Source organism: Eulemur rufifrons, chromosome 6 (genome assembly GCF_041146395.1).
Source record: "Eulemur rufifrons isolate Redbay chromosome 6, OSU_ERuf_1, whole genome shotgun sequence".
Classification (NCBI taxonomy): Eukaryota; Metazoa; Chordata; class Mammalia; order Primates; family Lemuridae; genus Eulemur; species Eulemur rufifrons.
In genome coordinates this window covers 61,172,297-61,316,475 of record NC_090988.1, presented here as the reverse complement: position 1 = coordinate 61,316,475, position 144,179 = coordinate 61,172,297, and the positions used below count along the sequence as shown (strand labels likewise).

Below are 144,179 nucleotides of genomic sequence, written 5' to 3'. Positions count from 1 at the left end.
AAGATGAAGTAGCTTGCCTGAGGTCACACTATGCGGCAGGGCTGGGATATGAACCTGGGCAGCCAGGCTGCAGGGCCCATGCACACAACCGCTCTGCTCTCTCACCTCCAGACGTCCTTGAATCTGAGAAGGTTTAGAGCATCTCAGACTAGAGTTTTAAGGGGACACTTTTAGATACTCTTTGAAAAAATATTTCATGGTCAAATAAGTTTGGGAAACATTATACTTTTTCACTCCTTCTTGCAGACTTATACCGCGCACTTGCTTCTTAAAGGCTCTGAGCTGTCCTGTAAAACAGAACCTAGCTCACACTGATATCCCAAATATAGTGAAACTCGAAACCTTTCTTTTCAGAGCTCCTCACATCACCCAGAACTAGAGCGGTACAGACTCTATACAGCTTAGGGGAAGGTGGCTGGAGACATTCTTGCTTGAGCGGACACAAGATAGGTCACATGCCCTCTAGAGAGTCCTCACGCTTGCAGAACCACCAAGGTTCACCAAGCTAGCTCAGAAAGCTTCTCCCTGGGAGGAAGACAGTGGCCAGAGTGGGGAAAGCACGGGCTCTGATGGTTTCCAATCCCCACTTGGCTACTTTAGAGAAGTCACAGCACCACCCTGAGCTTCCGTTTCCTGCAAAGTAGCACCACTCATAGGGTAGTCGGGGTATCGAGTGCGTAAATATGCCTAAAGCACCAGGCACGTGGCATGCTTTGATGAATAGTGAATATTGTTGTTATTACCTGTTGTCTATTTTGCTTTTCTTGTTCTTTGCAGTCTCCTGGTCCCATGTAGAACGGGGAGACTAGGATTGGAAGCGTCCCATAGGCAGGCTGGAACAGCACCATGTCAGCTGGAGGTGCTTGTGCCTCTGTTCTACTCCAAAGAGGTCAGAGGACCCCTCAGAACAAGGGATAGTTTCCTCCTGGGAAGAGGAAGGGGGAACTCTTGGGTTGACTTTGGGTTGAACAGAAGAACAGGGAGGAAATGTCGAGAGCTGAGATTGGACTTGTGGGACACACTCAGATTTAGCCTCATATCAAGATCAAAAGGAAACATTAACCCAGGATTCTAGAAGGTGACAGACAACCCAGAAAAGTAAAAGCTGGTCTCCTTGGTACAGGCAGAATCTTCCCTGGGAAAAAGGTTTTGATTATGAATGAGGCACCAGCTGGCAGGGCGTGTGCGGAAGTCTGTGCCAGCACTGAGCTGTCACCTGGCAAGGGGCGTTTCTAAACAATGATGGGTCTGAGAATAACTTCAGAAGGCGGTAATTTAAAAAAGACCTTGTGCAGAGAGGCAAATAGAGAGGGGGCCACTGTGGTGGCATAGAAAGGACCCTGGACTGGTATCAGTCTCAGCTGGGCTCCTGATGGCTGTGTGACATTGCCAAGTCACTCCACCCCACAGAATCTCGGCCTCCTCATCTGAGAAGCAGGCATAATAGTCTCCTCCTTGCAGTATTGCTGGGAGGAACAAAACACATAGGGTCTGAAATACCTTGGACAAAGGAGCTCTCTAAACAGCAAGAAGTTAGTATTAAAAACTGGGAAGACCCTTTAAGGATTGCCACCACATGACAATCAAGACAAAACAGCCCCCTCTACAAAGGCTTGGACTCTCCCAAGATGAAGTCAGCTGAGCAGACCCAGCACGTTGGTGAGGACTGAAGGTAGCAGGTACAAGAGGCTTCCCAGTAAACACAGAGTTTCCATATGAGCCAGCAATTCGAGTCCTAGGTGTACACCCCAAAAAAGTGAAAACAGATGTCCAAACAAAAACTTGTGTCATAACGTTTGTAATAGCACTATTCACAGTAGGCAAAAAGCAGAAACCACCCAAATGTCTACCAACTGATGAATGGATAAAGAAAATGTGCTATATCTATACCATGGAATATGATTCAGCCATAAAAAGGAATGAAGCACTGGTGTGGATCAGCGGTCCCCAACCTTTTTGACACCAGGGACCGGTTTTGTGGAAGACAGTTTTTCCATGGACAGGGCGGGGGGCGAGGGGGTGTCACCACCTTGGCTCCACCTCACATCGTCAAGCATTGGATTCTCATGGGGAGTGCGCAGCGTGGATCCCTCCCATGTGCAGTTTGGTGCTCCTATGAGGGTCTGATGCCGCTGCTGACCTGACGGGGGCGGGGCTCGGGCTGTGATGCGAGCGATGGGGAGCGGCTGTGGGTACAGGTGGGGCTTCGGCTCCTGCCGGCCTCCTGCTGTGCGGCCAGCCTCCTGGTCGTGGCAGACCACAGATGTGGATGAACCTCGAAAACCTTTTCTTTTCAGGGTTCTTTTGAAAGCAGCCAGACATAGAAAGTCATATATTGTAGGATTCCATTTCTATGAATATCCAGAATAGGTAAATCCATAGAGACAGAAAGCAGATTAGTGGTGACCAGGGCCTGGGGAAGGGAGGTAGGGAGTAACTGCTTGACGGGTACATGGTTTCCGTTTGGGATGATAAAAAGTGCTCTGGAACTAGATAGTGGTGACAGGGGCACAACATTGTGAATATGCTTAATGCCATTGAATTGTAGCTTTTAAAATGGTTAAAATTATAAATTTTGTATCCCATATATTTTATCATAATTTAAAAAAATGAAGTTTCCTGGTGAAGAGGAAACACGACCCAAAGTTTAGGCTCCCCTCTCCTAGAATGTGGTTGAGGGGAGGGGACGGGATGGAGTATTCAGAGCGTGTCATCTGGAAGCCAACAAATTCACCAAGGGGCTATGGTGAGCAAGCCTTGTGCAAGGGCCACAGGGCGTCCTGAAAGGAGCAAGACATGCTCCCCGCTCTCAAAATGTATAGAAATTACTCTCACGTAAGGAATACTGAGAGGCTCTACGCCGTGTGTAATGGAGTAAGTTCAGGAGAGGGAGACAGTGATTCGGTCCGCAGCCATCCGTGAAGCCTTCTTGGAAGAGAAGGCAGTTGAGTAGATGGGCTTTGGGCAGGTAGGTAAGAAAGAAGTAGAGGATCTTCCAGGGAAAGGTACAGGGGTGGGAGAGAGGAGGGAGCGTTTCAGAGGGGGCAAGAGGTTGGTATGAAAGGGGCCAGAATGCAGAGTCATGAGAGACAAGCGCAGGGGGAATTAGGGTCGGATTGTGCAGGGCTTTGACAAGGGAGCTGAGGAGGCTGGAACTTGATCTCCAGGCGGTGAGGAATCAAGGAGTCTTCCAAGCTGTGTTTGAAAACAATCAGTGTGATGTGAGACGGACTGAAGGGCAAGAGAGAGAGACGGGACAGGGACATGAGCGGGGGCATTGTCTCTGCAGGGATCAAGGAGCCCAAAGCAATGGCCACGGGAAGGGGAAGAGTGAACCTTCAAACCTGTTGAGTTGTGCATTAGTCAGGATCTGGCTTGCATGGAATACCAACTGATTCAAATTGGATTATCAGAATGTTCTGAATGACATAACTGAGAGGCCTAGGGCAATTTCAGATTATGGCTGGATCAATGGTCATTCTCTCTATCTCTTAACTGTCCTTAGTAGTGAATATATTCTCAGGTGGCCTCTCCCTTGTGGTGGCACCATGGTACTTGCAGTCCCCAGCTTGTATCCTGTCCTTTCACCAACCACAGCAGCAAGAACTCCTCCAACAGTTCCAACCAAGGTCACCAAATTGAATTTATTGGCCGGATCTGAGTCGGTGCCCATCCCTCAACCAGTCCTGTGTGACAGGCCCACTCCCACAGTGGGTGGCAGGGTCAGCCACCCGTACCCCAAGCACAAAGATGATGAAGATGCTGCTGTTCCAAAAGAAAGGGGACTGGGACCCAGATGGGCAAACCCCGAGCCGTCTTCCCAAAGCACCAGCTCTGTGCATAGTAGTTTACATGTTTCATCCCTCAACCATCCTGAGGTGGAAACTATTGTCTCCATCTGACACAGGAGGGAACCAAGGTGTAGACTAGCATGTCCCCCCTGCCCACCCCCCGAGCCTTTTCTCTGTTCCGTGCTACTCCCAGGGAGGCAAAGTTAGCCACTAAGAGGCAGTGAAAGGGTCACAGCCAAGAATACGAGAACTAAAGCACATGATCATCAAGGTCAAATCACTTTTTTTTTTTAAAGCTGAGAGCCCCCCAAACTGCATTTAAATCAGAAAGCCTGTGCAGTGGTTATAGGTCCTGACCTTTTAACTGTTGGGAGGTTGGAGGCCAGTTTCCATGCATGAGCAGGGTAACTGGGCTTCAGGGTCAACCCGGCTGGGAGAGTGGGGGGTGTGAGTGTTACCTGTACAAAGGTGGCCGTTCAGAAGCATTCACTGCAGGCAAACTTAATGACACTGCCACTCCCCGGCTGTGGTGTGGAGGGGTGTTTGTGTGTGGAGGGGCATTTGTCAGTCAAGGAAGGGGGAGTAAAGGGTATTCCATGCACCAAACACAGGAGGCACAGAGGCACTGAGGTATGCTTGGAGTGACAAGTCTTCGAGATGATATAATTCCCTGGGATCCCAGAATAATTGGAGCGAAGAAAGACAAGCCGCTGGGGCAGTGGCTCCGTTTAGCATCAGCAGCAGGTCAGAACCCAGTCTTCATTTTTAGGAATTAAGTCGTAACCCAATGACAGAGAACCCCCTAGGCCACTTCTCCAAGGGGCTATTTCTGCCCTGCTAAGCTATGCACCAGGTTAAAGGCCTCCGATTTGGTAACGGCAAGTGTCAGGCATAAATCTCAGGCACAAATCTCAGGCACTTGCAGTTTGGGACGCAGCGCATGTGAAGCAGAGAACAGAGGAACTGGGCAGGAGCCAGCAGGACCAGGGGAGCTTAATGGTTGCCCAGGTCCCAGTTGGGGTCTGACACAAGGCGCTCCGGGTGAACAGGGACATTTTAGAAATGCTGACATTCCCAGAGGACTGGCTCCGCCCTGGGTGGAAGGCAATTTTAGATGCTCTGACTACTATTTTTGGAGCCTGCAGCACATTAATTCACTACTGCTCCAAATGGTAGGCAGCCAGGGGGCCCTTCAGGGAGCCCAGGGGCTGTTTCCCAGCCCGGCTACAGTGCAGCCTGCCCAGAATCTGCAGGCCAGCGCCCACTCCATTCCCGCTCGGGGTCGCCGTGCATTTCCTGTCTGTGTGCTGGTGCGCAGCGTCCAAAGTACCCAACAACTTCTCCAAAGAGAATCCTTCACAAACTAAGAGGAAAGGATGAACTGCCATCTTAGGATGTGACTCAAGGCTATTTCAAGAATGTGGTGCAGCTTGGACTCTGGTTAAATCTGGAGTTAGGAGAAGAGGGACCAGATCAAGAGACATCCAGAAACTCCCCTAGCCTGCCCTCCTCAGTTGGCTGGATCTAAATCAGGGAGGGAGCGAACTCTGTGCAGGGAACAGTCACTTTGCCTGTTGAGCTGAAATTCCCTTTCACGTGCCTGTCAGCCACAGAGGAGCCACAAGACAGGGCAAAGGGCACCATTTGATGCCTGCACTGGGCCAGGTCTGGATGGGACGAAAGGAGAGTGGAACAGAAGTTGTTCTGGGAAGTCTCCAGCCGAAAGCCCAGAGGAGCAGTGCTGGGTGCTTGCAACAGGGCACGGTCCTCTCTGTTTCCAAAGCTAGTCCTTACCGCTGAGGGAGTATTTGCACTGCAGGATGAATCCTGTCCTTGAGTCTCATTTCATAGAGACCTCAGGGTGAGAACAGAAATATGTCCTCCCCGTTGGTGCCCATACTTGTAAAAGCACAACATCTGTTTGGATGTCTTTGCTAGCAGAATTCTAAATGCCTCAGATGAGAAATGGTGCTCCCTACAGAAAGGATTCTTTTGGAAATGTTGCACGTGTTGAGCGTGGTGCGGTGCCAGTGTGTACACACGCATCTGTATACTTCCGGACCATCTGGCGCCGCTGCATCCCAGCTCTCACTTTCCACGCTTGCAAATTGCCTGTTTTCTGCTCGGTCTCATATCTCTGAGCTCAGTGGCTCGGTCCACCTGGTTTAAGACTGCACACAGAGCTTGGCACTTGGCAGGTGCTCAGTAAATATTTGCTACGTGGAAGGACAGAGGAGTGATCTGCATCTCAGTGAATTTGTCTTTCTTTTTGGGTGTAGTCTTGCCGCTATGTCTCTGTGTCTGTCTCTCTGAGCCCCTGTCCCTGTCCCTTCATCTCTCTTCCTCTTATTCTTTTCATTGTTGTCTCCTCCTTCCCTTCTTCCCACGGGGCACCATCCTAGACACAAACTCTATCTCTTTTCTGCAACCTGTTTTCTTACACTACACACACTCAGGGATTTTAGAGATGGAAGGGACCTTAGAAATCATCTAGCTTAATTTCTACATGTGTGAAGAAACTGTGCCCAGAGAGGTCACAATGTAGTAAGGACCAAAGCTAGCTTCCTTTTCTCTTTTTGATGGAAGTTTTTTTAAAAAATTTTAAAACAGCTTTATTAAGGTATAATTCACATATCATATAGTTCACCCACTTAAAGTGTACAATTCAATGGTTTTGAGTATATCCAGAGAGAAATGCCGCCACCATGACTGTTTCATTCCAGAATATTTTTATCACCCAAACCCTAAACCTCCTCATTTACTCTGTCCCCTCCAGCCCTAAGCAACCACTAATCTACTTTCTGTCTCTATAGATTTCTCTGTTCTGGACATTTCAAGTAAACAAAATCATACAATATGGGTTTTGTTGCGACTGGCTTCTTTCACTTCTGTAATGTTTTCAAGGTTCATCCTTTCATTCATGTCGAGGTTCATGTTGTAGCATGTATCAGTGCTTCATTGCTTTTTAGGACTGAATAATATTCCATGGTATGGATGTACCACATCTTATTCACCCATTAATTACTTGATAAACATTTAGTTTGTCTCTACTTTTTGACTATTACAAATAATGCTGCCGTGAACACTTTGTACATGTTTTTGTGTGGACATGCATTTTCATTTCTCTTGGGTATATACCTAGGATTGGAATTGGTGGATCATATGGTAACTCTATGTTTAACTTTTTGAGGAACTGCCAAACTGTCTTCCAAAGTGGCTGCACCATTTTACATTTCTGCCAGCAATCTATAAGGGTTCCAATTTCTCCACATTTCTGTCAACATTTGCTGTTACCTGTCTTTTTTATTTTAGCCACACTCATGAGTGTGAAGTGCTATCTCATTGTTGTTCTGATTTGTTTTTTCCTGATGGCTAATGATATTGAGTATCTTTTCATGTACTTATTAGCCATTCATATATATTCTTTAGAGATATATTTATTCAAATATTTATATTGTGTTATTTATCTTTTTATTATTGAGTTGTAAGAATTAATCTATTCTGGATACAAGTCCCTTATTAGATGCACTATTTGCAATTTTTCCCCCTATTCTGTGGGTTGTATTTTCACTTTATTGATAGTATCATTTGCAGGGCAAAAGTTTTTCTTGTGATGAAGTCCAATTTATTTATTTTTTCTTTTGTTGCCTGTGCTTATGGTACTGTATCTAAGAAGACATTGCCTAACCCAAGGACACAAAGATTTACTCATATTTTTTCAACTAAGAATTTTATAGTTTTAGCTCTTCCACTTAGATGTTTGGTCCATTTAGAGTTAATTTTGTGTAGGGATAGGAAGGGGTCCAGCTTTACTCTTTTACATGTAGTTATTTAATTGCTCTAAAACCATTTATTAAAAAGACTATTCTTTACCCCATTGAATTATCTTGGCACCCTTGTTGGAATCAATTGACTATAAATGTAATGGTTTATTTATGGACTCTCAAGTCTATTTCATTGATGTATATGTCTCTCCTTGTATAGTATATAGTATCATACTATATTACAGCAGTTCTATAGTAAGTTTTCAGATTGGGAGGTGTCACAAATCATTTAATTTTCAAGATTATTTTAGTTATTCTTGGTCCCTTGTATTTCCATATGAAATTGGAAATTTATGCTTGTCAATTTTTGCCAAAAATTCAAAAATGTCAATTTTTGCAAAAGAAAGGAAGGTAGGATTTTAATAGGGATTGTGTTGAATCTGCAGATCAATTTATAGAATATTTCCATCTCAACAGTATTTAGTCTTCTGACACATGAACATGAGATGGCATTCCATCTATTTAGGTCTTCTTTAATTTCTTTCAACAATGTTTTATATCTCTAAAAGTATAAGTTTTGCATTTATTTTGTGTATTCCTAAGTATTTATGCTTTTTGATGTTATTGTGAATAGAATTGTTTTCTTCGCTTCATTTTCAGACTGTTCATTGCTAGAGTATAGAAATATATTTCTGTATGTCAATCTTGTATCCTGAAACCTTGCTGAACTCAATTAATTAGATTAGAATTAGTTCTAATAGATACTTAGTGGAGTCTTCAGAATTTTCTATATATAAGATCATATCATCGGCAAATAGAGATAGATTATTTCTTTAAGGTAGAATTCTGGAGCCTAGTCCAGAGCACTTTCATTTCATTAGAAAGATCGTGAAAGAAGTTTTGTGATTGACCTGGAAAAATACTAAAGCAATTATTTTTCATAATTATTTATTGATCCCAATTTCAAAGATTAGATGTTTGAAACGGACTTGAATTTAAATCTGATATGTCTGAGAAATTCTATCAATAGCTGTATTGGTTTGTTAGAGCTGCCGTAACAAAATACCATAGGATGGGTGGCTTAAACAACAGAAATTTATTGTCTAACAGTTCTGGAGAAGTCCGAGATCAAAATATCAGTAGGTTTGGTTTCTTCCGAGGCCTCCCTCCTTGGCTTGTAGATGGCCACCTTCTTGCTGTGTCCCCACATGGTCTTTCCTCTGTGGCGCACATCTTTGGTGTCACTCTGTGCACCCAAATTCCCCTTCTTATGAGGACGCCAGTCAGATTGGATTAGGGCCCACTCTAATGGCCTCATTTAAACTTAATCACCTCTTTAAAGGTTCTATCTCCAAATACAGTCACATTCTGAGGTACTGCTGGTTAGGACTTTGACATAAGTATTTGGGGCAGGGGGAACACAATTTAGCCCACAACAATAGCCTTTTTGGTTTTCCTCTGAGAGATCTGAGCTCTGGTTAGTTGCAACTAGCGAAGCCAGAATTTGTTAAATAACCCATTTGCCATGACCACTGAATGACAGTGACCTGCAGCCAGAATTAAAAGGCACTGTCCATTGTCCCTGAGCTAAAGGATCCTTATATGTGGTTTTGCATGTTCACCAAGCTCATTTTAGTCAGGGTCTGTTCTAACGCCGCGTCGGGAAGGGTCAATGACCAGCCAGCAGACTCAGGCACGCACATTCACCTAGAAGTTAGATTTACACTGCCCACTTGGAAAACCAAAGTTAAAGTAATTCCAGATCCTGCTGTGTAAACAGGATGGTGACACACTTGCATGAGGAGTCCTTCCATGAAGTAAGTTTTAAAGTTCCGCAATATAAAATCTCTCTCTAATTTTGCTCTCCTTTGGGCTAAGGGCCAGTTTTGTCAACTCAAGATGCAGCTACTCCTTGCTCTGTAGTTCTTGCAATAGCCAAAAGCAAGATGCTGTTGGTCTGCATTGGTTATGTTAGTGGGAACGGAGAAGCGAGATTCCCGTCCCTGTCATCCGAGCTGAGGAGTCCTCCTACCTCAGCTGGTAGAGTTTTCTCCCTCTTTCCTCTGCTGCCTTTTTCAGCCTTTATTTTTAACTCTCTTGGCCTCTGGGTGTTTTTATTGACATCTGGCCACAAGCCCTTTTAGGAAGCAGGCAGTTATAAATCACCCCCAGGGAAATCAACAAAAGCCAGTTCAATCCACAATTAGACCGATTTGCCCTCAGATAACCAGGACCCTGCAGGCTCAGTATTTTGGCCCACGGGGGTGTCTGCAAGGAGGGGGAAGGGCAGTGGAGGCACTGCCTCCTGAAAGGGCAGTAGGCTGCAGGCTCCCAGAGGCCTAAGGAAGAGATGCGCTTTGGCCTCCACTCACGGACTTGTCTCCTGGCCCCAGAGGAGAGCCCAGTGTTTCCATTCCATGCAGCTCAGAGTTTTCCTCATCAGTGGCATTTTCTTATCTTCTGAGGATCTACTTCAAGGCTAAAGCATCTTCTTTAAGCCTCAAGAAAGGGCAGCAGGAATGAATTGCTGTATCCGCTGGGGAGGGCACAGAGTATATTACTGGAGCGCAGGGGCGTGGAAGAGGGAAGAATCTCTATCTAGCCGTCTGTTGTCAGGCACTGCTTTTGGTCACTGTGAGTTGTATCCAAAAGTCTGAAAGTTGTTGTACTGAAGCTGAACTAGGCCCAGAGTGGGGCGTGACTGGCCCAAGATCACAGAGTGGTTTCATAACCAGGTCACAAAGAAGTGGTCTCATTGCTTTGAAATCTTAGTTCTCTTCCCCAGAGGAGCTTTGCTCAGGAAATGTGAATTCATGGATAATGGAAACTAAACAAAATGTAAATCTGCAGAGAAAAATATATCAATCAGCTAATTCATTTATTAACAATGGGTACACCAGATTGCCCACTGTAAGGACCATGGGGATCACTGGACCATTCGGACCACCCGCTTATACCCTCTCGGATAGGGGGAGTATACTGACCTTTGAACGGACTATTTCCTAGAAGAGGTTTTTCCTCCCTTACCCAGCAGGGAGAATATCCCACCTGCAAGGCCCAGTGTGCTGGGTTGGGGCAGGAGGCAGTGAGACTGGAGTGGAGGCCAGTGCGTCCCCTGCCCCAGGAAGGAGAGTCAGGCGCAGAACCAGGACTGTTGGGGACACCTTGGATCCCATGAATGCCTCATTTTAATCCCCAGGTGTCCCTGGTTTTCCCAATTTGTGCATCTCCATTACCTCAGCCCCACCCTCCAGGAAGACTTGCCCATCTCCCCTTAGGGACGTTCAAGAGATGTGCACATTTAAACTGGGTTAAAGAATTATTCTCTTCAGTTTAACATATGCCAAGCCCTAACTATATGTCAAATGCTGGAGTTACAGAAATGATAAAGACTGGATGGATGACTAGGAGTCTGCCATGCAGATCCTTGAGTTATTGTCAGCCAAATGGGGGAAATCAACCTGAAAATAAATAATTGCAATTATGTTAGAGCAGGGTTGGCAAACTTTCCTTAAAAAAAAAAACACAGATAGTAAATATTTTGACTTTATGGGTCAGACAGTATCTGCCTCAGCTACTCAATTTTCCTTGTAGCGTGAAAACAGCCATAAGCAATAAATAAATGAGTGGTTGTGGCTGTATTTCAATAAGAATTTATTTATAAAAACAGTCAGTGGGTCAGATTTGGCCCATAGGCCATAATGTATTGAACTCTATGTTAGAGGAATGTCGTCATAATACAGGAATAATAATAAGAAGCATAAAAGCTACCATTCTGCTAGTTACTTTGTGCTAGACTCTATACGAGGCACTGTGTATATAATTAACATTGATATACATTTCATAACAATTTGTGGACAATAACAATTTGAGGACATTGAAATTCAAGACCCAGAGTCACAGGCCTATGAAGTGGTTAATGTCTATGTTCCCAAGTAAACAATTTGAATTGGTAAAAAAAGGAAGTGGGGCAGAAGGGGTTAATCTGCCTATGATCATGGGGTGGCTCCTGGAGGAGGAGTAGGGTCTCCCATGGAGATGATGGGGGAGATGGCCTTCTAGGCAGACGGCATCCCACTGAGGTTTGATAGCACATGGAATGTTCTGGAACCTGGGGCATTAGATGAGGCTGGGGTGTGGGATACTTGGTGCCAGTGGCCTGGACTTCATCTGTGGGCCAGGGACTCCCCAGCTCTGGTCTTTGGGATATACTGCATCAGACTCCCCAGGGGGCTGTTAGCCATACAGATTCCAGGGCCCTGTGCCCAGATATTCTAATTCAGTGGATCTGGAAAGGGCCCAGGAATCAGCATTTCATCAAGCAGCTCAGGCGATTCTAGCAAGCAGCCAGATGTGGAAGTCAGCGCACAGAGAGCCACTGAAATGTTTTAGTGAAGGGCGAAACGTGACCACAATTACGTTGTATAAAGGCCACTGAGCTGTGTGGAAGATGGATCACTTCCCCAGAACCAACCCTCCCAGGGCCCCTCTTCTAGTTAGTTATCAGCTTCTCTCATCTGAAAATGCAGAGTGCATAGGGGATGGGTTACAGGATGGCGATTTGGATGAGGAGGGAACTGGGGGTAACCAAAAGGGTATCAGGAAGACACTGGGTAGAGGCCAAATACCACCCGTGCTGCCCCTCCCCCCACGCTCCCTCCTGCCCTGGGGCACCTGTGCCACCTGGGCCTCCCACTCCTGCGAGGCTGGGCACAGGACAGGGCTGACCACAGGCTGGGCAGGACAGAGCTGCTCCCAAGCCTGCCCCAGCTGCAAAACCTGCCAGCCCGGGGCCCTAAAAGGCCTTTGCTTTTCCCAAACTCTGCCAACCCTAGAGGAAGCGCCCTGCATCAGAGGAAAGAGCTTCAGAGGAAAGGCCGAGAGAATAATGCACCAGGGCTTTTGGGCTCTGGCTTCCAGGGTGACCCCAAATTAGGTGCTTTTTAAAAAAAACTTCTGTCCTATAACCTTACCTTGTCATATTACAAATCTATACAATCTCTTCTAATTCTATTATATCACTAATGAAAAAATCATTCTATAATTAGGAAATGTCAACCCTCGGTATAGGAAAGAGGGGAGCCTGGGCTGGTGCAAGGAGCCTGCGGGCCCCCCTGGGAAAATGTGCCCCGAGGTGCGTCATCTCCCAGCTCTGTCCGCTCAGACATCGGTGATGTTGCTGGGGTGATCCAAGAAAGCCTTGCCCGAATCCAGTGATTTCCCAGTGCCTGTGTTCCTTGTGGCTGAAATCCAGGCCTGTAAGGGGTCGGTTCACCTGCCTGCTGGCTCGAGGCCCAGAACAGCCCCTGCAGAACCTGCTGGAGCATCTCCTGGCAGGCCCTGGCCTTAACCTGCCCCCAGAGTTCTCTTAACTCAGACTTTCTTTTCTTTTCCTTTTTTTTTTTTTTTTTTTTTTTGAGACAAGATCTCTTTCTGTCACCCAGGCTAGAGTGCAGTGGAGTCATCATAGCTCACTGCAACCTCAAACTCCTGGGCTCCAGTGATCCTCCTGCCTCAGCCTCCCCAGTAGTTGAGATTACAGGTGTGCACCACCACACCAGCTAATTTTTCTACTTTTTTTTGTAGAGACAGGGTCTTTTAGGCCAGGTGTGGTGGCTCATACTTGTAATCCCAGCACTTTGGGAGAGCAAGGTGGAAGGATTGCCTGAGAGACCAGGAGCTCGAGACCAGCTTGAGGAAGAGCAAGATCCCATCTCAAAATAAATAATAAATAAACAATGACAAGAAAGAGCTTCATGAGAATGACTCAGCTTAATGCCTGGGATGAACTCTGTGCTGTTTACGAAACAATTAAATAGAGATATTACACATACAACACACTGCAGTTTAACAGACAGAGCATAGTAAATCTGACCGTCAAGCACAGTATCTTCTCTGTGATGAATCCGTGAAGCCCTGGCCTGCAAAACCTCTTCCAGTCCTGCGCCAACATTTCTTTTCTAGTAGTGGTTATTGTTGTTGCTGCGGCTGCTGCTACTGGGTTCGCTGATGCCCTGGAAGCCTCATCATGGGGTACTGAGCAGAACCCTGGGCTTGGGTCAGACTCCCCTGAGCTCAAACCCTGCTTACGTTACTTAGTAATTGTGGGACAAATTACTTCCCCTTTCTGAGCTTTAGCTTTCCTGCCTGTAAAATGGGACTAATATTAATAGTACCATACAGGGCTGTCATGAGGATTGGATAAGATAAAGGATATAAACAGTCAGGTATAGCGCCTGGTGCAGTAAGTATCAGGTCTCTAGTGCTGACGCCTTGGAATCACTCCCAGACCAGCCCACCTCTCCACTGTGGAAAAATAACTCCTCCAGGGAGAAATTCTCTGTGGTGACTTCCTGCCTCCTATTATTAGCAGCCACAGTTGCAAATGCCCGCTTGAGTAGCAGTACCCTGAAATACATGAGCCTCCGGCCCCCAAAGCTTGCTCTTGGGGGAGCCTTTCCTAAGCTCCCCCCTCGTCCTCCCTGCCCCCACCCAGCGTGGCCATTCCCATCACTGTTCACCATAGTCTGTTCTCAACTTGTGTCTAAAGACTCAACTCCCGCAGATGTTGGCATGGATGCGGACAACCAAGGGGCTGCTCACTTTACTTTAACACATGGCTTCTTGTGCACACAGCCACCGTCCTGCAGTTCAGCTAATTCCATTGGTGAAAAAAAGACCCTGGCCGAGATCCACAGCTGCGCCCACCCCGCCACTGGCTTCATCCTGCTCACGGGAGCTCTCACCCCAGACTCTGTGGCTGGGGTCCCACGCAGAAGGCTGTGAGCCTGTTCACACAGCCAGCCACTGCCCAGGTCTTGGGGTCTGCTTTTCTGGGAAGGGTGGGGAGTCAGAGCCCACCTGGCTCTGAGCTGAGGGGTAGGTGGAGTGGTCACCCCCAAAAGCAACGATGTCTGAAAATTACTTGAAGGTTGAAATTTGACTCCACAACATGTCTTGATGTCCCCTGGGCTGTCTTTTAGGCAGAAACATGGAGGTTGGTCAAGCCTAGTCCCTCCTCTGAAGCCGAAGAGTTTAGATGCGTGTGTGCATGTGAGTGTGTGTGTGTGTGTGTATGTTTGGGGGGAGGGAGGAGCAGGCATCCTGAAGAGGCTTCTGGCTGGGGTTTCTGGCCAGAGACTGAGCCCATCAATGGTGGCAGGGAATGCAGAGGGAGGAGCAGGCTCTGAGGAAAGGGGCCCAGTGACACGCTTAGTTAGGGAATAACTTAGGGCAAGTGCATCGGCTCTAGATGGGCGTTTCACAGCTCAGTCTCCCGGGTACCTAGCAGAGCAGAGAGGCGAGAGAAACCTTTGGTGCTGAGAAAGACCCTGTTCAGCCAGCTTACAAAGGCCAGGCTGTGTTTACCAGTTGGAACTCTTTACTGCAATTGCCAAAAAAAGCCTACACAAGTCAGCTTAAGAGAAAAGGGGTATTCATTGGTTCTCAAAACAGAAAAGGCCAGGGATACCAGGCATGGCTTGATCAGGGCCTTGGAGGATAACCTCAGGACCTAGTTTCTTCCTGGCTCTTAGCTATGCTGTTTCACATTGATTCTATCCTTAGACAAGTTCTTCTTCACCATCGCAAGAGAATTCTGTTTTCATCCCCTGAAATTCAAGGTCAGTAGTTAAGAGTAAGGCTCTCTTTCCCAGGATGGCCAGCAAAGTCCTGTTGTGTCTCATTGGCTCTGGTCAGGTCGCATGCTCACCCTCCAGCCCGTCACTGTGACCAGGGGGATGTGAGGCAAAGGTGTCCAAAGGCTGCCTCCAGCGCTGGCAATGCCAGCCAGGCCCCTGGCTTCTGATTGTGTATGCCTGCTCTCAACAGGCAACAGGGACCTCGAACTCATGGGGCAGAAAGCGGGACACAGGCTGGCAGCTTATCCCAGCCCTGTCCTGTAGAGGTGGGGAGCTGAGGCCCGGGTGGCGAGGGAACTCACTGCCACCCAGGCAGCCGGCCTCACAGTCTGAGCTCCACTCCCCAGAAGGGCCCCGTCCTGGAGGCCCCTATCCCCACCCCTCCTCTGGCCTCTGAGGCACAGGTGAGACCAGACTCTGCCCTGCAGCCCAGCCCAGGTCATTGGACCTATTTCCCCACAGCTGCTGAGAACTGGGGCACCCAGGGCGGGGATGAATGGGGGGAGACCTGCGCCGGGGGCTGGGGTGCTCCATCCCAGCAGGGAAGCGCTCTCTTCTGTTTGTCTTAGATGATCACAATCGCAGCTGCTTCCTATCTACCCCAGGGGACGTGTGAGAAGCTCTTCCCGTTCCTGGGAGAGGGGCCGCGCCTTGGCTGGGGTTGTCCTCCTTGGCAGCTGTGTGGGCCTGAGGAATGGCTGGGATCTGGGACAATCAAGGCTCCTGGCAGGGAACACCTCCCAATACCTTTGTTCTGCCTCTGCTAAGGTTAGAGAGGAACAGGAACAAGCCCTCTCCAGGGAAGGGCCGAAGACCCCGTTTTGAACATAGGAGACCCAGTTTTTAGTCCTGACTGTGTGACCTAGAGCAAGTCACTCTGCCTCTCTGAGGCTCAGTTTCCTTATCTGTAAAATGGAGGTATAATACCTTTCTTGCAGAGCTGAGAGGGTTCAAGAGCTAACATATCTATACCATGCCAGGTGTGTAGCAGGCCACGTGAAAGTTGAGGTTTGACTCCTAGAGTCCTTGCTCTCCAAAGGAGGGATCCACCAGGTCTTGAGAGACTGCTCTGGACCTGTGTTATGTTCCCACAGCTGGAGCACAAAGATAGTTCTCCGCCCTCAGGCTTGGCGGATGAGATTAATGTACAGGAAACAGAAACCACTACATGGCAGACTGGGGCAGCCTCACAGTGCTATCACAGACCAGAGAGAACACAACGTCCAGGTCAGGGAAGGCTTCCTGGAGGAGGCAGCCTTGGATGATCCCAGCTGCTGGATTGCCAGGGCCCCCAATATCAGAGTCTGTCCCCTTGACAGAGCAGGAGTTGGGCCATGTGTCCCACGTGTCTGGGTTTGGGTTTAGAGGCTCTGACTACTTTGCAAACCCTCACAGCTCCCTCTGTGAGGAAGAAGATTGTTCCAGGGGTCCCGTGACCACAGATACTAGGGTGCTGCCCCATTTGAACACACACCACCAGCTGCTGGGAGACGCTCTGGCCAGCTTTCCAAGTGGAGCTGGAAGGGACAATGGGGCTACTCTGTGGCCTCCAGTTGGGTTCAGGTTAAAGCTAGAAGTTCCATTGATAAGTTAATCCTGAAAGTCACTTTGTAAAGTACTCCAGGATGGTAGAACAGAGGCATGAAGGTGTCAGAGGAGGAGGCCCTGCTCCTTGTTAGGTTTTAGTTGGTAGAATCCTACGGGGAAATTTGCACATCTGTGTCGCAGGGAAGACAAGAAACCCAGTTACATCATCGAGAGAAAACTCAGCCGTTTACCTGGGGAAGCTCCAAGGGAATGCGTGTGGGCAAGGCCATCTACCTGCGTACATGGCAGCCCAGGTGATGCGTGTTCATGTCACTCCAGGAAGAAGAACAGAGGGGAGCCTCGTCAGAGTTAGTTGGAGAACTTCACACCACCCTGGAGATTTATGCTTCTGTTAGTTGATAGAAGTTTGTCATATAGCTTAGAGGGACTGTAGCAAAAAGGCTGAGAACCTCTGGTCCAGTAAACAAATGATCACAAGACAAAGTGACAGAGCCACAGGAAAGGAGAACAAAAGACTGTGGGAGCCCAGAAGAGGGGCGCCAGAGAGGGAAATCAGGGCAGGCTTCCTGGCAGAAGTGATTTTGAACTAAGTATTAAAGGATGAACAAGAGTTGGCCAGGGAATTCTAGGCAAGAAATTCCACAGAAAGGCTCACAGCCTCAACTAGCACGTGCTGAAATGAAGACCACTGATGCCTAAGTAATGCGTGATCATCAGAGATAAACTGTTCACATTAAGTAATCTTTCGGGCCACTAAAGAGACTATCTCTTTCTTTCCCTTTAACAATTCCATTATTTAGTATGGAAGTAAGTCATGCTTATTGTAGACAAATGGAAAAGCATAGATATAAACACTTCAAATGTGTATTCATAACTACACTTGAAAATAACCACTTTTAACATTTGAGTTTTAACCTTCTGCTCTTCACCCACCCCTCCTCCCTACCCCCACGGATAGATAAAGCTATATATCTATCTACATACATTTCACATACAATGTACACACATAAAAATATACGTGATTTTTAAATGAAAGTGGAATCAGGCCCACTGGTTTTCCCCCCATTCAATATATTGTGAGCAAAAACGGCTATGTCTAAAGCATCAAACTTTTATATATTTTAACCATTTTGGATGAAAGTGCTCTAAAATGGAACCTATTCTCCAGTCTTTTCCAAGCAGCCAGCATTGGAGCTTTGCTTCTTTCACACCTACCAGTTTCTGTGTCGGGCAGTAAACCAGGCATGAGCTCAGTGACTGGGAAGGTGTGGAGGAAGCAGCCGGTTTGGGCTGCGTGAGCCCAGATCTGTGCCAAGCTGAGCGCTTGTATCTGCTCTTGAGGGTGTTGCTGCTTCTTTGCTTGTGGTTGATTGTCCCTTCTTGCTGCTTTTCATCTGCTATGGGCTGGAAAATCAGAAAACCAAACCTGTGAAGTGGATGGCAAGGACAGTACCTAGTTTATCGCTGAAGTCCTCTGTTGCATGAAGCACAGGTGACTTGTTTCAACAATATTCTCTTTCCCACACGTGAGTCAAGGAACACTTCTTAAGTATCTACAGTGTGCCAGATACTTTCTGTGCTTTATCTTATTGAAATTTCAATCCTTTGAGAGAAGAATCTTAACCCTGTTTTAGAAGTGGTGAAATGAGCCCAGAGAAGTTTATTGTTTTGAAGGGCTGTAAGGGACAGAGCTGGGAGGGAACCTGGTCCATGTCGCTCCCACATCCCTGCCGCTCTGGCAGGACCACATCTCATGCTTGCTGTCAGTCGCGGGCTGGGTTTGGGCTGATGATGTTTCCAGAGGTGTGGTCACTGGATTGTGAGATGCTTTTGCACAGAGTACGGTCTGGCCTCCCATGAAAGAACAAGACAGGCCCAAGTAAGGGGCTGTCTCCTCAGGCACCTCCTCCAAGGAGAGACCCACGAATCTCAACCACCGAGAGGACAGGAGTTCTGTGGGCAGAATGGGGAATCATCAGTCTTTGGGAGCCAGACTTCGCATAGTTCCTGGATGGCACTGCTTATCGGGCTTGATTTGAATTAGATTCATTAGCAAATAAAACCCAGAGGAACATTTCTCAAGGTATAAATCAGGGGTGAAATCTGGTAGATGCCGAATGAATCCACCCGAACAGAGATGTTTGTTTGGCCTTCAGAGTGGTTCTCTAAGTTTTTGAATCGGCTTTAACATTTATAAATTGGGCAATTTTATATTTAACATCTGGGGTTTGGGCTTTCCTTGAAAAACCGGGAGATCTGGCCAAGAAAGGGAGGTATCCCTTCATGACCCCAGAACCAATTAGTAACTGCCCAGGTTAAATGGCACTCGTACTCTCTGGCCCACCATAGTCCCTGTCACTGCATGGTGGCTCTGTCATTTATCTTACCCGCCTGGCCCCCCAAAGGACTTGAGTTTGCTACCTCTGCACGAATCCCAATTTCACGGAAGCTGGTTGCTGATGAAAGCAAAGCTTTGTTATCTGCTTATTAGAGATAGGGTGCCACTCGTTAATTAATTCAATGAGCATTTAGTGTGTGGCTATTCTGTGTTTGACCCTGTACTGGATGCAGTTCATAAAAATATTCACAAGAATATGAATAAGGCAGAGTCCCTGCTCTCGAGGTGTTCAAATCCTAGCTGAGTTGAGGTCTGTGCAAAGTGCTCTGGGAGAACAAGACAGTGGGCCAGGCACCCCCCTCCCTAAGATGGCTACATCCTCACCCTGGGACCTATGAATATGTTACCGTAAATGGCAAAGGGCCTTTGCAGATACGATTCAACTGAGGATATTTAGATGGGGAAATTACCCTGGATTATCTGAGTGGGTCCAATGTAATCATGAGTCATTATAAGAAGGAGGCAGGATAGTGACAGGGGAGAAAAGAGGGTAGCTACTCTGCTGGCTTTGAAGACAGAGGAGGGGTCACCAGCCCTGGAATGTGGGCAGCCTCTGAAGCTGGAGATGGCAAGGAAATGGGTTCTCCCCACGAGCCTACAGAAGGAACACGGCCCTGCCGGCACTTGGGTTGTAGCCCACCGAGACTGATTTTGGACTTCTGACCGCTAGAATTATAAGGTAATAAATTTGTATTGTTTTAAGCCACCAAGTTTGTGGTGAGTTGTTATAGCAGCAGTAGGAAACTACAAGAGGGGAGTAGCTTTTTCTGAAGTGGAGAGGAGGAATGGGTTTATGAAGGAGGCCTGCTTGAACTGGGTCTTGCGGGATGAGTAGGAGTCCATAATGTATAGGAAGGGGATAGAAGGCAGCCCAAGTATAGGAAACAGGGTATGTGCAAAGGGTGTAAAACAGTAGGGCATGTTTGGAGATTGGCTGTTGGTCCACTGTGATTGGGGTATAAGGTGTGTGAAGGCTGGAAGAGAGGATAAGGCCAGAGAGAGGGGCTGGGGGCTTGACTTAGAACTGGTCCCATGGAAAAAATCTTCAAAGGTTTTAAGAAGGGGAGGGACAATCTGATTTATGCTTTAGAGTTGCGGTCCCCAGTCCCCAGGCTGCAGACCAGTACTGGTCGGTGGCCTGTTAGGAACCAAGCTGCACAGCAGGTGAGCGGCAGGTGAGCCAGTGAAGCTTTGTCTGTATTTACAGCTGCTCCCCATCACTGGCATCACCACATAAGCTCCATGACCTGTCAGATCAGCATGGTATTAGATTCTCATAGGAACACGGACCCTACTGTAAACTGCATATGTGAGGGATCTAGGTTGCACAGTCCTTATTAGAATCCAATTCCTGATCTGAGGTGGAGCTGAGGCAGTGATGCTAGCGCTGGGGAGCAGCTGCAAATAGAGATTATCATTAGCAAAGAGGTTTGACTACACAATAAGTGTAATGCGCTTGAATCATCCTGAAACCCCTCCCCCCAGCCCCTGGGTCCTTGGAAAAATTGTCTTCTATGAAACCGGTTTCTGGTGCCAAAAAGGTTGGGGACTGCTGCTTTAGAGGGACTGCTCTGGCACGGTTGTGGAGGGTGCTTGAAGGGGCCAGACCAGAGGTGAGGAGACCAGTGAGGCTGATGCAGTGACTCGGGTCACACAGCGTCATGCAGGGGTGGCAGGGGTGGAAGAAGGGAAGCAATCAAAGACGTTTCTGAACTAGGATTGACAGGACCCGAGTCTAATTGAATGTGAGTGGAGTGGGGACAGAGATGGAGGAGTCCTGATGACCTCCGGGTTTGTAGCTGGGGCGCCATTCTCTAGGGCATAGGCAGAATGGCTGGGGCGGGAAAGAAACAATGGCTTCTGTCAGGGACACGGTGAGTGTGAGGGGCTGTGGGACACTTGGGAAGAGTTGTCCAAAGGCAATTATTTGGCAATCAAATCCCCATGACTGTGTTGTCGTGGGGTGATTTAAGGTCATCTGCATTCCTTCTGTACTCTGGCAAGAGTAAGAAGCAGGGGGCCTGGGACTGAGCGGCCCAGTGATGTGCTGGTAAATCCAGCTCTCTGGGGGGAGGCCCTGACAGGCAGCATTTGCCGATTGCTGTGGTATAGATGCCCCCACTATGACCAAACTTGACGGCACTGATCTTAGGGTTGAGAAGAGATGGCAGTAGCATGTCATTCTGTAGTGTTTCCGCTCTACAGAGACACTAGAAATAAATCAGCTCAGGAACATAGGTAATGGTAAAATGTAGTAAAATAATTAGAAAGGGGTTATTTTATCTCCTTTGTGTTTAATGTGATTTATTTAATTGTAAGTTTATATAATTTAATTTTTAATAATGTCTGTGTTTAATGACCAGCTCACAAAATTCTTGAAAATTACATTAGACTCATTTTTTTTTTTTTTTTTTTGAGACAGAGTCTCACTCTGTCACCTGGGCAAATGCTGTGGTGTCAGCCTAGCTCACAGCAACCTCAAACTCCTGGTCTCAAGCAATCCTCCTGCCTCAGCCTCCCAGAGTGCTAGGATTACAGGCATGAGCCACCGTGCCAGGCCACACTAGGCTCCTGTGGGCTGGTACAAGCAGGCTCCTGCACACTCCTGGAGAGACCCCTCCAAAGTGCAAGTTAGAAGGGCCGTGCTCAGTGACTCCCAAGGTCACCCACTGGGGAAGGCAGAGCCAAGCTCAGGACCGAGGATGCAGCCCCTGATCCCACGTTTCTTCCTGGTGGCCCCTCGGTGCCCTGTCCTTTTTGGGGCCTCACAGACCCGGCAATACTGTGTGGTCCTTGACCCCAGGATGATGACTCATGTCACCCCGGAGTGAGTGACTCAAGGGAGAGGCTGCTGGGCAGCCTGGAACAAAGAGAACTAGGCAAGATTTATATCTGCTAGGAGCTAAACGGGAAGTTCAGAAATTTTTCTGCTATTCCTGGTGCCTTTGAACTGCTCTGATTGAGCAATTGCACATATTTCGAAGAAGAAAAAAATTTTTTCAAGTGGACTTATTTTTAAAAAAAGAATTGCTGAGGTGAACAAGCTGGAAAGGAAACCTGGGGAGATGTTTTGGCTCATTTCCCGTCATGGCTGGGGTGGGGCAGGGAGGATGGGGAGGGAAGGAGGTCCTGCCTGGCTTGACCATTTTTTAAGGTGTGTAGAACTGGATCTCAGGCATTTCAGGGTTTCCTCAACCCTCTTCTTTCTCCAGAGTGGCATCTAAATTCCAAGAGTGCCGAGGAGTGAAGGTGAGGACGATGCCGGGTGGTCTTTGTCATCTGTCCTGGTTGGCATTTGGCAACGTCCATCACACTTTCTGTCGGCCCTTGGCTAGTAGTGACCTACTACTTCTTGAGGTACCTTAAGGTCTGGCATCCTCTGGGCGCACAGAAGTGACTGAGCTGCCCCCTCGCCCCTGGGACGGGAGGACCTGCGAGGATGTCTAAAGGCCCTTCCTATCCAGACAGACCAAGTAGCCATTTCCTCTCTCTGGGGTCTTCTCCCCAAGGTCTGTCTGGGAAATGGGGCTCTGGGCCACTCTGTTCTGAGCTGGAGTTTCCCCACCTGCCCGGGGAAGCAGGCACAGGTGCCCCCGGGCTCCCCAGCAGGCCCGCACACTCACACAGCTGCTACGCCACCTCACTAGTCTCTACTAGTCCTGGCGGTGGGCGCAGAGCAGCCTTGCAGTCTGCCTGAGGGGAGGGCAGTGGGGGAAGGAGGTAGGAGGGAAGTGAGGCACATCCATGGCTGTTCCCTCTGCCTTGGCCGCTCCCTCTGGCTCCCTGCCCAGCTGAGCACTCCTGCACCCTCCTCCAGGGCTGGCCGGGCCTCTCCTCCTGGGTGTGCCCTGGCACCTGTCTGAGCAGGGGCTGGCTCCCTCCCAGGGCACCCCCAGCTAACAGAGCCTACGAGGGATCCGCAGGAGCAAAGCATGGCCAGAGAAAACTGGGCCCTGAGGTTTCCCATGGAGGGGCAGATCCTGGAAGTGTTGGGGTGCCCAAGGCAGCCTCCTCAATCCAGGCCCAGCCACCGCCCTGCGCTTCCAGCCCCTGGACCACAGGGCTTGTGCTGAGGGGCAAAGTCATGGGCGAGATGCCTCCCAGTTCCTCACCCTCCCTTTCCTGTTGCCCACAGGCTCTTTCGCCACATCTCCGCCCTTCTGGAATACCCCTACTCCCCACTGTCCCCTTCAATCTAAATCCGCTTTCAGGAGAGAATCCTGGGCCCCCGGTGACAGGCTGTGTCCCTTCAGTCATTCACTCACCCACTTGTCCAGTACAGCCCAAGCACCTGCTTGGCCAGACACTGTGCTGGCCCTCTTTCCGGAGAGGTCCCCTGCCGGGCCTCACCTCTCACTGGTAGAATGAAAACCTCTGTTATTTGGGGGTCATCATCAGCACAGGGGTAGCAGAAAGAATTGGGGTTTGGAACCAGATAGACCTGGGACTGACCACGGCACAGACCTGGGACTGACCGTAGCACAGACCTGGAGCAGCCACAGCACAGACCTGGAGCAGCCACAGCACAGACCTGGAGCAGCCACAGTACAGACCAGGACTGAGTGTCCTTTACTTGCAGGAGACAAATCTGGAAACTCTAGCCACCTAGGATGAACACCAGGATGTCTGGGCCTTGGCTTGGGTTCGTTGTTGCCGTGGCTAAGAGAACTCAGCTGCCTGATTTGGACGACGGTAAAGAGACTTACTGAGTACGTGCTGTGTGCCAGCACCCTGCATGTATTTCCTAATTTAAACCTTACAGCAACCCTAAAAGTAGGTGCTATTACTCCATTTTACAAATGAGGAAACTGAGGCCAAGGGAGATTAATCCAGCAAGGGAGAGGCAGAGGGAGAATTATATAACCCACTCTGTCGAGATCCTAAGGCCCCTCCCAGCATTCCGAGGTTAGGAAGCAGGATGGGGCTCACCTGCAGAGGTGCAGAACCCATCTCTGCAGTTGGCCAGGCCTAGGGACCCCCGGGGGCCCCCTTAGCACTTTTAGCTGATCTCTGATGCCTGAGAAGATTTTCTAAGTCTGTCCGGGACTGCCCTGGAGTGAGTGTGGGGTGGGGGGTCCCCGCTCTCTCCCATGAGACTGAGTGACCACGAGAGGACAGAGGACAAGGAGGGCGCCTGCTTTCACGGCACAGACACAGTTGCCTATTCTTGGTTACAAACACCGCCTTCAAAATAAGAGGCCAGAGAGCTGCTGGGAGCAGGGGCTCTGGGGCGCTCTCTGACTCTGCTCCTCACTCACAAGTGTGGCCTTGGTCAAGTGCCTGCCCCTGTCTGGGCCTCGGTTCCCCCTCTGCAAAGATGGGAGCAGGGAGTGGGACTGGCCAGTCTCCAGTGGCCCTCCCTGTGCCCCTCTGGGTTTGCAGAGGGGCCAAGAGAGATCCGTGTGCAGTCACCCCAAACAATTCCCTCCATCAAGTGCTTCATCTAGAGATAGACCAGTGGTATTAATAGCAACCTAATCTCTTTCACATTCTTTGTGCTGCTAAAATGAAAGCAAAAATTCAAAGCTGGAAGAACAAAAAACTCCCTTCTGAGAATACTGAGTCACTCCAGAAAGGTCAGTGGAGGCTGAGTTAACCCATAGTTTCCCAGAAAGGCCTCTTCGCCCTTCCTCTGGCACCCAAAGATTAACAGAGAGAATCTGAGGGCAGCTCAGCTTACAGCCTATGCTCCTGGGACATTGTGGTTTCAGAGAGAGGTTTGGTCTCTTCTGGGAAGGTTGCAAGGCTCTGGGAGAGGCACTTTTGGGGTCATTGTGGGAGACCACTGCCTGCCAAGTATGCCACCCTCGAGCTGGTGGGCTCAGCCCCACAGGGAGCTGGAGAGTCAGACCCATATGCGGGGAACTCCTAGCACTGCCATTCACAGGCGATGTGACTTTGGGCAAGTCTTTGGGCCTCCATGTCCTCATCTGTAAAATGGGACTAATTATAACGTTAATAATAATAGCATTACATGCCCCACCTCCTAGGGTTGCTGAGAGCACTGAAGGGGTAGTCTCTGCAAAGACCATTTCTAAACCCTGACTCTGCTTGCGGGAATCTAGTGGCCCTTTGAGACACATCGAGGCAGGGCTAGACTTCCTTTTCTCTACCTCCTGCTGCTAAGACCCTCCCCAAGGCTATGAGCATAGAACGGCCCCTCCCGCTGTCTGCAGTGTGCGGGATGGAGGTGTCAAGGCAGGCCTAGGCTTATGTGGCCACTCTGTCAGAGCTGCCCTCTCCCACCCCCTGCCCCGTCTCTGCAGCCCACAGGATCCCACAGCAGCTGTTCCTGGGGCAGAGCCTGTGCTGTTGATCTAACAAGTGTGGGACTTTCCTGGGTGAGTGATTGGATGGACAAACCAATGGACAGTTGTGTGAACGGAAGAGTCAGAAGGCGAGGGGTGAATGGATGGGCTGACGGACGATGAATGGAAGGATGAATGAACGAATCTGCTGCGCCACACAGTGGGGGCCATGCAGCCTCAAACTGGGGGCCTACTCTTTTGCCCTCATGAGATCCCTCCCCTGACAACCTACCTGTAAGACCTGCTTCCTCCTCCCTGCCCCACCACCATCCTTAGCCTCACTGGGGGCACATGCTCCAGTTCTCCCCTGGGGCTCAGGGGCCTCTGTGCTGGGCTCTTCTGCTACGTTCTAGCAGAACTCCTGGTGGACGAGGCAGAGCAGAAGAGGGGAACGATGATGGGCCTTGGTCTTAGACTTGGTGTTAGACTGCCCTTGAATAGACACTTACTGGCCATGTGATCGGGAGCAATTTACTGAACCTCTCTGAGCCCTAGTTCCTTAATATATTTAATATCAAGTGAAAATAATAAAATCAAGCTCATGGGGGTTGAATGAGATAGTACTTGAAATGCAGATAGCATAGTGTCCGATACTCAGTAGGCAACCTAGAAATTATCTGATGAATGAAAACATAAACTAAATAGTATTTGTTGGCCTTCTTTCAGGGGCAGATAAAATATTTAAATATGCTGTAGGAACTCTAGCCTCTTCAGTTACACAAAGGATTGGATAGATAGCCCAGCAGACGCTCTTGGATAATTTGCACCAGGCACAAAGGTAACTGGACCTAGTCAAGTTGTTTCTCTGTACCTCGGTTTCCCTTCCTGTAAAATGGGCCAAGTTCTCCTTAAGCACTGGCTGGAGGCAGGATGAGTAGAGTCAAAAGATCTGATTAGCTCTTGGCATCGACCCACCTAACCCTTTACTCACCAGGCTGGAGAAGCAGCAAGAAGGGCCCCGAAAATGGGTTAAAGAAGGAGCAGCTCAGAGACCAAACATTACTAAATACTTTTTCCTTTTATGGGCCGGTGCTCTAGATCACCACTTCCTGGAGATTGTATTCTAAACTTTGCTGTGATGGATGCGAGGTCCCTGTGCCCACGGGCTCCAGTGGAACCCAGATGTCACCCTGGGGGATGGACTCTGCTTTTACCTTGCTATTTTAAGCAGCGAGTTTATAATAATGGACGGGAGAGAAAGCAAACAGGGCAGGAGCAGCGTGGGAATGGGCCTGGCAGGCGGGCTGCCGGGGCTCCCCCGAGGAGCTCGGGGTTCCATCTGGAAACGGGTGGGACCTCAGCCAGCATCCACTCTGCTTTTACCCTGCAGCAGCTGACATCTGTGTTTGTCTGGCTTCATTCATTCATTCTGTTTTGCTTTCTGACACAGGGACTCACTTAAGTTCTTTCTGGAAGAGAGGGAGATGGAGGAAGGAAGTGGAGATTTAGAAAATGAGATATTTTTGATGAGACTCCAGAACACCATGATCACAGCATCCTGGGATGGGATCATCAGGGCTTGTGGTTTGTTGTAACCAAGAAGAATCCAGGATTTCAGGGACTCCCAGGGTTGGAAAAGACCCCTGAAGTGGTTAGGGATGCTGCGACCCTTGCTCCAGCCTTTGCTGGAGCTCTCCCAGGAACGGGGAGCTCACTACCTTGAAGAACAGCCCGTTTCACCTTCAGATGGTTCCAGCCACTAGAAGGTTTTTCTCTTGCCTTCATGTGACCTTTCATTGGTCATGCACCCATTCTTTGGGGACAATGGAACCACAGGAATGCCTTTCAACTATCTGAGAAGAGATTTCTATTCCCCCTTGCACTTTCTCTTCTCCAGGCTAAAGTTCTCATGTTCTTTAAATACAAATTCTTGTCCTCTTGGCATCCTGCTTCCCCTTTTCTGAACATGTCTCAATTTGCCTGAATCCTTTTTAGCATGCAGAGGACAACTCACTTAGTATAAACTAAGACATAAAGGAAAAATTGAACAGTCACCTCCCATGTTTTGGAAGCCATTCTCCTATTAAGACAGCCTGGACCTGCACATATATCACACATAATTTTAAGAGGTTTCCTGGGAGACATAGCCAACTCCCTTGGTAGAACTGGGGCTTGTGGATATTCTTTTGCTACCCGTAACCCCAGCATATACTTTACCATATACTTTACCCAGCACCATTGATGTCACTGCTGCTGAAATCCAAGTAAACATTTATCGAAATTAATCACAGAGCCCACCTTTGGGTGAACCCAATGCTCAGTTTGTTCATACAGTAAGCATTTGGGATGGGAGACACAACGTGCCCTGGCCCCACAGCTCTCATTCCCAAGAACCAGGTAAAGTCTGTCCAGTCGGCTTCTCTACCTCCTGTCTCATCTTCCCTGCTAGGCCCCCAGCCATTCTGTTTGGAGAAGTTTCATTCAGTATTTGTGTCCATGGCTAAGCTCAAACACCATTTCTGGTGTAGAATCTTTACTAAAACTGTGTCCTACCATTCCAATTTCCATGGTTAGGGACCCTTATCTGGGGTCCTGCAACTTCTCACTTTCAAAATTTTTACCTCATTATACTATTTCCAGTTGCCCCCCACCACTGGACTCTGTGCTCCTTGAGGGCCAAGACCATGTCCTCATCATCTTTGCATCAGCAGCACTTGGCACAGGCCGGGCAGAGAAGGTGTGAACTGGGTGTTTGTGGTGAAAGAATGAGTTGACTCCAGAGGAGCTACTTGGCATGAGCTTTCTTGAGGTGGCCAGCAGGGGGCGCCCCGACTGTTTCAAGCTGAGTGGGGCTAACTGTTGGCCGCAGAGAGTGACTCAAGTCAAGATGGTGGTCACCTCCACCAATCCTGGGACTAAAGGTCTCTGGTTCTTTAAACACAAATCGACAACCATTTTTGATGAATCTTTTGGGTATCCAGGATGAATTGGACACCCCACTCGCCTCAGGGAGCTCAGCCCAAAACTCCAGAGGTGTGTGCGTTGGCTGGTGGGGGGTGGGGGCTGTCAGAGCCGTGGCTGATGCCAGATCGGGGCCTGCCCTGCAGCACTCTGGCTCTAAGGCGTCTCCAGGCCCTTTCTGCAGGACAGGAAGGACACCTAATATCATGAGAGGTGGCAGGGCTTTCCGGGTCTTCCTCCCACAGCCTCTAGCAGTCAGCAGCACCTCCCACAGGAACACAGTGGGTACTCAATAAGTGTCAGTGTCCTTTGTTCCCCAGTCCCCACCACCACTGTATGTCCCAAAGGTCCCCTGCCTATGGCATCCGCATAGTGGTTGTCATTCCTTCAGGGAACCTCTAAAAGTTGTAGAACCAGGCTGGTTGTTGGTTCTACACATCCCTGAGGGTATCCCCCACCCCACTAGAGGAAGGAGAGAGTTTAGGGGTGGGGAGAGGCCTAGAAGGGCCCTCTGAGCTCCAGCCAAGCTTCCTGGGTTGCAGACCCCCGTCAGGGGACCTCTGTGATAACCTGCTCTGTGCTGGGTATGTTTGGTCCTTGGAGCATCCTGCGTGGGAAGCATTCTTATCTCTGTTCCTCTGACAAGAACACTGGGGATCAGAGGTGAAGCCAACTTTCTAAGGCCACATAATCAGTGAGTAGCAGAGTGGGGACTCAAATCCAGGTATCTGATTCCAAAGCCTGTGCTCTTTCTGCCTTGCTTTCCTGCCTTTCTAGATGGAGACATGGCATTGCTGGTCTCCTCTTCTAAGATGAAGCAGAGTAGCTAGACCCATTGGCTTAGGTCTGTTGGAGGGATTATAGTCCTAGGCCTCTTGAATGACAAGAAACATGAAAGAGCAGTGAGTATGCTTTCAGTTACAAGTAACAAAAAATGCAAAGTGACTTCAACACCAAGAGACTTAATTGTTCCTGTAACTGGCTAGTTCAGAACGAGTTCAGGCTTCAGGAGCACTTCAGTCAGGGCTCCAGTTCTGTTTCTTTGCAGGTCTTTTGGCTCTGCCCTCTTCTGCCTGTATGTTTTATCCTGCCTGGCTTTCCTCATGGAAGCAAAATGGCGTCGGTAGCACCATCTCACATCTGCACACTCCACCACTCCAAGCAAGAGAAAGCCTCTGGGTCCCAGGACACTGCCATGTGCCTGTTGGCCTAGGCTGGGTCTATCATCTATCCCTGAGCCAATCACTGTGGGAGATGGATGACATTATGCTGACTGAGGTCAATCCCAGCCAGGCCTCGAGGCTACACCATGGGGAGGGGGTAGCCTGGTTTCTGGGAAGCAACTCAAGTTTGCTGGGGGTGGGCGCACAGGGCTCACAGGCTCCACCCTGGCTGAGCCTCCAGATTTTAGCAGGGCTGGCAGGCCCGGTGAGGGCTATACTCGAGTGAGAGAGGCTGTGCAGAGTGTGAGAAGAGTGTGAGAAGTGCGTGAAGGGAGACATGGGGAGGAAGTCAGGAAGCAGCATCCCTTACTCCCCACCCACATGGCCAAGGAAGGCTGTGTGGTGTAGTAGAAATAGCCCTGGCCTCAAAATCCAGAAGATCTGGGTTCAAATGCTTGCTTCTCTATATGATTTGGGGCAGTGGCTTCCACCCTCTGGGGCAGTTCTCTCATCTATAAAATGAGAACATCAATGCCTACATCAGAGGTCATCGTGAGGATGTTGGTGATGCTCCTAGGACAGTGCCCAGCACCCAGTAGGTGCTCAATAAATGGCAAACAAATACCAATCTGATCCCAATGGAGTATCCTCCATTAGCTACAGCTTTGAATAGTTTGAAGCAGTTTTTTCCCTTCTGGGATAGCTGTGTTTACTGTAAAGACCAAATTAGATACAAAATCTCTAAAGTCACCTCTGACTTTGTAAACAAAGCCAGAGAGCTGGAGGAAATGCAATTCCAAATGCCCTCTCTTAGCCTAGGTTGACCTCCGGTGTTGATACAAATTCAAGCAGGCTCTCTCTGTGGCTTGTGGCTCCTGGAAATGGAACCCAGCTTGGGACAGGGATGGGAACCGATTTGACTTGTCCTTTTGGCGTCTCCCCAGCCTGCGGAGCCCAGGCCTCTTGGAGCATCTTTGGGGCTGACGCAGCGGAGGTTCCGGGCACACGTGGCCACTCCCGGCAGGAGGCCGCCATGCCCCACATTCCCGAGGATGAGGAGCCCCCCGGAGAGCCACAGGCAGCCCAGAGCCCTGCCGGCCAAGTAAGTGCCCGTCCCTGCCCTCGGCTAGACTGGCTGGGGGCCAAGCCAAGCGCCCTGGGCTGAGGCCACAGCTCTCAGGCTGGCCAGAGGGTTTGCTGGCAGCCCATGCAGGCTGCAGCGGGCACGTGGGGAAGGTGTGTGGCTTCCACACCAAGGAATTACCCCGAGTCCCTTTGAATCAACCAAGGCCCTGAATATCCTGACTGTGGAACCATCTAGGCTGTGTCTGACTAAGGCCTCATAAGAAGTCACACCGCTAACCCTGTGGGCTCCCTCTGAAACTGGGGAAAGGCTTAACCGAGGACCGCTAGCACGAGGGCCTCATCACGGCAGGGCGGTGAGCATCAGCAAAAGGCCACTTAACGTGAATCCGCCTAAAATGAAAAGCAAAATTTCATAGTAAGCAGTGAAAAAGGTTTTCAGTGACATTTTATTACAAAAAAGGAAATGATGAAAATATTAATGTAAAGGGTATCATTGAGGTTTTATTATACAAATAAAAATATGAAAACAAGTTATTTTTAGCTAGATTACAAAATATAGATTATATGCTAATTTTTAGATTGAACAAAGAATGCAGTGTTGATTTTGGTGTTGGTATTTTTTTTTATACCAACAAAATGATCTGTTCACGTGATGCCACATCCTTCACATCTTACTTCACAGCACCTTCATTAAGAGACTTGGTTTGTTTAATATGTAAAACTTCATCCATCTTTCCGAGGATCTCTTTGAATCTTCCAATATTCAAGTCACTCCCTTTTGAAGAACCTAGCTCGCCGTCCTCATTGCTTTTCCTTTGTTTGTTGATTGATCAGCTCCATCTGATCTCATTGGTCAAAACCTTGCACAGGAGGTTCTCCAACATTTTTTTTTTTTTTACTTTATGAACTTTGCATACGATTTGCACTGAACTTGTTATATCTGCCAGTTGTCCAGACTGACCCGAGCCTGATGGGATAGATGCTTTTAATTGAGGGAAGAAGGTATGAGTGAGCATTATTTTTATAAATGGGCAGATTCTGCATGAATATTTTCATGTTATGATGACATTTGTTTTCTTATGCATCATAACTGTGGGAACTTAAATCGTGTATGCTTAGAAAAGACTGACCCCTTGTACCGTTGGGATATGGCTCCATGTCCCAAGCTTGTGGGATGGAGATGTTGCAGAGCTTGGCAGCCTTGGGGGTGGGAGGATGCCGTTCCCTTGGATGTCCCAGTGACATGGGCCAAGCCCCCAGCCCTTCAGCCTCAGCAGCCCAGCTCAGGATTCTGTTGAGCCCCCTTGCCTGCTTGGGGACATCCTGGGCCCAGCGGGTACTGCTAAGGCTGCCAAGTTCTGAAAGCTTGGAAATCAAAGGAGGGAGGGACGAGACACTCACAAGTGCATTCAAATGCAGGCCCTCAGGCCATGACGTTCCTGGGTTCTGTCTCTTTAGTATTCGGCCTTTCCAGCCCTGGACACCCCCTGAAATGTCCGTCCCTGATCCTTCCACTTCGCTAACAATGCCAGTGTCCTTGAATCAGTTTCTCTCGCACAATCTAGCTCCCAAATCCTGGGAAACTCCCCCAAACAGCTGTCCCAAGAATAAAAGCATTCCTTGAAAAAAGATAATAAAAGATCAGCAAAGATCCAACTCTACTGTCGGTAAAGACAGGCTTTTATATTGAGTTCAGTTCTTCTTGGTTCTAAATCACTTTAATTAAAAGTTCTTTCAAACCGTATCCTCAGGAGACACAAAACAAGACAACACAAAAACCTGTCACTTAGACCTATAAGGGAAGGGCATCCTCCCACCCTTGAGGCTGCCAAGCTCGTCTCAATCTCCTGTGCTTGGAAGATAGAGAGATACAAGGGCCCATTCCTTTCCAAGTATTTACTATCTAAGTTCCTGCAGTCATGATGTGTAAGAAAACAAATGTCACCATAACGTGAAAATATTCACTAAGAATCTGCCTACTTGAAAAATAATGCTCACTCAGACATTCTTCCCTCATGGGTCCTTCTGCGGGGCTCCAGCAAAGCAGAATCATTGGTACCCGCAAACATTCTCTTTATAGTCTCGATTTCCCACGAGCACAGAGAGAATCATGGCACTTGAAGGGCATTGGGAGACCCTCAGAGCCCACCTCCTCATTTTATAGATGTCTGGTTCTGGCTCAGGGTCACAGACAGCCTGAACTTGTGGAGAACTGGAATCTGGAGCTCTTGCTGGCCCGCTGGGGCTCTCTTACCCTTGACTTTGTGGTGAGCTCCCTCCCGCTGTGTGGCCACCCCTCGAAACTTGCCCTCACACCTACCTAATGGAGCTGTGCCTGTGTGTGGTTTGAAGTCACGTTGGTTAGATGAGACAGGAGGCCCAGGTCCTATCAGGGAGGACACACAGTGTAGGATTTCAGAGTATGGACTCTAGTCATACCAAGCTGGGCTTGAATCCCAGCTCCTCTGCATCCTGCTCGAGAGACCTTGAGACCAAGGCTGTTCACTTTTCTGTGCTGCTGCTTCTCCTGTGTTACCCAGGATGAGCATTAGTTGCTGCCTCCTAGATCCTGCAGGTTCAGCCCAGCCCTTGGGTGCCTTCGTTAGCCTGCGGGACCACCCCAGACTGAAGGCCACATTGAATCCAACGTTATCTTACTCTCTGCCCTTACTGCCAGGCACACCCCCCCCCCCCCGAGTTCTCCAGAAGCCAAGCAACCATGGTCAGGATGGAGCTTCTCTCCCTACTGCGCCACCAGACAACTCACATCTCAGGTGGCCACGACCTCAGGGAGGGGCTGGAGCCTCCAGGTGCTTGTGCCTGGGTCCCTGGGGGTGTCAGCAGCCAGGCAGCCAGGGAGGCAGGGCTGGCCAGGAGGGCCCTGCTGGAAGTCCCAACCCTGTCTGAATTCCTACTCTGTGAAGGGGAGAACAGGACATCCTTCTGAGGTTACAGCTCCCTGGGGCCCAGCCCTAGTTCTGGTTCCTCCGGTCCCAGCCTGCATTTCCCACCACTGGCACGAGCACTAGCCGAGTCCTGCTCACTCAAAACATGAAAGCTGGAGGACTGGATCCTGTTTGGCTTTCTGCACGCATGTGGGCGCACACAGACACACACACACACACACACACACACACACACAGATGCACCCTCAGGTCCCTAATCAGAAGCAGCGATCAAATACCGCAAAGACACAAAGCCCCCAGCAATGCACTCTGTAAGGCTGTGTCCTGAGCAGTGTTTTCTGGGTTGGCCCTTGAGAAAGGAGGGACTCAAAGGGAAGCACAAACCTGGGACCTTAGGGGACAACAGAATGACAGATTGTCAGAGGTAGAGGGATCCCAGATCACATCTAAGCTCCTCCTGGGCAGACGGACTCTCCGTAACATGAGCTCCAAACCTTGGGAACTTATTGAACCCCAGATTCCTCAGCCATCTCAAACCTACTGAATCGGAATCTCCTGGGGTGGGTCTTAGGAATCTGTGGGAATATTTCCACAGCGGGGAGCTCACCACCTCCCCAGGAGGCCTGCACGGTGGCTGGTTGGCTCCGTCCTGGTCAAGCTGGAACCTGCCTCCCCCAAGACGCTCCCTCGGTTCTGCCTCCACATGGCCTGCAGTTCTGTGTCCTCCTGGAGTCTCTTTTTCTCTAGTTCCTTCAGTCTTTGCTCCCACGACAGTCTTCAGAGCCTCCCTAACCCCTTCTCAGGACTCCCACCTGCCCATCTCCCCCTCGCCCTGGGCCGCAGACCTGGCAGATGCTGTCTTACTGAGCATCCATGATTTCCTGGGCTGTGACCACAGCCATGGTAGGAAGCTATGGGGACAGGACGGTCTCCTCAGAGGGGCTCTGCAAACCTGAGGGTACCAAGAGGCTCATGTTGGCTGGAGGAGCCCAGTTTTCATTCTAGCTTCCACCTGGACAGCCTTCATCCTCCTCCAAAGGGCTTTAGGACACCCAGGGCAGGTCAATGTGAGCTCATAAGCAGACCCCCCCAGCTTCACACCACTGCCCCAGCATCCCCTTCCCCCTGTTCCTGCCTCCCCTACCCCCCGCTCTCCATTTCCCGCAAAGGCGCTTAAGAATAACAGCTAACCATGTACCAAATACCATTCTACTGTATTAACTTATTTAACTTCTCATGAACCTGATGGCAGGTATTATTGTGCCCACTTCACAGCTGAGGAAACTGAGGCACAGGGAAGTTAACCACTTTGCCCTAAGGTCACGCAGCTCATAAGTGGCAGGCCCAGGATTCGAGCCCAGCTTGCCCCGAGAGCCCCACTTAGTCTGTGCTCTGCTCTGAGCACGGCTGACTTTGCCTCTAGGCCCTCTGTGAGCACTCTGGTGCCTGGGCCAAGGGGACATTGTCCTGTGCTCGCAAAGCTACTTGTCTCAGCGGGGCCAACTTGGGCCCCTACGGAGCTCACTGTCGGGCGAACACCAAAGCACTGCAGCTTGTGGCACTGGGGCTCAGCAACCCCCTTCTGCCTGCCATCTCCTGGGTGTGTGGGCCAGCAGGGCCAGCGAACAAAGCTCCGTGTCACACTCCTGCCAAGGTACTGTATTGCTCATGGCCCTTCCTCATTCTGCTTCAGTCAGGCAATAAAACAGCACAACCTGATGCACACTGACTCCTCGAAACACAGGCCACCGTGCTATTGCCTGGTTTAGGCCACAGACGTGAGGCCCCCAGGTCTCCCCAGGCATCTGCTTTGTGCTTCCTTTGTTGACGCTCTAGGCAGACACGGATGGTTCTGTTATGCAGCAGCATCTTGTGGCTTAAGAATATTGTAGCACTCAGCTGACCAGTGGCTTCGCTGCCCTCCCTCTCCTAACTCTGAAGTAACTGAGATGAGGTTGGAGGGTGCTCCGGAGAAGCAGCCCTTTGTGTGTGGCCCTGACAGGAAAGGATCTGCTTGCAGAGCACCTAGGACCTCTGGCCGTGAAGCCAGAGAACCGGGAAGTACTTGAATGCTCCAGTCAAGAATTTCCAATGGCGGCATCTATTGGGTGCCTGCCATGTGGTCTCCTCCCTCCAAAGTAGATATTGTTATCTCTATTTTATTGATGAAGCTGAGTCTCTGAGAGTTTACGTAATTGCCAAAGGTCACATAGTTATGTCTTGGTCTAGTGGAGGTTCAAACTCAAGTTTCCTGCCGAGGTGTTCCTGCCAGCTTCTCCTTCCTTTCCTGGCCCTACCTAGCAGTAAAGCCACTGTCCTGGACACCAGAGGCCCCAGGCATGGGAGCAGGTGCTTGGCGCCCCGTCCTCTGTAGAAAAGAGGCTTGGGAAGGGTTGCAAGGGCAGTTCCCCTAGGCTGGGGTCTAGTGGTTCTTGTCATAGAATAAGAGCTGTGAGATTGTAGCTGTGCAGGTGTCTAGGACAAAGCAGAAAGTGTTTTAGAAATATCGATGGTTACAGTCAGGATTGCATATTACAATTATTTGTCCTTAGTTCCTGTTGTCAGCAGTGGAGCAGATTGTCATTCTTTGTTTCTGTCTCCCCATCATACTGCGGGTGAGCTACTTGGGGTCGGGGCTGTGTCCTTATCTCCAACCCTCAGCATAGGCTCTGGCGGGTGGTGGGAGCTTAGGGAAGGATGGATGGGACAATGGGCGGATGACTGACAGATGGATGGATGGTTGTCTGAAAGACTGGGTGAGTAATTGGCTGGCTGGATGATTAAATGACTACATTAAAGGGAAGAAGAAATGGAGGGGGGATAGTGTTAGGAAGAGAGGATAGAGGACGATGATGGATGAATGGCTGGCTGGCTGGGTGACTCTCCGTGGGATAAGGCTAATAATATTGTGTGCACTTTCACACTCCTGAAGTCTGTTGCACAAGATTAAAAACAGTGGTGAAGGCCAGGCGAGGTGGCTCACGCCTGTAATCCTAGCACTCTGGGAGGCCGAGGCGGGAGGATCGCTCGAGGTCAGGAGTTCCAGACCAGCCTGAGCAAGAGCAAGACTCCGTCTCTACTAAAAATAGAAAGAAATTAGCTGGACAACTAAAAATATATAGAAAAAATTAACCAGGCATGGTGGCGCATGCCTGTAGTCCCAGCTACTCGGGAGGCTGAGGCAGGAGGATCCCTTGAGCCCAGAAATTTGAGGTTGCTGTGAGCTAAGCTGAAGCCACAGCACTCTAGCCTGGGCAACAGAGCACAGAGCAAGACTCTGTCTCCAAAAAAAAACCCAAAACAAACAAACAAACAAAAAAAACAGTGGTGAGGAAGGCAGGATAATCTGTGATTATTTATCCATGATTTCTAGGAATAAAGTGGACAATGGCAGGAAAGAGGGTCCACCAGAGGCAGGGCAGGCCCTCGGTGCATGGGAGGATCCGCAGCGTGGACACTGGGGAGCCCGCGTGGAGCCAGGGAACTGGTCCCCGGCAGACCCCAGCAGGGGCACTTCCTCCCTTCTGCACCCTTAGGACTTGCCACTGGAGTAATTGTTTTTTCTTGAAAGTCCCCAGAGAGTCCTTTTGCCCTGTCATAAGAGCACTAACTCCTTGTGCTGCTGGAGCCACCCTCTCCTGAGGCAGGCCCTGTCTGCCCTCCAGGCTAGAAGAGAGGGATCTGGGGATATAGCCTCACCGTGCCCACCCACCACCGCCACCCTCGCTGTCACTATTATTATTGCTTTTTCTCATTTAATCCTTAAAACAAGACTAGAAAATGGGGATTATTAGCTCCGTATAATGTTTGGAAACATGAAAGTCAGAGAAGCTAAGTAACTTGTCCAAGGTCACCTGGGGGAATTCCGGTCTAGGCCTCTGACTTCCTCACTACCCTATGGTGCCTTCTGGCAGGGTCTCCCCTCCCGGGCCGTCTGCCAGACCCGTCTGCGTCTGCGGGAGCTAAACTCCCCAGGCCGGCCTGAGCCGGGGCTGCTCCTTCGTTTCCTAGCCCAGGCCTAGTCATGTGACATCAGGGAAAGGAAGCTAATATTCCCATCTGGCCTATATTTATCCTTGTGCCCAGGCAGTTAGGAAGACTATTGTGCATTCCTGGGAATTTATGAGTGAAATAAACATTGAAATGTTTCTATAAGATTCATTTAAGGAGAATAAAATGTGATCTGCTTATGATAGGATGAGCTTGCTGGGAGATGGCCCAGCCCATAGTGCTTGGCCAATTCCAGGGCAGAGAAATGGACCCCTAGGGAGGCTGGGCCCACAGATTGGCAAGAGGGGCAGGGAGCCAAGGGCACCTCTTGTCCCTGCCGTCTTTCTGGCTGCTGTGTATTCAGCCTTGTGCTGACTTGAGGGCTTCACAGAGGAAGAGGTACCTTCCATGCAGGAAGATGCAGCTTGAAAGACTAAGAGAGGCATGTCGGAGGCCAGCAGGACACCAGGAGCCAGGGGAGGTGAGACCGAAGACAGCTGCAACAGCTGTAGGAGCAGTGTGGGACAGTGGGAAGGATGCAGCCTGTGTTGGTCACTTCCACTGTAGATAAGCAGCAAGGTCCTGGACAAGTCAGTTTTTTCACTGATAAGAAAAGAAATGTATCAGTTACCTGCTCCACATTCAGGGCTTTCACTTTCATCTCTTCATTTCCTGTTTGCAATTCTATGCATTTGGGAGGTATTATCACCCCCAATTTGTAGATCGGTGTCCTGAGGTTCGTTCACGGAATTGCTCTGAGGGCTAAATGAGCAAACGCGAGGAGCATCTAGGACGGTGCCCAGCACACAGTAGGGCTGATTAAGCGCCACTTCCCCCACCCACATTTGTTCCCTTGCTTCCGTGTCTGTAACCCACAAAGGGTATCCATTGGTTTGAGAAGCAGAGGGTGAGGGAGGGAGTGGAGCCAGATGAAGGTGGCCCTGGAGGTGGGCTTCTCTGGGAGTCACTGATCACGTGGGCCCCCTGCCCCAGGGGACAGGCTCGTGGCTCCATGACCACAAGGGCTGGGCCTTCCCAATCTAACTCCACGTGGTGGATCAGACCCAGAACTAGGAGCAACAATCGCCTCAAAACCAGATGTCAAAGTAATTAATTCAGTCCCAAAGGTGGCAATAACAATAATATTTAACACTTATTGGGCATTTACTAGGTGCCAGGTGCCCCTCCACAAGCTTTCCACCTAGGGCTGCCAGATTTAGCAAATAAAAAGTACAGTTATACATTATGTGTGGTGCACATGCCTGTAGTCTCAGCTACTCTGAAGGCTGAGGCAGGAGGATCACTTGAGTCTAGGAGTTTAAGACCAGCCTGGGCAACATGGCAAGACCCTGTCTCAAAAAAAAAAAAAAAAAAAAATGCCGGGGGGAGGAGAGAGAAGATATAGTTATGTCCATGCAATATTTGGGACATGCTTACACTAAAAAATTATTTGTTGTACATTTGAAATTCAAATATAACTGGGGCATCCTATATTGTATCTGGAAATCCTATCACTATGTCAACCTATTTAATTCTTGTAACTACCCTGTGAGATAGTTATTTTATAGATGAGGTAACCAAGGCACAGAGAGGCAAGGTAACTTGCCCAAGGTCACACAGGTAGCAAGTGGGAAGCTGTGTCATAAGCAAGTGTGGCTCCTGAACCTGGGGCCCTTGAAGTCCCTACGCCAGTAACTTGCCTGGCCGGCTGGGCATTGGGTTGCACTGCCCGCACGAGCTTGCTTGAGCGCCTGCCTTCTGTTTGACAGCTCAGAGTGGGAGCAGAGATGGGTATTTACACCGTATTAAAGTCTGGCAGAATTCACCCCAGAGGGCTCTGGAATCTTCCGACACTCTCTCCTGGATTACTTTCTAGAGTCCCTGCTAGAATGAAAGAAGCCTGCACAGGACATGAATGTGCCCAACAAAAAGAGTTCTGCAGCAAACTAGGAGAAATTGCCCAGAGCTTGCTCAGCCACTCTGTGATCTGATCAGGGAGAGAACACTTTGATTTTATGATTTGTGTATTTTGCACACGTTAGAGAGAGAGGGTAAAGAGCTTTCTAGGATGTTCTATCAGGGGATTAGAGGATTTCCCATGATTGCTTTATGCTTCCTGGTGTTTAAGCAGCTTGGAATTGTGTGTGTCTGTGGCTACAGGCTTGGCACTTGCCACCCCTGGCTTGTTTCTGCCTTTTTGTGTGGGCACCTCTGCCCAGGCCCTCTTCCAAGTGGGGATGCCGATAGTTCTGTGCATGGGGGCCACTGAAGGAGAGCTCTGCTGCACGTGGTCTTTAGCCAGCAGGCAGAGAATGCTCCTACCAGAAAGCAGCTCACTCTAGTGCCTTGCACCCATTCAGCCAGTAGGTGTCAACACAGAGGGCACTTCCACTCCTGTCCCCACCCCATTGTGATAAGAGGAAGCAGTGCAGAGACCTGCCTGGTTCACCTTTCTCATCCCAGGCCCTACATAGACCCTGGCCGCAATCGATCGGCATTCAATAGATGTTTGCTGGATGAATGGGCAGAATAAGGCATAATAATGTGGGAGTGTTCACAGACTTCACCCCTTCCCTGGGCTCCAAAAAGAATCTTATCATTGCCAGGGCAGGACCCCACTCTTCTCAGAGAAGATCTTTCCTCCACAAGACTCTTTTTTTTTTTTTTTTTTTTTTTTGAGACAGAGTCTCACTCTGTTGCCCAGGCTAGAGTGCTGTGGCTTTAGCTTAGCTCACAGCAACCTCAAACTCCTGGGCTCAAGCGATCCTCCTGCCTCAGCCTCCCGAGTAACTGGGACTACAGGCATGCGCCACCATGCCCGGCTAATTTTTTCTATATATATTTTTAGTTGTCCTGATAATTTCTTTCTATTTTTTTGGTAGAGACGGAGTCTTGCTCTTGCTCAGGCTGGTCTCGAACTCCTGAGCTCAAACGATCCGCCTGCCTTGGCCTCCCAGATTGCTAGGATTACGGGCGTGAGCCACCGCGCCTGGCCCACAAGACCTTTTTGCAAACTTTTGTGAGTCAATCATAAAAAGAGAGGCTAAGACAATCTGCACAATAAATAACTGGATGGAGCAGGGGAGCAAAGGCTGAAGAGGGAGAGAGATGGAGATAGAGGGAGAGACAAAGAGATCTGGGCGGGGGAGCACCCAAGTGAAGAGTCATCAGAGTGTGGGGCGAAAAAAGAAAAAAGGGGGGATAGAGGGGAGGATGGGAGTAAGGTTTATTCTCCTTTTGTGCACTTTGAGAGGTGAGAGTAAAGAATGAAGGTCTTTTTCTGTTGGTTTTTGTCTACGGAACAGTTCTTTAAGGGGATCCTTCCCAGAGCCTGGACCACATGGATCGCAGACTCGTCACTAGGTTCCAGGTCAGAGAGTTTGACCTCAGGGTCAAACCCTGCATGGTTAGGAGCACGGACTTCTCTTTGTCTGGCAGGGATGTTGGTATTTATCAAATTGTTCCTCCATTTACATAGTCTCATGTTTTTATAGATTATGTTGTATTGTTGGTTATTTCAAGTTGCTTTAAAAAGTAGTGTGTCAACAAAAAACAAAATCTGTATTCTACTTAGTAAACTGAACGTATGAAACTCTTGGAAATGGGTACATACCCTAATGCCACCACAGCTATTTTTTTCAGAACACAACATGAAGAAGTCAGTTCACGTTTGGCACATCATGACCCTTTAAATAGACACAGCCCATCTGTATCAACGCACGTGGGAATTTGAAAAACACCCTCACAAGGGACGACAGAAACCATATAATAGAACACATGTGAAAATGGCATTTTAGCCAGCATTTCTTCCTATTCACCAAAGGACTCATAAGAAAGAAATTCTCTAAATATGACAAACATGAAAAAGGCAGTTTTCAGAGCTCAAACTTGCATAAGTTGAAATAAAATCCACCCAAGGAAAGAACCCACACATGCCACAAGCATAGTCAAAGTTTCTCTGGCATTCCCATGGTGATAGTTGGGCACAAGGCCATCTAGGTGCTGTGGGTTGGGGAGATTTTAAGCACAAACCTCCTGTGCCCCAGAAAACCAGCCAGGATAAGGATCACGTGACACAAGGACAGTAACTCAGATGCCTTTGGGGCTGGGATAAGTGACTGAAGCAAGCTAGTTTCAGGTAGCTCAAACCGGGGGTTACTCTGTAGAAATGTGGACCCAAGAGTGCTTGATCTCTCAGTTTCAAGAAAAGCAGGATTTCCAGACTTTTATGTGAATTCTTCATATTAAGGAATGTTGGTAACTAATTTAAAAATTTGTAAACCCTACTCCAGCAAATGAACTCAAGTTCTCTCATTTGCACCTCTGAGCTCAGAGAAAATGCTTTGGAGGATGCTTTTTGCTCCATTGACATCTAAGAGACCACACTAGCCAGAAATCCTTTTAATGATGTGAAGAGAAGCCTCTAGGAAAGCTTCAGCTCTTCCCACTCACCAGAGAACCCACATGGTAGAAAACCCCCATTTCTTCCCCTTCCATGGCTCTCCCATTTAGCTTGGCAGCCCCTGCCAGCCCTGCCTGCCACCACCTCCATCGGCCACCTGCCATTTTGACACCCCCAGCCCCCCTGGAGTGTTCCACTGTGTGTCCTCAGGCCCCCACCCCATGATCCAAGATCGTCCTGCTTCCCTCTGGCCCCTTGGAAGCCCCCAGCCTCTCTGCTGCCTGCTGGCCTCCCACCAGGGGAGCCCACTGGACAAAAGGTGGGGAGAACTGGTTCTCTCAGAATAGAGCCACCATTCGTTTTAATAATAACCCTAATTAATGGGTATTTGCAGACTGTATGACACTTATCCAAGCATGTACGCATTCATCATTTCATTTTATTCACACGACCTTCAGACACAGAGCAGGCCTTCAACCATTTTACTATCATGGGAACTGGGGACAATGCAACAGGAGGACAAAGCAAGTGGCCAGCTCATCACCAGCCACCAGGAGGATACTGTGCATGCAATGAGTGGTTGCTTTTGGGGAAACTCCCTGGGCATCTATTCCAGAAGTCTTTGACAGAAGGATGGGTACCTGTGTTCTTGGAGAGAGGGACTGGAGCTCTGGGGTCATGAGGACAGGTGAGCTGGTCTTGGTTCCAGCCACAAACATCATGCTGACTTTCTGTCACTCCACCTTGGCCAACTGTAGGTGTCCAAATGGAGAGTGACCAGCTCCGATGTAATAGGGAGCTCCTTGTTATCTCTATAGGGGAAGATGGATGCTCTAACAGAGCTTCTTCCATCATCTCAACCAATGTAGGATTCATGGGGATTCATGAATGGATCTGTTGCCAATATTTCTGTTTTCTCTTTGGGTAGTTATTCCCGAACCTAACCTTCAGGACTCCCCATCTCTAAAACCATAAAGACCAAATTCGTTGGAGTAGCTTCAAGGTCCTTCAGAAGCTGCTCAACCTGTTATTCTAGTTTCACATTCTTCCTCCTCCCTGACCTCTCCTATCTCACATACCCCATAGTCCATGCACCTGCTCCAGCTACACTAAGAAATCCCTAATTCCCAGTTATGCTTTTGCTAATGTTATTCCCTTTGCCTGAATCCTTTCCCCCAATGTCTTTGTTCTGCAAGCTCCTATTCATCCCTCAAGACCTAGCTCAAATGTCCATTCCTCTATAGAGTCTGCTTCAACTCCCCTGACTACAGAGTTTTCTTTTCTTTCCTGTGAACTTGCACAGAATATGGCCCACACCTATTATCTTATATTTATTGTAAGTATTAGTTACTTCTCTGGACCCCTTGCTTGACTGTCACCCCTTGAGAGTCTTTTCTTCATATCTCAAGCTGCTCCTGGCACATCGTGGATAACTAAAATGTGTTTGTTGAATGAGAGAGAAAGAAATCTGACAGTAATATACTCACATTAAAAGTATCAATCAAGTGCTAGGTGCCTTATAACATTATTTTTAATCTTCACACCAACCTTGTGAGTTAGATTTTATAATCACGGAGCACAGAGGGGTTGAATAACTTGCCCAAGGACACACAGCTAGTAGTTGAGGAGCAGAAGTTTGAGCACAGAGCCCCAGGAATGTCTTCTCAGGGATCTGGCTTAGGGTTGCCACATAAAAGCCTCCTTTCTGCAAGGGAAGCAACACAGTGTTCTCCTGGCTGGACTCTCACTCAGAGACTTGTCCAGCTCACGAGGCCTTATGTTTGGGGCCAAAGGAGGGAAGAGATGCAAATGAAAATGGGCAAAGCTGGTTTCACTAAAAGTTGTGAGATTTAAGAAGTCCAGGCGGCACTGCACTGGACCCATTTAACAAGATGTAATATTTAAAGAGGAGAGAGGGCCTCCTCCCCACCTGGTGAGGGACCAACACGTGCGCACCGAGGGCTCGAGAACAGAGCCCAGCCTTGGCTCTCTGAGGCTCGCCCATCGGCAGCCCCCGGCCATGGCTTCTGCGGGGCCAGTGGAGGTAAGAACCCTTAATGCTCAGGGACTCCAGAGGACTTGGCTTCCCAGGGAAAGTGGCTGCAGGAAGCAGCACCGACAGTGGGAGGTGGCGGTGACCCGCTCGGGGCATTAGAAGGCATTTTTTTTATTTCAGGATATTGTGGGGGCTGGCCTTTGGCAAGGGCAGCCGGCATTCAGAGGGCCCTGGCAGCAGCGGCAGCACAGGCCAGGCAAGGGGGCGGGGAGGGGCAGGAGGAAAATGGCTGTCGCCGTCTTCAGTTGATGAAGGGACATCTGAGAAAAGCCCTGGAGAGCCTCCCAGACGTAACTGGGAACCATTCTGAGATGAAAATACTGCAATAGCAGGCCGTGCAAGAACCAGAGAGTTGCTGAGTATCACTGTTAACGTGGTCCCGTTTTCACCTCCTGGCCCCTTGGCCTGGGAAAACAGGTTGAGGCGCACTTTTATGGATCTTGTTCCATATCGCTTTTATTTCATTCATTCATTTATTCACTCAACAAATATTTATTATACCCCTGACATGGTTTTACCACCCGTACAACCATCCGCAGCATATACATGTACAAATGACACTACAACTTCTCCAACCTAGGATGTAATAACTTTCATTTTGACAGTTATTTACTTGGCAGTTGTGAAATAATACCTCAAAAATCTAAGGACTAGTCCGTAACTGTCCTTATTTCAGAAATATATAGTTATTTAGATAAACATGTTTACAAAGTAACAAGAAATTAAGCTGCAAACCTTTACCCATTGAACAAATCACCTTTACTGCAATGTCAAAATCACCCAAAGTAGGACTGTCACTGAACAGCAGGCATGTGTGGGTGCCACCCCCTTTTCTCCTGGCCTTCATTCTTCCCCAGCCAGAGTCCCCAGCCTGAGGACTCTGCACCATCCTTTTCCTGCATTGTCAGTGAGAGTAACGAGGGACAGCTTGCAGTTTCCCTGGTCTTCGTGCATGAAAAGTGGACTGTGTTAAGCTTGGGTGAATGCCTGCTGGGTAACAAAAGGAGAAACCGCCTGTTTTTTTGTCCTGAGTCATCCAAATAAACTGTATTTGTGCATTATTCACAATAGCCAAGGATGGACACAATCTAAGCGTCCAGGGAAGGATTGAATGGATAAAGAAAAGGTGAAAAAATAAATATACACACAATAGAATATTATTCAGCCTTTAAAAAAGAAGGAAATCCTGCCATTTGCAAAAACATGGGTGAACCTGGAGGACATCATGCTACGTGAAATGGGCCAGGCTCAGAAAGGCAGATACTCCGTGATCTCACTTACATGTGGAATCTAACAAGGGTCGAACCCACAGAAACAGAGTAGAATGGTGGTTGCCAATGGCTGAGGATGAGGAAATGGGGAGATGTTGGTCAAAGGGTATAAACTTTCAGTTATATCAATAAGATGAATAAGTTCTGGTGATCTGATGTGCAGCATGGTGACTGTAGTTTATAATAATGTATTGTTTTCTTAAAATTTGCTAGGTATTCTCACCACACACACAAAAGATAACTGTGAGTTGGTGGATAAATTTACTAGCTTAATTGTGGTAATAATTAAGCCAAGAATGTAATTTCACCAGTGTATATGTATATCAAAACATCACATTGTACACCTTGAATATATACAATTTTTGCTTGTCAGTTATACCTCAATAAAGCTGAGCGTGGGGGACCCAAACTACATTTGTGCCCTTATCAAGATGGCTCTGAGCGTCGTGATGGTGGTATAAATGCTCCAGCTCAGCCCGGGGAAGCTCCCACCAGCACAAGCCTAATTCCGTCTGTGTTTTTGTTCTAAACCAGCAGGGCCCCCCCACCGCAGGAATCTCCTGCAGTCCACCCGCAATCGTCCTGACGGGGGATGCCAGTTCACCAGAAGGAGAAACTGACAAAAACCTGGCCAACAGGTACACATGCCAGGTGCCGGATCCTTGTGCTGTGATGAACAATATCGCCTAGAATGTGGGGATCAGGATCAGACAGCTATATTTTTTATAAATCTTTTCTTCTTTCTTGTGTCATTTTATGGATTAAAATCCAATCAAGCAGTTTTTCAAAATGGGAGAGTTGGAGATTTTTCCATTATCTTCCTCCCCAAATGATATTTCCTCTGCTCGATTTGGCCCTTTGTGCTCTGCCAGCCTGTAATAAAGCACAAAGCACAGCAGGGGAGTTTCCCACAATAACTGCCCAGATGTTTGCAGAGGAACCTGAAAGGTGAGAGTCTTTGTGGAGTCCTGCCCCTGGCTAAAGAGCGTCCTGTGTGGTGGACTGTGATCTCTTGCAGGGGGCACTGGCTCACGTGCGTGGGGATGTCTGTGCCTTGGTTTTACGGAGCACTAGTCCATGCACCAGTCTAGCTGGAATGAGATTGTCTAGGTATAATTTTCAAAAAGGTAAAAAGATGATTCTCATATAAATATATAGTGACCATATGTCAAAAATCTACTTATTAATAAGAGAAGCAGCAGGACAACCAAGCTGGTTCAAAGAAGGACACAGAAATGAATACACATGTATAATCAGAGGCAGGGAAGAGAGCGCTGGAATAAAATTGCTAAGTTAGATGTAAAATAAGCTAATGTTCCACAGGACAATGAAACTGTGTTTTTCTCTTTTCTCCCAGATGCAAATCATCTGCATCTCCACCGGACAACAGTTATTTACATTTTTTGATGTTTCTGCAACTTCGATATCAGCTCAGAGTCTGGGCCCTAACAAATAGTAAGCAGTGAGGGAAAGGTGCGTCCCTTGAGAGCAGGTACCTTAGCGTGCATGGGAAGCACCTGGGGAGCTCATTAAATCACAGCACACCGGGCCCACCCCTAGCGTTTCTGAGCTGCTAGGTCTGAGGCAGGGCCGGGGAACTGGCCTTTCTAACAAGTTCCCAAGTTGAGGGTTAGAGGAACCCTAGAGCAGTTTGTAAGGTGATGTTCTAGGATGACTTTCAAAGAATATGCAGGCATTTTTTTTTTTGCCTATTTTCAAGTTGTGGATTAATTTTCTTAACAGGATGACTCTGTTCTGTCTTTCAGAGTTCACGGTCCCCACAAGAGGCTTTCTCACCGACACTTGAAGGTTTCCACTGCTTCACTGACGTCTGTGGGTAAGGGCCAGGCCAATCTGGAGGCATATCGAGTAGTAAGGCTGAAGCTTGTCAGTGTGGCCAGGCTCAGCCTCCTCCTCTCCCCTGTCTCCAAGGCAGCCCATCCATATAAGCCCAACAGGGCAGCGTAGATAGCCCCTCTGTGCCTGCGTCCAGATGTCTAATTTCAATTTCTTTTGGTAAAAAGACAAGAGCAGGGCATGAAAACACAGGTGAGGAAGTCGAAGAAAGACAGAACAGCTGGGTGAGGCTCAATTCTGGGGCTGAGTCCTCCAGCCCCTGCTAGAAAGGCCCACAGCAGGGTAGGAGTGTGTACCTGGGAGGACGGCTGGCTGCCCTGGTCACCTTCTCATTCCCCAGATGGCTTCTCGTGGCCTGCCCTGGGCTGTACAAACATAGAATACAGAGTTGTTCCCTGCCTTCGTGTTGTTCATAGTCTCTGAGGAGACTGAGAAGTGAACAGATATAATCAGGACACTATAAGGGCCTCCTCAGAAGAGCTGGGGAAACCAAGGTAAGAAGGGGACCAGGTCTCTCTGGGGAGGAGGAAGGTTTGGGTAGGTATTCCACAGGAGAGGGTATTTGAGTCGTGCCTTAGAAAGCTGGGCAGATAGACAAGAGGGAGGAAGGGCAACTGCAATGCTCCACCCTATGTATTAGTTGGGACCCTTCAAAAGGACGGAAACCCAACTCAAACGACCTGACACTAAAAAATAAAAATAATAAAAGCCAGGGCTTGGGATCTCAGGTAGTGCTGGATCCAGGTGCTTGAATTGGGTTATTAGATTGTCCCATTCCATCTTCTTTCTTGTGTGTTTGCTTTCTTCTTGGGCAGGCTCTTCACACATGGTAGCAAGTGGCTACCAGCAGCTCCAAGCTTACACCCCAACAGTGGAGAGAGGCTTCCTCCTCCCCATGTACCTACACAGTTCCCAGGGTTGCCTCACATGGCCATCCCTGAGCCCATTCCTGTGGCCACAGGGATTGAATTCAGTGACAGGCCAAGGCTGGTACACGTTCCCACTCTTGGCACTTGGGGTGGGACTGGGGGTAGGCTTGGCCAGCTCCTTCCCAACTGATGTACTGGGGAACCAGAGGGGTTTACCCAGTGAAAACTGAGAGCTGTTGCCAGCAGAAGGGGGCATGGAGGCTGGGAGAGAAACAGGCGCCATTGCCTACAGAAGGGCCGGAGGCCCTTGGCGGGAGAATGTGGGGCCAGCAAAATCGTCTGAGACTGGTTGGAGTTTGGCCACACTGAGGAGCAGGAATCTCCATGAGATGAGCAGAGAATGGCATGGCCAGACGTGGCTCTCAGGAAGGTCACTCCACCAGGCAGTGGAGGGTGCGCTGGAGGGGCTCACCTGCAGGCAGGGACTTGCCAGGTGGCTGATGGGATTGTTCAGGTCGGAGCAAATCAGCAGGAACAGAGATGAGGGGCAGGTTGCAGAGAGATTTAAGGTAAATGCGGGGACTTGAGGGTAACTCCCATGCCCCTGAGCAGCTGAGTGACAGGAGGTGTCATTCACCCACCATCCAGAGGGGCTGCGGGAGGGAGAAGGGGCAGTTTTGGAGAAGGATGAGGGTAAACCATGTGAGGGGAGGGTTTGTATCCGTGCATGGCCCGTGATCTTTGGACTCCTCCATTTATCCGCAGACCTTGAGCCCACTAGCTTGTGAAAGAAACAGAGACCTGAAGCAAGAACAGATTAGGGGGAGCAGAGGGCATGGAGGGGGGCCCTGGCTGGCCTTCCATTCACGGCAGAGCTCAGGGCAGTTCTGGGAACCAAGATGGCTTTGTGACCCTTTGTGACAGAGGACCTGCCACAGCCATGGGCTACAAGCCGGAGGGGCCAGGCCTGCTGAAGAGACCTGCCAAGGAGACATGTTTGTCCCCGTGCAACCCTCTCTGTGGCATTAGGCTGAGGTGTGGCACGGCAGGGCCTCTCAGCCTCGTGCTGAGGGTGCAGTGGCGCTCACCCCAAGCTTACCCTCCTTCTGTAGACCCTGCGGGGCACATCATTGACCTGGTAAATGACCAGCTGCCAGACATCAGCATCTCAGAGGAGGACAAGAAGAAAAACCTGGCGCTGCTGGAAGAAGCCAAGTCGGTGAGTGAGCGATTCCTGACCCGCCGCGGAAGGAAGTCCAGGAGCAGCCCCGGAGACTCCCCGTCAGGTAGGACAGGGCCAGGACGCGCAGGTGGCTGCCCCAGGCCCCTCCAAGGTGGGGGTGGAGGCGTGAGAAGGGAAGGAGCAGGCGCCAGCTGCAGTGGGAGCCCTGCCTCCAAGGGGGTGGCCTTTGACTCGCTGGCCCCAGGATCCTAGGCCCCACGAGAACTCAGCCTGGTAGAGGGGGCCCTGCAAGGACAGGGCACCTTGCTCAGCTTCAGAAGCTCCAAAATGCCTGCCCAACTGGAACCCAGAAAACTCCTGCTTTTCACTTTTTGGCCCCATGTGTGACCCTTGTGACTTCCTGTTTTGCCAAGAAATGTCAGCCCACATGGTGGCATGAACTTAACTTGGACCTTTCCCCTACTCTCAGCTTTTGCCTCCCTTTTCCTCTCCCTGCGTGGGGAGAAAGGCTCTGAGTGAGGCCCGTACGCACAGACCCCCGGGCTGCCCGTCTTCCCCAGGAGACCCCGCTCCACTGGCCAGAGCCCCCTCAGAGGTCTGGAGAGGCCGTCCTGGGCTTGCTCCCTCTAAGCTCCAGCCGCAGGCCCAGGAAGGCGTCTAGGTACTCTGGGGAAGGGGAGGTGGTCTTTCGGGGAATTTCTGGGTTAGAGGACAGATCTTTCTAGGCCCTGAATTCCTCCTGCTACTTCTATGTTAGAATCGTTCTTCAAAGCAAAAGGTTGGGCCAGGGTTTTTGGACAAGTGCAAATGTACTTAGGAGGACAAGGGGAACATTTGAAATCAGGAAGTCTAGAAGGCACAGCCTTTGGAGCTATACCTGCCAAACAATGCCAGGTTCTCAGTTTCCAGAAGGTGCTTTGAGGTCAGGCCAGGTAGGCTTAGGAGTATGACTCTGCCCCTCACCCTCCATCTCCCAAATGACTTGAGGACTGGGCTGTAGTGGGAGCCTTGTAAATGGCTTCACGACCCTTTGTGACAGAGGATCTGCCACAGCCATGAGCCGGACTCACAGGCAGACCCAGTTCCCAGGGGTCAGAAATACCTAAAAGGATGTCTTTGTTGGGCTGAAGTCCTAAACCTTCAGGAACTCTGGCCAATTTGTGTCTGTCTCCACAGCTGTTTCCCCCAACCTCAGCCCCGGAGCTTCTCCCGCATCCTCTCGGAGCAACTCTCTTACTGTCCCCACCCCAGCAGGTGAGACCCAGCCACCAGGGACTTTCCCATCCTGCCTCTCCCTGGGGGTGGCGGCCCAGCATGAGCTGACCAGGATGCCCCCAGCCCCCTACCCCCAGCCTGCCGATTCCCCTTCCCCAGGAGCGCCAGGCTGGGCCACCCCCGAGGAGGCAGGGCTAGCCCAGGAGGAGGCAGGAGGGGGAGGAAAGGACTGTGACGGGCTCTCTCTGCTCAGGGAGGACTCGGGTCATCACAGAGCTTATTTGCAAAGGCCTTTGTGCTTTTTGATTTCTTCCCTTTCATTTAGGCTGTGTCCAGGGCCACACCCTCGGGTCAGCAAGGGGAGGGGCAGGGTGCCAGGGAAAGCAGCCGCCCTCGTCAGCACCGTGGGGCATGCTCAGGCCGGGTTCCCGTGCCTCAGTTTCCTCATATGGTTTCTGTGAAGATGCAATGAGGGCCCAGCACAGAAGCTGGCATGTGGGAGGTAGCCAACAAATGGTGGCACTGCTGGCTCCGGGCCTGAGATTGCCAAGGGAGGACATTCCGGGGAGGTGGATGCAGCCCAAAGGCACGGCCGAGGGTCTGGGGTGCTAGACATCGCTTACCAGTGTCTGGACCATTCCAGGTTTGGGCGTGTGCAGTGGCCCACAGTCCCCTCTGCCCGGAGCTCCAGCACAGGTAACAGGGGCTCCCCTTGCCACACTGTTTCTGCACCAGTGGTCTCTCCCCTTACCCACAATGCCCCGGGGGCCCTTCCTGACACACTGGAGATGAGGGTGCTGGGGGTGGAGGCATTCACCACTGCTAGGGCCTCCTTGAGGGTATGTCAAGAGGAAATATGGTCTCTCCCCATTGTTGACTGACTTGTGTTTACTTTCTCCAACAGAGGGGGGATGAAGCCGAAGTCTCTTCACCTCAGCTTGGCGAGCCTGTGAGTTTGAGCTTTGCCCAAAGTAGATGACTCGGGTGTGGGAGACACAGTCTCCCGGAAGTCCAGGGTGGCCCCTGGGCAGCCTGTGCGTGAGTGTGTGCACGTGCGTGAGTGGAGGCTCGGGCTGGGTAAACCAGCAGACTGCTCTGCCCCACCGGGACTGGAGGTCTGAGGGGGAGGGGGAGGGGCAGGGAGGTAGGGTGCAGCGGGGGTGACCTCCATGGGGGTAATGCTCACAGCCCTGCCCCCAGTCTCTGCTGGTCAGGGATAAGGTGGTCCTCCAGGCCCAGCAGCCCCTGTTGGCGCCAGCCCCTGGTTGGGATCCTGCCTCGGCCAGCCAGGAAAGCTTCATCCTTGCTGATGAGCAATAGAAGTGCCGGCACCTGCTCAGAGCCAGGTGCCCAAGTGCCTGAGGTGTGTCGGGGGTCACATTACAATTCAGTCTCACCTAGAGCTGGGCCCACAAGAGAGCTCTCTGGGAGAGTTTCAGCTCACACACAAGACAGCCCCACGCATCCCCAGACAGCCCCACACACTGCTCACAAAGCAGGTTTCCCCTGGGGAAGGAAAGAAGAATGCAGAACCTTCAAACATCTGAGAGTTAGGTGTTACCTTTGCGAGAATCACCTCATCCAGTGATCCTTAACGTATTTTGGATCATGGAACTCTCTGGGAAGTTGAAAGTTGTGGATTCTCTTCCAAGGAAGATACCCCTTCACACAGACTAACATACACATTTGCATCTAATTTCAGAGGGTTCACAAACCCAGGTCCCTAAGAGTTAAGGTCCTTGCCAGGCAGAGCCAACACTAGAATCTGGGGCAACGGAGTTGGGGCCAGAGCTGCCTTCTATTCTACTCTCCTCCTCAGCTCCCAGCCCTGGGGACGTTCTTGGCTGGTTTTGAGTTGCAGTTCCCATTGTCTTGTTTTACAAACCTCCAGCTTATTCGAGGGTCCCCTTTGCTGGGTCAGACCTACCTGAGAAGCCCTCCCCTTTCATGAAGTCCACGTGTACCCCCATACACACACATACAAATGGGCCCCTTGGCGGGGCCCGTGGGGGCAGAGCCCCCACAGCAGAAGTAGCCCCACCTGTCTCCAGCCTGCCTCCAGGGTCCCAGCTTTACCTTGTCTTTTTCAGAATGTCCCCAAAGGGCTAACTGACCGGAAGCAGAATGACCAGAGGAAAGTGTCTCAGGGAAGGCTGGCTCGTCGTTCTCCTACAGTTGAGAAGTCCAAAGAAATTGCAATAGAACAAAAGGAAAACTTTGATCCTCTCCAGCACCCTGAGACCGCACCCACGGGCCCACCTTCCAGCACGAGCAGCAGTGGGAGAATGGCCCTGAATAGCCCCCAGCCTGGCCCTGTGGAGGGCGAGCTAGGGAAGCAGCTCCCGCAGACTGCCAAGGAGGGCAGCCCTCTGCCGAGAAGTCCAGCCCAGGGCCCGGGAGGGGCGGCTCCCCCAGACCCCCAGGGGAGAGGCCCAGCTGGAGAGCTGACAGGGTCCAAGGTTGGCTCCAAAGCCGAGCTGCGGTCCCCTGGGCCCCGCAGCCCCCTACTGCGGGGGGTCTCCTGGGACAGTGGCCCTGAAGAACCCGGCTCCCGGCTGCAGAAAGTGTTTGCCAAGCTGCCGCTGGCAGAGGAAGAGAAGCGTTTTGCAGGCAAAGCCAGTGGCAAGCTGGCCAAGGTGCCTGGACTCAAAGACTTTCAGATACAAGTGCAGCCTGTGCGGATGCAGAAACTGACCAAGCTCCGAGAGGTGAGTTGGGGGTGGTGGGAGCAGGACCCCTGGGCTAAAGACCTCTGGGCTGAGCCTGGGCCCCAGGGCAGGGCAGCTCTGGCCTGGATTAGGGCCTTACAGGGCCCTAAAGTTCCCCTCCCTGAGAAGTCAGGCCCTTGTGTGGCATTACCTTTGTAAAAACCAGTTTTAGGTGCTTTTTACCCCAGTTACCAGGCAGAGGTCAACCTGGGATGTAGTTGCCACACAAAGCCACATCTCTGGGGAGGGTGGCTGTGTGGAGGGACACGTGGGCCCCTCATTCCTGGGCGTTTTCCTCCTCTAGCTGAAGTCGGTGGCTCACAAACAGGAACCCCTTCACGGAGTGCCTGCTCCTGCCCAGGACAGGCTCGGCAAGGGCCAGATAGCCCTTTCCTTTGTGCTGCCCCAGGCTTTCTTCCTGACACCTGTTAACAGAGGCCTTTATCTCCATCTACAAGCACAATGATGGCCTTGAGGGCTGCTTCCCTGCAGAGAAATTCCTCCAATGATCGTGGTGGCCTCACCATCCACTGGCCATCAAACCAGGCACAATGGGCTCTCACGGGGCTGCCACCCTAGGCAGGGTGTGACTGGGGGTGTCCAGAGATGTAGGGGAGAGAGGGAGTTAACAGGACAAAGAAGTTCTGACAGGCCCTCCCTTCCCCAAAAGGCCTATGTGGACTATAAGCCAAGGCAAGGGGATTCCTCGGGGTGGGGTCCAGCGCCCCTGCAGAGGGGAGTGTGGGGCAGGGAAGAAAACCGAGGCACCCAGTAGCACTTGAGCACAAGCGAGGGGCTTTCTGTGCTAGCAGGACACATCTCAACGCTGGCCACTGTCCTATTCAGAAACCTTCGCGAAGCTCTAAGTTGGAGGTTCAAGGGGAGCTGGGGCCTGGCTGCTGTTAACATTCTACACAGGAAACCCTGCCTAGCCAGAAAGACCCAACTAGTGGATCAGCACAGCGCCTAGAGGTGCTGCCATTGTGGGCCACGGTCCCAGATCCCCGAGGGAAGGCGGAGCCAAAGGGGCCAGACAGCCAGGGATTTGCCTTTGCACAGGCCACAAGCTGCCCCCCAACTCCCTACACCCCCACAGGTAAGGTGCAGAGAACCTGGTGGCCCCGTGCCACCAGCCACCACCCTGGCAGCTGAGCACCCTGCCCCCACACCCCAATCCTGCCTGCTGAGAGCCGAGGGGCTGTGGGCCTCAGCTTGCTAAACAGACATGTCAAGGGGCCTTGGCCATGACTTCCACTTGGATCTTTAGCACCCTCTGCTGGCCCCTTTTCCCTCTTTTTTGGGGGCAAACCTCTCAAGTGGCCTCTGCCACACCAGAGACTGAAAATCCATGGATGGCACAAGTCACAGGGGGCTAGGAGCTCAACCAGGTGTTTCCACTTGGGGGCCTTGGACTGGTGCTAACTGGCTTAGAGCAGGCGTGAGCCCACCTGGGCCACATGCTGTGGTCGGCATCCCTTCTCTCTTAGGGGCTCTACCTGCTGAGGCCCCCAGGCAGCAATTCTCAGGCCTCATTTGTCTGTAGAGTGCAAAAACTCAAGAGGTGCCATAAAAGGCCATTGAGGAACCAAAGGGGTGGGGAAGTCACACTCCTGGAAGTGGGTACTCACTGCCCAGAACTGTGAGGCAGGAAGCTCCAGCCAGCCATGAGATCACCAAAGGCTGTTTCCAGGAGCAGCCCCATATACACCCAGGGACCCCTTGTCCCCAGAGTCCTCCACAAACCTCAGCCACAGTGTGGCTGAGCATTCATTCACCCTGAAGCCCATGGACTTATTTGAAACAGACCATGCCAAGGGTAGTTCTTGACCCCAGGACTGCAGCACTAACTGCGGTTTCAGGCCCCTGTGTGGGCTGGGGAAGCAGCTGCTCAGATCTCTCCCTGCCATGCCTGTCCACCCACCTCTGAGGCTGCCCGGCGTTCCCACCTAAGGCCGAGCGGTCACAGAACCACAGAGAGAACCGAGAGAACAGTCCAGCCTGGTGTCATCACCTGAGATGTTGTCTTTTTCTTTTCCGCAAAGGAGCACATCCTGATGAGAAATCAGAACTTAGTGGGGCTCAAGCTTCCAGACCTCAGTGAAGCCGCGGAGCAGGAGAAAGGTAGGTGGGGTTGGGCGGATGCTCCCTCAGTCCAGTGCTGGATGTGTCTGGCCAGATCAAGGAAGGTAGGCGTGTAAACACGAGGCTTCCGTCAGTGGCCTTTGTCCATCCCAGTGGTGAGCGTGGGCTGGCCACGGAGCAGGCCCTCAGTAAATATTTGCAGATGCAGGAATGAATCAGATCGTGTTTGCTGCCTACTCAGCGCACTTCCAAACCCCTCTCCTCCCAGCCAGGCCCCAGGTGGGCCCTGCCAGCCTGCCCTGGGCCTTGGTGGTATCTAGAGGGTCAGAGGCGTGCCCCAGGCCTGAACTTTTGACACTTCCTTTTCCCCCTACACCCAGGAAGCCGCCCAAATAGATCAATTCCTCTTTTCAAAGCATCAGAGCCATCTCTTGCTTTCCAATCTGCTGTCACCACAAAGTCCATACCCCAGCCCTGCCCTGCTGGGCAGCCACAAGTCCCTTCCTCTGAGCCTGTGGCTCCCTACCACCCCGCCCTCCCCCTGCCGGACTCATCTTCTGCACACCAGGCTCGGGTCTCTCCCCACCCCTGCCTCGCCTCACCCTCCACACTCGTCCCTGCTGATGGTTTCCTAACAGTCCCCACCATCCTAGATCTAGATCCCAGGGCGCCCAGCACCCTTCCTCTGCCCCGTTCCTCAACATGCTTGTGTTGGGCCCCCCTGTGAATCTGAACTGTGAGGCCTGTCACTGGCCAAGCTAGGTGACCTGGGCAAGTGACTTAACCTCTCTGGGCCTGATCCCCACACATATAAAATGGAAGTAAGAACAGTAGGTTATCATGGAGATTAAGTAAGCGAATGTTTGTAAAGTACCTAAAACAGTGTCTGATACGTGATAAGAGTTGTCTAGGTGTCAGCTATTATTATCCCTAGAGTAGGAGCTCCCCGAGGGCAGGAATCTGTGTGGGTGTGTTTTTCTACCACTAAATGCTTACAATAGTGCTGGCACTACTGGTCCCTGAATAAGTGTTTATTGAGTAAACAAATGAATGAACCAGGTAGGATGCAGCAGGGGAGCTGAGACAGGTACGTAAACATAGTCTGTGACCATCACCGTGGTGCCAGGAGGTGGGCAGAGGAATGAGTGAGCTTGGAGGGATGAGGGTTTCCACTGGGCTCTTCCCTCTTCCAGAGCCGCCTCCCCGTGGCCGCTCACCCTCAGGCCTCTGTCCCTGCTGCGTCTCCCTCTTGCCTCGCTGTGGACTCTCCTCTCTGAGTCGAATCATACGTGTCCCTTAAAGCAGTGGGCGAGTCCCACCAACTCTGCAGTCCTCCTCTTTTCCTTTTTCTCTTCTGTATTTCACTGTCTATATCCTACTCCTTTGGGGGGTATTTTTTTATTGTGGTAAATTTACCATTTTTGAGTATACAGTTCAGTGGCATTAAGTGCATTCTCATTGTTGTGCAACTATCACCACTATCCATTTTCATAACTTTTTCATCATCCCAAACTGAAATACTGTACCCATTAAACAATAACTCATTCCCTCCCTCCCCCAGCGCCAGGTAACCACCATTCTACTTTGTCTCTCTGTATTTGACCATTCTAGGTCCCTCATAGAAATGGAATGGAATCATATAGGATTTGTCCTTTTGGGTCTGGCTTTTTTTGTTTGTTTTTAAGAGGCAGGATCTCACTCTGTTGCCCAGGCTAGAGTATGGTGATGCAGTCATAGCTCACTGTAACCTTGAACTCTTGGGCTGGGACTAAAGGTGCTCACCACAACACCTGGCTATTTTTTTTTACTTTTTGGAAAGACAGTGTCTCGCTATGTTCCCCAGGCTGGTCTTAAACTCCTGGCCTCAAGCGATTCTCCCGCTTTGGCCTCCCAAAGTGCTAGGATTACAGGTGTGAGCCTCTGAGCCCAGCCTTGTGTCTGGCTTATTTCACTTAGCAAAATGTCTTCAAGGTTTATCCTTTTTTCCTTTTTTTCTTAACTGTTGTTCTTGTTTGTTGCTCTGTTGCCAGGGCTAGAGTGCCGTGGCATCAGCCTAGCTCATTGCAACCTCAAACTCCTGGGCTCAAGTGATCCTCCTGCCTCAGCCTCCTGAGTAGCTGGGACCACAAGTGCATGTCACCATGCCTGGCCTAATTGTTCATATTTTTGATAGAGGCTAATTTTTTTTCCCTATTTTTGGTAGAGACGGGGTCTCGCTCTTGCTCAGGCTGGTCTCGAACTCCTGAGCTCAAACGATCTGCCCACCTCGGCGTCCCAGAGTGCTAGGATTACAGGCGTGAGCCACCGTGCCCAGTGTATCCTCCTTTCATTCCCAATCATAATAAACAAATTTCCTATAGAGTCTTCCACAGTATAAATCATTTTCTACCTCTGATTTCATCTATTCCTCCCAATAAACTAAGAGAGGCAGGGATTCTTGCTCTCGTCTTAACAGTTGAGGAACTGAGGCCCAAAGATTTCTTGACTCCAGATCTCATAGACTGGCCATCACATAAGCAGTTTTGAAATTTTTTGTTCTAGCTGCACGACATTTCAGACAAACTAATCCCTAGAAGGGCAGTGGGTGGAGGAGAGGCAAGTGAGGCTGCTCTGGTTGAAGGGGACAGGAAGGCTCAGATCTGCACCTTCTGGAATTCTCTCCCTTTCCACTGTGGCCCCGAGTCCTCAGTGGACCCCATGCTTCAGACAACACAATTTGAAAATCCTTACCCCACTTCAAGCTGCCTGGGGTTGGTCTCAGCATAGAAACCCTCTGTTTATGGATTGTTGTGTGGATGTGTCCGGGGTGTCACCAACGATGTTGGAAGCCCCTGGTCTGAAATATGGTAATTCCTACCTATTTATTAAACATTAATAAGAATGTTCCCAGAAGTAAAAACAATATTGTTCAAAGGACTAAATTTTTTGAAAATAGTTAACCATCTTTAGAAGAATCTCTTGAAAAGATATACTTCCCTACTTTTAATTTTTAATTTACTAAAGCAGATTTAAAACACTAGATAAAAAAACTTATCTTAAAATTTCACCCACAACCCCATAAAGTCTAAAAAAGTAACAGTTTTTATTCTTTCCAATATTTACCCATATTTATAATTTTTTCACAGTTGCTTCAATGAATAGATATAACTTCCTGTTTCCTTTTTTGCTTATTTTATAACTAATTCTATATAGTTTGACTCATCCTCGTTTATCATTTAATGGGTGCATAATTCCTTTTGTATTGATGTATCTATTGTTGGTTATTTCAGATGTTTATAGCTCTTTGCCTATGATTAATAGCCCTACTGTAAACAATTATGTACTGGTAGGTTTTTTTATTTCTTCCTCTAAGTCACTCCCTTGGGATAAATTCCCAGACTTGAGATTCACAAGGACAAAGCGTAGGAGCATTTGCATTTACCAAATTGTTTACAATGAAGACTGCTACTGGCAAAGACTGAGTGTACGACTTTCTCTTAAGCATTACTGCACTGGACTTTGCTTTTGCTCCTTATTGGTCAGAATATAGTAAGAATAATCAGTAATAGCAACAATTATAATGTGTTTTTGTTATTAGTGTGAAATGCCATTTTATTCCAATTAATTTGTTAAAGCTCAAGCTTAAAATTTTTAAACGTTTATTTACTTTTTAAAAACTCTGATGAATTAACTACTCATTTCTTTGCTCATGTATCCATTTGGGTCTTGGGTTTTTTGTTGGTAATACATGTAAACTTTATACGTCATAGATATTAACCCTTCATTGGCCGTATTTTCTCAGTGTTTTCATTCAATCATTTGTTGCTTTTTAATAAGTTTTGGGTTATTTTAGAGGAATTGTAAAGATTTTATATAATCTTGTTTGTGCATCTTTTCCTTTGAGAAGTCTTTCATTATTTCAATCATAAAAACATTACTTCTCCCCAGTTGGGATAACAGATCTACTTTCTACTGGTTTATCTATCATTTGATTTATTTATATTTATTTTGCTAATACCTCTGAAATTTATTTTAAGATAAAGGTATTTTAATATTTAACGTCCTCTTACCTCAATAATATTTTAATAGTTTTTATATTTCTTTCATGGCTTAGATAGTCATATGTTTTTCTTTGCATATACCAAAGACTAATTCTGGGCTCCTGATACTGTTTTATTCTGATCAATACCATAACATTTTAATTACTGCTGCCTTGTGATATGTTCTAATGTGCAGTGGGGTTAGCTCTCCTTCATTGCTGCTCTTCAGAATATTTGTTGATATTCTAGATACAGAGATTCAGCGCAAAATAGCAGAGCAACTGGACAGAAGTCGGGAGATAGATTCGAGTTCATGTCCCAGTCTGGACACCAATTAACAGATACTTTAAATGTGTTCCTCAACCTCTCTGGGCCACCACTCCCATTTGAAATTTTTATCATTTTGTATAACATTTGAATTATGATTGCTCTAAAGTTGGATTTGTTTGCTTTAAACTTTGTAGACCTTTAAATTACTTAATTTGCAAACATTTGGTTCTCATTCAGGCACATGGTTTGTCGCTCTATTAATTTAGGTATTTTTTCTTTCTCCCCTAAAAGATGTAAGGTTCTTTGTACACATCTCCCACTTCTCTTACCAGAGCACATGCTATGTGATTTATATTTTTGCTTGTTTATTCAAGAAGAATACTCTTTTTTTCATTAGATTTTGTAGCTGATAATTAGTGGCATAGAAGAATGCTGCTTGGTGCTGTACTAGCATTTTTTGTATAATATTATTAACAAAAGATAGTGATTACTACAGTGATTAACTAGTGTGATTATTCTAACTAGAGTGATTATTACATGCCAGATATTGTGCTAAGCACTTGACAATATTTCACTTAATGCTCACAACAACCTTGGGAGGTGGCTTTATTATGTTCATTTTAAAAATGAGGAAACTGAGGCTCAGGGAGGTTCTAGTTGTGTGGTTATTAATTGCAGAAGCTGGAATTAGAACTCAGGTGTGTCTAACTTCATAGACTCTTGACAACTTTGCAGGAAAACTTTTTCAAATTTTTACAATCAAACCATGTCATTTTAATTTTATCCAATTCATTTGTCTTAGTTGTATGCCTGTGTGTGTGTGTGTGTGCTTCTGTGTATCTGGATATGTTTTATTACTTTGGCAATATTCCCTAATTTAATAATGGTAATAAGGAAAACATTGGTCTTGTTTCCCTTTTTTATTGAATTGTTTTTGTTTTTCTCTTAAGGATCAAGCTGTATCTTGGTATTAAATAAATGTACTATTTTAATTTTATATTTTATATTACAAAACATGTAAGATATAAAATATAGAATTATTTCATAATTTATAATATTTATTTTTAAGGAAATATTTTCTTCCAAGTTTTAAGATTTGTGTTGAATTATATCAAACGTGCTTTGAATATCTATTGAAAAAATCATGTATGTTATATCATTTAATATATTTCTACATATAGAAGTAAACCTTTGTGGTGATAGAATAAAATTCATTTGGGGCCAGGTGCAGTGGCTCACGCCTATAATCCTAGCACTTTGGGAGGCTGAGGTGGGAGGACTGCTTGAGCCCAGGAGTTTGAGATGAGCCTGAGCAAGACCCCATCTCTACAAAAAAATAGAAAAATTAGCCAGGTGTGGTGGCGTGCAGCTATAGTCCCAGCTACTCAGGAGGTGAGGCAGGAGGATCACTTGAGCCTAGGAGTTTGAGGTTACTGTGAGCTATGATGACACCACCATACTCTAACCCGGGTGACAAAGTGAGACCCTGTCTCAAAAAAAAAAAAAACCAAGAAAACCAATTCATTTGGTCATGGTGTATTTTCTTTTGTATATACTACCCAATTCTATGTATCCACATCTTTTTTAAAGTATTCTGCAACTTTCCGGCATTAGTTAAGATAAAATCTAAGTAGCTGTGACACAGAGACCCCAGATATGAGACTGTGTAGGAAAGAGAAGATTGTTTCACTCTCAAGTGACAGTTCTCAGGTGAGCGATTCAGGTTAGTGGCTGGCTGTGCTCCATGTGATCATTTGGGGACCCTAGTTTCTCCCCTATTGTCATTTCACTGTGCTCTGAGGTGTTAGACTTGATACAAGGTTGAAGCTGGACCACAGGCAAATCTGGGTTCCCACTTGAGGGAAAGAAAGAGTGGAAGTCCAGAACAGATTTAAAAAAAAACAACAGGGTGGGAGTTGCACACATCCTGTTAGCTCCCACTGCATGGATGATGACGTGGTCACGTGGCCATAGCTAGCAGCAAGGGAAGCTGGGGGGCGTGGCTGCTGGCGGGACAGCTGGCGTATGCCCAGATTAAACCGCATTCATATGGAAGGAGGGGAAGGCAGATGTTGGTGGATGAATAGGTGCCTCTGTCACGTTGTCTTTTACTTAACAATATACTTTAGACAGTTTCTCATTTAATGCATATGGAACTTTTTAAATTGTTTTTTGGTATTCTATTGCATAAGGAACACTATAGATAGATAGTTTGACTCCTATTAATCTCCTAATATTTGTTATTTCTACTTTTTCTTTATCATAAGCAGTGGTATAATGACCATTGTCTTCCATGTACCTTTATAGACCTGCATGTTTTTGCACGGGTGGTTATCCTAGAGGTGCAATTGATTGATCAAGAGGTACTTACATTTAAATGTATATATTTATACTGCCAAATTAGCTTACAAAAAAATTTACCAGTTTAGATATCCACTACCTGCAGCAAAACCTCACTGTCCAATATTAGTAGGGCATGAGTTGGGTCTTAGAAGTAAAATTATAAGGTAAATGAATTAGATACCTATAAGCACCAAATTTAAAAAATAAAATTAAGCATGTTAGGTGTTCAATTAATACACACTCCCTCTCATTTTCTCTCAGTTCTAGGGTCTGCGTGGTTAAGAGCTCAAGCTTCGTCACTTACCAGCTGCATAGTCTTGGTCAAGTTTCTAATTCTCTTGATGCCTCAGTTTATTCATCTTTAAAATGGGCGTAACAATAGTACCTACTTCACTGAGCTGGTGTAATGTTTTTATGTGATATTGGTCTTTATTCCAGCAGGTACCTGCCATACATTTTAATTTCTATCATTGAGATGGTAGAGCTCTGTCTTGCCAGCCAAATGGGGCTTTCTTATACTCTGTACTCCATGGTGCCTAGGACAGTGTTGGAGATGTGGTGGGCAACCATGTGTGTTTGATAAATATCTTCAGGGTTATGAATTTCTTTTCTTATATTCTGTAAGCCCCATCCCCACCTGTACCCAGGACGAAAGGCTTTGGGAGCATTTTAGGAGAGCAGGCTCAGAGAGTATTTACGGGCCCTAAATACAACTGCGTATGAGCTCATGGGGAAAGCTCAGCTCTCTTATGTTTGTTGGCTGTCCCTTTGGGACCTGGGGAAAGATCCTTATCAGAACATCCTGGAGTCTTAAGAACTTTGGCTCTCCTTCAGTTTCTGAAGACTGGGAGGCACATTTTCATCTTGCATCTGGTATTTTCAACAACCCAACCAGTTCCCTTCTCAGGAACTATATTGTACGATGTTTTGGTCTTGGATCATTTGCAGGTTATTTTAAGCTAAATGTATAGGACTGACTGTAGGCTGGTTCTTGGACTGTGTGCTGGGGTTGCGTTCGGTAAAAAAGGCTCAGGCATTGCCATCAAGGGGAGGGCCTTGCCCTGGCTACCGTTATCAGTCCCCTTGGCTTTCTCGGCAGCCTCCTACCTGGTCCCTCTGCCTGTACTCCTGACCCTCACCCAGCTCACAACACGGCCAACACAGCAGCCAGAGGAATCTCTAAAATGCAAATCTGTTTCAACATCTTTAGAGGCTTCATTCCGCTCTTAGGATGAGCACTTGAATCCTCAGTAGAACCTGTAAGGCCCTGGGTGACCGACCCCACACACCTCCCCAATGTCTTCTAGGGCCGTGCTCCCCCTCACTCGCAACATCTTGCCCTTCCTTCGGCAGCTCCTTCTTTCCCCTCCTTAGACTTGGCACGTGCTGTTCCCTCCACATGGAACATTCCTCCTCTCCTCATCTTTGCCAGACGAACTCCCATTCGACCTTTAGATATCTGCTCAAATGTCACTTTCTTGGGAAGGCTTTCCTGGTACCTCCAGATCCCTTGTCCTTTATAAAATCTATCACAGTGTAAAATGAAATGTTTGGATGTTTCTCTGATTAATCTGTCTCCCTAGATAATAAGCTCCCAGAGAACAGAGGCATGTCACTTTTACTTAGCATCATACCCCTAGCTCCAAGCTCATTGCCTGGGATATAGTAAGCACTCAATAAATATTAAATGAATGCATGAATGAATGAGCTCACCTTCGCTGTCCAGAAACACAAGGGTAGACAGAGTCACTACACTATGTTGTGATAAGACTTTAACAGAACTTACAGTACCTAAAAAACAAAGAGGAAAGAAGCAGGCAGCTCAGCAGGGGTGAGTCAGGGAGGGTTTCCAGGAGGAGCAGCTTTAAGCCAAGGAAGAAAAATTCATCCCAGGCAGGGGAACAGCAGGAGCAAAGGCATGCAGCCTTCTTCTAGTATTTAGTTGTTTCAGGAGCAGAAGGAATGTCATGTGAACCAAGTGTGAGCTGACTGTCCCAGAGAGATGGGCAGCAAGGCTGGATCAGTGGGCTGGGACCAGGGAGGGTGAAAGCTTTGAGGGCCAATTAATGAGTTTGAATTTCCTTTGGGACACTTTGGAAAGCCAAAGAAGCCTGCACATAAGGAAGGATCAAATCTATGTTTTAAAATAATTCTTCATAATTTTGGACAGATTTTGAAGGCTGGCCTGAAACATGAGTGGCTGGAGATAGGGAGACACCTGGTAAGAGGATGTTGGAAACAGCCTTGTGAGAGACAATGAGGTGGTAGGGATGTGGGGAGGACAGTTTGAGGGCTATCTGGAGATCAGCATGGCGGGACTTGGTGAGAAGACGGAGTTGAGGGGCAGACCAGGAAGACCCCCAGGTACTGTCTGCACGGCTATAGGTGCTGGACCAGGAGCGCAGGAGGGGCGTGCTTGACAAGGGAGACAGTGAGTTTGGGTTTGGACATGTCAAATGTCCATGGGAAGCAGCTTGGATGCAACAGACAGACCTGTTTTTTGCCTCCTGACTCTAGTAGCAGACCCTAGAGAATCTATTTGATTTAGCTGAGCTTCAGTTTCCCAGAAAATGAGCTTAGCAGTGTTTACTTTGCAGCACTATTGTAAGGAATAAGAAAGAAAGTAAACCTGATGCATGGTTGATGTTCAGTAAATGGTGGCCATTGAAATGATTTTTTATTCTCCTTATCCAGGTGGCAATGTCTAGCAGGATCTGGACCTGGATTTTGAGAGAGATGTGGGCTGAGGCAGAGAAGTACATTGAATAGGCAGTCCTTCCATACACCCCAGTCTGGACTTAGAGCCCAGAGTCTTCATTTCTGTATTCTTGATGCTCTGGCGTTTGGGGCCTTAATCCTGGAGAGATTGCCCCTCTTAGGCAATTCCTAGAGGCAGGAAAGAACTCTCCCTGCCCAGAGTCTTGGGCAGGGAAGAGGCCTCCCAGAGAAGTTAGAGGTGAAGAAAGTTTATCCCCAACTAATAGTTTTTGGCCTTTAGGAACCATCCTGGGGCTTAGAGCATCTTTAACCAGAGCCTCCAAAGCTACTTTTCCAAGTTCCCGAGATGGCCAGAAACAAATGTTTTCGTTAGAATGGTATAGGTAGACATTTTGAAAATAATTTTATTCTGTTTGTTAAAAATGGCTCATGTTCATTATCTAAAAACAGTGAAAAATACAAGGAAGAAAATAAAAATGGCTTATACCAAACACCCCCTTCCGCGCAAATACAGAAGGAGGGAGGGAAAAAGGAGATAGATGGTACTAGATAACACTTTTTCGCAAGAAAGTATTACAATTTAATTGAATTCTAATTAAAGTGAAATGCAACTGCATGACTTGCTGAATTTTGGTAATTGCTTCCTCCAAAGAAGAGAAATTAGTTTCTAAAAGTATAAAAAATGTATTATGAAACACACAAAGGGTTTGGAGTCATTGAGGTAGTTTTCTTGCATTATGTTTGTTAGGTTTGTTCTAAGCTTTGGACCCGGCAACTGTTTTAACCAGGACACACAGACCTGGAAATGACTATCATGAAGGAATAAGTTTATACTCATAGATTCCTCGGAATAGGAGGTGCGCGGCACACCACGCAGGGCTACCTGGGGAAGGACCAGAGTCAGTCAGGAGGCAGAAGCAGTGAGGGGAGAGCACGGCCCAGAGCCTTTACTGGGGTCCTCAGGGGAAGGAGCCGTTGAGGCAACGTAGGCACCCTGAGTAAGTTTAGGATTGGATAGTTTGAATAATTTTGGCAGGATCTGGGTTATAGGGGTGGCTCCCTAGTCATCAAATACCTGGCCCTGGGGTGATTTAGGGTTGGGGGTGGGGGGCGGAGAAATATCAGCTTGGTGTGTGAGAATTTGATAAAGGAGATGGTTGGAGGTGTGAGTTCTGGATTGGTTGGTCTGTATTTCAAAGACACACTTGAAGGGAGAGTTCTTTCGTGCCTCTAGGAATTGCCTAAGAGGGGCAATCTCACCAGGATTAAGGCCCCAAATGCCAGAGCATCAAGAATACAGAAATGAAGAACATTTAGTCACTACAGTGGTACCTACTGACTTCTTGCTGGAAAAGAGGAGAACGGCAGCATTTCTTTCCACCTTAATGTTTCTTCCTATGTTTCCATTTTGCCACTACACATGTTGAATTCTTCTTTGTATGTCATCCAGGTTATAACATTTACATTCCGTTTTGTAACCATGGTTTACACAGTTACTTAGTCTTAGCCGCACATGTAAAAGGATTTCATGCTCACCACTAGTGCCTTTACCAGGGCTTGCCATTCCCAAGTTTATTATTTTTATTTATAATTTGTTTCTCTGGATGGCACTTTCTTTTTTTTTTCTTTTATTTATTTTATTTTATTTTTTTGTTTTTCAGCTCATTATGGGGGTACAAAAGTTCAGGCTATATATATTGCCCGTGCCTCCCCATCCCCCCGAGTCTGAGCTTCAATTGTGTCCATTCCCTAGACAGTGCACATCACACTCATCATGTAGGTGTGCACCCATCCCTTCCCTCCACCCCATCCCCCCCAGTCAGAGTTCAGAGGTGCTATGTTCCCTGAGTTCTAGCATGTTTGAGAATTTTATCTTGAAGGACAGCTTGCATGATTATAAAATTCTTGGGTGACCCTTTTTTTAGGACTGTGTAGATGTTGTTCCACCGTATGCAGTGTTGTAGAGAAGACTAGGACCAGCTGATTTCTAACACCCCTCTCACCTTCCTCTGTAGATGTCTGCCTTTTTTCTGTGAGGATAGCTAGGGAAACATTTCTATACTTTTTTTTTTTTTTTAAATATGGTGTGCTCTGTCAGCCTGTGGGTTCAACTTTCACCTCAATTGAGGAAAATTTTTCTTCTGTTATATCTTTGAATATGTTCTTTGTTCCATTTGTTTTGTTCACTATTCAAGAGACAACATAATTCATAGATTGGTCATCAGTGCCTTAACTCCAAGTCCATTATTTCATCTCTATATACTTCAGTCTTTGTTTCCCTCTTTGTATTCCTTGTGATCACTCAATCTCCCCCACCCTCCTTACTAATTCAGTTTGAAGCTATTTCTGTTTAGTCCATCATTTCCAATATATTGGTTAGTTTTTTTATTTTCTAATTTCTTAATTCTATTTTGGTCTTCAGTTTGTTTCCTTAAATAGAAATCTTCCTCCATCTTTGTGTGATCTTCTCAACCCAGCTCTCATTTCTTATTTTTAATTTTTTTCAGGTTCTAATTTCTCCTTGAGTCAAAGCATTTGTGGTCTATATTTTGCACAAAAGTGTCCTTTTGCATTTTTTGTTGTGTTTCTTACAGCTATGTTTCCATCCTGACATCTGTCTCTTGCATGTTTCCCTTTTTCCTTCCTTTCTACCTTCCTTCCTCTTTTGACTATAGTATTTTTATATAGTTGCCATGCCATTTGTTCTAATTTTATTTATTTATTTATTTTTGGTCTGGATATTTGTACCTTGATTTTCTCTTTACCCAGATATATTGTGTAGGTTGATTTTTATTGATTCCTTCCTTCCTTATCTGAGATCTCTTTGTCTTCCCTTCAGTGCTTTAGTTGATGATTATATATTTTATGTTTGTCTCTTTTGTTACTGATTGGATGGTGTGGAAAAGGGGAAGTTCAGATGGAGCCGTGTGTTTGTAGAATTGGTTTCTGCTCTTTCTCTATAACTTAGTTTCTAGTCTAAAACTTGAGTTTATTATACCAAATTGGGGACATATCTTATTCTCTTGGGTGGGTAGTAGTGGGTTTAGATTGTTTCACCAATTCGGGATAGAATTGTGGAGACAACCTGCCTAGGTGTTTATTTTCCAGACTTGACCCCAACTCTTCACAGCAGCCATTCACTCTCCTGCCTGTAAAGGAGAGAAAATGTAGACAAAATCCAATGGATTAGCCACTGTTTTTCAGGAGTCGGGGGAGGGCGTGGTGGTGGCATCAGTTTGGGCTTTCCACATGTGTCCTGCCACTCACTCCATTGGAGGGCCTTGTTTTATTTACTTCATCTTTGGTTTTCCTTTCTGGTAAATCCCTCCATTATTGTTCAAGATAATTAACTCCAATAGAATCCTGTGCAATCAATCTGCCTTTCCTCTTGCCTCCTTATCAGTAAGAAAAGCAAAATGGCAGGCAGCCCAGGCAGTTTTTTCCCTCTGAAGTGTTAGTGCAGTGGAATGGAGAATCTTCTATTCTAGGGAAACTCTGAATTTCCTCCACCGGCTGCTTACTCGCCCCTCCATCTACTTCACTTCCCATCTGTGGCATTGCACTTTTTGTCAGAAGCTTTCCTCTCGCATCTTCCTTTCAATACTGATTCTTTGGGGAGAGGAAGAAAGGGTTATCAGGAGTGGGAGCTCTATGTTTATTCATAGCAATTTCTTTCTCTAGTCATTTGGACTATCTCCTTTTCTTATATTTGAGAGTTGCTGGTATATTTTTGATTGGTTTAAAATTTTTTGTTATTTTGGTTGAATTCAGGAGGAAGGTGGTTGGTTCCGGGATCACTAATTCTGGTATCAGTCTTTAGACACCATTTTAACACGGGCTAGAAGCCCCCCTTTTTTTTTTTTTTTTTTTTTTTTTTTTTTTTTGGCTTAATATAGGCAAAAGGCAAAATCCCCTGGCATGAATTTTGCTTGATTATTAGACCTTGTGTGTTTCAGTCAATCGTATAAATTTATTTCTCAGCAGCCTGCTGCTAAATTGGCTCTCAGCTGGGTGTGTAGGGATATAAACAAAGGTACAGTGGGGCCAGAGGTGCCACGAGGTTTACCATGGAAATGTCAGAAAGCAATAAATGCCAAGACAAAACCCAAGAGATAGCTAAGAGAACTTCTAGCCCAATATCCAAAGAAGGATTGAGGACTGCTCCATCTCTGACAGCTGACCCTCCAGCTTTTGCTTGGATATCTTGAGTACCAGGGAACTCATGAACACCGTTTTGTTACTGAAAAGCTCAAAGTATTTAAACATTCTTTACCTTGAGCTAAACTATATTTCCTCTTCTTTCTGTATGGTCTTCCTTGGTGAGGCTTCTATTCACATGATTCCTAATTTTAGCTCTTTAGATGACGACCACAACTGCCTGTAGTCCTGACCTCCAGTCCTAGTCTGTAGCCTAGACCCACAAACCTGGAAAATGATTAAACAGGTTAGAAAGCTGCTAGGTTAAAACCTTTGAGATGTAGTAAAACATTGATAAATATAAAGTGCCACATGCAAGAAACCATTGTACAAGATGAAGATGCTTGATCTGGCTCAAGTGAAGAGTTTTGAGACTTTTGCTTAATCCTAAATGTACTCTGAGCCCAGCGTCAGGCATAGCAAGTCTGTGCTGCATGGATAACAAGCACCGATGCCAGGAACATTTGCTTATGTGCTAAGAGCTTATTAGAGCATGTCTGGGCCACGGGAACAGCAACAAATCAGAATGTGTAAAGGCATGGGATGATACCTAGAGGCTGTGGGCCACAGTGGACCACAATGAGTGCTGCAAAAATGGAGTTAGAGCCTGGAGAAGTGAGGCTATGGAGAGGCACAAGAGCTATCTTCAATCAGGGAAAGATTTATAGTAAAGAGAATACTTAGTTTGTTCTTTCTGCCTTCAAAGCACAGACCTATGATAGTTTTAGGAGGTAAAAAAAAAAAAAAAAAAAAAGCTGTTCATTGGTTCTGTTGCCTAGGAGGCATCTATATTTCTGAGGTCTGCAAAAGATTTAATGAACTTATTTTTACTTTGCAAAATTTCTAATCTATGGGGGATGGAACAAGAAGCTAATTTCTAAATAGGACACCGAAGGTAGAACATTTGAATTCATCAGAGGAAGAATAATTGGACTACAGGCCTCATGAGAAGCCTGTCAAAGAAAGAGGGTGTTTCCAAACATTATAGCCAAACAGCCAACCAATTTCCAGTTGCCAGGCTGATACTGGAGGGAGCAATAGGAAGAACATAGAATTTGGAGCAGGTAGACCTTGGTTTGAAGTCTGGCTATGCCATCTTCTACTTCTTTGACCTTGAGCAAGTTACTTAAACTTGCTGAGTCTTGGTTTACTCACATGTAAAATAAGATGATTAAGTTCTGGGTCATCGTGAGGATAAAGTTAGATGACAATTATAAAGCCCTTGGCTTTGTATCTAGGTACTTAGAAATGTTGAAGCCCTTCCTTGCCTCCTGAAGCTAGTTGCCAGTTGTGCTACTGTGATTTCAAAGAGACATTTTATAAGTAAGCATTTTTTTTCCCCCAGGGCTTCCTTCTGAACTCTCCTCAGCTACTGAGGAAGACGAATCAAAGACTGGCTTGGATGTCATGCCTAATATTTCTGATGTGCTGCTGCGCAAACTGCGTGTCCACAAGAGTCTCCCTGGAAGGTAATATCAGGACATGGGTTGCTGAAGACCCTGTACTAAATGGCTTGGTGTTGGATTCTAGGCGGGACACGAGAACTAGTCTTGATTCTTGACCCCAGAAGGGGCAAAGACCAGTGGTCCAGGAAGGGATAATGCATCCAAAACAAAAAGAATAATGGAAGGCCAGGCTGGATGTTTTCAACTCAAAGAGCAGGTGGAGTTCTTAAGTGGACACAACCCAGGAGGGCATGAGGGTCCCCAGAGGCTCATGGTGGCAGAGGACAGGTGATGGGCTTCAGGCCCTGAGACATGGGTGTCAATCCTAGATGCACCAGTTACCTGTAACTGGGAGAGTCTAGGTCTGATATATGCACAGCTGGAAATGTGGAACGTCTGGAACCACATGAAGAAGGATTGCTTAGAAAACCTACCAGGACTCTTACACGCGTGGGGAGAAAAAGTACCTTTGCTTTCTGAGCCTTGCTTCATTACCTATGCAGCAGGAGTCGTAAGTGCTCTGTCACTGGTAGGGTGCGGCGCTGGCTAAATGTGATCATGTGTGAGCGGGGACTTAGGACAGTGTTAGCACATAACAGGCCCTGACAACTGGGTTGAAAAGTGAACAGTTTGGAGTATACAAGAGAGAAGATGGGGACTGCTGAGCAATAGAAGTGACTGTGCGCCTGCAGGTGCGGTCTCCAGCCCAGCCAGCAACCGGGAAACTGAACAGTCCAGGAGGGGAAGCCATTAGGGGAACAGCCAGGCATAACAGAGCTCCTGGATTTGGGGGTACACGTGAAAGGAGAAGGAATTTTGCCCAGTGGGTGTGATGTATGCAAATTCATACTGTAATCACTAAAACACAGAGTCATCAGGGCAATACTCAGAGGGCCTCAGCGACTAGATAAACATCAGGAAAAGTGCTAAAAACAAGTCAGAAACAGGTTGTACCCACAGCTGGAGGAGGGTGTGGGTTGGGCCAGTTCACCTCGAGGAAGGCAGAGAGAGGCATCCAGAGGCAGGAATCAAAGGAGAGACGTCCCAGTGCATTGCAGGTTACAGAGCATGTTTGCATACTGTGTGTCTTTTGGCATTTGTGACAACCCAGTGAGGCAGAAAAGGAAGATTTTGCTTTGTCCTTAGTGAGGGAACAGAGAGGCAAAGTGACATGCTGGCAAGTGACAGAGTGTGAGGGGTTGGACTCAGGGTGGGCTGATTCCAGACCATCTGTACCAGGGCCTGTCAAAAGTGCCTAAATAGTCATCAGTGCTCTTCAGTCTGCAAGGAACAGGGCTGATCAAGAGTATGATTGGCTTCTTTCTTATCAGTAAAGTTGAAAATAATTCATTTGATTAGGGTATATCCCCAGCTTCCCCAGGAGGTGAAGACTGGGCAGTTCCAGCTTCCTTGAATAAGTGAATAGCTACCAGCTGCAAACCATGGCCCAGACTGAGCCTGCACAGGCCTGCATGGTCCATGAACGTGATCAGCTTCTGAGGCATGTGGTCCGGGCTCTCACACTGAGATCAGTATATATCATGCACTGTTTTAATAGCCATATTGTCCATCTCCAGCCTCCCTGCCACGGCCACCAAACTGGCTCCCTGTCTCTAGCCTCGCTGTTTCCAGCTGGGGCCCTTGGTTTGGCCTAGAGTGCTCTAGCCCTTGTTTGGAGCTTGGGATAGATGGACACAACTGTCACATGAGATTTGTCATTCAACAAAAGGAAGCTAGAGCTTCAGGATTCTTTCCTCCAGCAGAAATATGGAAGATTATGCTTGAGTTTTCATATGGGGAAGGAATTGGTTTCATGTCCTAGGTGGACTATGTGAATTGGGATTAGACCATATCAAGAGGTGGGTCATAGGGTCCACAAGATGAACAGGTTCGGTAGAAAAAGCAGGTCTAAAACGCAAATTAGGGACATGGCCTGTGGTTGATTGACAAGAGTGCAAAGAGGACATATCACTGGATGAGGTAGCCTGGGGTCAAACCCAACAGGAGCCATAAGCAGGCATTTAATCAACAGGTATTCATTGAGTGTCTACTCTGTGCCACACATTAGAATGAACGAGCAGACACGGTCCCTGTTCCCATGCACTTACATTCCAGGTGGGGAGACAAATGTTTAAGTAACCAAATGAATGATTTGAGATAGTAAAGTTGCTAGAAAGACCTTAAAGATAGGACACATATCGAGAATGACATAAGAGTGAAACATGGGGTGGGAGGTCAAAGAAGGCCTCCATGATAAGATGATAACTAATCTGAGACATGAAAATGACAAATGGCAAAAAGCTATCCATGCAAAGATTTTGGTGAAGAAATTTCCAGAGAAAAGAATAGTGATTTCAACAAATGGTGCCGGGACAACTAGACAGCCACATGCAAAAGAGTTAAAGTTGGAACCGTACCTCACACGATGCACACAGATTAGCTCAGAATGGATCGTAGACCTAAATCTAAGAGAAAATGCTACAAAACTCTTAGAAGGAAAAATACAAGTAACTCTTGGGTTCGTCCATGGTTTTTTTAGAGCTGACAAAAGAACAAGTGACAAGATAAAAACTAGATGAATGGTACTTCCTCAAAATAAAAACTTTCATGCTACCAACAATGCCATCAAGAAAGTGAAAGGCAACCCACAGAATGGGATAAAATATTCGCAAAACATTTATCTGAAAAGGGACTTGTTTCTAGAATGTAGAAAGAAGTCTTATAGCTCAATAATAAAAAGATGAATGACCAATTTTTCAAAATGGGCAAGGGATTTAAATAGACATTTCTTCAGAGAAAATGCACAAGGTGCTGGGTGAAAAGATGCTCTGTCCCTTTGGAGGCCCACGGTTCTGCCACCTGGCTGCCTGCGCTTACGGGCACAGCTTTCTGTATCTAGAACTGGCCATGTCACGCAGCTTCTCTGCCTAAATCACACTTCTCCGAGTCCTCAGTTTTTTATTTTTTTTTAAAAGGGGGGTGTGTTCTATAGCAAAAAAAAAGAGAACGTGAGTCATTGAAATAGAAAAACAAATTTGGGTCATAATTTATGAAAATATGTATTTTTCACATGATATCCAAACAAACCCGGGAGTTAGAGGCAAACTCGGTTTCGAGAAATCATTTAAACAGCATGTGTGTGTTCTGTGTGACAGTTGAGCTTATGTTGGCCTCAGAGGAAAAAGCCTCTGAGTGGGTGGGTGGGGTTGTGACTAGGATCGTAAGCAAAAACACATCTCCGCAGCTGTTTATCCCGTGTTCTGTCCTCCGCTGACTGGGTGGCCGTGGGGTCTTGCTGCCCCATCCTGACAGGAAGGCTCCCACAGTCCCTCCCCAGTGAGAACCAGCCCCTTGCAGAGATGGCTGACCCCCACCTTTGCTCTCGGGGTCCCTCCGCACCCATCAAAGGGAGGAAGCTGTGTTTCCTGAAAGGTTTATCGATGGTGTGCTCTGTTGCCAAGTCCCGTGACACTGGTAGGACCCCTCCCGGGCCTCCCCACCCCAGCGCAGGAAAGGGCCTGTGCGTTATTTATGTTGTCTGGGCTTCACACGGGCCAGCGTTAGCTACCGGCGAGAGCAGCAGCGGCAGCAGCAGAGTGGGCCTGCGGATGGAGGGACCGCTCACTGTCAGGCCCGGCTGGGGACTGCATGCAGCCAGGAGCCTCTCGGAAGGACACCTCGTGTCCGCCCAGATGCCCTTGCCTGCTCTCTGATGCCAGCGTCAGGGGTCCTAGCTGTGGGGCAGAGCTCTGGCCACTCTTTCCTACCGTTTATTCTCCGGTCCACCTGCACCCTCGTCACAGCCCTCAGAGACAGGAGGAGGGGCCAGAAAAACTATAGTGACAACTTGGACATGTACAGTTTATAAAGTACTTACACGTTTTCTTATTAATTTCACAGGGCAAGCCTGTGAGTTAATGGTAATAGCTAACATTTCTTGAGTGCCTGCTGAGTGTGGGTGACATGTATTTGTGCATGCACACATAGACATATGTACATATGTTTTGTTTTGTTTCTTTTGAGACAGAGTCTCACTCTGTCGCACGGGCTAGAGTGCAGTGGCTTCAGCCTAGCTCACAGCAACCTCAAACTCCTGGGCTCAAGCGATCCTCCTGCCTCAGCCTCTTGAGTAGCTGGTACCATAGGCATACCATCATGCCCGACTAATTTTTTCTATTTTTAGTAAAAACAGTGTCTCAGTCTTGCTCAGGCTGGTCTTGAACTCCTGACCTCATGCAATCCTCCCACCTGGGCCTCCCAGAGTGCTAGGATTACAGGCGTTGAGCCACCGCACCTGGCCCTGTACATATGTTTCTTATAAGACTTCCAGAAGATAGACAATGATACTCCCATTTCACAGATGAGCAAACTGGGGCTCGAGAGAATAAATAACTTGTCCAAATTGCAGAGATAGCACTGGCGCTGTAAGAGTGAATATATCGCATAGGTGACAGAGCACACACAAAGGGGACACTGCATCTTTTCCGTCTCACCATCTCTGCTTCCATTCCTGGAAACACGTGGTCTGCTGGTCATTCAAAGTCACCTTTTGGTTTATTTAGTAGGTTGGATAAAGTTCAATTGTGTGTTTTTCCTCTTTCACAGCGCCCCTCCACTCACCGAAAAGGAAGTTGAGGTAAGTGTTTCGAGTGCTTTATGAAATGTAGTGCCTGTACTTGACTAGGCTTATTCAAAACATTCCTTCCTCCAGCCTCTGGCCCTGACTTTTTTTTTTTTTTTTGAGACAGAGTCTCATTCTGTTGCCCGGGCTAGAGTGAGTGCCGTGGCGTCAGCCTTGCTCACAGCAACCTCAAACTCCTGGGCTCAAGCAATCCTCCTGTCTCAGCCTCCTGAGTAGCTAGGACTACAGGCATGCGCCACCATGCCTAGCTAATTTTTTCTATAAATATTTTAGTTGTCCAGCTAATTTATTTCTATTTTAGTAGAGATGGGGTCTCGCTCTTGCTCAGGCTGGTCTCGAACTCCTGAGCTCAAAAGATCTACCCACCTCGGCCTCCCAGAGTGCTAGGATTAAGGCGTGAGCCACCGTGCCCAGCCAAGCCGTGACATTTTTACACAAAGACGAGAAAGAGTGACTGTGGGATAATGTGGACATTCGTGACCAGCCCTCCTCAACCGCTGAGATCCCCACTCCCACCTTAGTTAGTGGAAGATTTTGACAAATTGGGTCAGAGGTGAGAAGGTAGTTGGAAGTTCCACGTTCCTTCAAGGATTGTTTATGTGCTTTAAATGTGTGACTTAGATATACACAATCAGCTGGGAGCCTGCAGAATTGCATCAAATTTATTTCAACATTATTGAAAGATGGTCAGTTTTCAAATTTTAAACTTTGGTCTAGAGGGAAGAGGGGCTTGCCCTGTGAGGCTTTCAGATACCAGACAGCCAGTTCTGCCGAGGCTGGAGGCTGCTGTGAGCGGCCCAGCCTTCCCGATTCGCCCATTACTCCCTTGGGGCCACCTTGTCCCAGTGGGGTTGCAAGCAAGCTGAGAGGAATTTGTGTTTCCTTCTGGCGAAGGAGGAGATGGGCAAAGAGAACATATCAGAGGTGAGACGGTGAGAACTGCCGATGTGGACCAGATAAGCAGAGGAAGACAGACAGTAGGAAGTACCCACCACTGATAGCAACAAGCACCCTGCATGAAGATGCTGCACTTACCGTTCACAACACACTCCTAGCCAGTCTTGCAGCTGATCTTCCCAGCAGCTCTGAAAATCAGGTTGACCAGGAATTAGAACAAAGGAGAAAACTAAGTGATTAAATAACTTACCCAGACCAAGTTCTTTCCAAAACCAAGGTTTGGATTCAAGTGTTCCCACTGAATTCAGGACTCTCTATGTAACACTGCCATTAAGGGGATGACCCAGGGACAGAGAAATAAGCATCAAGCATTACTCATAGACTTGTCCAAGGCCTGCGTAGGGCAGAAAATCCCCACCACTGGGCTGTGAGCTCAAAGCCCATCCACTGACGTCTGTGAAGAGGAGCCATGGGCAGCATGTTTAATGCCCAGACCCTGTCCTCAGATGCCTACAGACACAATAAACTTGCATCATGGTTGAAGTAAAACAGGCATTGGAATCAGACAGTCCAAGGTTAAATCCTGGCTTTGCTACTCCCTGTGTCACCTTGAACTTAACCTCTCTGCTTTCAGTCTCTTTACCCATCAGATGAATGTAACACTTCCCACCCCAGAGGGTTGTTGTGGGATTAAATGAGCCAACAGTAGTAAAACTCATAGTAGTGCTGGTGTATAGTAGATGCTCAATAAAACTGTATTGCCATCAGCAGCAGCATTGGGTCAGTTCAGTTCTCTGGAGGTATCTGCCCTCCACAGGGCATGTTACAGGAACTTCATAAGCTCAGGCAGAGTTGGTGATCACAGCGTATAAATCTGCTACCACTTAGGCAGCGCAGATGAAGGCTGTAAAATTGAAGACCATTGTTTCCTTCCTGAGTGGAGTCTATCTGTCTATTTCTCCTCCCCAGTAGTTTCCTATTATTCCAGGAATTCCATGTCTGATCAATATCATCTTTTAAGAGTTTGTTCATGCAGGCTGCATTTTTGGCATGAAATATTTATTTATTCCAGAAAGCTTATCCTAACAGAATTGTACCTGGCCTATTTAACCTCCTGGCAGCTAATTAAAGCTGCTATTGATATAGGATTTGGAATATTCACTCAGGCTAGATGCTGGTTGAAGTTTGCTTTAAGTCAACAATGCTTAATCTCAAATGAAGTTTCTTTAAATACAACGTTTTTATGCAAAATCTTCAAAACCTTCATGTAATAAATCCCAACATAAATCCAAACTGCTTACACAATCAGCTGTACTGGCCTGAGTTTATCTAAACCCAAATACAGGATGTTATTTTCTTAAAATTCAGGGAAGAGTGAAGTGTTATTCTCTTATGATTTTCTGGTAAAATACATTTGGTCTTCTGGTCCTGGGAAGGACCCAGCCTGGACTTCGGGTGACTATTTTACCATCTCCTGTGTGGTTTACTGTGAAGTGAGCGTTGCACTTGCCCGTGGCTGCTTTGGTGACTGGTGCCGGGGGCTGCCGCAGAACGCCCACGCAAGAAGCACACCTGCAGCCTCGTTCCCTGCAATAGCGCCTCCTAGCACCTCTCCCACGCTCTTGTTCCCAACAGAACGTGTTTGTACAACTATCCTTGGCCTTTAGAAATGACAGCTACACCCTGGAATCTAGGATTAACCAGGCTGAAAGGGAACGCAACCTGACAGAGGAGAACACAGAGAAGGAACTGGAAAACTTCAAAGCGTCCATTACGGTAATTATGGAGCCTGATTTAAAGAATCTTTGGGGAAGAGATTGTCTCCAGGGGCCGTGCTGGGTGTCACGCTTCTGTCAGTCACCAAGTAGGGTCTCTTGGAATGAAAAATTGAGCGAAGACTCTGACAGAGTCTTCCCCAGAGAGCTGGGAGGAACTGAGGCAGAGATCCCCAAGGGCCCGGTGACCGCAGGCTGTGGGCAAGGCCCTGAGCCCTTGGGAGCTCCTCAGAATGGGGCTGGGTGGCCCGGATGTGATGATTTCTTCCAGGCCAGCCAGGTACAGAGTGTCCACATTGGGTTTCTCCAAAGCCCAGCAGAAGCTGTGGCCTGGGCCCTGCAGAGGCCACTTCTCTCAGCCAGGATGGGCCACAGGGGTTGTCCCATGAGAGCCAAGTCCAGGCTTGCTGTGTGTCTTAGTCACTTTGGGCTGCTGTATCAAAGTACCATAGACTGAGTGGCTTAAACAACAAAGATTTATTTCTCGCAGTTCTGGAAATCCAAGGCCAGGGTGCCAGCATGGCTGGGTTCTGGTGAGGGCCTTCTTCAGGCTGCAGACGGCTGCCTTTCCATCATATCCTGACGTGGTGGAAGGAGGGCAGGAGAACTTGCGAGGGTGCCTTTCATAAGGACAGTAATCCCATTCGTGAGGGTTCCACCCTCGTGACCTGATCACCTCCCAAAGGCCCCACTTTCCCATCACATGGGGGGTTGGTATTTCAGCACATGATTTTGGGGAGACGCAAACATTCAGTCCATCACACGGTTTGAAGACCCCAGGTGATGCTCCTTCTCACCCCCCAGTCCTCAGCTTCGCTCTGGCACCACTGTGAGCACCGGGAGACCTACCAGAAGCTGCTGGAGGACATCGCTGTCCTGCACCGCCTGGCTGCCCGCCTATCCAGCCGTGCTGAGATGGTGGGCGCCGTCCGCCAGGTGAGCCTCGCCAGCCCCCAGCCTTGCCGACTGGCTCTGCTTCAACCTGCGTTAGGTGGAGCAACGAGTCAAGCAGCGACAACTGCACATACCGCTTAGTGATGGCTTCTTCTGGGGGCCAGCATCCTGTGTACATTACTGTGGTGGTGTTCAGAGCACTTGGGGTGGACTGCTAAACCCTCGGTGCTTCTTGGGAAAAAGATTTCTGTAGAAATATGTGTCTGGGGACCACCGCATACTATCTTCCTTTCTTGGGGATTTCTAACACACATTGGCATAATCGAGGCTCTGAGAAGTCCTGTAGCGGAGAAGGCTGTTTAACTTTACCTATATATTTCCTAAATGTATTTGACTGTAGAGCCCTTGCTCACCCCGCCCTTATTTTTCTCAAAAAAATACCTATTCCACTCCCATGGAACTAGTATTTGGCAAAACATGCTTCAGGAAAAATTACTTTGTTTCATTTAACCCACCCAGCAGCCCTATAAAGTAAATATCCTTTTCCCCAGATGAGGATGCAGAGTCTTAGGAAAGTGCTAGCACTGGCGAGTGGCAGCGTGGGCACACAGGCCCGGCTGGCTCTCTCTTGGCCACTCTGAAGTCCTGAAGCTCGCAGAGCACTTCCCTGTCCAACATGGTGTTGCGGGGTCAGTCCGCCCAGTTCTAATCCCGGCTCCACCTACGTTTGCTATGTGACCTTGCGCTGGTTTCCAAGCTCTTTACACCTCAGCTTCTTCAGCCATAACGTGAGGATGACCATGGTACCTGCCGTGTAGGGTTGCTGTGATACTTGGGAAGCACTTAGATGTTATCACTGTTGCCCTTGTCCCGGATCCATGTCCTGCTGCTCTGGCTGCATGAGAGGATGTTCCTGGGGTACAGCCCTGAGCAGTTCCTGGAAGAAGCCCAGACACTGGGCTGTCCCACCCTGTGGCTTTCAGGGGAGGGGCACCTGACTCAGCAGTGTCACCCAGGAAGTCACTCCAGCTGGGAGCTGGAAGTGGCTGATCTCAGCCCCACATGGCTGTGGGGACCTTTTCCAGGGAAGTCCCTGGGCATGTCTCTCTGTGGCCAGGCAAGGCCCGAGCTAGGTCCCCTGAGGGACACAAGGCGGGTGTGAGCAGGGACAAGTCATCCTCATTGTACACAGCCTTCCCAAACGTGCGTCTCAGCCCACGTGCTGCTCACTCTATCTTCACCCCTCTCCAGATGTCTCCCTTGGCCCAGCTTCCGCATCTCAGGCCTCCCCTTCCCCTGTGGCTCCCCTGGACCAGTTCAGGCCCTTGTCCTGTCTTTCCCTGCTGCTCTCGCTACTGCCAGTCTCACTCCAGTCCCATCTCCACTGCGACCTGGTTACGTTACTCCCTTACTTTAAGACATTCAGTGGCTCCCCTTTTCCCTCAGGATAAGTTCAGATTCCTTTGTCTAGCATTCAAGGTCCTTCCCAGCCCAGTCCAAATTCACCGTTTCTTCTTATGAATAAACCCAACCGCTTGCCGACTCCTACATAAGTAGGATGACCTGTACGGTCTGGGTTTGCCAGACAGCCCTGATTGATGCTTGTTGTCCCAGAATAATGCAATAGCACCGCTTTTACTCTCCAGGGGATTCCTGTCTGAAATCCTCACCTACACGTCAGCCCTGTGCTTTTCTGCCTCTGGAGTTCCGGGCCTGAGTGCTCTCTGTCCCTCCTGCCCATGCCAGATGCTGCCCACGTCCTCCATCTGCTTCATTTCATCTCCTCCCGCAACCCATTCTCTGCAAGCAGAAACAAGCCCTGTCCACCTCTCCCCTCCTGCAGTGCCGTGGCTGTGCCTTCCTCATTTCCCCTGAACATAGGTGCCCGAGGCCACCTCAGCTCACATCATGGATAGCAAAGTCTTTGAGGGAAGGGTCTCACCGAATGGGTCCCTGTATCCTTTTGATTCTCCTATCCCGGAGCCTCGCTCAGAACCAGCAGGTCCTGATGGAGCCTTTCCTCCAGCTGCCTCACGCACTCATGCTCTCCTTCCCTGCAGGAGAAGCGTATGTCGAAAGCCACAGAAGTGATGATGCAGTATGTGGAGAATCTGAAGAGGACGTATGAGAAGGACCATGCAGAGCTCATGGAGTTTAAAAAACTTGCAAATCAGAATTCAAGCCGCAGCTGTGGCCCCTCTGGTAAGAACCTGGGTTCCTTCCTCCATCTTGGCCCTACAATGCGGACCCCGATAGCTCTTGGCCGGGATCAGTGCTATCCAGGCAGCCCCAGGACTTGTTTCCAGCTGAGTGAGGCTCCCTGCCCAGTGCTGCCCACAGAGGTGTGGTGGTCTAGAACTAGGAAACGTGAGCAGCCCCACAGTGATTCCTAACTGCCGACACGGTGAACCGGCGTGACTGACCATGGACCGGCTGCAAGGGCTCACTCTGTTTTGTGAGAGTGACCCCAGACCCGGTAAGTCTTTGTGCATTGGGACCCCCTTTTAGGCAGCACGTGCTAAGGAATTTGGGCTTTCTTCTGGAAAGCACTAGAGATCCAACCAGGGATTTTAATCAAGAATATAATCTGATCATATATATATATATGCATATATATATATATATATATATATATATATATATATATATAGTTTAAGGAGGTTCCCTGTAACTATGGTGCAGCAATTACATTACTAGGGCAAACCAGAGACAGGGAACCCCAGGAAGATGTCCTGGCAACAGTCCAGGTGCGGACGAAATCTGGGTATCGGGGATACAGTGAGAGTCCAGCTGAAGGAGATATTACTGAGATAGACTCCTGGGTAAGACAGATGTTTTAAAGAAATATGTTTTTATATATGTTCTACACAAATTGCCATAGGAGCACAGAGGAGGGGCCATCTGTCAAGGAATGTGTCACAGAGGGATGGCATCTGATCAGTGTTTTAAAATAAAAATAGGAGTTCTCTAGTCAAGAGGGGGACCTACATCCCAGGTAGAGGAAACAGCATAGACAGAGGTGTGGAGGTTGAGGGTGAGAAGAAAATGAAACAGTTCGTGCTTGCAGTGTTGGGGTGTGGCAGTGACAGGCTGAAGGTGAGACCTGGTAGACCAGGGCCACATGCCAGGCCATGCTAACAATTCAGCCCTCTAGGCAATGGGGAGTCGTTGGTAAGTTTATGACACATGATACAATGAGATTTTAATTTTAGATTACGCTGGCTTCAGTGAATGATGTATTAGGGGTATGCAAAAGTTGAAGTAAAGAGAGACGAGTTAGGAGGTTCTTGCTCAGACCGGGAGGGAGATGGTGGTGCCTTGGACCTCATCTCTCCTTGGACACAGCCAGGTTTTGGGCTCTGGCTGACGAGGGTGGCTCACAGGAGAAAACAGACCTTTTAGCAATAGGAATCCCTGTGGAATGCAAACATCCGCGTTACCAAGAGCAGGAGGAGGGAAAGTACAGAAAGTATAACAGATGGAGAAACCTTTATAAACAGGAGGTTTCACAAGTTTCCTGGGGAATATCAGTGACACTTCCCAGAGTCGAAAGGCAGTGTACACATGCTCCAGACTGTCTGCTTTGGATCTTGGCAGCAAGGCTCCTGACCCACAGGCATCTGGGCCTCTGACAAACTGTCCTCTGTCAGTGCTGGAAGTTCGGGATGTTGCTGCCAAAGAAATCCTAATGCGTGGGCTCTGGAGTTATTACCCTGGCAAGGTTCAAGGTCTCCTGCAAACCACCTTACCCAAGATTTATGAGATGAGCAGTTCTTCATGAGTCTCATTCATTCATTCTGCAGATGTTTATGGAGCACCTTTGGTGTGCCCCATACAATACTGGAATATAGAGGTAAAAGGCACACAGTCCCAGACCCCAAAGGAGCTCTCGACTTGGGTGGCGGTTGGGGCAGTGTAGCTGCGCAACCCAAGGGCTGCGACAGAAGTGCGCAGACTTTCAAGTGGAGCAGGCTGCAGAGTCCCACGTTCAGTCTGGGGGGTAAGAAAATACTTACAACAGGAAAGGTCACTGTGGCTAAGTCTTACATGGTGCATAAATGTTTTTTGGATATTTATTCCCACTCCAGTTGTTTCTCCAAGCTGTACCTCAGCTCGGGCTGGTGCAAAGGGGCCAGCACCTACCCAGCAGGTGTGTCTATAAGATATGCTGTGACCATTCTCTAATAGTATTGGTGTCCTAAGCCTTTATATGACTCCTGGCAATCTTTGTTAATGCCTCAGACTTCGAAGACTACAGTGAAATAAAATATCCCTGATTTTAAGGAAGGTGATGCACTTTTTAAAAAATCTATTATCTTTTTCCTGAGTATGAAACATACCAGTTGTCTACATTTTGGATTATTTCTTTCAGATGTATTTCTAGAAGTATAAATATTAGCTCAGGAGAAAGAAATATTTATAAAGCTTTTAAATTATTTTCAAATAACTCATGGATATTTCCACTTAATGGGTTACGATAATGTCCAACTCACTGTGCTAGTGACACCATTCCTCTTCTTAAAAATATCCATGACTTTGGTAGGCCAAAATTTTATCTTATTTCATAGTTTTAATTTGTATTTCTTGGCCTTTCCAAATGTTTATTGAACATATGTATTTTTACTTTTATAAATCTTTAATTATGACTGTTGCCCACTTGTGTGATTGGTGTTTTTTTAATTTATGTAAACTCTCTATATAAAGAACATTTTCTGGTTCTGGTATTTTGGCTGACTGGAAAACTTGAAAATTCTTTGACCACAAATACTTAGAAATTTCTGCTGGACAAAATAAAGCAAACATTAGTCTAAAAGAATAGCTGAATCCACAAGAAAAGAAATTGAAATACCCAGATACTAGAAAAGAAAAGAGAACTGAAACCAAGCTGACCCTGCAGCTTCCCTGGGGACAAGCGTCAGCCTCAGTTACCTGGGGGCTGAGCTTTTGCACTCACATGTGACCAGAGACAAGGCCGGGAATACCCGTAACAGAGTTGACATTGAGATTCCCACAGAAAGTTAAGATCTTCCAAGGACTATCCCTTCAGATAGAATTCAGACAAGGAAAAAAAAAAACAATCGCCAACCAGCAGAAGAACAAACAAGGAAGTTTGTCTGTTTCACCCTGGGCTCTAGGAGGAAAAAAGACTTTTTCCTTCCTCATAGGAAAAGTACATGCCTAAAGTGACAGCGGCGATGATGCAATTTGGGGAAAATCTGAAAAGAACAGCAAGATGGTGCCTCTAAGAACAAACAGCCACCCAGAAGAGAGGCACACCCTGCTCCCAGGACACACAGGGTTCCTCTAATAAAGCCTGAAGATGAGTTCACAATATAAAATTATAAAATGCACAAGAAAACAGTTCACCATGAAAAAAAAATCATGAGACTCATTAAACAATAGGATTATATCCTAAAAACCTCAGATAATAAAACCTGATATATTTTTTTAAAGGTCTGTTTAAAATTATTAGAGGCACAAAAGAATGGGTCAAAAACATGAGAGTAAAAGAATATAGTTATCAAAAAAGAATAAAACAGAACTTCTTGAAATGAGGAATAGAGTCATGGACATTCAAAACTCAATAGTTTAGGTGTGGTAGTTACTATAGTTGAAGCAGTTCCTCAATATTCCAGATCTCCTTTTGGGCGATCTCCACATTTCCCCATCCCCTTGAAGCACAAGGCAAGGCCCCATGTGACTTGCTTTGGTGAGTGAAATGAGAGTAGAAGAACATGGGTTACATCTGAGCTGAGGCCTTTCAGAGCTAGTGTGCAATGCTTCCTCTTCCTAACATGACAACCACTACTGCTCCAGAACACTAGAAATTCCATTAACCTGAGTCCTGAGTGAGGAAATGCAGAGCAGAGCCTGCTGCCAACTCAGAAACAAATGGAAGCCCTGACTTTAGCATGATAAAATTCATCTATGTGACAAAAACACTTGGACCCCCTAAATTTGAAATAAAAAGTAAATGAACATGAAATATAAGCAAGAAATCTTTGTTGGCATAAGCCACTAATACTTTGGGGTTGTTTATTATTGTAGCATAACCTAGGTTATCCTGATTGATATAACATTTAAATCAGATTAGGTACAGTTGAAGAAAAAGTTAGTTAACTGGAAGATAGATTTGAGGAAGTTACTCAAAATGCAGTTCAGAAGGATAAGTTGATTAAAATATAAAAGAAAAAGCATGTGATATGGGATATAGAGTATAGAATGAGAAAGTCCCAAATATATCTAGTGGTCCTTTAGGGAGGTAGAGGAGAGAAAGTGTACAAAGAAGGAATGCCTGAGGATTCTTCACAACTCAAGAAATCCCTGAATTATTGGATTCAGAAAATATAGTGAATTCTAAGTAGAAGGAATAAAAACGCATCACTGAGAAACTGCAGAACAGCAAAGACAAAGCAAAGATCTTAAAAGTAACCAGAGGGAGATGATTATTTGCAAAGGAATGACAATTCTCACTAATACAGCATGTCCCAAAAGTCACCATATGTAGGGAAAGTGGGAAATTCTAGCTAAATGTACCTATATTTACAAAATATTCATTACAAAATTTTTTCTTTGTATGGAGACTTTTGGGACACCCTGTAGTACCAGAAGACAATGGAGTAACCTCTTCAAAGAGCTGAGAGAAAATAACTGTCAACTTAGAGATTGTACAAACAGCTAACCCGCCATGCAAGCTTGAGGGCTGGCTAAAGACATTTGGAGACAACTGAGAAAGTTTAGCTCTCAGAGACGCTTATCTGAAAGAACAACTAAAGGACGTACCTAAGGAAGAATGAAATTGAGCTCAAAAGAAAGGAGTGGGATACAAGAAGGAATGGTGATCAAAGACATCTGTAAATACATGGGTAAATCTAAATAAGTATTCCTTGTAGAAAATATCAATCATAATGAATAATTTATGAGTATAAAAAACAAGGTGAAATAACAATATAATTAAGATTGAAAGGGGGTTATGGTTTTAAGGTTTATTTTGGAAAAGAATAGAGATCTTGATTAATTTTAAAGTCAGTATGTTAAGGGGACACATTAAAGATTACAAATAGAATATATAATTTCCAAACCGATGTGGGGTGGGAGAAGGGGTAGAAAAAAAAATTATTGAATAAAGCCAAGTGAATAGAAGATAAATGGAAATAAATACAAATATATTAGTAATCACAAGATATGTAGTTTAAAATTGTTGGTTAATAGAGAACCTCAGATTAGATTATGAAAAATATATAGCTATGTGCTTTTCAAGAGACATACCAGACATATATGGATATGAAGGAGAGACAGATATACAGGCTGGATAATATTGGTCAAACTGAATTGAGCTTGCAAATACATTCCTCTGTGTGTACTCAGATGTTTCCTGGTTGCAACATTATCCAGGTGTGATACTAAACATACTACATGAATTAAAACATTTAATGTTTGTAGTAAGGAGAAGAAACTCCTGGGGTGGTAGCTTCCCTCATTCTGAATCATTATGTAGGTGACATTGAGATTATACAGTCACCAAGTTTTCTTTCTTTACCAGCACCACGCCTTCCTTGCTCATAGTTTCTCTGACTGCACCTCCTTGAATGAGTGTGAAATGACCCAATTAGCCTTGGTATTGCTATGAGTAGTTTGCATACATTATCTGGGGCATTACCCAGAGACTGTGTAGTGGTGTCAGATGAAGATCAGAGGTCCAAGACTGGGGCTGCTTATAGTGCCCAGTAGAGGTAAGATAACGGTTTTGTCCAAAAGAGCCCCCGCGTAGCACATGACCACCTCAGAGGGTGAAGTGCCAATCTTGGTGTCCCTAACTCCCAGACCCACATGCCATCCTTGTGGGTCAGTTCTGGCCCATAGATACCTTGCCTTAGTTTCTGCCTGCCTGTCTCCTGCGGGAGCCTAGTCTGAAATTTACCTGGTTCTCTTCTCTGTTCCCTCCTACTGCAGAAGACGGGGTTCCTCGCACAGCACGGTCCATGTCCCTCACGCTGGGAAAGGTATGCATCCCAGGGCACCCAGAAGAGTGTGACAAAAGTTTTCATGGTCATCCAAGCAGTTATTCATTCTTGGATCGCTGGGTGCCAGAGACTATCTGAACGGGGTTTCCCTCCAGCTTCCCACACTCGCTAGCTCAGCCTCTGACATCTTACTTTTCTTGTGCACAGTTTCCCTGCCTGTACATCCCTCAAATGAACGTGAGATGATCCTAAGCCTGGTATTGCCACAGGCAGTTTTTATACACCAAGCTGTTACCCAGAGACTTGGGGGAGGCAGGGAGAAGTCATTTCCATTCTGTATCCCCAAGATCTTATAAGCTAAAATAGGGACGTGTTGAAAGGTCACTCACCACCAACCAGAAAATTTGGGTCAACTTTGGCCACTTTCTCCACATCAATTCCCGCACCATCTCTGCCACAAAACAAAAATATCCAGTGAATGTCATGACAGCATTAGGAACTAGTAGGCTTTTTCCAAGCCCTTCTGAACTATGGCTATTGCTACTGCCAAGACAGTAGGCCTGGTCACTTCTCTTCCCACAGAATATGCCCCGCCGGAGGGTCAGTGTTGCTGTGGTTCCCAAGTTTAATGCCCTGAACCTACCTGGCCAAACTCCCAGCTCATCACCCATCCCCTCCTTACCAGCCTTGGTGAGTATAAAAACGCCTGCCTCCCAGTGCTGTTCTACCTTCCCCTCACGCTCCCTACCATGGGGTGACCAAACGGGTGCAAGGTCAGCAAGGAAAGGAAATTCCCAGTTCAGAATCTGTGTGATAAGCTCAGAAAGCTCAATATAGACCAAGCCACATGTATTCCACTGCCCTGAGAAGTCTCAGTGCCTTTGAGCACAGTGTTGGCAGCTCAGAGTGTTCCTTAAAAATGATAACTCTTCATGCTTAAACCACAATCCTCCAACGTGGTTATAATTTTTTCTACTTTGCGGTGGGTTTCAGTAGCGGATGTAAAGTGCAGTAAGTGGTAGAGCTAAGCTTTGAACCCTAGGTTCTCTGATTCCAGAACCTGGGTTCTTAAATCCATTCTTATCCCACCTTGGTTCATTGTAGCGTTGTTTATAACAATGAAAAACTGGGAACAACCCAATGTCCACTAATAAGAGATTGGTTAAACAAATTATGGATATCACTATAAGGGGTTTCTATAGAATTATCCATAATTTGTTATGAATAAAAAGCAATTAAAATGGCATATATAAAAGCTAGTATATAAACAGTTTAATTCTGTTTTGTACTTTAAAAAAAGTATGTTTCTGTGTATAAGCATAGAAAACTCTTGAAGAAAATATGTGAAACTATTTATAATGGTTATCTCTGGGTAATGGTAAAGAAAATAATGGTTATTTTCTTCCTGATGCTTTTTTGTATTTCTATACTAAGAATGTATTAATATTAGTAATAATCAGAGAAAAAAATATGTTTCAATTTTTTTTAAAAAAGACAGTTCCTATATATTTTCTACATTCCAGGCCTTTGTGTATCTGGTTAATTCTATCTAAAACTTTTCTAACTCTTTCTCCAGTGGTTTCTCTGTTCCCTGTCTATGACCAGCACTGCCCTATAAGGAAACATTTGATTGCATAAGCAATTGGTAAGGTAGATTCAAGCTCTGTTGTTGCACCAATAGGTAGCATTCACCTCTTCCTGCCTCCAGCATTTCAATCATCTGTGAAATCAACCTAAATTCCCAAATTACCCACTAAAACAAAGCAACCTAAAAATATTGTTTTAAGGAGGTTGGAGAGGGATGGCTAGTGTGTTTTAACAGACCTATTCCCCATATTTTACCTAAATGCATAAACGTTTCCAAATATGTATTCCTTTAGGACCAGGGGCTAGCAACCAGGGCAATACGTTAAAATCATGCAGGGCGGATCAGGACTTCTTAAGTATCTCCCTCAGGTGACTCACATGTGCAGCCAGAATTGAGAACCATTGCCTACACCAAAACCATTGCCACAAAACAATGTGGAAATCCTGGGGAATTTATTATAAAGAAATTTCTGATGTCTTGAGCTTTTAGTAATGGCAGGCATCTCCCGAGAATTATTCTTGGAGCTGTGGGGTCTAGGGGGAGTGATGGGCTCCTGTGACTCTATCCCAGGGAACTCGGGAGGCATGTGGCAGGAGGCCTACTGATGTCCTATGGCAGTCGGTAAACGGGACAGAAAAACTGATGGCTTCCCTCCAGAGTGGAGCCTCCAGATGTAAACTCTTCTCTGGGCTCGGGGAGACTTAGGATAAGGAAAAGGAGCAAGTCGCCTGTGCCCCAGAGGGAAGGAACACTGAGGAAAGGAGGACAGGGAGGGCCCCATGGCAAAGGCCAATGCCTGGGCTCAGAGGCAGATTGGCGCAGGGGATGGGGGAGGGGAGGAGGGAAAAAGGAGGAGCTCCAGCCCCTCCTGGAATCATCCAAGACCCAGGGGCTCTGGCTTCTTCTTCCTCTGGCTGCTTCTTCCCGTAGCTCATCCTCAATTCTGTCTTGTTTTCCATTCAGTCGGAATCACCCAATGGGAAAGGCAACCTACCCATCGCTTCAGCACTGCCTGCACTTTTGGAAAAGTAAGTTTATCCATTTTCCTCTTACCTTTGGAGATGCCTAAGGAAAATTTCCCCAATTCATCTACCTTCCTCCTATCCTCACCCCCAAAATGTGATAGGGGAAATGAATGGGACTGTGAGAGCCACAGATACTTCAGAGCCAGTTTGCAAAATTCTGGGACCAGGAAGATACTATGGCTGAGGCCCCATGTGCCCAATCTTAGAAGAGCCCAGAGGAGACAGAAGCTTTCTCTGTTGGCTGGGATTCTTTGGGCTGTATATACAAGAAAACCCCAACTCAACGGGCCTTAAGTAGTAAGTCCAGAGGTGAGGCTGCTGCAGGCGTGGCACAGGAGGGCTCTGGCTCAGCCTCTGAACAGTCCCCTCGCCTCTGGCCACTTTGTCGTCAGGCTTGTGGCAATGGAGGCTAGTTCCAGTATCCTCCCAAGAGAGGAAAATAGCTAGAGGAGGAAAGGGACCATTTCTTCCCATATTTCTTTCTTAGGAATGAACCCAGAGGCCTTTCACTGGTCTTCCCTCTTATCTCATTGGTAAATCTGCAACATGGTCCCTTTGCAAATAGGCTTTGGGAATGGATTGTCATTACCAGCTTAAGCTATCCACTGAAGTTGAGGAGAGGTCAGCTTTCTATGAAGCAAAATGACTCTGTAAAAAAGAGTAAATTCCCAAACAAAATCGTGTTGCTGTTAGGAACTAGGAAGAAAGATAAGCATTAGATCGGCAGCCAACAGCGTCTGCTACGCCTAACTTTTCTAGGCATCTATGCAACTTGCAGGTCTTTTCATCCTCAGCCAGAGCAAGGCAGGCTGTTTCTGTGCACTCAGGCACGTTTATAACTCACTTTTCAAATTCCTTAATTTGCTTGCAGGAAAACATCTGGATCACAGCTGCCACCTCTCAGAACTTTCCACTTGTGTCTTTCCTCACTTGGTAGAACATATACCTTATTCTTCCTCCTCCTTTGCCTTGAGACAGCTTCAGTCCTTCACCTTTCATTGTTGTTAGAAAAGCTTTGCTGGACCTGGCAGGGAATGTGTGTGTTGGGCCCTTTTTTGTACAGACAAGCTCCCAAACTCCCCACCTCCAGACTTACCCTGTTTTCCTCACCTCTCATTATGCAACCACCAACTTATCACTCAGGATCTGTCCCATGTCAGTCTTGAAGCTTGTCCAGCATTTCCTCCCTTTGCCGCCTCACCCCCCATAAGCTTACAGATCCTTCATATCACGGAGGGTTGGGTACTTGTGCTCCCTCCATTCCTCCTTCCCTTCTCTCCTTCCCTCCCCCCATCTGCAGGGAAATTATAAAGGGGTGACAAATTAACAACCATGTGGGACTAACCAAGTTTGCAGAATCTTACCAAGTCCTTAGAGTCACAGTACCTAGACCGTGATCTTTGATTCTCTCCAGAAATGGTCACTTGGTGTTCTGAGAAGCTCACTAAAATTTTCTCTGCCAATCCTCCCTTTGGGTGCACCAACCCCTGCTTCAGAGGACCCCCAGCAAGACCCCATTCCTAACTCTAGCCCTGCAGAGCCATTCAAAGCAGAGGGTCTATGTTCCTACTCTTCCCAACAGACTCTAATCATGACAGAACAGGGCCTGAGCTCTGTAGAACTAGTGCCAGGCCAGTGGAGAATTTCTGTCCGAGACAGTGGGGTCATCAAGAACATGAGCTAGCCTTGGTAGGAGAAACTGAGGCACAAAGTTGGGGATAGCTGGCAGAAGCCCAGAATCTGGAATCTCAACAAGTGAGGATCAATGGTCGTATCATCTTGCCAAGAGTCTAGAACCTGGAGATACAGGGGTAGAGTGAGGCTCAAGGTAAGTCAAGCAAGAGGTTCCCAGGAAGGTGTCTGCGGCTCCCCTGTAGGGCTGACCTGGGAGCCTGCCATTGCCGTGCTGTGGCTGACTCCCTGTCGGGAACACACTATGTGAGAATGGCTGCAAAGAGGGGAGAAAGTAATCCAAAGAGCAAAGATTCAGGATGAACCACAACCTCTCTCTGATTTCTAAAAGATACTAAGTGATTTCTATCTGAATTCATGAAACTGGAGACATTTAGTAGATTCCCCAAAGACCAATAATGAGATAATTTAGGAGTAAAAATGAATTCGTGTCTTCTGTTCTATACACAAATACAATCAATTCTAGCTGCCCTATCCATATTGTTAAAGAGAAATAATGTTATAATTTTTTTAATTTTTATTTTATTATTTAAAATTTTTTAAATTTTGTAGAGATGGGGTCTCAGTATTGCCCAGGCTGGTCTCAAACTCCTGGGATCAAGCAGTCCTCTCGCCTTGGCCTCCCCAAATCCTAGGATTATAGGTGTGAGCCATGGCGCCTGGCCATGATGTGTTAATAATTTGATATACAGTGCTTTCCAGATTGCTGTATTAAGTTTCACGTCAAAATGATTTTACATTTCCTAAGCGCACAGTGACTAAGCAGGAAGGACGTTGGCTAAGTACAGGATGAGAAGATCAAATAGCCTGTGGCTAGTTCACAAGCCAATACTTACGAGCTGACTGCACTGCCCAATGTGATCCGAGAGAATTCTGAGCCTTATTCTTGTAGGTCATTTCCTAATGAACTGATCTTCACTCAACAAGGGTCTAGGAACCTGTTGACTTAAAGACACATATCAGTGGAGAGTGATACTTAAAGTTAGTCTTAAAGATTAAAACAGAACAAAGCTCAAGAGCAGTTCTACAAAAAGGAAGAGCTATATATTTGTAGTCTTTTATTCTTTCATTGCTTCAGTAATTAATCACCAGGGGCCAGGCCCATAGAATGTACTCAAGGAACTCACCATCTAGTGGGAAAGACAGATGGGAAACAGCCCATTATGCCACAACATGATGGGTGATATCTTAAGGAAGCACAGGTTGCTAAGGAAACAACACAAGAAAATGAGCACCTAACCCAGTTTTGGTATAGGGTAGGGGGACAAGGAGGCTAAGAAATTGTTTCCCCCAGGAACCTACTTTTAATATAGGTTATATAACCCTGAGGGTTATATAATTAGGCAAGCAGACAGGAGGTTAGCAACATTCTAGGCTCTTAGGCAACAAAGTGTGGAGTATGCAAGGAATGGGGTTGGTGATGATGACGATGATCACGATCATTACTATTATTATTTACTGCACACTCACTTTATGCCAAATGCTTTACTAATTGCTTTGCATTAAGAATCTCATTGAATCCTCACAATAATCCCATGAAGTAGGTACATTACTAATATCCCTGTTTTATAGATGAGGAACCTGAAGCTCAAAGAAATTGTCACTTGCCTGAGGTGTTCACAGCTAGTAGATAACAGAGTTCATGCTCTTAACCTTTAAATAGACCCTCCGCCTAGAAGAACAGAAATAAGTTCAGTGTGGCTGCAGAGAAGAGGATGGATTTAAGAGCTATTTTCTGAAGAGCCTGGTGACAGGGCACGGAGTGGCGTGGGAGATGGGATGTGGGTGGAACGATTCACTGAGGGGGATCACAGCAGAGCCAGGACGCGGAAGGTACACGGGGTTAGTTTCATTAAAGGGGCCATTATACTGATGTACAATAGAGAAATTTTAATCTCTAAAATAACTACTTTCTACACTTTTGAAGTTGCCAGGATAAATTGCTTAAAGATTTTATGACATTACATTTGTACAGTAAGCAATTCCCCTTTGCTCATAGTATTCTGGAGTGAATTATCCCTGGGAAAACTTTTAGCAGACAGCAGGTATCTGCATAACAGGGGGTAAGGAAGGTCTTCTAGCTCGGGTTCCCTGGGCTGGGCTTGTCAGACGGAGCCGTGGCAGTGGGGGTGACAGAAACATTGCTGAGGCCATGAAGGTAAGATATGGCCACTGGGAAGGAGGGTCGTCACTTTCAAATATTGTCTGCCACGTGGGAAACATTGAATCTAATTCACCATGACTACACAGCCCTGCACATTACTGATTGCTGAGCACAGTGACAAATATTTTTGACCTGGTGGACATGTGAGAACAATGAGCCTCGTTTTAATAAATTAGAAAGAGAGCACATAGGGTTTCAGGATGGGGACGGATGCCAAGATCTGTGAGCATTTGGCCTGGAAGTCCCTGGGGTGGCACAGGCTGTGCTCAGCTCCAGGGTGCAGCCACGAATTAGAGATTCCGTTAGCGCAGCCCAAACACTGGGTTCTCAGGAAGAGCTATTTACAGGGAGGACCTGCCCATTTTACAAGATTCATGGGCAGGGACTGGCTAGGTCATAGTGAAATCAGTGCAACTCACCAAACAATTAAAGGCACCTACTGTGTGCCAGGCACCATTCTGACCCACACAAAGTGGGTCAGAATGGTCAGATCTCCCTGCTGTGATCACAGTCATATGGAGGATGGACAGGTATATAAAACATAAAAATGCCCTCTCTGTGAGTCACGTTGTAACGGAGATACAGTGACAGCTTAGAGGGAGGGAGAGAACAGTTTTAACCAGAAGGCGTGGGAGAGGGGAGAATATCAGCAATGGTTTCACGGAGGAGAAGGTATTTGAGCTGAGTCTTACAGATGCATAGGGAGAGCTTCCAGGTAGCTGGAGAAGATATTTAGGGAACTACAAGCTCAGTCTGGAGGTCAGGAGAGAGCAGCAAACATTTGTATTTCTACTTGCCAGCCTACCCCCCATATTCAACAAAGCCCCTCCCAGCCATCTCACACTCCTAAACAAGCAGCCTTGAAAAGAAGGGCAGGTTTGCAGGCCATTGTCCAGCCCCACGGAGGGAATGGCTTCACTTAGCAGGTGCCTTGGAACGCTGCACACCACTCAGAACTCCAGGAAAAGACCTCTATTGAAAGATAGCATTCAAAGAGGCCTTGGAAAGAGCATCTTGACATTAGAAGACCAAGATGGGAGTCCCAGAACCAATAATGAGAATTTAGACAAGTCACTTAATCAACCTGAGCTTGGGTTTCTTATCTGCCTAGTGGGATAATACCCCATGTGGGTGGCGGATAGTGCAGCCGAAAGTAAGAGTGTGTATCAGTCTACAGAGGGTCAAATTTAAGCTTACCACACCCTGGTTATTTAACCTCTCTGAGCCTTGGTTTGCTCACCTGTCACACTGAGAACAATACCACCTTATTGGGTCATTCATGAGTCTTTTTTTTTTTTTTTTTTGGTTGAGACAGAGTCTCACTTTGTTGCCCAGGCTAGAGTGAGTGCTGTGGCGTCAGCCTAGCTCACAGCAACCTCAAACTCCTGGGCTCAAGCGATCCTACTGCCTCAGCCTCCCGAGTAGCTGGGACTACAGGCATGAGCCACCATGCCCGGCTAATTTTTTCTATATAGATTTTTAGTTGTCCATATAATGTCTTTCTATTTTTAGTAGAGACGGGGTCTCGCTCAGGCTGGTCTCGAACTCCTGACCTTGAGCGATCCACCCGCCTCGGCCTCCCAGAGTGCTAGGATTACAGGCGTGAGCCACCGCGCCCGGCCTCATTCATGAGTCTTAAGTGAGATCTTAGAGCCTAATACCTAGGTTATCTTAGGCATCAGGGTAGCTCATCTTATCATTGGGAAGATCAAGTGAGAGATGCCTGTGAAGGCCTCGCAGGGGAGTTGAAATGGACAGAAGATCCATATGTAAAAGAGTCTGTGAAATGCACTTCCTGGCTCTGTTAGGGAAAGTTTTAGTCTCTAGAGAGCAGTGACCCAAGGACGGTGAAAGTTTTGTTTCCAGTCACTTGGTCAGCAAAACCCTAAGGCACATGAGTGTGTTATGTATGGCACACAATAGACAAGCACCTGAGAAACTTACTAAAGCAATTGTATGAAAATTTAATGTAATTTTCCCATACTTTGAACTAGTTCACATTTGGGATTCCTCTGACTCTGAAGCATCACAGTAATATATAACAAGTTCTCCCTTGAATATAGAAATAATTGCCTGGTAATTTATCAGCTTGGATTTTTTATGCATTAAGTTTAGAGGAAGCTCAGATTGCTCCCAAAATCCACTAATAAATTTACTACATAGCAATAAGCATAATAATAATGGACATAATTTGTTGAGTACTATACTCCAGAAAGTTGACATTTCTTCATTCTTACACCATCACCATCAGGGACATATTATTATACTACCCCCATCTTACAGTTGAGGAATTTGAAGTTCAGGAAGGTTAAGTAATTTGTACGTGTTGGAGCTGGGGTTTGAATCCAGGTTTGTCTCAGGCAGGTTCTTTTCCTCTATACCGGAGGCCCCCAACCTATGGTGAGTTGTATAATTATTTCATTATATATTACAATGGAACAATAGAAATAAGTGCACAATAAATGTAATGTGCTTGGATCATCCTGAAACCATCCCCCTGATCCCCAGTCTATGGAAAAATTGTCTTCCATGAAAACGGTCCCTGGTGCCAAAAAGGTTGGGGACTGCAGCTCTATACTACACTGTCCTCCCTCATTTATGATTAACATATTAAGGAACCTCTAAAGTTGATGGCAGTGGATAAATTAAAGGTTTGATACCCATATTTTATTTTTAATATAGAAAAAAGAATTGCTTTTCTCATCCTTGGCCGTAGCTGTGTTTTTCTCCTCTTGCTCCAGTCATTTGGATAAATAGGAAACTGCACATTAAGCAAGTGCACATTCTAAGGTCACATGGAAGGGAGTGGATAATGTAATTTGCAAGAGGAGAAATGTTATGAATAGCTGGTATTTTTAGAGTGTTATCTTTCTTGTTCACAATGGGTTTTGGTTCTCAGCCTGATAAAATGTAAATTTTACAAGGTCTGAGGAAAACTAAGAGCTGGGAAACTGATGCCAAGAACCAGGAGAAGACACAAGGCTCGCTCATAAAGCCTGCGGAGAGGTCAGGGAGGTGGCAGCTGTGATCTCTCAGAGTCCTGGCTGGAAAGCGCTGCTCACAGCTTTGCCGTGTTTGAGGGCTCCTCCATGGCAACACGACTCCTGCTGGGATTCTGGACGCCCAGGTGGGCTGCAGGATCCTTCCTTTAGCACTGGTGATCCACACCCCAGATCAGCTCCTGGCACTGCCCAGCCATCCTGCTCTGACTTTCTAGTAGGTTTGGTTTCCTGCCTTCCTACACGACTTCCTCAAACCTTCCTCAGCCCCTCGGCCTCTCCCTCTCAGCAGGTGACCTTGCCTTCCACTTCACAGAGAAAGTTTAAGCTCTCATTCAGATGGGAGCCTTCTCATCTTTCTTCACCAGACACCCAGCATACTGTTTTCATCCCCCTCTTCTGCTTGTTAAAGCCAGGAGGAGTTTCTCCACCTTTGCCAAGTCTGTCCCTGCTTCTCTTTTCAAAGACTTTTTCCCTTTGGTCGTGCCTTCCTCTCATCCCTTCTGCCAGATCATTTCTATCCACGTTCAAGTGTGTTTCCTCCCTTGGCCCACTTCCTGAGTGTGTGCTCCCGCCAACACACTCCTCTGTGTCCCTTCCTGCTCAGAAGACTGTGTCCTCCATTCTTCACCAGGCCCACTCCAGTCTGGCCTTGGATCCCCCATTCCATCAAGTGCCCCTCGACCTCCACATTATCCAATCTAATGGTCACTTCGTACCCACCCGACTCAGGCTCTCAGAAGCATGTGACTCGGTTACACTCTCCCTGACCTGCTCTCCTCTCCTGGCTCCCAGGACTCCACACTCTCCTGGTTTCCTCCCTCCCCTCTGGCTGCTACTTCTCAGTTTCCTCTGTAGGCCCCTTCTTTTCAACCTGAGCCAGGTGTGGAGATATTCATGGCGTGGTCCTGGGTCCTCCTCTTGTCTTTCCTCATATTATCTTTCTAGGTGATCTTATCTATTCCTCTGGCTTTAAATTGCATCTGTATTCTGATGATGCCAAATTAGCATCTCTAGCCTGGAGCCCTTCTCTGACTCACTTTGGTACACCCAACTGTCTACCTGTCATCTCCACTTGCATAGCTCACAGGCATCATGGATTTACCCTTATCCAAAGGTGAACTCTACCACTGCCTCTTGCGGTTCCTCAAATAGTCTAGCACCTTTCGTTTTCCAGTGTCTTTACACAACCTGTATCCTCTACCTGGGATGTTCTTCTTTCTGCTGTGGATACGGCTGACTTCCCGTCTTTCAGGTCTGAGCTTCGATTTCAGCTCCTCAGGCCTTTTCTGACCATTCACTCTAAACACATTCTCCCCTTTTTAGTTTCTGTCACTGCACAGAATTTCTTTCATAACAGTTTCATAGTTTGAAATTAATTATGTATCTTTTTTCTTTTTGAGGGCTTTTTCTTCTGGTAAGCTCCACGTTGGCAAAAACCGTTTCTTTATTTTCTAGTGTGATTTTTTAGTGTGTCCCCAGGGCATTGCAGTATGCCTGTGACTTAGTCGTACTCTGTAGATATTTGGCCTGTGACTTAGTCGTACTCTGTAGATATTTGGCCTGTGACTTAGTCTTACTCTGTAGATATTTGAAAGAGTGAGTGAGCTCCTCAGCCCAAAGATGGACTGCAGGAATGGAATGACCTGGGCGCTCCCACGCACAGCACCTCCTGGAATAAGGAGAAAGGTGGATTTGGGAGCACAAGGGGAAGGGGAACCTGGGCAATGTTTGGCAGTCTAGGGAGGATTTGTGGACTAGGGTCTTTATAAAATCTTGTCTCAGGGTAGAAGGATTGAAAAAAAAAATCTGAAAACTATTGAAAAAAACCTGAGTTTCCTCACTTCTAATCAGGAATCAGGCCAAAGACGTGGTTTTGTTTTCAGACACTCAATCTTTTTCTGAAACGATGCCCTGTACTTCCTCTTCTCACTAGTGGAAAGACAAACGGGGACCCGGAGTGTGAAGCCCCTGCGCCCGTGCCAACCCTGAGCTGTCTGGAGGAGGTTAGTCAGGACACCAAGGCCAGGATGGAGGAGGAAGCCTTCAACAAGGGGTGAGTTAGACCTTGGCCACCCTGAGGGCACTTGGCAGGTCGCGGAAGACACCTCCCCACGGGCCTTTCCTGTTTCTTGGAGGCTGCAGGGAAGCAACCAGTGGCCCCCGGACCTCCTCGCCTCAGGAGGGAACTACGTAGGAAAGAGCAAGACTGTTCCACAGGAAGGACAGAGGAAGCAGGGCCAGAGGGTGTGGTTAGACAATAACTAAACCACCTTCTTTTTAGGCAGAAAGCCACCAGAATGGTCTGGAAATCAGGGGCCCCTGGGTGGGTTCCTCTTGGCGGTGCCTAAGGCTTCCTGACACGTGCTCAGAGCAGTTGTGTTGCCGCCAACAATGCCCAGGAGCAGCTGCAACGCTGCTTCCCAAAACTGCTCTTGTCACCCCTTCCTCCTATAAGCTGCGTCCCTTCAACTGCCAACTGTCTCCTTCTCCATCTGAGCTTCAGTAGCACCTATGGCCAGTTGTGCCAGTTGCCAGCCACTGGAGAGAGAGAGTTCTGAGCACGGCCCACTTCTCAAGGTGGAGAGTTATCTCCAGCCAGGCATGGCACTCGGAGTTTCTCCTGTCCCCGCAGCTCAGGAGGGAGATGCAACTTCCCACTGGCACAGAACTTGTGGGCCTCTATGTGGCAGTCACACACACAGCAGTGGGTTGGCCCCAACCAAATGGCTGGTCTTCAACACTCAGCTGTAGGACAGGTGACACAGAGTATGTCCAGGGTCATGTTGATCCTGGGAGAAGGAAACCAGAAAGGTTCCTCTTGGAAAGCTTGTCTTTTTTCCCACAACTGTGCTCTGTCCTCAGAATGCATGGGGGTGCATTCCTCCACTGGCTTCGTACACATTTACTGAGTGCCTCTCTAGCTCTAGCTGTGTGCCTGACATTTCCAAAAAATGTTTCAACACCCTGTGAGGTGGGTGTCATCCTCTCTGTTCTATGGATGAGAAGCTGAAGCTCCAAGGTTACATGGAGAGCACGTGCAGTCTTATCCCTACAGAATGTTTTCTAGGATAAGAACCCAGTCAGGAGACCCTGCACCCACATTTTTCCCCTATCAGTTTTGTCACTTTGTCACATAAACAGGAAGGATGACTGAGGAGTGAGGGGAAATTGTACTGACATGAGCTGCCTTGGAAGTCAGCAGAGCTTCCCAGCTTTTTCCTGTTGTGTGGAACCACAGGAAGGGCGTAATTATTGGAGGTGCTTGGTCCTCTCCCCTAGGAACTCAGGAAAGAATCCTCCACATCTGGCCTTTTCAGACAATTGTTCCTTATTGTCTTCCAGATACCAGGAAGGTCTAAAGAAGACCAAAGAACTCCAAGACCTGAAGGAGGAGGAGGAGGAACAGAAGAGTGAGAGTCCTGAGGAACCTGAAGAGGTAGAAGAAATCGAGGAAGAGGAAAAGGACCAGAGAAGCAGGTGGGAAGCCTGTGTTTGGCGCCCTTGCTGACATGAGTTACAATTCATTTCATTATTCAATTGCACAAAATCCCTGAAAATGCCAGTCCAGGGCAGCAGAGGGTATGGGGCCCAAGTGAGTAGCCAACAGAAGCCCAGGGGGCACTCATGTTGCGGAGGAGGTAGGGGAAATCCCAAAGAGTCAAAATAGCTAAAATGGGGCATTTGCAAGAGCCAAGGGGTCAGAGGTAGTCATGGAAGGGGCAGGCAGCAATCAAGAGCTCTCAGGAGCTGAGTAAGGGTGACGGACTCTGAGTGAAGTCCCTCCCAGCCAGTCACGGTTAGCTCGTTTCCCAGCCATCCTCATGCAAGGGCCAAGCTCAAGGGAGCTGGCCTGCAGCCCTCGTGGAGGTTCCTTATAAGAACAGGGGCAGAGAGAACACATGGAGAGGGCTCAGATCAGTGGCACAGTTGAGTCTCCGACAGGCCCCTTCCATGCTGACCAGTCAAGCTGGGTCATTTGGACAGTGTCTTCACTTTGGATACTTGCATTTCTCTTTTAAAATACTTTATATTTCAAGTGGATTGTTCCCTAAATCGGTGGCGGTGGGGGGGGGGGGCGGACATGTAACATGTAGATAAAGAGAATATAGATCCTGCATTCTGTCCCACTGTGGTTCCTACCTGGCCTTTAGGATGCAGAATATTAGAAATAACCTCATCTAGTTCCAGGGCGCTCCAAGCAATGAGGAATTATGGGAATGAGGGCTCAACCTGATCAGGACTGAATCAGCCCCTAGAAGTACAAGCTAAGGGACAGAATAAACCAGTGCCTATAGAAGAGGTGTCCTCTGCTCTATAGATGTAATGACCACAGAAACATCCTGGATTTTCAGGACAGCCTCAATTTCATAATTCAGCCCTGTTGACTCTATTAGTGCATTCAAACCACAGGTCTTGAATTTTGATTTTTAAAAATGTAGTTATAGCAACTTTGGAGCACTTTACCAAAATCTTTGTTTTTAGACCTCTGGGCTATCTTGGGGTCCAGGGCAGCTCCAGAAAAAATGATGAATTATCTAATCAGCTGCTGAACCTGGGACAGGGAATGTGTCTGTGCCTCATTGCTAGCAAACTCTGAAAGCCACATACATTCAACAAAGAAGGTAACAAAGTGGAGATTAGAAGCAAGCTGGTTGGGCTTCAATGTATGGAGCTGCTAGCAAGAGAGCCCAGTTGGAAGGTTCAGCTGAAGTGAGAGGTCTCAGCCTGCACCAGGAGCTGTCAGGAGAGCTGGGGAAAATGCTTCACTATTGGAAACAAACCTGTGCTCTTATACACCACCTCCCAGATGAAAGAACCTCCAAGTTTAACAATGAAAGCACAATCTCTGCTCCAAACAGCTGGACCCTGTTCTCCTTAGGTCTCACCTCCCCCTTAGGGGTCCTCTGCTTTTATTTCTCAGGCCACCACGTTGTCTTTCTCACCTTTAATGCAGTCAAGCCCAAGCCTGGACAAAAGCCCTTCCTTTGGCACCCCTGAATACAGCTAAGACAGGCTGGAACTTCTAACACTTCCAAACACTGAGAAAGAACAAAGGAGAAATAAACAGAGAGAGTATGTGGAATATAAACAGTCTGATTTACAAACCACAAAGCCTTATCTAGCTAATTTGATCACAGGCAATTGGTGGTTCCCTCCCATTTTGTGAACCCCCAGGGAAAATAAGGCTTTGCCTGGATCCCTTTCTGTCCAGCTCCTGGTCAGCAGCGCATGGCAATGGCTGCCTATAGCATCTGTCACCCATGAGAGAGTCCTCGGTCTGTCTCCCGACCTTTGCTTCCTCTTGGATTTACTTTGTGGTGTTGAGAACATGCCTGTACCTCAGGTGATGGATACTGGGCCTGAGCACAGTTCGCAGAAGGGTCCTCATCCTTCAGCACAGGAGTGTAGCTTCACCTTTTCAGGCCCAGTGGCTTCATCTTCTCCTGTAGGACTGACATTGCTATTATACAAACTGCCCACTCATGGCCTTAGGAGCCCTTCCTCACCCAAGACCCAAGCCAAACTGGCCCCAGGAGCTGTTGTCTTCAATGCCAGGCAATCCTCACCAACGCCTGGGTCCTTTAGACACACCATTGCCTGCAGGCACCTGCACTCAAGCATGATTCCCCCGTGAAATGTTGGCACCTCACTAACAAGCAAGGTCTGAAGTTATTTGAAGTGCCATGTCCTACTTAGTGCATTTTAAAAACATTGGGCTAAGCCCAGCAGCTGGCCAATTATACAAGAGATTTAATATCAAATACTAAAGTCTTTTTATCTGAATTTTTCTCTATTATATATAATAATGTTATAAATATTGCTCTCTGAAGGATCAGCTTAAATGAACTTTGGGTGAATTAACCCAATATCTTAACCATATTAAACAGAGAGTAAAGTGTTCTGACATTGATATAATACATTGACGAAATAGCACTTATAAGGTACAACAATTTTTTTCTTCCATTCCCTGTTCAAAGCTACTCTGTGGGGTTAAGACAATATTTAGACAGGTCCTTTACTTTCCCAATAACTCTCAGAAAATAGATGTTTACTTATCACAACCAAAAATTGACATCCAAAGGATGTCTATTTCTAACCTCTTTCATAGGCCAGCCATGGGTGATCAGCTAGGGTCACAAAGGCAGGTCTTAATCCTCCGCCCTTGGAGCCCCACTTACGAGTGGGTTTGGAGTGGGATCCTCCCCACTTTGGCAGCTTCTTTTGGAGCGTGGGAATAGAGCCCAAAAGAGAGACTCCATTTTAGTATCCAATTATATCTAACTGGAATCTACACAATCTAAACGGGGCTGAAAGAAGATGTGCTTCCATCTCCAGCCCTCCCTTCCCAACAGTTGTGAAAATAGCCAATGATTTCCACATCAGCTAATGCGTTCACTTTTTTGCTTTGCTTAATTTTGCCTGAAGTGATCTGACAGGGTTCCCATGGGGAAAAGAAACCAAGATGTTCCCTGTGGCCTCCTCATCTGAGGTAGGCACTCTGCGCATCCAGTCCCTTTCTAAGGAGGGTGTTTGCTGAGTTTTTCAATCCATCGCAAGCCATCCCTTTTCTACTAGCTCTGAGGTAGAGCTCTCTGCTTCTCAGCAAATGGCCTGTGTATCGCAGTGTCTGTGTGAGCTGCAGCATCTTCAGAACGCCCTCTGTCACTTTCCCCGCCTCCTTGGTTTGGCAATTATCAGTATGCTTGGTTTTATTTTATTTTATTTATTTTATTTTTTTATTTTATTTTTTTATTTTATTTTATTTTTTTTTGAGACAGAGTCTCACTCTGTTGCCCGGGCTAGAGTGAGTGCCGTGGCGTCAGCCTAGCTCACAGCAACCTCAAACTCCTGGGCTCAAGCGATCCTACTGCCTCAGCCTCCCGAGTAGCTGGGACTACAGGCATGCGCCACCATGCCCGGCTAATTTTTTTTTTTATATATATATATATTTTAGTTGTCCATATAATTTCTTTCTATTTTTAGTAGAGACGGGGTCTCACTCTTGCTCAGGCTGGTCTTGAACTCCTGACCTCGAGCGATCCACCCGCCTCGGCCTCCCAGAGTGCTAGGATTACAGGCGTGAGCCACTGCGCCCGGCCATTTTATTTTATTTTATTTTTTAATATTGACAGATCTGGGATTAAAACAGGAGGAAATTCTCACACTGGAGAAAAGCTTAGTGAAGGTGTCCAGGGCAGGCTGCCTGACCAGATGTCACTGTGCCACGGAGAGAGGGGACAAACTGAAAGGCAGTTGGGAAGGAAGCAAGAGGGAAAGGGGGCAAAGATGGAGAGGGAGAGAGGTAAAAAGGAGAGAGAGATGGAAGGGAAGGAGGGAAGACAGAAAGGAAATGAAGGAAGGAAAGAATGAGGGAGGGAAGGGAGCAATTAGAGAACAAATATCAGTGAGGCTGAGAAAGCATCTTGAATAAGCCCCCCAGAGGTTGCTAGAGGCTACTGGTCTGGTTGATCTTGGGGTGGTTTGAAGTGAGCTCTTGAGGTTGATCTGATCCTTTGTTATTAATCACTGGACAGCAAGCTTCTGAGAGTTTAGCACAGTCCTTCTGCTCTGGACACAGATGTGGGACTGAGAATGATGACTTATGCATTGAGCACTCAGGCAGCGGGCAGGTCAGTACTTGGAACTGATAACTAATGCAGCTAAGTGCTGAAAAGATGCATGGGAGTATAGATCAGCCAACCTTGTACCCTGGGGCTTGGGAGAATACAGGTAGCACTAATAATACTGTGAATAGAGTCAGGCATGTGTGGATGGATGAATGATCACACAAGTAAACAGAGTGATCTAGACCAAGTAGCTCCCAACATCAAGGCTATGGACTGGTGGCATCAAAATCACCTGGGAAAACTTAATGATTAATTCCTAGACATAACTTCGGAGATTCTAATTTATAAGCTTGGGGTATCTTGAATGATTGCTGCCAAGTGATTCTCTGCACAGCATAGACAGTATTCCCAGAGAGAGAACTATGGGTCTGGGCATCACATGTGTGCCCAATATACTAAACTCTCCATCTATTTTTCTCATTGACAGCAAACTTGAAGAATTGGTCCATTTCTTACACATCCTGTATCCCAAACTGTGTCAGCACTGGCAAGTGATCTGGGTGATGGCTGCAGTGATGCTGGTCTTGACTGTTGTGCTGGGGCTCTACAATTCCTATAACTCTTGTGTGGAGCAGGCTGATGGGCCCCTTGGAAGATCCACTTGCTCAGCAGCCCAGAGAGACTCTTGGTGGGGCTCAGGACTCCAGCATGAGCAGCCCGCGGAGCAGTAGGAAGCCTGATACCTGGCCAATGTCCCGCCCTGGCATGCTCAGCCTGCCATCCCTTCCCCAAGTGTAGTGTCAGGCCCAGGTGTGGACACACTGGTGCCTACCCCATCAGGAATGAGGGGTTCTTTTCCCACTCGGCACTTCCGTGGGAGCTAGTCACACACAGTGACTTGATGTTCTTGGAGGATCAACAAAACTTCCTGGGCAAGCATCTAGTGGATGAAGAAGTCACCTTCACCAGGAACTCTATCTGAAGGGAAGGTGTCCTGCCCCTAGCTCAGATGGCTAGGGAGAACTAAAACACCTTCACTGGGGGAGGGGGGCAATAAGAGGCTCACTCTCTCCTTTTTTCTCTCTGCAATTGGTTACCAGGAAGAACTATGCATAATAACTAATACTGACCCTAAGGATCAGACCTGGAATTTGGAGTTGCAACATGAATATCTTCCCATTTCCTATCTCATTTTCAATGACTAGCATTCAACCTCCCCTTCTCCCTGTTGGAATCAGAGTTTCTTCTTGCATAAGTGGGAAAGGTTTTTTAGAAAAAAAAAAAAACATGTAGGCTGAATTTAGCTCAGTGCTTGAGATGAAATGGGAAGATGTGAATTACTATGTATGCATCTGTACACACAACACACACATACAACACATATGTGCACAAAGCCAACAACCCTCCAAAAGTGTGCTGTGGGTGTGTGCTCTGGATAAATAAGATGCATGTCAAGCCAACCCACAGACTTTCACTAGGTGTGGGGCAGTCACCAGGCACCTATTTAATGAGCTCTCCACGTGGATTGAAGATGTTTGAAAAACACTGAAAACTCATGGTTTCAATGGCAAACTTGTTTGTCTCTATTTCAAGTGCCGATTCTAAGCTGCTGTACAGCACAGTATGTTTCCTATTTGTTTTCTCCCTTTGAAAGCAGTTAAACCACCTCTCAGGTGAACGCTTTCAGCGTCAGTCTGTACTCCGTGTGTACGCTCACAGGCAAGGATGTGGTTGTACCTTAGTGCTTCAGTTTGAAGGAAATTTCCAACCCAACTGTAAGCTTCGAGCATTCCCAATTGTTTAGCATAAAACTGAAAGAGCACTTCTGATCTCCAATTTGACTTCTCTCCCCACTAAACAGCCACTGCCTTGATTCAGCCCTCATCAGTTTTGGGGGTGTTGGTTTCCGTGTAGGTTTTGCGAGAGTTGTTTTGCTTTGTTTTTTTCTTATTGATATTGTTTGCTTTTGTTGCTGACACTCCTATAGAACTTACTATGAGCCAAGCACTGTTCTCAGTATTCTATAGGTATCAATTCATTTAGTTCTCAAGAAACAGAAAAATACTATGAGGTGGGTACTATTCTTCCCATTTTCAGATGAGGAAACTGAAGCACAAACAGGGCAAGTAACTTGCTACGGACACCCAGCTAGTAAATCATGGAGCTGGAACTCAAACCCAGGTAGGCTGGCTCCAGGGCTGTGCTCGTATTGCCTCTTCTGATGGTCTCCTACCTGGATGCCTTGCAGTCCAGTCCTCCTCCTCCATGTGGCCCTTCAGCTACTCCAAACCATCTCCACTTCCCAAACTAAATGGTTTCTCTTGCAGCTCTGGACCTCTATTCACTAGTTTTTCCTCCAATAGTTCTTCTCTTTTCTTCTGGTCACTCTTCAGAACCAAGCGCACAGATCATGCCTTCCATACAGGCTTTGATGGACCTCCCTTCCACATTCCCTGCCATATACAACCTCCTCTGTGCTTTCCAGAATTTTCTAAATATCTTCATTACTGACCTTTGCCTATAGTATATTACAATAACCTATTTATCTGTATCCCCTGGCATTTTTCTCAAAGACAAGAACTATGTCTTACCCATCTCTTGGGTAAGTGCTTAGCATGGTGGCTGATACTTGCAAGGGTGTCATTAAATGTTGATCAAAAGGACAAGTGAACATTCAAGGTGGTGGAGAGCAGCCTGGGACAGCTAACAATTTACATGCTTCCCAGTACTAGCACCAACACCACCACCATCTTTCTTAGCATCTTTCTTAACCACAGCTTATTCTAATATTTCTCAGTCTACTCTGAGAGAGCAGGAATGAGACCAGACTAGCAAGACCATTTCCAAGCTCAAGGACTGGGCTCAATGCAATCACGCCCTTCAGAGAGACCCCCCCACCTTAAAGGATGCCCACTTTAAAGTAGCATGTTTATTGAAGGAGAATCCTTTATAGTGGCCAAAAATGACTGTGAGAGGAGCCTATGCCAGGGTTGGCCCAGGATGTGCCATTAAGGTAAAGAGGTGCAAAGCAGAGAAGAGGAACTTTGGGGACATGGGTGCATGGTTTACCTGGCCCCTTTCAGGGGTTCCAGATACAACTGAAGGAGCTTTAGCTACATGAGGCCATCAGAGCCAAAGTTGCAAATGGAATTCCAGAGAGTGGCTATGGGGCAGGTCTCTAGGTGGGCAATTTCCAATCCCAGTCTCCCTTAAAGGAGGTCCATGCTGAGATGGCCCATTGTCCTCTTGGCCACAAGATTCTCATTTTTTTTTCCGGGTGAGTCAAAGACCAGGAGAGCAGGTGCAGTGAGCAGATGCAGAGAGCTCCTGTGCCTCCAGATACTCCACAGAAAGGCCTGCAGGAGTATTTCTGGACACAGGCCCTCTCCTGCACTACCCCATTTGCAAGTAAAGGGAGGTCGAGGAAAAGGACATCTCCAAAAGGGAGCATAAGAGGGGCCACATTTACAAGGGCATTGCTGAAAAAGTACTAATGTGTCTTTGCTGGGAAGGAAAGATCAACCTGAAGCAGTTGGAGCTGCTGCCAAAGCAGTAGTGAAATGGAGAGAAATAGGTCTTGTATAGCCAACGGTGACATTGATCTGAAATAAGAGTTCTTCTCCAAATGCCTCTGAAGCCTGACATTTCCACTGAGCCCTAGGAGTCTGGTTGCCTACCTTCAGTTACAGAGTGATGTGATGTGTCATTGTTGACGTCACCTCCTAAAAGGACCTTCCCTTTCTGATTGCCACAAAGTGAAATGCGTTGCTCCCTATATACAGCCTGACAGAGTAAATGGAGAGGGAGATGCTGGATTTGTGTATTACTGGCCGCCAGTTCCCATTGTTATTAAGCCTCACATGGGTGTGCTAGCATTGAACTGTAGAATGTCACATACCTGAGTTTGAAAATAAAAGCACATTTCCAAACCTCTGGCAGCTTGCCAAATGCCTCCTCGTTTTATGGAGCTGAGCCACAATTTTACCCCAACCCTGAATTAGATGCCTTTGGATATATTAGTGCCTCCCAGATCCAGGCCAGGGGTCCCCAACTCTGGGGCATTGTACTGTGGGCCGCCTCACAGGGGCTGGATCAAGCTCCTCCCCTTTTCTCCTTCCCCATCCTGATCCTAGTTTCCCGTATCTTCCTGGTATATGATTTTTTTTTTTTTTTTTTTTTTTTTTTGAGACAGAGTCTCACTCTGTTGCCCAGGCTAGAGTGAGTGCCGTGGCGTCAGCCTAGCTCACAGCAACCTCAAACTCCTGAGCTCAAGCGATCCTCCTGTCTCAGCCTCCCGAGTAGCTGGGACTACAGGCATGCGCCACCATGCCCGGCTAATTTTTTCTATATATATTTTTAGCTGTCCATATAGTTTCTTCCTATTTTTTTAGTAGAGGTGGGGTCTCACTCTTGCTCAGGCTGGTCTTGAACTCCTGAGCTCAAACGATCCGCCCACCTCGGCCTCCCAGAGTGCTAGGATTACAGGCGTGAGCCACCGCGCCCGGCCGGTATATGATTTTTTAAATTTCAAAATATTAAGGGGATGCAAAAGCTTTTGTTATTAATACATGGATATACTCTATAATGCTGAAGTCAGGACTTTCAGTGTCCCCACCACCAGGACAGTGTTCATTACACCCAATAGGTAAATTTTTGTTGTTGTTTTTCTTTTTCTTTTTTTTTTTTTTTTTTTTTTTTTTTTTTTTTTTTTTTAGACAGAGACTCACTCTGTTGCCAGGGCTAGAGTGCCGTGGCATCAGCCTAGCTCACAGCAACCTCAAACTCCTGGGCTCAAGCAATCCTCCTGCCTCAGCCCTTCTGAGTAGCTGGGACTACAGGCATGTGCCACCATGCCCAGATAATTTTTTCCATATATATTTTTAGTTGTCCAGCTAATTTCTTTCTACTTTTAGTAGAGATGGGATCTCGCTCTTGCTCAGGCTGGTCTCCAACTCCTGAGCTCAAACGATCCGCCTGTCTCGGTCTCCCAGAGTGCTAGGATTACAGGCCTGAGCCACTGCGCCCAGCCAATAGGTAAGTTTTTATCCCTCAACTCCACTTCCATGCTCCCCACTTCTTAGTTTCCAATATCCTTTGTTTCTTTTTGTGCCCAAGTGCACTCAACATTTAGCTCCCACTTATTAGTGAGAACATGTGGCATTTGTTTTTTCATTCATGAGATGCTTGCCTTACAGTAATGGTCTCTGGTTCCATCCAAGTTGCTGCAAATGACATTATTTCATTCTTTTTTATGGCTGAGTAGTACTCCATGGTATGATGTACTTATGTATTATCCACTTATGTATTGATGGGCACTTAGATTGATTCCATATATTTTCTTTTTTTTTTTTTTTTTTTTTTTTTTTTTGAGACAGAGTCTCACTCTGTTGCCCGGGCTAGAGTGAGTGCCGTGGCGTCAGCCTAGCTCACAGCAACCTCAAACTCCTGGGCTTAAGCGATCCTACTGCCTCAGCCTCCCGAGTAGCTGGGACTACAGACATGCGCCACCATGCCCGGCTAATTTTTTGTATGTATATATTTTAGTTGTCCATATAATTTCTTTCTATTTTTAGTAGAGACGGGGTCTCACTCTTGCTCAGGCTGGTCTCGAACTCCTGACCTCGAGCGATCCACCCGCCTCGGCCTCCCAGAGTGCTAGGATTACAGGCGTGAGCCACCGCGCCCGGCCCATATATTTTCAATTACGAATTATGCTGCCATAAACATTTGAGTGCATCTGTCTTTTTGATAAAATAATTTCTTTTCCTTTGGGTAAATACCCAGTAGTGGTATTGCTGGGTTGAATGGTAGGTCTATTTTTAGCTCTTTGAGGAATCTCCATAACCATTTTCCATTGAGGTTGTACTAATTTTCAGTCCCACCAACAGTATATAAGTATATGTTTTTCTCTGCATTCACACCAACATCTGTTGTTTTTTGACTTTTTAGTAGCCATTCTGACAGGCGTAAGGTGGTATGTCATTGTGGTTTTTAATTTACATGTCCCTGATTATTAGTGATACTGAACATTTTTTCATACATCTGTTGGGCATTGGTCTATCTTTTGAAAAAATTCTGTTCATGTCTTTTGCCCTGTTCAACAGTGCTGGAAGTCCTAGCCAGAGCAATCAGGCAAGAGAAATAAAGGCATCAAAATCGGGAAGGAGTAGGTCATACTATTCCTGTTTGCCAATGATATGATCTTGTACCTAGAAAACCCTAGAGACTCCACCAAAAGACTCCTAGAATTGGTAAATTCAGCAAAGTCTCGGGTTACAAAATCAATGTGCACAAATCAGTAGCATTTTTATATACTAATAACATTCAAGCTGAGAGTCAAATCAAGGACTCAATACTATTTACAAAAGTTATGAAGAAAATAAAATACTTAGGAATATACTTAATGAGGGAGGTGAAAGATCACTACAAGGAAAACTACGGAATACTGATGAAAGAAATTGTTGATGACACAAACAAATGGAAAAACATCCCATGCTCATGGATTGGTAGAATCAACATTGCTAAAAATGTCCCTTCTGTCCAAAGCAATTTATAGATTCAATGCAATTCCCATCAAAATACCAACATCTTATTTCACAGATCTAGAAAAAATAATCCTAAGCTTCACTTGGAACCAAAAAGGAGCCCAAGTAGCCAAAACAATCTTAAGCAAAAGGAATTCATCCGGAGGCATCACATTTCCTAACTTCAGATTGTGTTACAAGGTTGTAGTGACCAAAACAGCATAGTACTAGTTTAAAAGTAGAGACATAGACCAAGGGAACAGAATAGAGAACCCAGAAACAAAACCATATGGCTATGACCTACTGATCTTTGACAAAGCAGGCAAAAACATACGCTGGGGAAAGGACACACTATTCAAAAAATGGTGCTGGTAAAATTGGATAGCCACATGCAGACGAATGAAACAGGACCCCTCTCTCTCACCATATACAAAAATTCAAAATGGATAAAAGACTTCAATGTAAGGCATGAAACCACAAAAATTCTAGAAGAAAATGTGGGAAAACCTCTTTTAGACATAAGCCTAGGCAAGGAATCTATGACTAAGACTTCAAGGCCAAATACAGTAGCACAAAAATAAATGGGACTTAATTAAACTAAAAAGCTGCACAGCAAATGTTATTTTTAGTTAACACATTTTGCTGTGATTCAGTCTGCTAAGTTTTTACCAGAATGAATTCCACAACTCAACTACATTTTTGGGTCTTTCTTGCAGCTAGATGCAGGGGAATGTGGACCTTCCAGATCTAGTTCCCTAAAAATAAACTCCTCTGCTCCATGCTCACACTCTCTTTATTCTCTTCTCTGTCTACCAAATTCAGAGGAGTCAGTTGAGAAGTCTGAGAACCAAGAAAATGGCAGACCCAGGTGGAAGCTGGGTCTTTGAACGGGCACTCACAACATTGAACTGTGAATGAGCAAGAAACACGATTTTAGTGTATTAAGCCTATAATAAACATTTCTTAATTTATTATAGGCTATTAGGTAGTTAGCCTACCCTGACTAATGCAAATGGGGTGCTTCAATAACAGAATTCCAAAATATGAAGCCCTGGCTTACCAGTCAAATTGCAGGAAACAAGAAAACTGATTTCAAAGGCTGGGAAGATGGTGACCCATGTTGTGAAAATAACAAAAATTTTTGGTAGTCTGACCTGTGATAATTTGAAAAGCAAGTAGCCTATAGCTTTAGGAGTGATTGGAAATTTCTCAGTTGAACAGATCCACTCAGCCTTGTGACAGAGACTAGATTAAGGATGTGATTTCAAATGAACTCAGTATATCGACCATTAAATTAGAGGGCTATGAAGTTAAGAAAGCAAAGAAATACTTCTTGAGCGTTGTGACTGGGAAAGGATTTGGAGAATGATTATTGGCACATGGAATCAAATGGGAGCAGAAATCTAAGTTCGTTTGGGAATTGTATTTACAAACAAACACCAGCCAGAACTAAAAACTCTGATTGTTAGAATCAAGTTAGAAAACAACTTTTGGGAGGAAAGAAAAGCAATATAACAAAGAGATACCTGCACCCCCATGTTTCTTGCAGCACTATTCATAATAGCCAAGATATGGAATCAACCCAAGTGTTCATCAACAGATGAATGGGTTAAAAAAATATATACACAATGTGATACTCTTAAACTATAAAAGGAATGAAATCCTCTCATTCTAGGCAACATGGATGGAACTGGAAGATGTTGTTAAGTGAAATAAGCCAGGAACAGAAAGTTAAACACTGTAGGTTCTCATTCATATGTGGAAGCTAAAAAAAAGAGTTGATCTCATAGAAGTAAAAAGTAGAACAGAGGATATTAGAAGCTGGAAAGGGTAGCAGGGGTGAGGGACACAAAATTATATTTAGATAGGAGGAACAAGTTCTGGTGTTTTATAGCACTATAGGATGACTATAGTTAATAATATATATTTTCAAGTAGAAGAGAGGATTTTGAACATTCCCAACACAAAGAAATGATAAATGTTTGAGATGATGGATATACTAATTAGCCACGATCATTACAGATTGTATCAAAACATTACTGTGTACCCCATAAATATGTACAATTATGTGTCAACACATTTTTTTTAATTTAAGAAAACAATTTTTGGGATCCTAAGCTTATGCCAGCAGGAAGCAGACTAAAGCTGTGCCACCCCCAAGGAGGGCATACTCCCTAACGTCCACTTCAAATGTGGCCAAGAAAGATTATATACAGTGAACGGCCACAGAGAACAGTGGACATGGGAGTTTCTCCCAGGAAGTGGAATCAGAATCTAATCAAGGGTAGGTGACCATGGGAGGCAGAATTTCTAGAAAGGCCCTCCAAAGATGTCCCACTCCAATCTTTGGAGCCTTTGAATATGAGCTATCACTACTGTTACTATGTTGCGTACATAGTATGGTTGACCTTAAGATGGGGAGATTATCCACCTAGACCCAAGGTAATCTCACGAGCCTTTAAAAGCAGAGCACTTCCTCTGGATAATGGTAGTTGTGGAAGGCAAAGAGATTAGAAGTATGAGAAGGACTCTGTGTGTCATCACTGCTTTGAAAATGGAAGGGGCCTTAGGAGCAGAGAATGGACTCCAGCTGACAGTCAGCAAGAAAACATGGACCTCATTCCTACAACTTCAAAGAAAAGAATTCTGCCCACAACCTGAATGAGCTTGGAAGTGGATTCCAAGTAAGAGCCCAGCCCAGCTAGCACCTTGATCTCAGTCTTGTGAGACCAAGCTGAGCCCACCTGGACCTCTGACATAGAGGAACTGTGAGATAATAAATGCTATTATTTTAAGATGATAAGTCTGTGGTAATTTTTGTTTGTTTGTTTTTTAGCTGTTCATAAAATTCTTTATTGCTAAACAGGGTGTATTTTCAAATTGTAACACGATATTTATAAATAATGAAATATAAAAGGTTACTTAATGTGATTAAATAACATTTACAAAACACTGTCTTGAGAATTATAGTTTGATGAGTTTTTTTTCATTCCAAAGTATTACGGGAGTACAGATATTTTTGGTTACATGAATTGCTTTTATCATGCTTGAGACATGATTATAAGTGTGCCCCTCACCCTGTGGTAATTTCTTAATGGTAATAGAAAATGGATATAATGGCTTTTATAATGTCCCTTCACTGGTATTCCAGAAATACCATGGCTGGTGATTTTTGTGCTCCCCATTCTTCCCCTTTACACATGCGAGTTTTTGTTGAGATCATCCAGGTCCTTCTCCACCATGATATTTAGGGAGTATTATATAACCTTTTTGGTTGATAGATCACCACACCACAAAGTGCCACAGCTGGACCTGATAGGGAACACTCAGAGATCATGGACTTTGAGCTGGGTGGGACCTTGGATCATCTCCCTTGAGAACAGAGTACTGTATTCTACATGTGGGAGGAATAGTGAACCCTGTATTGGGTGATCAGAAGGCACACTGTGGCAGGACTGCTATGTGTTCACCAAATCATTTTTCCTTTTACTCCTGGGCACAAAGCTAGATTACAACTCCTTTGCGGTTAGTGCAGTTAGGTGGGAACATGTGACAAACTTCTGATAGAATATTGGTGAAAGTGGTATAGCTGCTTCCCAGGCCTGGGCCCTAAAGCAATCTCCAGCGTGATCCTCTGAACTCTCTTTGGTTGCTGCCTTGATGGGAAGATCTTGGGGAAAACTTGGAGGTGATGGCAAAGCTACACAGGGATTGATGGAAGGAGTCTCAGCCTACAGATAACTGTGTGTGGCAGAATCCCCCCAACACACACACCCCACTGTCACCACCATCACCCACAACCACTACCACCCATCAGCCATTGGATTGTGACGTGAGAGAAATAAACTTTTAATTTGTTAAGCCATTAAGATTTGGAGTTGTTTGGTATAGCAGTTAGAGTACACTGACTAATACATTTGCCTATATATGTATTTTTAGATAACTGATCCCTAGAATATCAAGTACCATAGAATTATATTGCTATGTTATTTTTAAGTTCATATAATTCAACTCCCGTCTTTGACAGATGATAAAACTGAGGCCCAGAGAAATTAACTGACTTGCTCAAAGTCACAAAGATAATTAGTGTTAGAACTGAAACTAAAATTTAGATATTACCCCCAGTCTGGTACTCTGAGTGATACCGCATTTCCTTCCTTCATGACACATTTCAAAGTTTCTACTCCATTTAAATTTGTATTTGCATATATCAGATTAAACATAACTTTCAATCTTGTTTTCCATATTCAGGGAACAAGAAAACTGGCCTGAATATTCCAGGCTTCCTGCTCTCTTTTGAAACTTGACTATTCTCTTCATTTTCATTTTTCAAATTTCTCCTCTAATTCTACAACTTTCTTCTTCAATTACTTTGTTCTCCTTGATTGCAGCACAAGCTGTTATTTCAGAAGTGGACAGAACTGCTGATTCCTTTTCTGTATCCTGAACACTGTTTCTCAAAATGGTCAAGGGAGATTATCTGGCAATATTTTCTTTATAGCTCTCCACTTTGGCTTTTAGCTTTTGGCAACAAACTTTTCAGAAGCTCATCTTGTGTGAGAGGCCTAGAAGCTGAGACTGGGCATATTCATACTTGACAAGAAACCCAGCAAGTTCCAATCAAGAATTTTCAATCACATCCCAATGATCGCTTAACTTCTCTCAACAGGGGTTTTCAAAAAAATAAGATTTTTTCTTCCAGAAACTCATTATTAAGCATCAATATAATCAGCAGACTCCCTTTATCCAACAGATGCCCCTCTAGCAATTTGTTTCTGAAATTTAGGTACCCTTCTCATTTCTTATAAGCTATTTCTCCTATCCAAAGCTGTGCCCTCTGTGATTCATTTTTTTCCCTTTCTATCTTTGTTCCTTCTTTCTTTTTGTAGTAATTTAACAAATGCTTGAGAGCCAGCTCTCTTTTGGGAATGGTGCTAGGCTTTAAGGATAATTGTGAAGAGCACATGATTCCTGCCTCTGTCTGCTGGTACCACGATAATAGAGTCACACGTGTTTCTGAGATACTAGGAGCCTAGGGCTGTGCTCACCCAAGTAATGAGGTCTGTATTGGAGATCTTTAAGCACTATTTTCCTGGTCTCTTAGAAGTTTTCTGTTTTGTGTTGAACAGGTTCTCTTTTTGTTAGTGGTGTTTTTCACACAGTTATCTAACTTGATGATCAATACTACTTATATAAAAAAGAACTAGTTATCCATACACCATTCCTATAAAAGACTTTTGTTTTGGAGAAAACTTACAAGCTTTTTGTTTTTTTGGAGACAGAGTCTCGCTCTGTTGCCCGGGCTAGAGTACCATGGCGTCAGCGTAGCTCACAGTAACCTCAAACTCCTGGGCTTAAGCAATCCTTCTGCCTCAGCCTCCTGAGTAGCTGGGACTACAGGCATGTGCCATCATGTCCAACTAATTTTTTCTATATATTTTTAGTTGTCCAGATAATTTCTATTTTTAGTAGAGATGGGGTCTAACTCTTGCTCAGGCTGGTCTTGAACTCCTGACCTCGAGCGATCCTCCCACCTCAGCCTCCCAGAGTGCTAGGATTACAAGTATAAGCCACCACGCCTGGCTGAAAACTTACAAGCTTTTGCTCAAGACATTGCTCACCAGCCAGAACTCCATAATTACCATGCAGGGCAAACCACTGAAAACCCATCTGGGAAAACATAGAGTGCACTCTGCACAGCACAGTTATACCTCACATTCATCAAGTGAGAAAGGCAGAATCTAAATTCGAGTATTGGTCTATCAGAATGTTAGAAAAGTTATTATATAAAGAAACTGTGGTGATTACTATTGAAAAGTCAAAAATCTCTTTGTAAAATGTAAAATGAATAATTTTGTAAATTTCTCCCCAGTTTTTATTTGTAAATATGAATTTTTATATGTGCCTGGTTTCTTTGAAAAGAGAATCACCTGTAGTGGTGTGGAGATTTAGAATGTCTAAAAGAAGACCCCAAGGAAGGCATGAAGGTTCTGGACTTGGTATTTAAATGGGCATTTACTCTCATGAGCTTCAGCATCACACCCCAGAGATCACAAGGCAGCTGGGAGGGAAAAGAAAATCACTGGTTGGGGGAGGAAAGGAAGCACAGCCTATGCTCAAAATCCCTTAGGGACAGAGACATTTCTAGGACTATGAGAGCTGTCCAGAAAGTATCCAGCCATTGTTAGTATAACGAGAATGGTTACATGGCTGGATACTCTCGGGACAGCCCTCATAATGAATGAGCTCCACCGGCAATAACAATGAATGGTGTGAGAACTGAGCTGGTGGGGGAGGGGGAGTGGCAGGGAATATGGGAATTGGGAAAACCTTCAGCAGTTCACACTGTGCTATCTGCCTTCCTCATTTGTGTGCTCTCTGAGTCAGCATTAGCTAAATTTTCCAGAAAGCCATCCACAAAGTACAGCCTGGGCGTTCAAGGGACGTCACTCATTTCCCCCAGTGACCTTGACAAGTCAGAAGCTTGAAAGCAGGGAAATCCGGATGTCTCAGTTGTGAAGTGGAGCAGTGTGAGCCTCAACAGATTTCCAGAACTCTCCATCCAGACCAGAGATTGAGCATCTGCCTCTCATACTGCCAGTGGCCATCTGGGGTGCCTCCCTGGCTCTAAGGGGTTGGCACAATGGCCAAGGGCTTCAGCCTGGTGTTGTTTCTTGCTTTCATCTGGACCACGAGGCTCCTGGTCCAAGGCTCTCTCCGTGTAAAAGGTAGGTTTCTCACCAGGTTTCCAAACTGCTAAGGCAAAGCAAGATCTTGCAAACTGTCCTAAGCCTACTAAGCTCTTGACTATGAATTACTGGGAATGAGTGTGACCCTCAAAGTCAACGCCAAGTCTAATTAGTAGTATTGCTCTGCCAGAGATGTTTTCACCATATTGTCAGCTTCACCAAAATGATTTGCATTTTCCTTTAGGTCATCTGGACTTTTATTCTTGATTATGGAATATTTTTAATGAGAATATCTTGAAATAAACCATTGAAGAGAAATAATTTGTTTTTAAAAGGGTTTTATTGAAGAAGGAAACCATGATTGTTAAAAATCTAAAGCAATCACTAAGCCTGAGAATAATGAGTAACTTTCAGTAAATGTTGGCCTACTTTATTTTTGTTTTGGGGAGTGTCAGCATAATTATTTTAATTTCAATTTTACTATACTATAAATGGATTGCAACATTTTTAATATGCAGTAAATAGCAAATTGACTGAAAAAAATCTGTGAAAATATGAGTTTGAAAATTAAACCATCAGCTCCCTACCAAAAGAATGACTTAAAGTGATTTCTGGGCTTTTGAGATGCCTAAATGGAAAACCTAATTCTGCACTGTCGACAAAAAATTGTAACCACAAATCACTCACTGCAGCTCTGGGCAAATGAAAATCTCAGCACTTTAAAAGGAAAATTGTATGTTCCTATACTGGAATATGCCCTGAGATATAAAATATGTTGGAAACAGATATCCAGACTTGATTTATATATTATTGTATTAAATTTTATAGGGGAGGTTAGAGTTATATGACTGAGTCTTTTTACATACCAGAACTGTTACTTTAAATAAGTTTGATCCTCTTTGAAACCCTCTGGGGAGACTATTTACTTTTCCGCACAATGCTGCCATTATTTAAACTATTTTGGAAATTGTTCTTTGACAATGACTCTATCACACTCTTTGGACTATCCTCAATAATGGCAAAAAATTTCCCAAGGAAATTAAATTTTTGGAGACAGCCAAAAGTTATTATAACCATGATTGTGGAATAAGGTGGCTGATGAAGGTGAGTGAATGGGGATGGGAACTATTTTTGAGGGCAAATTATATAGAGATCCAGAGGTAGGTGTATATATACAATTTCACTTAGTCCTCTCAAGAAGACATTTTATAGATGAAGAAACAGGCTCAGTGAGGCCAAGGGACTTGCCCAAAGTCATGCAGTCAGTAAATTATAACACTTTGTTTTAAATTCATCTCTGATTTCTAAGCATATAGTATTATCTGATATTATATACATATATCTGATTCCTAAGCATATTCTATTTCTACTATGTTTTCCATTTCCTAAGAAATCTTAATAAAGGGGTTATTAGAGTACCCCTTGGATTCCTGCTTCCTCGTTTTATCCCTAAATGAAATAGAAAAGCATAAAATGACTAATATCTGATGACTTCCTACTGGACCCAGCCTCTACTAGTTACAAATTATCTAATTTAATTCTGAAAAAAAATCATGTGAAGAAGATATAGCCATCCCCATTTTTCAGATGAGAATGAGGACTTGCCCGACATCCCAGCAGCCAGTTAACGATAGAAAAACCTAGGCCCAAAGCTAGGCCTAGTCACCAAGAATACTCTCATGATATTTAGAGTAAAAATGAAGTATGATGAGAGAGTAGCAGGACTACTTTATAGTGTGATAAATAAACCTTCTCAATTCCCAAAGCAGCAACCATAAGAGATCAGAGCAATAGAAAGGTCTTGCAATAAAGGAGCCACATTCCAGGATAAATAGTGTGTTCAGAGAGTTCAGCCTAGTTTTGTGTGTGTGTGTGTGTGTGTGTGTGTGCGCGCGCACGCGCGTGTGTGTTCGGTCCCCTGTAGCACAGTGCAAGGCCGAACAGTGTCATAGTCAAGGAACTGGGGTTCACAGATGGGTGCAGTGGCACACATCTATAGTTCCTGCTACCTGGGAGGCTGAGGCAGGAGCATCGCTTGAGCTCAGGAGTTTGAGACCAGCGTGGGCAACACAGTGAGACCTTGTCTCTCAAAAAACAAAAAAAAAAAACCCTGGGATTTTTAGAGTCAGGCATAATTTGGTTTGTGTCCCCAATCTGCCACCTAGTTGCTCTGTGTCCTTGGGCTTGGTAAAGTTACTTAATCTTCCTGAGCCTCAGTTTTCTCTTAAAAGAAGGTTTGGCATAGGATAACATCAACAGATGATAAGTGTTGAAATTATAGCTGATAGTAACATCAATATTGATATTGGTGTAGGTATTAGTGTCAGTACCTATGGACATAAAAGGCTGCTCTGTCACCCCAGTTGCAAACACTAATATTGGGGTGCTGATTCTCTGGTCTCTCTTGGTGAGAGCAAGGTCTGGAAGCAAACATTGCCATCCGAAAATACCATACATTATGCACACATCCTTTTCCCCAGCCCCTGCTCCAGAATACAACAAGGTCACATGGAGGACTTGTAGAAATGCTCCCTCAGTATTTGCAGAAAGAAACTTCCTTTAAATACCAGCCTAGGAAGTGGTCAAAGCATTTGACTGGGTGGCCAATACTCAGCCCTGTGTATAAGCAATTACTTGGGAGATTTAAACACCCTTTATGGACTTTCATGGATGAAGCCCAGTAGGAATAATGTACTGAAATACAATGCAACTTGGCAATTTCATACAAGTCCACAAATCCCAGAACCTAGAGGAAAAGGGTCAAAAGAATTCCCAAACCCATTAGATTTTGAGTAGAAATATTATTCACATCTTACCTGTTCCACTGCCTCAGCTTCCCCAGGGAAATCAGTCATTAGCAGACTAAAACTAAAATACTTTAAAGATAACAATGATAATATGTTATCTATGATTTATTGAGTACCTATTATGTGTGGCAGGCACTATGCTAAGCATTTTTATTAGAATTTACTCATTTAGTTTCACCACACCATGCAGTAGATATTGTTACTCTCTTCATTGTATGAATCAGGAAACTGAAGCTCAAAGAGATGAATTATCTAGCCTAAAATCACAGAGCTAGCAAGCGACGTAGAAGCCCAGGTCTGACTCTACTTCCTTTATTTAGTTTTTCTGGCGTCTAAGTTTCACTGCCCTGCTCCTCCAGGAACTTCTGAGTAAGCCTGCCCCCCAATGGTCAGGGAAGACCCGGAACTAAGAGCACTCACATTCTGTCATAACAAGTACATTTTCAGCCCATCTCAGAAATAGTGATGTGCCCAAACCACATTGGTTTGGAGCATTATTAACTATTCTATTAACCAGCGCCCTGAATTCTATCTTTCTCAAAATGTCAGATGCTTCATTTTACAGACTCCAAAAGGGTTTGCAGCAACTGCATCATCTAGTCTCCACCCCAGGAACTGGTAGCCGAAGCCCCACCTGTGATGAACAAGGCACCTAAATGCAGTGGGATAGGATGAACTTCTATGAAGTGAGATTTACAGATCGGACCAGAGCAAACATCCGTCCAACTTAGCAGGCTGTCCTTGTGGGATATATGTGGACTGTGTCCTGTTATTTCTAAACCCCAATCCCAGCCAGCCAGACCTCATTGCTGCAAGATGATAATGCTCTCTAGGAAGGAGAGCCTGAATGCTGGGAACAAGGACAGCAGCAAACTGAGGACCCATGTGATTCCTTTGCAGATCTTTCCATAACGCTGCCATGCAGAATTGTGGGGATCACCCTTGTGAACAAAAAGGTAGGCCAGCAGCTGAATTTCACAGAAGCCAAGGAGGCCTGCAGGCTGCTGGGAATGACTTTGGCCAGCAGAGGCCAGGTCGAAGCGGCATTGAAGGCTGGCTTTGAGACTTGCAGGTGAGAAACAGCTAGATTCACTATCACTGCTGGAGCTCTTTTGCTCTGTGTTCTTGTTTAGCAGTAGAGATGATGCCTTCTAATCATTTGTCTGTTCAGCTAGTGATTATTCTTTTACAGCTATGGATGGGTTGAAGACAAATTCTCAGTCATCCCTCGGATTCTCCCAAACCCCAAGTGTGGGAAGAATGGAATAGGCGTCCTGATTTGGAGAGCTACAGTTAGCCAAAGGTTCGGGGCCTATTGTCACAACTCATCTGGTAAGTTAGATCTGTAGGCTTCCCATGTGGCATGTTTTCTCTGGGTATCTCTAGCTCTGTGACCCGTCTGGGAAGAGTAACCCTGAGCTGCAGCAGAAGCAATCATGGCAATGGTCATCTGATTCTCCCAAGACTGTCTCTCTGGCTAGGCTAGAGGTGGCAACGTGCCTCTCTGGGGGAAAAGTTAGGAAAAATGTAACTGAATGGCAACCCAGGGAGAGAGCACAGGGACAGGGCATTCAGGAGGCTCAATTACTACCGCCACTACCCGAATCCTACAAGATAATCAGGACGAAGGGAAGAAAAATGTACAAATGTAAGTAATGCATCCACTGTGGACAAAGCGATGTACAGTTCTCCCTCAGTATCCGTTGGGCTGTTGGTTCCAGGGTCCCCTCAGATACCAAAATCCGAGGATACTCAGGCCCCTGATATAAAATGGTGTCATATTTGTACATAACTTATGCACACCCTCCTGTATACTTTAAATTGTTTCTAGATTACTTATAATACATAATACAATGTAAATGGTTGCTATACTGTATTGTTCATTTATAGTATTTTTTTTCAAATATTTTCAATCTGCGGCTGGTTGAATCCGCCTATGCAGAACCCCAGGACATGGAGGGCCAACTGTACTAGATGATCTCACTGAAAATGACAACTTCCCTGTGAAGTGCGTTTACTATCCCCATTTTGCAGATAAAGAAACTTAGCTCAGGAGACATAAGTACATTTGCCTAAGGTCGCATTACTGTAAAGGTTCAAACTCAGGTCTAACCCTGAAACCATGCTCTTTCCATGGTCCCACATTCCTCTTTAGGAGAGGAAATTCACATGCTACCTTTGACATTTTTAAGAACAAGACCCAATCTCCATTTTATGAAGGAAGAGATCAAAGCCTAGAGAATAGGACTCATTTACTCATGGCTATGCAATCATCTCATTAACCTTGCTTAGGGAGCCAGGCTGCCTTAGTCCAAGTGCTTTACCTAAGTAATTGCTCAGCAAATTTTCTCTTACTAAATACTCTCTTGTTCTCAGTTTGTCTGAGTACCCTGTCTGATTTATTACTCTTCACACATACTCATATATCTGACCTTCTAAAGGTTAGGCAGCTGAGCATTCATACAAAGGATAGATTTCAAAATCCTTCTCTGAGATCCAAGAGACAAATGTGCACCAGCCTGTCCCGGGAAGGCAATATAGGATCCAAGCAGGTCTCTGAATCAGAGGGCTTCCGCACAGAAAAGGCCCTTGGAGATAACTTTGCCCAATTCTCTCACTTCACGGATGAAACAGTTACAATTCAGAAAGGGGGTTTAGCTTGTTCAAAGTCCTACAGGCAGCTAGTGGCAGAGTCAAGGCTGGAACATAGGGCTTCTTCCAACATGTTTTCACGATTCCCCTTCCTTCTCTGCCTCTTTGTCCTGTCATCCTTGGCTGGGGAATTGGTGATTTACATGCCTGCTTATCTCACAGCTAGCCTGTGCCTGTCAAGTGGCCTTGCCTTTTATCTGCCTAGCCTTCCTGCCAACTGTCACTGTGATGCTGTGGTAGCCAGCCCTCCGGACTAAACAAAAAAGAGCCAGGGGAGAGGGCTTGGATTTGTCTATTTCCTCATGGTTTCATTTAACTTGTACTCCCACCATCTGTATTTCCTATATACCGAAAGTTGGGTCTAGAGGCTTAATTAATCTCATGTTCAATATTTTTTGCCAAAAATGCTTCATAGATGATATTGTGCACTTTGGATCACATCACAACAGAAGGCACTTAATGTTACTATGTCTCACTCTTAGTTATGCTAATTTTGATTATTTGATTAAGGTGGTGACTGCCAGATCTCTCTAATGAAACTATAATATAACAATATATCGTCCCCTGTGAAATTAGTAGGGTAATCTATAATGTGATATTTTCACACCATACAAATATCCTGACCCCCAGTGAACTATAACCTAGTCGTTTAATCAGCCACTGATGATCCTTACTGGAATTAGCTATTATATGGGGTGCTGCAAAACAGTGATTTTTCTAAATCTGTCCTTCCTTCTACATTTATTAGATGGCATCTTTGATGAAGAATCTCTTTCTCTCTGTGTCTCTCTCTCTCTCTCTCTCTCTCTCACACACACACACACACACACACTCTCACCTTTTCCCTCCCCCTTATATTACCATGGGCACATGCATATTACTTATTCAATATGTTATAATCAATTTTACAATTATTATTCTTTTATTTTTTGGCTGCTTGAATTGTCCTGAATCTGGCAAATGGGAGCCCATTTTAGTTGACTTTTGTATCCTTTATCCCATGAGGTTTTGGGCAATTCCTGGCACAATAACATGTCCCAGACTCACTTTGTACTTTCTCTGCCCCAGATGTGGAATCAGCCTCGTGTTTCTCCAAGGAGTGTCCTGGTTCTTTTTCATGGGGAATGTTAATTAGAAACCAAGATTTGGATCCAAGTAGTTCTCTTTACTACTGGAGTTTTCATTGCTTCTCAGTCCTTTTCAATAGACAGCTAATAAGTTATAGATGTGTGTGTGTGTGTGTGTGTGTGTGTGTGTATGAGTTTATACTGGTTTTCCAACTCAAATTTAACAATTCAAGTTTTTTCTTAGTTTATTTTATATTAGTATCTCTTCTCTTATATTGAAAATCTTAGTTCCTAATAAATAATAATATATTTTCTTATCTTACAACAGTTTCAAAATTTGAAAACATTACTAGGAATAATAAACCTACTGAGTGAAATTTAAGATGTCTTTCCATATCTTTTAGTCCTTAGAAGATATCCTTCTAAGTACAGAGAATTGTGTGTAAAAGTGACTTCAAAAAATTTGCTACTCTATATAGTTATATTATCATTTTGAAATAAATTAGGTTTATTTGCTTCTATTTGTGATCAATTTTAGGGTTTGACTTTTGTCCTATTTTTATTTTTTTGAATAGCTAAAAAATGTACATGGCTCAATGGTCCAAAGCGTACTTTCTTCAAAGTATATTCAGAGAAGTCTTATTCCCATCCCTTCTGAACCGTTTCCACCCATCATTTTCACTCATTTCTGGTTTCTCCCTCTGTGTTGCTTTGTGTACAAAGGGAAGTGTGTATCTCTGTGTTGTCTCATTTCCCCTTCTTATAAAAACTAGCATACCATATACACTGCTTTGCACATGGCTTTTTCCACTTAAGTCCTAGAAATTACTCAATACCAGTTCATTGGGACATTTCTCATTCTTTAATGGCTGCATATACCGCACTGGGTGGCTGTATCATTGTTTATTCAACCAGTCCTCTCTGATGGACTTTTAGCCTATTTTTCAATCTTTTTCTATTCTACAGAATGCTAAGGTGTATAACCTTGAACATGTTGTTTCATATCCATCATATCCATGGAGATATCTCATCAGGATAGAAGCCTAGATGTTCAAAACGTTTGTGCCAGTGTGTGTGTTGGCATCTTGGTGAGGATCAGAGTTCCCTAACTGTCATCCTAATGCTAATCCTAAACTTACCCTAATTTTTTTTATAATTTCCTTTTTAATTGCTCTCTTGTGAAGTTTTGAGGACCCGAGTAACCCTAACCCTAACCCTGATCCTAAACCTTACCGTGATTATCTTTCTCATTGCTATCTTTGCAAGGTTTGGGGATCCAAATAACCCCACCCCTAATCCTAACTTTATTTTTTTATTGGTTTGTGAGGTTTGGGAACCAAAGTGCTGTTAATACTCTGCACACACCATTTGTTTCAGCTGTTTCCTCTGCCACAATGCCCACTCTCTTCATCACCTGGCTAACTCCTACATTTTATTCTAATCTCAAGGCCAGGCACTGTGGCACACACCTGTAATCCCAGCACTTTGAGAGACCAAGGCGTGAAGATCGGTTGAGGCCAGGAGTTCGAGGTTACAGTGAGCCATGATCACATCTCAAGTGCCATCTGCTTCAGAAGCCTTTCCATACCCCTCACCCCTGTCTATCCTCTGGAACTCCAGCCACACTCTGTGCTTAGTATCTATCAGAGCACTCAGCACATCTAGAGAAATTGTGTTTGTGGTTTGGAAGGGGAGGAACACCAGACCCTAACACTTCCAGGTGACCAACACTGTGCCCTCGACCAGTTAGGGACCACAGGACCAGACTACTGTTGCTCCCTCATACCGTGGGAGGCCACATGTATAAACAGAAAGGCCAAGGAAATGAATCCTTGCAGATCTTATCTATCATACCCAGACACTATGAGAGGCCCTAGACATTTACTGTCTCATTAGTTATGAGTAAAATGACACCTGTGTGTCATTTCTACTTTCAGGAGAAGTAACTGATGCTTAGCATGTACCTTGCCTGCGGTCACAGCCAATAAGGGATAGAGCCAGGATTTAAACCTTGAGCTAACTGCATGGAGCCATGCTGTTCCAGTGTAGCATCTTCCATGCTGATGACCACACATCAGTCACATACAAGCCTGGGCTGGGCCCTGGGCATCAGTATTCTTTAGAAGCTTCCCAGATGATTCTAACCTGCAGCCAGGGTTGAGAATCACTTCTCCCTAGAAGATCTCTAAGATCCAAGTTTTAGGATCCCAGGCACTTCTGAAATTCTCCTATTTCTGTGCAGTTACCATAACAGCCTTGTTTGCTCCTGGATTGTACTCTCTCCTGTCCACATTTCATCGTCCATGCATCTCCACTGGTAATTACTTCACTCCCCTGCTCCATAGCCTTGGGTGACTTCCCATTTAAGAATATGATGTAAGTTGTAAGCAGTTTTGCACACAAAAGTGGACATATATGAGAACATTTGTATATAATTTGGGAAATTTGTGGACCCCTGTTGAAAATTCCCTCTCCTACAGAATCAGTTCCAAATTCTTTAACATAGCAATTATGAACCTTGATATCTAGGCTCCAACCTATCTTCTCAGTCTCATCTCCCACTTGCAGTCTTTCCTATCCCCCATCACACACACACACCCTACATTCCAGCCACACTGTGCTCCTTGCCATTTTTCTAACATGACTACACTTTCAAACTTCTGGATTTTTAGATCATGCTATTCCTATTGCCTGGGATATTCTGTTCCTTCCCCTAGATGAGCTATTGTCCTCTTTCAGTCATTTGACCTTCTTATTCATCAAATGAGCTGAGTTCATTCAACTCTGGCTCTTGAACTTTCTGTTCTCTTTACTTTGAATGATCTTACACTAGATCTTCAATGACTGGCTACTTTTCATCATTCAGGTCTCAGCTTGAGTATCACCTCCCCAGGAGACCATCTCTTATCACCCTATCCAAAGTATCCTCCACGCCTACCACTTTAATCTGTATCCTCTTTAATTTTCTTTTCGACATTTATCATCTTCTGAAATTTCTGGCTTATTTATTATTTTTTAAAATGATCTCTATCCTTCCAACAGCATGAAAGCCTTTTAAGGGACTTTGTCTTGTTTGCACCATGTCCCTAGCACCTAGAACAGTGCCTGGCACAGAGCTGGTACTCCATAAACATTTGATGAATGAACACATTAATCCCCCATACTCTGCCCAAATGCCCTCTCATCTGAATTCCCAGTGATCTCCACCTACCCTTATCAAAATGCTTCCTCTGTCCTCCTGGAAGCAGGAACCATGCCCCCCCCCCTTTTTTTTTTTTTTTTTTTTTGTATTTTCAGTTCTCCACATAGTATATTGAATTCAGTATGTTTTTCCCAGATACTTAGAATTTTCATTTTTCTGAGGGAAGAACTTAGCATGTACTCCAGAATGGGAAATGTAGTTAAAAGTTTAGGGCAGAGAAAGTCAACGATGATGTCTTTTTAAATAGAGGTCTTTTCAAAGTAAAATGAACTTAAAAACAGTGCATGTGCAGTCAAAATGTTTTGTCAGTAATATCCATTACCATGAAGGTATTTAATTTAATTTTCAAAAATGAATCAGCTTAATGAAATAACTTTTTCTTTATAGCTAACATTCCAGCTGATGCTACTCACTGCCACAAATACTTAGAGATTCAAAATAGATGCAAACTCATGTTATAATATATTGCATGGCTCTGTCATTTGCTAGCTACATGACTTTGGATAAGTTATTCAATTTCTCTGAACTTCAGTGTCCTCCTGTATAAATGAGGGCTTGATAAAAGTGTTAAGTGAGATACCTATTTAAACACCTAGTGCTACGGTTGACTCAGAGTAAGATGCTCAATAAATGTTAGTTTCCTCTCTACCACATTCAACAGATTGGAAAGCAAACCTTCATTCCTCTCCTGGTCCCCCCCACTTTTTTTTGCTTCCTTTTTTTTTTTTTTTTTTATAAGAACAGAAAAATCTGGTCTCGCAGAGCTTTGTCCTGAAGTGGCACGACATACGTATATTTGGTCTTCTCATCTACTCCTTCCTTCCTTTCACTTTTCCTTCCCTCCTTAGTCATCAAATATTTATTGAGCACGTACTATGTGCCAAGCACAGTGAACATACCGTGATGACCAAGACAGATAGGGTTCCTGCTTTCAGGAAGCTCACAGTCCAGTGGGGAGCAGTGTAATGAGAACTGTGATGAGGGAAGTACATGGAGGCCCAAGAACACATGCCCAGGGACCCAATCTAGTCAACAAGTCTGCTTGAGAAAGAGATGGTCAATCTGAGACCTGAAGGATAAGTCACAGCGAGCTAACTAAAGAGGGGTAAAGAGTCTCAAAGGTGAAGAAAGCATCATAGCACACTTCTGGTGAGAGAAACCATATCAAGGAAATTCAGTATGGTAGGAGCAATGAGAGAATGACAGCAGGTGACACTGGCGATGTCAGCCGGAGCCGTGCAGTGGCACCATGCCACTGAAGCATCCGAAGGAAGGAAGTGATATGATTAGGTCTGCATTTTGTTGAGACCATTCCAACTGCAGCATGAGAGGTTGGGGGGTATTAAGTCTACAGGCAGGAAGAACAGTTAGGAAGCTGCTGCTATTCATATTTTCCTCTCCTGACAGATATTTGGACTAACTCGTGCTCTCCAGAAATCATCACCACTGAAGATCCCATATTCAACACTCAAAATGAAATACACATGACAGATTTTATTGCCAGTGACAGTACATACTCAGCATCGTCCCCTTACTCTACGCCTCCTGCCCCTGCTACTACGCGCGCTTCAGCTTCCACTTCTAATCCACGGAGAAAAAAATTGATTTGCATCACAGAAATTTATACAGAAACTAGCACCATGCCTATGGAAACTGAATCATCTAGTGAACATAAAGCGTCATTCAAGAACGAAGCTTCTGGGTTTGGAGGTAAATGCTTTCTGTGTCTGCGTTATGTGTGTGTATGTGTTTACATATTACAGACAATTCACAGTATCCAGCCTGTCTCCGGACTGGGCATTCAGGACCTGCCAAATATAAATCAAAGCTTAACGCAAACTCAACTTTCATAAAGTCATAGAACTTGAGAGCTGTAAAGAGCCTCAGTGATGAAACTAAAAATCGTGAGTATACAAGGGCTTTGCTGTTAAAAACTCAAAGAAGCAAAGAGGCTGAGGGGACCTGACATCACAAAGGGTTGCAGAGGAGGTTTTTCTCCTACACTATTGTCTCAGCCATCTGGATGGTTAAATGAGCAGCACATGCAATGTACACACGAAAGACCAACATGCCATGTCTCTGCTTCCTGCAGGTGTCCCCACAGCCCTGCTGGTGCTGGCTCTCCTCTTCTTCGGTGCTGCAGCTGGTCTTGCATACTGCTACGTCAAAAGGTGAGGTTGTTGGCACATCGCTAGCCTTGTAATCTTTGTCACCTCCCCATCTTGTGTTTTTCTAGGGTTGTACCTGGCATTTTATTGGTTAAAATGGAGATGACAGTCCTCTTATACTGTAAATTTCTCCCTCAGCTCACCTCTCCTCCCTTCCATCCCATCTTTCCTACTGTTGCAGTACATGCACATCATCTAGCCTTTAGATATTGGTCAGTGGCTATCCTTTGAAAATCAAGAAATGAACAGAAAAATGGACATCTGGGGAAAATTTATATACTTTATTTGATTTTTTCATTCCTTGGTTTTGGTAGAAGAGTTGTGAATTCAGCTTAAAGTCTGGCCTGTGAACATACTGTCCAATTTAAATGACTCCAGTAAGGTGGGGATGTGTTAATGTATTTGAACACGCATGTGTTAGCATCACTCTGAAATAAAGGGACCTAGCGTGCTGGGCCAACATGTGCTGTGGCAGACAAAGCATTAGCTATTGTAATTTGTGTTACATAGAAGTCTCTCACTTTAATGTCATGTTTATGCCTAAAGGTATGTGAAGGCTTTCCCTTTCACAAACAAGAATCAGCAGAAGGAAATGATTGAAACCAAAGTAGTAAAGGAGGAGAAGGCTGATGACAGCAACCCTAATGAGGAACCAAAGAAAACTGATAAAAACCCAGAAGAGCCCAAGAGTCCACCCAAAACTACGGTGCGATGCCTAGAAGCTGAAGTTTAGATGAGAGAGAAGTGAGAAGACACACCTGAGGCTGGTTTCTTTCATGATATGTATCCTGGCCCCAGTTGAGGAAATTATTAATAAAATGGCCAAAGAATCAGTGAAGTCCAGCCTTGGTTCCTAACTGGAATCAGCTCAGGGCTACCTTGTGACTATGGAGTTCACCAAAGAGAACTCCCTTCTTCTTAATGCAATCCTTTCTGGATCCTACCCTCCTACCTCCAAAGCTTCCCACAGCCTTTCTAGCCTGGCTATGTCCTGATAATATCCCAGTGGGAGAAAGGAGCTTTGCAAAGCACACGGATCTAAAACAGCTAATCAGTACACAGTTGTAAAAAGGCCTCCAGGCTGTCCAGGACCAGGAGAGTTGAGAGGCAAGGAGTCACTGAGACCAAGGCTTTCTCTGCTGACTCCATAGCCCAGATCCTTCCTTCAGCTCTGAAAGAGAAACACTTACAGCACCTGGCATGTCCTTCTGAACCAGGCATGAGCAAAAGGACAGAGAAGTTTAACACCCGAGAGCCATGGAGATTCCCATAACTTGACATCTAAACTCTGTAAAGCCAAAATAAACAGAGAAATAGAACGTGGCTGAGGATGCTGACAGCGTGTTGTCAGCAAGGGATATCCACATAGACAGAGTCAAAGTATTCTTCTCTGAATAAATTGAGTTGGAATCACTTTTTAGAACATACACACACTTTCTTTTCTCTGTCTCTACTGTTGCTACTATTTCCTTTAGAAAATATACTTTTACAAGAAAAAAAACTAAATGCTCTTATAAATGTCTCTTATCTGAGTTATAGAAATTGCTACTGAGGAAAATTACTGTGTTAAAAAAGTAATAAAATTCAACAAATATTTGCTGAATATCTACTATATGTCAGGTGCTGTGCAAAGAATTACATGCCATAATTGAATATTATTCATCAAAAAATTGCATATAGTAGAATGCTATCTGAAGCTAAGTTTTTTTCAGTTTTGATATCCTTAGCTTATCCACTTCCAAACTAATTTTTTTTTTGCTTGGACTAATATTATTCATTTTCCCTATTATGGCAACTATTATAACCTTAATTTATTATTAACATACCTAAGAAGTACCTTGTTACTTCACCACACCAAAATTTTTAAAATGCCATTAACAAATTTATCACTAGCTCTCCTTTTTCCAGCAACAAGAGCCTGAGAGGTGCACAAATATTTGTGCCCCCCCCAAAATAAATAAATAAAAAATTCAGAAAGTTTCTTTGCTCTCTTATTTACATAGATATATTATACTTTTCATGCAAAATTTAGATAAGGACCAGATTATGCTATATTGTTTGTAAAAGTAAAAGGAACAACTTTGGTTGTTAAAATACAAACAAATGTAAACCTCACAGTATGTACATTACCATGTTGGGTGTTCTTGCTTCAAATGGTCTCAGTTTAAGTTGGGCAACTACACACACATTAAACAATCCTTTATTTAAGATTCAGTTCCTACATTCCAATCCATTTCAGAGTTCACCAGGAGTTGGAGATTCAGAATAGCTCATCTGGCCTGTTTCTGTACTTTCTCTTTCCCTCCACATTAGACTAGGAATCATCTTGTTCCCCTCGCCTCTGTCCCCACAGCTCCATGGCACTTTTAGCCCAGAGGCTATAACCTGCTGGCATAGTCTTTTTTGGTTGGCCCACAGAGTATTATCTTCACATTTGTTTTAATTGCCAAGAATTAAACATCAAAAGATTTTTTTATGTTTACATTTCTGGGTTCCCTGTATAAATGGAAAGATCTGGAAATAGAGAACCTATATTCCCTCATAGCAATAATTACCTGATACTGAGTAGTGGCTATTTCCTCTAAGTGGAGTCTGCTCTCTCCATTTCACCACAGTCCTCGTCACCCCCTATTGTAGTCTCAAAGAAAAATAAAGATGCCATTTCTTGTGGATCTTGTAATGCTGTGGCCTCTTTCTACACCCAGCCGTGTCTGTCATGTACATGACCTTCCTGGCCCTGCAGGTCTGAGTTGGAAACTCTGGTCTGTCTGTCCTTAGGCTTTATCCCCTTCGTGCAGTTCCCAGGGAATGAAGTAGAAAAGGGGAAAGAGCCCAAGTAATGGTCTTCCCTCTGGGTGCGTCAGCTGAAAATAATCAGATCTTCCACACTATATCTCCCATCTTGTGGGCATCCACTATATATTAGGATGTTATCATCTCCTGTGATTTTAGACAGGTTTGTATCCTACCCAGGAAGAGGAACTGGGGAGGAAGAAAACCCCACCCGGCCACTCAATAGTCCAAATGTCATTTGCAAACATACTGATGAAGATATGAAGATGTAACTTCCGTCATTATGTAAGGGAGGAAGGAAAAAAGGGAGGAGAGAAGAAGGGAAAGAAGGAAAGAAACTAATATTTACTGAGCACCTACTAAGTGACGGTCATTTTATGCGTTGTCCCATTTAATCTCTACACTTTCCCTGAGAGATAAGAATTATTGCCAATTTTTATTAATTGGAAATTTGGATTTTTAGAGGAGCTAAATAATTTTCTGAGGCCACAGGTCTATTTAAATGATAAAGGTAGGATTCACTCCCAGTTCAGAATGACTGCAAAGCCCATACTCCTTTCCTTACATCACGATGCTTCTCTTGCAAATGACAGTATAGGAATGTAAACTATTCCAATATGAAAGCTTGAAATTGGCCACTTGCAAAAAAGAACAGGGGTGAAATAAGGAAAACATCTCAGAACTCCTGTGTCAACTTCAGAAAATCTATCTTAAATCCATTGGCAATGACTAGGAAAAAAGAACCATTGAAGAACTTTGAGACCTGCCTTCTCATAGACGCAGACACCAATCTCAACAAAGATCTACCTGGTCCAACTCATGTGGTAAGAAAATGTAAGGCTCAGAAGGATCCAAGATAAGCTGCTCTAAACTCTTTCTTCACAGAGTAAAAAAAAAAAAAAAAAAAAAAATGAAGCCTAATGTTAGAGATGGCTAGAGGTAGAGCCTGGTCTAGAAGCCTCCTTCTTTCTAGTCAAATTCTCTTTGTTCTCCACTGAACAAATAGAAATTGGGAGAATAAAAGGGACCACCCCAGTTTAGACCTACAATCCCGCCCACCAAAGCCAGTCTTCAAAAGAGGCGGGTAGAGAGCCATATGCTATTTCCAGGTGGTGCAAAGGATCTCCCTGCCCAGAAATGCCCCTTCGTTGTGCCTGCCTTTCTGGCTCAAACAGATCCATTCCTTTGAGCAAAGATACTCTGTTCTACTAATACACTGCTGGTGGGACTGCAAACTAGTGCAACGCCTGTGGAAAGCATTATGGAGGTATCTTAAACAGATTCAAGTAGACCTGCCATTTGACCCAGCAATCCCATTACTGGGCATATACCCAAAGGAAAAAAGGTCATTCTGTAACAAAGGCACATGTACCCAAATGTTTATAGCAGCACAATTCACAATAGCAAAGATGTGGAAACAACCCAAATGCCCATCAATACATGATTGGATTAGTAAACTGTGGTATATGTATACCATGGAATATTACTCAGCTATAAGGAATGATGAAGATACGACATCTCTATGGTTCTCCTGGAAAGAGTTGGAACCCATTATATTAAGTGAAGTATCCCAAGAATGGAAAAACAAGCATCACATGTACTCACCAGAAAATTGGTTTCCCTGATCATCACCTAAATACAAATCTGGAAACGACACCAATTGGACATCAGACTGAGGTGGGGGGTGGGGGAGGGGATGGGGGGTATGCCTACACAATGAGTGCATTGCGCACCGTTTGGGGAGTGGTTACACTTGAAGGTGCTGACTCGGGAAAGGGGGGGGTGGGGAAAAATATGAAACTATTGTTTTTAACTTCCACTGTTCACTTAATAATTTATCATGAATATTTCCCATATTATTTCATATCATTGTACAAGAAATAATGTATACATTATGAGGACATACTGTATCTAACAAAAAAAAAAAAATTTGATGATCCCAATGTGATCGTTTCAATTGTACTATATTGGACAAGCATTGATATAAAAAAATTTAAATGTATTATGAAAATGAATGCATTCAATAAATGTACTATAATTTGTACTTACAATGCAAAAAAAAAAAAAAAAAAGATACTCTGTTCTGAGAAGGAATCCCCTGTAAAATTGCATGTTTTTATAAAGGCTAGGCCACTATCAAATATTAACATGCCAATACGGGTCCAATAAGGGCAAGCTGATTTCTAAGGGTAGAAAGCTGGACTAAAGCATATGGCTTGAGGCCCAGCACAGTGGTAGTACACAGTTGGAATCTAGGAATGTCCATTGGCTTGAACATAATGGACTCATATTGATTTCCAGAGCGAAGAGTCCTACATTTTATTGCCTCTAGACCTTCAGCTAGTGCTGGGGAAGAACAGGTTTGCAAGGACAATAATAATAATAACATGCAATTCAATGAATTCTTACTAAGAAATGAGAGGGCCACTCACACCAAAAAGAAAATGTTTTAAGCCTCCAAACATGAAGAAAAGCAAGTATTTGTCAGTTTAATTTTCTAGTTTAAAATAAATAAAATTTAATGGATTACCCCCATAATAATCTATATGTGAGGTGAGGTCTGACCTAAAAGTATTTTAATAATGCCAAAATCAGATAGGAATGCTCTCCTTTCTGTATGTTCCCCAGGAAATGCCCAAATTTCCAAACAGGGTGCTGTGATTTGAGATGTCCCTATTTAGTATCTAGAAGACCATTTGCTTATTTTTTAAAAAATAGACTTTTTATTTCAGAATAGTTTTAAATTTACAAAAAAGTTATAAAGATAGTATAAAGCAGCAGTCCCCAAATCTTTTTGGCACCAAGGACCTGTTTCAGGGAAGACAATTTTTCCACAGACCTGGGGTGGGGGAGATGATTTCAGGATGATTCAAGTACATTGCATTTATTGTGCACTTTATTTCTATTATATTACATTGTAATATATAATGAAATAATTATACAACTCAGCATAATGCAGAATCAGTGGGAGCCCTGAGAAGCTGTAAATATGGATGAAGCTTCGGTCGCTTGCCGGCCACTCACCTCCTGCTGTGTGGCCTGGTTCCTAACAGGCCACTGATTAGTACCCGTCTGTAGCCCGGTGAGCAGGGGTGGTGCGTTGGGGAACGCAGGTATAAAGAGTTCCCATTTACCCCACACCCAATTTTCCCTGTTATTAACACCTGACATAGTATGGTACATATGTAACAACTAATGAAACAATATTGACACACTATTATTAACTGAAGTCCACACTTGATTCTGACTTCCTTAGTTTTACCTACTGACCTTTTACTGTTCCAGCATCTCATCCAGCATCCCACATTAACAGTCATCATGTGCCTCCTCTTGGCTGTGACAGTTTCTCAGACTTTCCGAGTTTTTGATAGCTTTGTCAGTTTTCTGGAATACTGCTGAGGTGTTGTATGGAATACCCCTCAATTGGGATTTCTCTGACATTTCTTATGATTACACTGGGGTTGTATGTTTTGGGAAGGAAGACCACAGAAGTACAGTACCACTTTCATCACACTATATCAAGGGTACATACTATCGCCATGACCTATCACTGTTGATGTTCAGCTTGAGCATCTGGCTGAGGTAGCGTTTGTCAGGTTTCTCTACTGTGAAGTTGCTCTTTCTATGCTGCATTCTTGGGAAATAAATCACTATGCACAACCTACACTTAAATAGATGGGAGTTATGCTCTGCTTTCTTGAAACTGGAATATCAACATAAGTTATTTGGAATTTTCCTGCACAACAGAGTCATCTATTCTCCTTCATTAATTAATATATTCAATCATTTATTTATATTAGTATGGACTCAAGAATATTTTCTATGTTAGGTTATAATCTAATACCATTTTATTTATGTTGTTGCTCAATTTTTTTCTGTTGGTTACCATTGGGAGTTCTTTCAGTTTGCTCCTGTATCCCTTTGACATACTCCCATTGTTGTGTTTTTATTGTGTACGTCTTTACTTTCTGGCACTACAGGATGCTCCAGGTGCATCTCATTTTGCATATTTCATGCTCTAGTTCTAGAATCAGCCATTTCTTCAAGGAGCCCTGGTTCCCCCCACCCCTTTTTATTTTGGACAGAATATTAGAAACCAAGATCTGGGCACTGGGTGTGTTCTCGCTACTGAGATGTCATTGCTTCAAGGCTCTCTCTCAACAACACAGGCAATAGCAGTCCCAAGAGTTTCCAATTTCATAGAACAATGATTCTTTTTTAAATTTAGGGAGCAACATCAGGTTTCTAATGTTTTCATTGTTTTCAAGTAAAGACATCTGAAAATTATACTACTAGCTAACATCACTACCATTTTATGAAAACTAGCAAAGAGAAAGAATATAAAATTAGAATAAAGAGAAGTCACTAAATAAGTCTAGTTTTATGAAAACTCGCTACACAGGCTTGATTGTTTTCACTTTACTCTGGGCCAGTGAAGACTTGCTCACTGATAAGCACCACCAACCAACTAGAGGAAATAAGGCTCTGAGCTGCAGTGAAGATAACTTTTTAGGATAATGTGGACATGCTGAGAGCAAGAATAAACAAGCCCTATGATTGGGCTTTAACTTCTACCCTCCCAATTGTCTCTCCTTCCACATTCCTCACTCCTACGCCACTCTTCCCCACTATATACAAATACTACCACCATTAAGCAAAGAGAGAGTCAGTATCTGAAAAAGGAGAGAGACAATGTTCAATGCACAGTAATTTGAACACAATTGTGCTAAGTGCTGTTAGGCACAGGCTGCGGGAACTCACAGGAGAAACCACTTCTGACTTATTTTATCTACAAAGCCTTCATGAAGGTGGTGATATTTTAGCTACGCTTTTAAGGATAGAAAAGATTTTTTTTAACAGGGAAAGATGAGAGAGAATAACAGTCTGGGCTTTGGGGTCTTCCAAAGGCACAAAGTTGTGAAAGAGGAAGCAATGCTCCCTAGATAGCCCATTGTAGACTGTAGCAGCAACCCAGGGTGTCGTGGCAGTAGGGAAAGATGGAGGAAACTGAGGCTGGGAAGGTGTGCAAGTGACAGATTCTGGTTGGCACAGATCACTGCATTATGATCATCAAGGTAACATAATAAGATTTGGGGGGTTCTGAAAGATGATTCTGCTGCTGGTGATATAAAATGTGGACTAAAGAAATGTTAGGCTGGCACAGTGGCTCACACCTGTAATCCTAGTGTTCTGGGAGGCCAAGGGGGAGGATTGCTTGAGGTCAAGAGTTCAAGATAAGCCTGAACAAAAGTGACACCCTGTCTCTACAAAAAATAATTCTATTTTAAAAAAAGAAAGAAAAAGAAATTGTTATACCAAACCTAGCTGATCAATGGATTCATCTAAGGAGATTCATAAAAATTCAAACTCACAGGCCCCAGACTTGCCTGATAGAATCAGAATTTTTTTTTTTTTTCACATTCAGGACCTAGAGACCTATATTAAAGTAAACAAACAAAAGCAAAAAAATTGCCTAGAGAATCGATCCAGCTGCTCCCAGGTCAGTGAATGGCAATCACTGAACTAGAGAGAAGAGGAATTAGAGACCGTCAGACAAGGAGTGTAGGTGTGAAATGCTAAGGGCTCGGACTACAGCAACGTCAGTGCAAATGGACAGAAGATGGATTCCAGAGATGATGCTGAGACTAAAACTGGAAATACTTGCTAATCGATGAGACGAGAAAATAACTCAAAGATGACAGTGAAGTTTTCAACTTGGGCAAATACACAAATGGTGATTTCACTAGCCAAGTTAGGAAACTTTGAAGAAAAGGGAAACGTGTTTGAGAGAGAAGATAATGAGCTTAGCTTGATTACGCGTTGCTTGTGGTCTGGCAAGAGAATTCCAGGTGGAAGTACCTAAGAGGTAGGTAAAATTCTAGATATGAGGGAAAGGCAGGGTTAAAGATAAAAGATTTTTAAGCCATTAACATACAAGTGATAGTTGAGTACTTGGGAGGAAAGATTAGTTTGGAGGTAAAAGAATGAAAACAAAAATATCTAACAGTTGACGGTGAGAACTGTGGCAGGACAAAAATTATTAACACATGACCTTTACTCCTCTAATTGCCAGTCTAATTATCCCCACTATCCCCCTTTCCTGAAAAGGAAGGATTTACCTTACTGGAGAGAGTCTAAGTGAAACTATGTAGTAAAGGCACGAGAAAGAGGCAAGGAAGGGAGGGAAATGGGGAAGAGAAAGAATCACTGCATGGGGCTGGGTATTGAGGTTTGGATTTTATGCCTCAGGAATTGCAGGCTGTGAAGGAAGAATTATAGATAGGAGACGAGAGGAAATTTTTATATACTTCGCTGTGGTATATGTGTTTAGATCCCTTTCATGGTTTCTGAGAAATGCAAGAAAAGGATTATTTTGAGTTAATTTTCATTGCTGAGCTATGTTTCTTTCACTTTAGCACCACTCCAAGCTGGAACCACAGAGGCTAGAGCTTAATAAAAGATTTATAATTATTAGACTCCATAATCCAGTTAGAAAATACAGTCCTTGGAGTACTATCATAAGGATGCATGAATTAAGGGCCATAGAGCTTAAATGGTGGCATTAAATATTAACCAGATTGGAATGAACTCAAGTTACTGTCTCTTACACATCCTCTGGGAACCATGCTAGTTCCCAGACCTGAGCTCAAGCTCTCATCACTTTTCACCTACACCATTTCTCTCCCTGTTTCCAGTTTCAACAACCGCTCTGTACACCTCCTTACTTTCAGCCTACCAGACTGAATTCTCTCCAATACAGAGCTTATTATGTCATTTCTTGGACTTTTGAGGGCTCCCCATCTTTTTCCAGAAGCAAGTAGAATCCCATTACTATACTAGGTGGATATGGTGAGTTGGCATTTGGCAACCATTTCAAATATGTGCCTTCCTAAACTGCAGAGGGTGAAAAACTAAAACTACTTTTCCCAGACTGTCCACGGCTAGGTTTCTAGATGCAAATTAGGTTCCACCAATGAATGCTCACCCACATGAGTGAGAAGGCAGAAAGGAGGAGGGACAAACTTTGTGCTTCTTCAGCTATTGCTTCAGTCAAGCAACATCACAGGAATGCTGGGCTTTCCTACAGCAAATTTCCAGAATCTAGGATAGCCTCACAGGTGTTGAGGGTCAATCACAGTCGTAGCAGCAGTCAGCCTATGGTTCTAAGCCCAGCCACTCACTTCATGGGTGTGAAGGCAGTTGTGGCTGTAGTAGAAGCTGCCACCTGCTTCCCCATTTTCTTATTATGAAAGAGATAGAAATTCCTCTAATGGGCCCATTTGGAGATACTGATCTGGGAGACATTCCTGCAGCTGGGGATAGAAATCATTCCTCCAGCCCTTCTGATGATTTTGTAAGTACCTAATTTCCTGTTAAACTTGTTTGTTTAAAATAGTTGGAGAGGTTTCTGTTTCCTGTAAGGGAACACTGAGGATGCAAATGACATTGAACATATTTTACAATTTGGCCTTGACTATTCTTCTCAAACCTTATTTATCCCTACAAGGATGCTTCATGCTATAGCTACACAGAATCATTTACCGTTCTTGAATTTTATCTGTACTATACCCTGTTATTTTTGCAAGTGTTTTTCCATCTGTTTCAATTACCCTTGTTTTTATTTTTAGCTGTACTAGTTACCTATTGCTGAAAAACAAATTATCTCAAAATTTAATGACATATAAACACATTTACTATCTCACATCACTGTGGGTCAGGAAACCAAGCATGAGTAACTGGGTCCTCTACTTCAAGGTCTCTCACAAAGCTGCAATCCAAGTGTCAGCCAGGACTATAGTCATCTCAAGGCTCAACTGGGGTAGAATTCACTTCCAAGTTCACTCACATGGCTGTTGACAGGATTTAGTTTCTTGTTTGCTGTTGGCCAAAGGCTGCCCTCGGTTCTTTCCCAGTGGACTGTCCATTGGAGCATCTCACAATACAACAGCTTGGCTTCATCGGAGCAAGCAAACAAGAAGAGCCAGAGAGGGAGTGTGCCAGCAAGATGAAAGTCATAATATTTTAGACCTAATCTTGGAAGTGACATCCCATTACTTTTGCCATATTCTATTCATTAGGAGCAAGTCACTATGTCTAGCCCACTCCTAAGGGGAGGGGATTACACAAGGACATGAATACCAAGAAGTGAGGAACATTGGGAGCCATTTTTGAAGGCTGCCCACTACCAACCACATCAATGAATTTTTCTCATCCCTTCTGTTTACAATTTGTTTACATGTCTACATTATCATATGCCACATTATATTATTAATTGTGTACATATTTTATTTTTTCTTGCACTCTTAGCTCTTGTGTACATATATGTTAAGCTAGCACATACAGAGTAGGCTTTCAGTAAATGCTGAATGAATAAATGTATATATTCATTGAGATTTCATGCGCTGCAAGTCACACCTTTATCTAGTTATCTGTATTGGGTGCTAAGATCATTCAGTTCCAGGCCAACTGTTCCTTCCCACCTAAATTTTGTTCTTCTCGAAGACTTTCTTTGGTGTAGAATGCAATTGTGAACAAGGCAGAAGACTGCATAAAGGCTATTGTACTTGAACTCTCTGAGTTGGCCATTGACTAACCTGTGTGAGTCATATTAACATTTATTTTAACATTAATTAATACAGTGTGACTTGGACTGTCATCAATTCAAAGGAAGTTGTGCTCCCTCAGCAACCACAAAGCTAATAAGTATTGGCAAAAATTTGGTTGCTTGGTCTCCGTATTTTTATTTCAGTCTTTGAAGTATAGGGCACATTCTTGACAATCTCAAATTCTGCACTAAATGATATCATTTTCTCAAAATTAGAACCCTTTTTGGGAACTTCCACACTTTTCTTGTTACTCTACTTGTTATTTTGTTTGGGTTTTGCCTTCATCTAAGTTGAAAATATTCTTCTGTCATCAAAGAAAGACAAAATCAATTAAAAATAAATCTTCACAAATACCAAAAGACCTACTTGAGTACTCCACTGTGCATATTCTTTTACCTATGAAGATTATCATTTCAGCAATAGTCAATATTGTAAATAATATCAATACTTCTGTACATAATGTCTTGTCTACTAGAGACGGCTACCTTTTCCTCCAGCAACCACAGAATTCTCCAGTCTCTGCTATCTCTGCCAAGTATTATTGCGGGTGCTGTTGGCTGACACCAGCACTGATGGACTGGAATTCTGAAGCCACTTTGATATGAAATTGTTGCATTCAGGCACTGTTACCGTGCACATTCATTCCTGTGGGAAATATTCTATGTAAATATGAAAATGCAGGATTGGAACTCCAATGAAAGATAACAATTGGCTATATATATTTGGAAATCATCTGAAAATAGGTGACAGTTGAAGCTATAAGTGTGTGAGCTCCCCAAATGTTTAAAAATAAGAGCAAAGAGCTGAGGACAAAGCTTGAGTAGAAGCTGCCAGAAAGAATGAGATATAAAAACCTCAAAGTGCAGCATCCTGGAAGATGATGGAACTTTAATCTTAATTGTACGTAAGTAGTTGTTCCTCTGTGCTCTACACTGATATAATTAAAAGCAGTAATGCATTGTGAGGAAAAGCACTAGACTAGTAGCCAGGAAATCTGGATCCTAACCCAGTTTCATTAACTTGCTCTTTAGTCCTTAGGTAAATAATTTCTCATTTTTGGATCTCAGCTTCCTCACCTGTAGAGGAAGAATGTTGGACCAGATGATTTTTAGACAGTTCTTTCAACTTTATGATTTTATGAATTACATACAGGAAGTTAAAGATGTTTACAATCCATAGCCACTCAGAGTCTTCCTCATATATTCCCACAGTCCTGTCACAGATGTTTAGTGACCTTACAAAAAAGCAAGAGGCATTGGGCATACTTTCACAGAAAAAATACACCATTTCAAAAGTCTCTCCAATTTTCTGGTCTTCATTACAGGACCATGTTTACTATAATTTTTTTAAAGCTTTTGTGTTTTCTTTAACTGGGAAATCCCTATTTAACAAACTATGAAAATTTGAATATATATTACAGATCACAAGATTCATTGCAAAAGTGTCCTTCTTCCTACAAAAGGATTAATTTAGAAGTCTTTTCCTCTATAACACTTACTATTAATATTTCTGGTTTCCTACAAACATTTTTCCATACTTTTTTATATGTAAGGCAAATAAAGGTTTCCTTGTCCTGCTGCAAAGTCACTTCATAATTCCTATTTCATAGATAATTTCTAATCTCTTCTATTTTTTTTTAGTTAATCCTTATTACTGTCTTATTCTGTTTTGCATTCTATTAATAGTTAATTCATTATGGTTGTGCAAAGTTAAGAAAAAAGCTGTTGTGATGAGAATGAAATATGGGTATGTAGCGATGTCATTAATTACACTAATACTAAATTTTAAATATTTTAATCTTGTAGTCTTTCCTTTATCCAATCCTCACTACACTCTCCATGAGGTATAAAAAGGAGTATTGGTCCCATTTTATAAAATTGAAGGAAATTTTCACAGAGCACTTTTCTTGACACCCAGGCTCATATTAGACTGGAATACAAAACCTTTTAAAATTTAACTAGCTATGCCTTTTTTAAACAACTTTATTGAGGTATAATTGGCATACAATAAGCTATACATAATTAAAATGTACAATTTCAGAAGTTATGACACATATACACCTGTGAAACCACCACCTATAATCAAGGAAATGAACATATTCATCACCCCAAAAAGTCTCCTTCTGCCCCCTTATGATACTACCTTCCCTCCCATCTCCACCTACCCATTTCCTCACAGGCCCCCTCCCCCATTTCCAGGCAATCACCCATCTGCATTTTGTCCCTATAGGTTAGTTTAGATTTTCTAGAATTTTATATAAGTGGAATCACACCATATGTACTATTTGGGTGGGGGAGGATCTCGCTTCTTTCATTCAGAATAATTATTTTGAGATTCATTCATGTTATTGAGTATATCAGTCGATCATTCCTTCTTATTGCTGAGTAGTTTCATTATATGGCTATAGTGCAATTTATTTTCCATTCATCTGTTGATGGCCATTTGGGTTGCTTCCAGTTTGTGCCTATTACAAAAAATGCTACGAATATTCATGTACAAGTCTTTGTGTAGACGTATATGTTCATTTCTTTGGGGATAATACCTAGGAATGAAATGGGTGGATTGTGTGGTAGGTATATATTTAGATTTTTTAATAGCCAAACTCTTTTCCAGAATGGTTGTATCATTTTACACTCCCAACATGAGTATATAAGAGTTGCAGTTGTTCCACATCCTGCAACACTTGATATGATCAGTCTTTTTAATTTTAGCCATTCTAGTGGCTAGGGTGTACAGTGATTGTACTTCTAATTTGCAGTTCCCTAATGATTAATGATGTTGATCATCATTAATCTTCTTTGGCAAAATGTTCAAATCTTTTGCCTATGTTTAAAAATTGGGTTGTTTGCCTTCTTATTGAGTTGTAATAGTTCTTTATAAATTCTGGTTAGAAGTCCTTTGTGAGATATATGTTTTGCAAATACTTTCTCCAAGTCTGTGGCTTGCCTTTTCATTTTCTTTTTTCTTTCTCTTTTTTTCTCCTGCCAAATTAAGCAGAAGCTTTCCATTTCCTTAACAGTCTTTTAAAAAGCAGAAGTGTTTAACTTTGATGAAGTACAATTTATCATTTTTTTCTATTACATTTTGTGCTTTTTATGTGCCATGTTTAAGAAATCTTTACCAAATCCAAGGTCACTAAGATTTTTATCCTGTTTTCTCCTAGAAGTTTATAATTTTAGCTCTTATATTTGTCTATGATTCATTTTTAGTTAATTTTTGTATATGGTACGAGAAAAGGACCAGGATTTTTTTTTTTTTTTTTTTTGGCATATGCCATCCAATTTTTCCAGCTTTGTTTGTTAAAAAGATTATCCTCTACCCCATTTAATTGCTTGGATTATTTGTTGAAAATCAATTGATCACATATGTGTAGGTATACCTCTGGGTTCTCTTCTGTTCCATTACTTTTGTTGTCTACCTTTACACTTATATCATACTGTGTTGATTTCTGTAGCTTTTATAATAAGTCTTGAAACCAGATAGTGTAAATCCTCAAACTGGTTTTCTTGATCACAGTCTTGGCTACCCTGGGTCCTTTGCATTTCCATACAAATTTAAGAATCAGCTTGGCAGTTTCCACAGAAAGAAACTCCTAGCATTTTTATTCGAATTTCCTTGAATCTACAGACCAATTTAGACAGAAATGGTAACTTAAAAATATTGAATCTTTTGATCCGTGAACATGATATATCTCTATTTAGGCCTTCTTTAAGTTCTCTCAACAGTATTTATAGTTTTCATTATACATGTCTTTCACATCTTTGGTCAGATTTTCCAGGAAGTATTTCTTTTGTTTTTTTCTCTTTTTCTTTCTTTTCTTCTTCTTCTTTTTTTTTTTTTTTTGGCTGCTAAATGATATTTTTAAAATTTCAATTTCCAATTGTTCATTGCTAGTATATAGAAACACAACTGATTTTTATATATTGACTTCGTATCCCACAACTTTTGCTAACCCCATTTATTCGTTCTAATAGCTTTTTTGTAGTATTCCACATTATTTTCTTAATGCAAATAAATGCAGCGTTACATCTTCCTTTCCAACCTGGATGCCTTTTATCTCTTTATCTTATTTCACTGACTAGAACCTCCAATACAATGTTTAATTGAAGGCAATTTTTACAGAGTAATATACCTGATTCCCAGGCTCATATTAGGCTGAACTATAGGACCTTTTTGAATTTAATTAGGTATTTTTTGGAATTTACCAAATCATTATTTATACTTCACTTTAAGCTTTTCACTTTTCCAGTGTTCAAATATTCATTACATATTTAAATATTGCAGAGATGGGAGGATCACTTGAGGTCAGGAGTTTGATACCACCAGCCTG

The 144,179-nt window shown here is 45.4% G+C and overlaps 2 protein-coding genes across 3 annotated transcripts; both read left to right on the top strand.

Annotated features, from left to right (window-relative positions):
* Positions 1 to 30,417: 30,417 nt before the first annotated feature.
* On the top strand, positions 30,418 to 104,536 carry IRAG1 (inositol 1,4,5-triphosphate receptor associated 1). 2 transcript variants are annotated; one of them, XM_069469573.1, is made up of 20 exons: positions 30,418 to 30,615; positions 45,762 to 45,862; positions 46,991 to 47,061; positions 49,063 to 49,236; positions 50,310 to 50,387; positions 50,992 to 51,044; positions 51,253 to 51,297; positions 52,439 to 53,056; positions 55,099 to 55,177; positions 70,031 to 70,154; positions 74,736 to 74,766; positions 77,305 to 77,445; positions 78,249 to 78,380; positions 80,399 to 80,540; positions 86,292 to 86,341; positions 86,885 to 86,992; positions 88,854 to 88,918; positions 97,707 to 97,826; positions 99,116 to 99,250; positions 103,829 to 104,536. In XM_069469573.1, exons 1-20 carry the CDS (start codon positions 30,418 to 30,420, stop codon positions 104,070 to 104,072), a joined length of 2,709 nt encoding a protein of 902 aa, XP_069325674.1. In that variant the 3' UTR covers positions 104,073 to 104,536. The 2 variants fall into 2 exon arrangements, with proteins under 2 accessions (XP_069325674.1, XP_069325675.1); XM_069469574.1 differs by lacking the exon at positions 50,992 to 51,044 and having other exon boundaries at positions 50,310 to 50,383.
* An 11,843-nt stretch (positions 104,537 to 116,379) lies between these two features.
* On the top strand, positions 116,380 to 131,084 carry LYVE1 (lymphatic vessel endothelial hyaluronan receptor 1). The gene is made up of 6 exons (XM_069469572.1): positions 116,380 to 116,593; positions 120,262 to 120,433; positions 120,554 to 120,693; positions 127,690 to 127,992; positions 128,375 to 128,453; positions 128,997 to 131,084. The coding sequence occupies exons 1-6, from the start codon at positions 116,509 to 116,511 to the stop codon at positions 129,181 to 129,183; spliced, it is 966 nt and encodes a 321-aa protein (XP_069325673.1). The 5' UTR covers positions 116,380 to 116,508; the 3' UTR covers positions 129,184 to 131,084.
* The last annotated feature ends 13,095 nt before the right edge of the window (positions 131,085 to 144,179 follow it).

Coding starts and splice junctions, on each gene's coding strand:
- IRAG1 (XM_069469573.1), top strand. CDS start 30,418: ATGGGAACCGATTTGACTTGTCCTTTTGGCGTCTCCCCAGCCTGCGGA. Junction 47,062..49,062: donor TGCTTCACTGACGTCTGTGG/GTAAGGGCCAGG, acceptor CTCCTTCTGTAG/ACCCTGCGGGGCACATCATT. Junction 99,251..103,828: donor GAAAAGGACCAGAGAAGCAG/GTGGGAAGCCTG, acceptor TCTCATTGACAG/CAAACTTGAAGAATTGGTCC.
- LYVE1 (XM_069469572.1), top strand. CDS start 116,509: ATGGCCAAGGGCTTCAGCCTGGTGTTGTTTCTTGCTTTCATCTGGACC. Junction 116,594..120,261: donor AGGCTCTCTCCGTGTAAAAG/GTAGGTTTCTCA, acceptor ATTCCTTTGCAG/ATCTTTCCATAACGCTGCCA. Junction 120,694..127,689: donor CTATTGTCACAACTCATCTG/GTAAGTTAGATC, acceptor CTCTCCTGACAG/ATATTTGGACTAACTCGTGC.